This window comes from Ahaetulla prasina, chromosome 2 (assembly GCF_028640845.1).
Source record: "Ahaetulla prasina isolate Xishuangbanna chromosome 2, ASM2864084v1, whole genome shotgun sequence".
NCBI lineage: Eukaryota > Metazoa > Chordata > Lepidosauria > Squamata > Colubridae > Ahaetulla > Ahaetulla prasina.
The window spans coordinates 238,407,286-238,551,464 of record NC_080540.1 but is presented as its reverse complement, the minus strand read 5'-3'; the positions used below and the strand labels follow the sequence as shown (position 1 = coordinate 238,551,464).

At 40.5% G+C, this 144,179-nt stretch overlaps 1 protein-coding gene and 1 long non-coding RNA gene across 4 annotated transcripts; both read right to left on the bottom strand.

Moving 5' to 3' along the window:
* Positions 1 to 44,976: 44,976 nt before the first annotated feature.
* LOC131190824 (uncharacterized) lies at positions 44,977 to 48,762 on the bottom strand. The gene is made up of 3 exons (XR_009153329.1): positions 48,371 to 48,762; positions 47,105 to 47,243; positions 44,977 to 45,408 (listed from the first exon to the last, which is right to left on the bottom strand). It is a non-coding gene; the product is annotated as an uncharacterized LOC131190824 (long non-coding RNA).
* Positions 48,763 to 56,624: 7,862 nt separating this feature from the next.
* On the bottom strand, positions 56,625 to 133,617 carry ERCC6L2 (ERCC excision repair 6 like 2). Of its 3 annotated transcripts, XM_058168249.1 has the most exons (20): positions 133,595 to 133,617; positions 133,277 to 133,363; positions 129,083 to 129,507; positions 127,340 to 127,459; positions 119,754 to 119,947; positions 118,685 to 118,846; positions 115,634 to 115,841; positions 112,420 to 112,560; positions 108,708 to 108,821; positions 102,233 to 102,352; positions 93,414 to 93,485; positions 92,091 to 92,236; positions 89,496 to 89,591; positions 89,305 to 89,404; positions 87,250 to 87,402; positions 86,537 to 86,608; positions 75,784 to 76,954; positions 74,243 to 74,397; positions 62,988 to 63,175; positions 56,625 to 59,278 (listed from the first exon to the last, which is right to left on the bottom strand). In XM_058168249.1, exons 3-20 carry the CDS (start codon positions 129,434 to 129,436, stop codon positions 58,348 to 58,350), a joined length of 4,497 nt encoding a protein of 1,498 aa, XP_058024232.1. In that variant the 5' UTR covers positions 129,437 to 129,507; positions 133,277 to 133,363; positions 133,595 to 133,617; the 3' UTR covers positions 56,625 to 58,347. The 3 variants fall into 3 exon arrangements, with proteins under 3 accessions (XP_058024232.1, XP_058024231.1, XP_058024233.1); XM_058168248.1 differs by lacking the exon at positions 133,595 to 133,617 and having other exon boundaries at positions 133,277 to 133,588; XM_058168250.1 differs by lacking the exons at positions 129,083 to 129,507; positions 133,595 to 133,617 and having other exon boundaries at positions 56,626 to 59,278; positions 133,277 to 133,588.
* Between the last annotated feature and the right edge of the window lie 10,562 nt (positions 133,618 to 144,179).

Below are 144,179 nucleotides of genomic sequence, written 5' to 3'. Positions count from 1 at the left end.
GCTAACTATTTCATGGAGGGAAGAATATATTCGTGAGTAATTCTGGCCTTATCTATAATTTCCTCGTTATCTCCAGAAACTTGGCAGGCCCGTGGGTAGACGTGGCCAGGACATGTATCTATGTAAATAAAAGGAAAAAAGGAAGGCCTCTGACGGACTCTTTGCTGGGAGTATTGGGGGAAGGGAAACAGAACATTTTGTCCGAGACCTGACTAAAACATCTTCCACCAAAGATGGATCAGCAGCAGGTACAGCAGCAGTTAGAGCAGCTACACGCGGCTAATCAACAGCTCCAGCAGCAAGTGGCTCACTTGGCAGGCCAACTTGCTGCCAGGAATGTGCCTGCAGCCCCCCCCCATCCTCCCACCTCCTCCTCGTCGCAAGTGCCCGATAACCGTGCGGATAAGTTTTCTGGGCAGCCTGAGATGTTCCCGACCTTCTTGGGACAGTGCCAGCTCTACATGGCTATGAGGCCAGAGGATTTCCCAGACGACCGGGCTAAGGTGGCCTTCGTGATTAACCTTCTTTCCGGCTCGGCTGCTCGATGGGCCCCGGCCCTCTTGCTCCCGGCCAGCCCCTGCTGGCGGACCAACAGCGTTTTGGCAGCACCTCGCACCATGTATGAGGACCCGTTCAATGCTGACGGCAACCAGGCGCCTTAAGGAACTCCGTCAAGGGAAACGCCCCCTGCAGGAGTACATCGCCGAATTTCGTCTTTTGTGCCAGGACTCTGACTGGAATGATGCAGCGCTGGTGGACGCGTTCCAGGAGGGACTCTCAGAGGAATTGCAAGACGAGCTGGCCCGCGTGGAGGCGCCGCGGACCCTCGACAACTTGGTGCCCCTTTGTCTCCGCCTCGATGCCCGTCTGCAACGGCGACCGTCCCGTCGCACCCCCGGGACCTGCCGTCGACATCTGCACCCCCACTTCCTGCACCACCAGCACCCAGGGTCGCCCCACGTTTTGTAACCACTGCGGAAGAGCCCATGGAGTTGGGAGCGGCCAGACCTCGCCTAACAGCCCAGGAGCGGAACCGGAGGCGCCAAGGGGGATTGTGCCTGTACTGTGGGAGCCCGCCACTTCGCCGCTTCTTGCCCCAGAAAGCGGCGGGCACGACGCCGGTCCCCGAATCACAGCGTGACCAATCGAAGCGGAGCAGGCCCGACCGGGAAACCCTAGGTCGGGCACGTACTAAGCCCCACTGGACGCTATGGAAGTAGACTCTGGGCCCCTCGGCATCTGATTCTGGACACACGGATATGGTTGGGGAACCAGTCGGACGGGCTCCAGGCGCATGCGCTGGTGGACTCAGGGCCACAACAAACTTTATGGACCAGGCCTTTGTGACCCAGTTTGCGGTCCCGTGGTTCCGTGGACCCTCCGATGCGGGTAGAGACAATTGATGGGCGAGAACTGGTGTCCGCCCCATTAAATTCGCCACCCAGCCTTTGCGCCTGGCTATTGGGGACCATGAGGAGGCGATCCAGTTTTATGTCACGGCGGACCTTCATTTTCCCTTGGTCCTTGGGTTGGCCTGGCTTCGGACCCACGATCCTCAGGTGGCCTGGTCGCGAACGCCATCTCTTTCCCGAGTCTGCAGTGCGTCGATCACATCCGCCACACCTGTGCCGGCCAGAACGTCCCCACCGCTGCCATCACCTTGCCTCCTGAGCTGACGGACTTCGCCCGGCGTGTTCAGCGAGAAGGAGGCGGACCGACTACCCCGCATCGGCCCTACGATTGCCCGTGGACCTTCTGCCCAACGCACCACTGCCTGTGGGACGCCTGTATTCCATGTCGGAGCCCGAGTTGGCCGCCTCAGGGACTTCCTGGACAAAAACCTGGCCCGAGGGTTCATCCGGCCTTCAAAGTCCCTCTCGGCCCCGGTCCTCTTTGTGAAGAAGAAGACAGGGACTTGCGCCTATGCTGTGATTACCGCGGCTAAACGCCATTACGGTGCGGAATCGCTACCCCTGCCGCTCATCCCGGAGCTACTGGAAAGGTTGCGGAGGCCACGATCTTCACCAAGCTCGATCTCCGGGGCCTACAACCTGGTGCGGATACGAGAAGGAGACGAATGGAAGACGGCATTCGGCACCGATACGGACACTACGAATACACTGTCATGCCATTTGGGTTGACCAATGCTCCCGCCGTTTTCAGCACTTCATGAACGACGTGTTCCGAGACATGTTGGATCGGTTCGTGGTTATCTACCTCGACGACATCCTGATTTACTCGGTCCAGGAAAGCCACCTTCGACACGTCAGTCTGGTTCTGCAACGCTATGGAGCAACAACTCAATGCGAAGCTGGAGAAATCGTCTTCTTCCGGACTTCCATAGAATTCCTCGGGCATATCATCTCGCCCGAGGCATAGCCATGGACCCATGTAAAGTAGAAGCTTTGTGTAGCTGGGAAGCCCTCGTCGGGTGAAGGATGTTCAGCGCCTACTGGGCTTCGCCAACTACTACCGGACCTTCATCCCGGCTTCGCCACACTGACAGCTCCACTTACCCAGCTCCTCAGGAAGAAGATTGCATTCCGTGGGGTCCCCGCAGCAAGAAGCATTCACAGCCCTCAAGAAAGCCTTCGTCACGGAACCCGTCCTGAGGCATCCCGACCCGCTCCGGCCTTTTGTGGTGGAAACGGACGCGTCCAATGTGGCTCTGGGAGCGGTGCTGCTACAGGCTCCGACGAATGGTGGCACACTTTTGCCCTGCGCTTACTACTCCCGGAAACTCAACCTTCCGAGCGCAACTACACTATCTGGGAAAAGAGTTGCTGGCTATCAAGGCTGCATTCGAGGCTTGGCGACACCATCTGGAGGGCCCGACATCAGGTGGAGGTCCGAACGGACCATCGGAATCTCGAGCACCTCACCACAGCTCGGAAGTTAAACCAGCGGCAGATCCGGTGGTCGTTGTTTTTTGCCCGGTTCAACTTCCGCGTGACCTACATTCCCAGCGGTCACAACCGGAGGGCGGATGCCCTGTCCCGCAAGCCAGAGTACCTCTGCGCCAAGGACCCCCTTCCTCCACGGACAGTGCTGCCGGCAGAAGCCTTGGCCGCAGCACGGGAGCCAGTGGACTTGCGGGCCCAGGTGCGAGAGGCGCAGCGCCAGGACGCCTGGTCGCAGCAAAGGAGAGCGGAGGTGGGCCCCACGTCTCCTTGGACCTTGGAGGAGGACTTACTCAAGTTTCGGGGGCGATTATATGTACCCACAGGACCACTCCGAGCCCTCGTCATGACCCAGTGCCACGACAACCCTGCAGCAGGACATTTTGGGTTCTTCAAGACCCTCCACCTGGTGACACGGACCTTTTGGTGGCCCCGAGTGCGGCATGATATACATGCCTACGTGACATCCTGCGTACCGTGCCGGCAAGCCAAGACCGCCACGGGGGCCCCCCCCGGCCTCCTCCAACCCTTGCCGACACCCGACAGACCCTGGGGGGCGATCTCTATGGATTTCCTGACAGACCTGCCGCCGTCCTCTGGGTTCACCACGGTGCTGGTGGTGGTGGACATGCTCACCAAGATGGCACACTTCATCCCATGCCGCGGACTGCCCACAGCCGCAAAACGCCCGTCTCTTTCTGCAGCACATCTTCCGCCTCCATGGTCTACCGGACAGGGTGGTTTCGGACCGCTGGAGTTCAGTTCACAGCCCGCTTCTGGAAGAGCCTGATGGCGCGTTGGAGGTGCAGGTATGTCTGTCGTCATCGCACCATCCGGAGACCGACGGGGGTACAGAGAAGGTCATCGGTATACTGGAACAGTATCTCCGTTGCTTCATCAACCAGCAACAGGACAACTGGGCCGACTACCTGTCTCTGGCGGAGTTTGCTTTTAACAACTCTCAGCACACCTCTACTCAGATGACCCGTTCTTTGCCAATGTGGGGTACCATCCGCGGCTCTTCCTCTGGCACCACCGGACTCTCCTGTTCCCGAACGCAGACCTTCCTGACGGAATTGCATGCGGTCCAACAGTTGGTACGTCAGCAGCTGAATCGGGCAAAGGAGGACTACAACGGTCCGCTGACCGCTCCCGACGGGCAACGCCCCGCTGGCAGTTGGAGACCGGTGTGGCTCTCCACCAAACACCTCCCGTCCGACCGGCGGTAAAGTTGGACCACCGATTCATCGGCCCGTTCCCTGTCGAGGCAGTCATCAACCCGGTAGCCTACCGACTGACCCTGCCACGATCCATGCGGATCCACCCGTTTTCACGGTCCCTTCTGGTTCCTGAGGCCACACGAGTCCCCTTCGGTGCCCAACAGCACCCGTCACTGTCGCCGAGGACGGGTCGGAGGAATCTGAAGTCCACAGCGTCACGAGACTCTCGCTGGCTAAAGGGTCGTTTCCAATATTTGATCGCGTGGAAGGGATACGGGACTGATTTCTCCTGGGTAGGTGCCTCCGTCGTTCATGCCCCTGACCTGGTGCAGGCCTTCCATGAGCAGAACCCAGCCCGGCCGCATCCCGATCGTCAGCCCGGGGAAGGGCCCTGCGGTGAGGATAGTGTTGTGACCCAGGTTCCTGGACCCAGACTCCTGGACTCGGATGATTCAGAAAATGAGGAGAAGACCTGGCAAGCCCTGCTTCTCTTGAGCCCTCTCCTCCCTGGCACCCACTCAAAGGGAGGGGCCGGCACGGCCTGATTCTCCCGGGCCTTCTTCTGATTTGGCAACGCCCCAAGAACAGTTTTGGAGGGACGCAAGATTACGAAGGCTTGATCGACGTGCGCAGCAGCGGAAGAGTTGGGACAAAGCCAAGTCATAATTGTCATGCAGTGACATCTGCAGAGACTATAAATAGGAGGCGGGACTTCCTGGTTTTTTGTCTCGGACAAAGCAATGAATTTGGCGCGAGCTAACTATTTCATGGAGGGAAGAATATATTCGTGAGTAATTCTGGCCTTATCTATAATTTCCTCGTTATCTCCAGAAACTTGGCAGGCCCGTGGGTAGACGTGGCCAGGACATGTATCTATGTAAATAAAAGGGAAAAAAAAAGGAAGGCCTCTGACGGACTCTTTGCTGGGAGTATTGGGGGAAGGGAAACAGAACAGTATATAAGGAGAGGTTTTTCTCCAGAGTTTTGCTGGGTCACACTATATTAAAGAGCTGTTGTCACTAACCTGGTCTCCTGCCTCGTCAATACCCAAACATAACACAACATGTGTAAGCAAACCCATACGCTAAGGCAGGGTTGAAATCCAGCAGGTTCTGACAAGTTCTGAAGAACCGGTAGCGGAAATTTTGAGCAGTTTGGAGAACCGGCAAATATCACCTCTGGCTGGCCCCAGAATGGGATGGGAATGGAGATTTTGCAATATCCTTCCCCCAGGAGTGGGGAGGGAATGGGATTTTGCAGCATCCTTCCCCTGGAGTGGGGTGGGAATGGAGATTTTGCAGTATCCTTCCCCTGCCACACCCACCAAGCCACGCCCACCAAATCACACTATGCCCACCAAGCCACGCCCACAGAACCGGTAGTAAAAAAAATTGGATTTCACCACTGTGCTAAGGCCAAATTACATAAAATCTTCAACCACACACATTTGCTTTAACTGCTAATAGCATTGTCTGGGATCATAGCAGACAAACAGAGGGTAGGCGGGTGCAGATAGTGTCTCTTCACTGGTTTGTAAGCAGCTCTGACCTCTGTGATTCTAGAAAATAGTTGAGAATGGCATTTGAGAATTGAACCAAATTATTTCTGGTTCAGCTGCAGAGTGTTAGAAATTATTAAAACCAATCTTTTTTTTAAAAAAAATAGTGTAGGGAGTACTGTGAACAGTCCATTTTTCTGTGTATAAGAACCCCTGCCTGCAGAACCTCTAATTTTTCAAAGGGAAAATAGTCTTCATGGCTTTTCAACTCCCACTCCTAATAACCATGGAGGTTGTATAAAAACAGCGAAATGAACAGGACATGATTTCTAATAGTGATTCTGTCAGCCCTTCAGGATAGATCAGATTAGGAATCCAATCTCACGTATGCAGTACTACTTTTATTGTAAAGTTATTCATTATTATTTATTATTTAGTTATTTTTATAAAGCTAAAGTAATGGCGCCTTCCCCCTCCCCCCCACTTTATCTTTGTGAGAACTAGGAAGGGGCTTGTCTCAGATGTTTACTCGGGTTACATTCCTGCCCCAGACTCAATCCTCTTTTATCTGATCATTGTCTTTATAGCTGCTGTTCCTCCTGTCCCTCAGGGCCATTCATTCTACTCTCTACATTTAGAAATGCTGGGTTCTCTCAATTTGGAGTCAATTCTATGTTACACTTTTTTTCCCCCACTTCCCACCCTCCATAATTATGCTGGCCTAGAAAAATTGAGAGCAGCAAGAAGTTTTACATTGCAAAGGAACTTCCATTGAATTCTTCCTCCAGTTGATCAACTGGTGTGTTCCAAAAACAAGACTTAGTAAAGGTAAAGGTTCCCCTCGCACATATGTGCTAGTTGTTCCCAACTCTAGGAGGCTGTGCTTATCTCTGTTTCAAAGCTGAAGAGCCAGCACTGTCCGAAGATGTCTCTGTGGTCATGTGGCAGCATGACTAAATGCTAAAGGCGCACAGAACGCTGTTACCTTCCCACCAAAGGTGGTCCCTATTTTTTCTACTTGCATTTTTTATGTGCTTTCAAACTGCTAGGTTGGCAGAAGCTGGGACAAGTAAGGGGAGCTCACCCCATTACGTGGCACTTTGAACCACTGAACTGCCGACCTTTTGATCGACAAGCTCAGCGTCTTAGCCACTGAGCCACTGCATCCCTAAAGACTTAGTATCTCAACCGCTAACCTGCTACAGCTTCTGGAATAATACAACACCCCCCCAAACACCAGAATGCTGTGCTAGCCTGCTTTCAACTATCTTTTTGTGCACAACATGCACCAATTTATAATATTTAAAAATATTAATGCCATTACATAGGTGTCCCAAGGTGCTTTTTCAAGAGGCAACTGGACTTTCTGGGTTTTGTTTTGTTTTTTGTGTTTGTATTTTTTTGGGGAAGACATTTTGCTTCTCATCCAAGAAGCTTAATAATAATAATAACAGAGTTGGAAGGGATTTTGGAGGTCTTCTAGTCCAACCCCCTGCCCAGGCAGGAAACCCTACACCATTTCAGACAAATGGTTATCCAACATTTTCTTAAAAATTTCCAGTGTTGGAGCATTTACAACTTCTGCAGGCAAGTTGTTCCACTAATTAATTGTTCTGTCAGGAAATTTCTCCTTAGTTCTAAGTTGCATCTCTCCTTGATTAGTTTCCACCCATTGCTTCTTGTTCTACCCTCAGGTGCTTTGGAGAATAGCTTCTTCAGCTCTTCATTACATGGGTGATAGCCACTCTCTCACCCTTTTTAAAGTGGTGTGGTTGGACAAAATGCATTGTTGGGAAAAGGAATTCTGGTTTTCCAAAAAGTAATTTCTCTATCTAGTCTCTCCCATGCTTCCCAAATTCCTCCACAGTGACCCCTGGAGCAATTCTGGAGATATACAGTTGACTAAAGCAATAGAAAATTAAATCCACCACTTGTATTCATTCTTCTGGCAAAAATATACTTTTGGATCCAGTCCACACATGCCAGAGAGCTAACTGATTAGGAAATTGAAGGAGGACACACCCTAAATTCCACTAGACTAGCACAAGTCCTTTGCAGAAGCTTAAGAGCTCTTGGGATTGCCAATCAGTTTTGTAAACTGTTGCAGATTGACGTGATGTCATAACAACACACATGTGGGAAATGTAGCTGTGTATATTTTCCTGGCAAAAGCATTTCAGCTGCCTTTTCCCAAGTCAGGCAGAAGTAGCTGTGGGAAGCTATCACCATGTCTATAAGACTCTGTCTGTTGGAAAAGAGCCCTCCAGGGCACAGAGCCAGATTACATTATGGAAGCAACGCAACCCAGCAATATGAGAAATCTACCCCAATCTCTCACTCATAATTATTAATTCCAGCATCTCTCCCTCTCACGCACGCACGCACACAAACACACATACCTGAGCTGTAGGCTGTATTCTGAAATTAATTATGAATAATGCAAAACATTAAATAAAACATGAACTGTGTAACAAGTTTATTCATATTTAAAAAAACATTTGTCAGCCATAACTGAGAAATAGTATAGCTGGGATCCTCAGTCTTGTGCTCCTGGGCATCTACATCCATTTGAATGCCTCCCTGAGTGCATAACTCATTTTAAAGATATCCTTGATGTTGAATCACTAGCATCCTGGACTCAGTAATCCATAACCCTGTGGCTCTATGGAAAGCTGTCCAAGCAGTTAAGCTTTCCTGCCATTCAATAAAGGAGACAGTATTTCACACTGCAAGTGCAGCTAAAACTATAAAAAAAATAAGCAATGGCATATGAATAGATACACATAAGTATGAATATATGTACATAATAAGTAGCAGCCATGCTCCATAAAAGAAGCCATGTGTTCCTAGCTATAACATGGCCTACCCACTTTCAAGGCTAAAAAGTATAACTACCCTATGCCCTACAGCAGGGGTGTCAAACTCAAATTTCATTGAAGGCCGCATCAGGGGTGTGTTTGACCTTGAGTGGATGGGGTGTGGAGCATGGCCGAGGGATGGCCAGCTTGACATCACTCATGTCAGGGGTGCTTGGGGTGGCCCGAGCTCTCTGCCAGTGAAAATGGGCTTTCGATTTCCGTTTTCAGCTGCAATGGCCTCCTGTAACACTCTACCAGTGAAAACGGAGCTTGGGAGGACCTCCCGAGCTCCGTTTTTGTTAGCAGAGACATTACGGGCCAGACCTTTGCTGTTTCCAGGGCAACCCCGCGGGCCAGATCTAAGCTTGACACCAAGCCACGCCCACAGAATGGGTAGTAAAAACAATTGAATTTCACCACTAGTATAAGCTGTTGTATATGTGTATAATATCACATTTGTTATTATTAAATATATATTTAATACATAACAGTCATGTGAAGGTGTAAATAGGATAAATGATCCCATGTCACCTGGTTTTTATACGAAAGGATGACGTATAATACACTTCATTGTATATTTTCTATCACTCCTTTTTCACAGGAAATGTAGAAAAATCATAAGAGACTTTTAAGTTTGTGTGTGGATAGAGAGAGAAAGAGAGAGTATGATAGGTAGGTAGGTAGGTAAGTAGGTAGACAAGCAGACAGGCAGGCAGGCAGGCAGGCAGGCAGACAGACAGACAACAGATGGTAGCTGTATACATTTCTGAGGCAATGATTTTCCAGAGAATAGGTGCTGTGATAGGGAATTAAAGTAAAGGTAAAGGTTCCCCTCACACATATATGCTAGTCGTTCCTGACTCTAGGGGGCAGTACTCATCTCCGTTTCAAAGCCGAAGAGCCAACGCTGTCCAAAGACATCTCCGTGGTCATGTGGCTGGCATGACTAATCGCCAAAGGTGCACGGAATGCTGTTACCTTCCCACCAAAGGTGGTCCCTATTTTTCTACTTGCATTTTTTACGTGTTTCGAACTGCTAGGTTGGCAGAAGCTGGGACAAATAACAGGAGCTCACCCCATTACGTAGCACTCGGGATTTGAACCGCTAAACTGCCAACCTTTTGATTGACAAGCCCACTGTCTTATCCAAAAAAAGATGTCCAAAAAAAGGCAATCCATTACAACATTACAACAGAGAAGGTTGCAAGTATTATTTGAGTAAATATGCCATATGAGGCTAACAGTATCTCCTGGCTACTGGGGTGTGGATTTATATATTGGACAGGACGGGATCTTACCATTCTTAGAACGGCAGTCAGGAAGACAGCCAAACTTAAAGGAAATAAGAAGAGCAGAAATTACCCCCTACAAATTCCACTTCATGGTATTATTTAGTTCATGAAAGCCAATTGAAACAGGAAGCCCTTGGAGTAGATCCTCAAGGTGCATGGAATGAATGTGAAATGGCTGAAAAACCGTTTCACTTCTTCATGTTGAATTCCAAGCAAAGATCAATGAAACAGAGGAAGGAAACATTCTTACTTGGCTATACAATCAGCATTTGTTCCTCTCACAACTGAAGAGTGGGAGAGGGGATGCCAATCACTTCTTAAACAAAATATAGAGTGGCCAAAGGACAGAGTATAAAAGTCCTCTGCTCTCCCACCCCTCAACTAAGGAGGATTCGACTGCACCTGTCTGCTTTGTTCAGCCACCAACTAATGCAACACTGAAATTGCCAAGGTTTATAATCCATCTTGAGTGGGAATGGAAGCAAGCAGTCATTCATTTTCCTGTTCGCCAGTGGAATGTCAATAGTTTACAAAAAAAAGAAGAAGAAAAAATACACTAGAAAAACCTTGTGATGCTAACTCCCAGGCCAATATTTAGCATCAGCATTTTCCTAAGTTGATTCTATTGGACAACTATTGTTAAAGTTTAAAACTTTCAGTGTAAGCATTTGGCTTAAAACAGCAACAAGGTAACAGATCATACAAGTGGGAAGAGGGGGACAATAAATTAAATGAGCTGGATTTTTTTAAGGATTCCTAGTTGCTTCACACAGGGTAAATTATTAGGTGTTACAATTGCAAACCCATTTATATGGTGTCTTGAAGAATATAAATATTGCATCACATGAAATCAAGGTGTTGGACAATAAGTGGGTGACTTAACACTTTTTAGGAGGAACTGTACCATCCTGCTGTTTTATATGGCAGTGATCTAAACTGCAAATGGAGGAGCTTTAAAAACAAAGAGTTCATGTGTTATTCCAGCAAGGCGATCAAGTTATGACCTTGTAAAACAGCATGTCACAGCTGGGACCGAGCTTTGGTTTATTATTTTCTTCACACACACAAAATAGAGTACCGTATATACTCGAATATAAGCCGATCCGAGTATAAGCCGAGGTCCCCAATTTTACCCCAAAAACTGGGGTAAACTGGGGACTCGAGTATAAGCCGAGGGTGGGAAATGAGGCACCTACCGGTTGGGGAAACCCTCCCTCCCTCAGCTGAGAAGGCTGGCGGCTCCCCCGCCCCGCCCTCTCACTGCACCGGCAGGGCTTCCCCGCGCCGTCCGGTAAAATGTGAAAAAAAGAGAAAAAAAAAAACTCGAGTATAAGCCGTATATACTCGAGTATAAGCCGAGGGGCTTAAAAAAAAAAAAACTCGAGTATAAGCCGTATAGACCCGAGTATAAGCCGAGGGGACGTTTTTCAGCACAAAAAACGTGCTGAAAAACTCGGCTTATACTCGAGTATATACGGTAACTCTTTAATAGAAACACATAAGCAATGGAAAATAAAATTTGATATGAAACACCATTCCAAAATTTCAGCGGCAAAGAATTCAAGAACAAGTTGATCAAGATTTGGTTCCTAGTGGTTTCTGCAACAGGAACGTTTAAAAAAAATTTAGAGCTAAAGTTGCTGTTGTCCCATAGTTCAGCCACTTCAGCCAGGATTGTCTTGTCAGTAATTGGTCCTTTGAATTCTTGTAAGTTTACACTTCTGTCATCAATAATAGTATTTAACCAGCTTGCCCTCTTTTCCAACTACCTTCAGTTTCTCCAAGTATTAGAGTCTTTTAAATGACTCTTGCCTTTTTTTGGATTTATCCAAAATATCTAAGAAAAATCCAGACAAATCATTATCAATGAGGGCACTCAAAGTTGCTTCTGTTTCATGCCCACACCTGAATATTGATTGAAAAAGGTCTGGTACAGTGGTACCTCGGTACTTGTCATTATTTGGTTCCAGGAGGCACAAAAAGTACTAAAAACACATGACTTACCATGTGACCCTTTGCTTCAGATGTGAAATGTAAAATTTGTTACTACCGGTTCTGTGGGCGTGGCTTGGTGGAGAGGTAATGTGACTGGGTGGGCTTGGCCAACCTTTTTTTTCTTTTTTCTTTTTTTTCGACCGAAGAGATTGTAAAAAAATGCTTTTAAAAGCCTGTGATCATAGGCAACTCAGCTGAGATCGCCAGAGGGAAAAAAGCTTTTAAAGGGTTCTGACGATCCCAGCTGAGTTGCCTGATTGCCAGAACCTTTTAAAAACATTTTTTCTACAACCTCTTCAGCCGAAGAGCTTGTAGAAAACATGCTTTTAAAGTGTTCTGATGATCCCAGCTGAGCCATGTGATCATCAGGCTTTTTTTTTAACTTTTAAAAGCATTTTTTTGGCCAAAGAAAAAATGCTTTTAAAAGTAAAAAAAAAACAACTCTGATGATCACGCAGCTCAGCTGGGGGGGGGCAGGGATTTTTGTTACTGGTTCTCTGAACCACCCGCCGCCATCGCTACTGGATCGGGTGATCCGGTCCGAACCGGGAGTATTTCACTCAGCTTTGCTTCCATTGAGAAGGACTTCCTGTCTGTCCCTTTTCCTCTGTCAGTGACCTTCCCAGCATGGCTGACTACCTGTTTTCCCTCTGTAACCATCCCTCTCTTCCTTTTGCAGCAACTTTCCCAGCATGGCCAACTTCCTGCCTGTTCTCCACAGCCATCCTCCTTTTCCTATCATAGAGCCTGGGGAATCAGGACAACATTTCCCGTCAAAATGCCTCAAGTACAAATTTGAAACTGTCGAGCACTGAGGAATCACTGTATTCTGCTTCTCACAGAGACCTTTGTGATTGCTGCTTTACCACTTTTTCAACAACCTGCCCGGAGAAGCTTATAGACAGATCCATAGTTGTCTACTCTAGCTAGGTTCCTAGTCAGCCCCTGAAGGAAGGAGTGCATCAACATTACCACCTCTCCTCCTAATAATGGTGTATATCTATCTATCTTCCAACTCCAAACCCTATTCAGGCTGCACTCAAAAGCCCAGGGGGGCAGAGATTTAGTCTGCAGGTACCAAAGCTGATCTCCTCAAGTAGAGAGCAACATTTTAGGCTTAGCATTATTTCAGACTCTGTCTAGCCAAGTTCTAACTCTGACTGAATATAAGTGATGTTATCTGCAAAGGGTTCAGCAAAACTAGATATGTGATATTTCAAAGCTGAATCTGCATCCATGGATACTTAGTGTGTTAAATCTCAACCTATTGCAGATTGCATTTAAAAAAATAGCCCTTTGAATCTTCTGATTAGAAAGTCGTACTGTGATTTTGACATGTTAAAAGAAAATATACAATGCAAATGTAATTTGTAAATTAAAACGGAGACTTTTTCAATCATTAACCTCTTGAGCAATCAGGAGTCAAAGAGGTAAATAACAGAAATGCCACATCAATACATTAACAGGGAACCAAAGCACGAAAGGGGAAAGTAGACCTTCTTGAGAAAAGCAGGAGATCTGACTCCCAGCCCTGAGACCATAACTCAGTATATTTCCATTTCTCATATGTTTCTTGAATAGAAAGCATTTCTTCCACAAGCACGCTATATACATTTCATCACATATATAATGATCTGTGCATAGAAAGAATGTGCTAACTTTTGGGCCAAGGCTACAAGTACAAGATCTGATCTTTGGGAATTACAACTATCAACATGCAAATGCAGTGTCTGGGGGTTCATATACAGAGACACATACAGGTATAACCTACCCAGATTATGCAGTATGTACAGAGGCAGAGAGAAACCCTTCCTCCTCCTTTTCCCTGACCACCATACATGTTGAAACTGAGAAGGGCAATCTGTGAGAATTGCCTGAATTTTCAAAAAAAAAAAAAGAAAAGAAAAGAAAAGAAAGGGGGGGAAGATAAAATTCTTAGCGTTTTGCCATTTTTACTTCCATTAAAGGAAAATGAATGCATGGCCTTTAGTCTCAAATCAATGAAATTAAACTATCCAGTGCTAAAGATAATTCTAAATGGCTATTTAGCATCAACTGCCCTCCTTGTTTACAATTGATATTAAAACAGTGGTGGGTTGCTACCAGTTTGCTCTGGGTCAGGCGAACCAGTAGTGATGGTGGCGGGAGGCTCCGCCCACCTGCTCCGACACTTCTGCACATGTGCAGAAGCATTGTGTGCAAGCGCGCACATGCCTACAAGCATGCACGCGCCCATGAGCAAACCAGTAGTGATGGGATTTGTAACCCACTACTGTATTAAAACATTAAACTGCAATCATTGTTAAGAGGATAAACAAGCTACTTATACTTAGCACTGGAAATTCCATTTAAAAAAAGAATTGGTAAAAATATAAGTATAGCCTCTTTCATCTACTTGGAACCATTCACATTTGTTGGACTAAAAATCTCATCATTCACAATACAGAGTTGTGCTAGTGGAGTTGATAAAAGTGGTCACCGCACAAATCCAAAAAGAAGCCTGTTGAGGAAGGCTGTTTCATGAAGTGCAGCTCAAATGAGCATAAAATTGGCAGTGCTGAGTCTTGACTGATGAGCTCCTTGAAAAGAGCTTGGATCTTGTTCAGCCATCCTGGCCTCTTGTTCCAGCTCTGATTAAAGCTGCTAAGAAAGCAAGAAATGTTTCAAAGTTTTAGTTTTCATGGCATCCACTTTGAGTTCAGTGAAAACACCTATGGGTTACCATCTTGAAAGTACTATGTGTCCCACAGTTTAACGCTGAATTCCAAGCAATGTTAAATATATGATTTAATATTACACTTCTTTCATTTTTAAAATCTGTAATTAGGCATTGCTGGGATAAGTAGGATAATCACTTCTCTTCACTTGTAATCCTGATGATAATCCACCACTATTTTTGAAGTCTGCTATTTGGCAAATGAATTTTGTTCTTACCAGTAATTTCCTTCTTCTGTGAAGTAACAGGAGCATTAGATACAAGAAAAGAGTTACATTCCTCCCCCGGTATCTTAACTTTGATCACATGTCATGAGAATTGCCATTTAGGAGCCCTGTGGCCCAGTGATTAAGTTCAGCATTGCAGGCAAATTCTGCCCCACAGCTTGGAGTTTGATCCTGACAGGGTTCAAGATTGACTCAGCCTGCCATCCTTCTGAACTTGGTAAAATGAGGACACAGATTGTTGGGGGCAATATGCAAATAATGCTGACATCATAAACCTCCCAGACAGTGCTGTAAAGCATTATGGGTCAATATATAACTAAATCAGGGCTGTCAAACTCGCAGCCTGTGGCCTGAATGTGTCATGTGCTGGCCATGCCCATGTCTGGTTTAGAAAAGAGGGAAAAAGTCTCTGTGCATTTATTTATTTATTTATTTATTTATTTATTTATTTATTTATTTATTTGTCATAACAATATAACAATATATATATACAAGCGTTGCATAAAGGGTTATATAATATATGAACGTATATATGAGGAGAAACGAGGTACTAAAAACATATATATACATAGGGGAAGAAACAGTAGGACAGGAATGGTAGGCACGTTTGTGCTCTTATGCACGCCCCTTAGAGTTCTCTTAGGAAAGTTGTGAGGTCAACCGTGGACAGTTTTTGAGTAAAGCCTTTGGGGTTATGTGACACCACTGTGATGACACTTCCTGCTCTAAATACTATTGCTATTGCTATTCACTGCAGGGAAAACATGGTAGGGAAAGCTGCAGCACATGGTTTTTGGAGGTCCTTCAACTCCTTCATAATAAATCCAAGGACTGAGGGGAACTTAAGAATGGAAGAGTCAGCAACATTCCAAGACATTCCCTGATTAGCCTCTCATAAAGTTGTGCTGGAATTTCCCCCCCCCCTGCAATATTTGCTAGTTTTTCACACCATGTCAAATTTGATCCCTATCTATTCAGAAGATGAACAGCTGTATCTTAGCCATTTACATAATTCCTTTCCAATTTCTATTGAGTTGGGAAGAATAAAAGGATATGCATGACATTAAACCTTTAAGGACTGGATTCAGGTAGATACAGGCTACTACCCAATTCATACATTACACATGAGCAATGTGCAAGCAAATCCACATTTATTTATTTATTTATTTATTTATTTATTTATTTATTTATTTATTTATTTATTTATTTATTTGTCAAACACAACAATATATATAAGTATAAGCATGAAATAACCATACAAATTGGATACAACCAAAGGGAACATTAGGACAGGAACGGTAGGCACGCTGGTGCTCTTATGCACGCCCCTTACAGACCTCTTAGGAATGGGGTGAGGTCAACAGTAGATAGTCTTTGGTTAAAGCTTTGGGGATTTTGGGAAGAGACCACCGAGTCAGGTAGTGCATTCCAGGCATTAACAACTCTGTTACTGAAGTCATATTTTCTACAATCAAGACTGGAGCGGTTCACTTTAAGTTTATTGTGTGCTTGTGTATTGTTGTGGTTGAAACTGAAGTAATCTTCGACAGGAAGGACATTGTAGCAGATGATTTTATGAGTTATACTCAGGTCATGCCGAAGGCGGCGGAGTTCTAAATTTTCTAAACCCAGGATTTCAAGTCTGGTGGCATAAGGTATTTTGTTTTGATCAGAGGAGTGGAGAACTCTTCTTGTAAAATATTTCTGGACACGCTCAATTGTATTAATGTCCGAAATGAGGTGTGGGTTCCGGACATGCCTATCCAGGGGCATCTGCAGGAAGGTCTAAAGGTCAAGATGGTAATAGTAATTACTTTTAACTTGATTGTTTCAAGTATTTCTCTAGCATTCTGCCATATCAAATCTTGTGACATGAAACTCTACTGCCCATTATAAAAATTGCTCTGTATTTTATTCTTACTTGCAAATAATCAGAGACTACTTCCCACACCCTCTTTTCATTTTCCTAGAGGGTACAAACTAGCACAATTCATTCTTTATCCCTTTAAATCATAAAAGCTTAGATTTTGTGGAAAACAACTATAATTGATGACAGATACATCAGTGCCTTGTGGATTCCACATTTATATCACTGTAATAATTTTCCACTGTGTTGAATAATGAGAAACAAATTGGCAACAGACTGGCACCAAAGCGGATGGAAGGCAAATTTAACAGACTGTCTAATTGAAGTAAATATTTAGGGAAGGAAATCTCCTTGCATTTCACTCTGACTTCAGCTTGTTTATTGCATCCAAGCAAATGGAATTGAATTTCTAAATGCAATTACAAGGATGCATATATGAAATTTAGTAAAGGCAGCATTCACAACAAAATAAACAAGAAGAGAAGCTTAATGCTTGCAAAAGTCAGATTATATTCCTTGGGAGGGGGGTGCGGGGAAGTTGTGGGGCTCAAACAAAGTGACCAGGCCATTGATAACCTGATATTGAAAAAGAAACTTGTAGGTTTTTAAAAAACATTCCTATACAGAAAAACATCCTTTTGTGCAGAAGCTGTGTGATAAGTATTTAGATTGTCATATGATAGCAAACCTGCTCATAAAAACTATATAAAGTCTCCCATTCATTATATGCATTTTCCTTATTGGAATGTTAGTCACAGAGAAACTAGATTTGGCAAATTTATAAGGTCAAGTTGATGATGAAGATAACCCATAATGTATTTTGTTAGATAGAGCTTAATGTTTTAAGTCAGCGGTTCTCAACCTGTGGGTCATGACCCCGTTGGGGATCAAATGAGGATTTACCAGGGGTCGCCTAAGACCACCGGAAATATGGGAAGTATACTTGCGAGTCGAAGAATCACGCTCCAATGGTTGACTCCACAAGCCAGCTGCAGGCTCTTCAAATCATTAGCCAAATTCGGCTTCAGGCGTTATGAATTAAAAAAGAGAGAAAGCTTTGTTCTGATGTCTCCCTCTCAAGCCAGCTGCAATCACTCCCAATTGCTAGCCTAATATGGCTTCAGGTGCGATAAACTTAATAGGGGAGGAGTCTCCGCTTTAATGCCTCCGTCCTCAAGGCAATCGCAAGCAGTTCAGATCACTAGCCAATACGGCTTCAGGCACGATAAATTCAAAACAAAAATAATTTTACAGTTGGGGTCGCCACATCGTGGGGAATTGTATTAAAGGGGTCGCAGCACTATAAAGATTGAGAACCACTGTTTTAAGTGAATGTAGCCACTACATTCGCGTACCTGGCTCCTTGCTGCGTGACAGCTGCCCTGCCCGAGCTTCTAGAGGTGCTTGCCGGGGTGGCAGTGGAGACCCCCAGACTTTTAGTCATGGGGGACTTTAATCTGCCATCTGCTGGCTCGTCATCGACGGTGGCTCGGGAGTTCTTGGCTTCCATGACGGCCTTGGACCTGACTCAAGTAGTGGATGGCCCCACTCACATCGGGGGAGGCACACTGGACCTGATTTTTGTCTCTGGTCAGTGGTTGAGAGATCTGGACTTAAAGGAAATAGTCATTGAACCTTTGTCATGGTCAGATCACTCTCTCCTTCGCCTGGACTTTCTGACCGCTACCCAACACCGCAGGGAGACGGAACCATTACGTTGGTACCGTCCCAGGCGCCTAATGGACCCAGAGAGGTTTCAGACGGAGCTTGGGCCACTTCCTGAGAGTCTGGCTCACGGCACGGCAGAGGAACTAGCGGCAGCCTGGGAACGGGCTGCGGCTGGGGCTTTAGACCGTGTCGTGCCTTTGCGGCCTCTGACCCGGCGTAGATCCCAACCGGCTCCTTGGTTCTCCGAGGAGCTGAGGGGGATGAAACGCCGGAGAAGACGCCTAGAGAGTTCCTGGAGGTCCAGCCGCTCAGAGGCTGATCGGACACTAGTTAGATCCTATACTAGGACCTACCTAGTGGCATTGAGGGAAGCGAGGCGTTGCTACGCCTCCTCCCTCATTGCGTCGGCAGATAACCGCCCAGCTGCCCTGTTTCGGGTGACCCGCTCCCTCCTTCACCAGGGGGAGCGGGATGACCCGTTGCAGGGACGTGCTGAGGAGTTTAACGGTTATCTATACGATAAAATCGTTCAGCTTAAGGACGGTCTGGACCAAAATTGTGGCGATTCGGATGGGGCGTCTGAGGGCGGTCTTGGTGATGTTGTTTGGGATGAGTTTGACCCTGTGACTCCCGAGGACATGGACAGGTTGCTGGGTAGATTGAATGCCACCACGTGTTTACTGGACCCGTGCCCCTCCTGGCTGGTGCTGGCCACTCGGGAGGTGACACGAGGCTGGCTCCAGGGGATTACGAGTGCTTCCTTGTTGGAGGGAGCCTTTCCGGCCGCCTTGAAAGAGGCGGTGGTGAGGCCCCTCCTCAAGAAGCCTTCCCTGGACCCGGCTGTTTTAGGTAATTATCGTCCGGTCTCCAACCTTCGCTTCGCGGCGAAGGTTGTAGAGAGTATGGTGGCATATCAGTTTCCCCTGCACCTGGAGGAAACTGTCTATCTGGACCCGTTCCAGTCCGGCTTCCGGCCTGGTTACAGCACTGAGACGGCTTTGGTCGCGTTGGTGGATGATCTCTGGAGGGCCAGGGACAGGGGTTATTCCTCTGCCCTGGTCCTATTAGACCTCTCGGCGGCTTTCGATACCATCGACCATGGTATCCTGCTGCGCCGGTTGGGGGGATTGGGAGTGGGAGGCACCGTTTATCGGTGGTTCTCCTCCTATCTCTCCGACCGGTCGCAGACGGTGTTGACGGGGGGGCAGAGGTCGACCCCGCGGCGCCTCACTTGTGGGGTGCCGCAGGGGTCGATTCTCTCGCCCCTTCTGTTCAACATCTATATGAAGCCGCTGGGTGAGATCATCAGTGGTTTCGGTGTGAGGTACCAGCTGTACGCTGATGACACCCAGCTGTACTTTTCCACACCGGGCCACCCCAATGAAGCTATCGAAGTGCTGTCCCAATGTTTGGAAGCCGTACGGGTCTGGATGGGGAGAAACAGGCTCAAGCTCAATCCCTCCAAGACAGAGTGGCTGTGGATGCCGGCATCTCGGTACAGTCAGCTGAGTCCGCGGCTGACTGTCGGGAGCGAGTCATTGGCCCCGATGGAGAGGGTGCGCAATTTGGGCGTTCTCCTGGATGAACGGCTGTCTTTTGATGAACACCTGACGGCCGTCTCCAGGAGAGCTTTCCACCAGGTTCGCCTGGTGCGCCAATTGCGCCCCTTTCTAGACCGGGATGCCTTGTGCACAGTCACTCACGCCCTTGTGACGTCTCGTCTGGATTACTGCAATGCTCTCTACATGGGGCTCCCCTTGAGGGGCATCCGGAGGCTACAGTTAGTCCAGAACGCAGCTGCGCGGGTGATAGAGGGAGCCCCTCGTGGCTCCCGAGTGACACCTATCCTGCGCAGGCTGCACTGGCTGCCTGTGGCCTTCCGGGTGCGCTTCAAGGTCTTGGTGAACGTCTTTAAAGCGCCCCATGGCATAGGGCCGGGTTACTTACGGGACCGCCTGCTGCTACCGAATACCTCTCACCGACCCGTGCGCTCTCACAGAGAGGGACTCCTCAGGGTGCCGTCGGCGCGACAGTGTCGTCTGGCGACGCCCAGGGGAAGGGCCTTCTCTGTGGGGGCTCCCGCCCTCTGGAACGAACTCCCCCCAGGACTTCGCCAACTTCCGGACCTCCGAACCTTTCGCCGCGAGCTTAAAACCTACTTATTCATCTGCGCTGGCCTGGGTTAGTTTTTAAATTTATGGGTTTTTTAAACGGGTTTTAGCTCTAAATTTTAATCGTGGCCAATTTTAATAAGTTTTTTAGCTGCATTTTAATTGTATTTATATATTGTCTATTTTACTTGGCTGTGAACCGCCCTGAGTCCTTTGGGAGAAGGGCGGTATACAAATTCAATAAATAAATAAATAAATAAATAAATAAATAAATAAATAAAATAAATATTTTTTGTAAATCATGCTTCAGTTCCTTAGGGAGTTGTGTGAAACCAGATAGTTACCTATTCAATAATCCATGCAAAAAAAAAACATTGTTTTAAGACATTAGGCAAATCCAAGAATTTTAAGATCATGGTTAAGAATAAACATAATGCTATACAAACTGTGAAAAGAGGAGGGGGGATGAAAATTTGTGCCTAATTAGCAAGGATGTGTACACGCCTGTTATACAATCAGAATACACTACCTGACTCTGTGGTCTCTTCTCAAAATCCCCAAAGCTTCAACCAAAAACTGTCTACTATTGACCTCACCCCATTCCTAAGTGATCTGTAAGGGGCGTGCATAAGAGCACAAACATGCCTACCGTTCCTGTCCTATTGTTTCCTTTCGTTATATCCAATTAATATAGTTATTACATAATCATACTTATATATATGCTTATATACTGTATAGTTATTTCATGCTTATGCTTACATATACTGTGTGACAAAATCAATCAATCAATCAATCAATAAATCAATCATGGTTGGGAATTTGAGAACAGCACATTTTCATCAGGTCACTGCATATTTGTGTACTCAACTCAGATAGATAGTGAATTAAACCCGAACTAAATGAAATAAAAATAATATATAGTAGATACAGTCATAATGAGAATTTGCCCTCAAAGCATCAGGATATGGCATCAGAGGTGGGATTCAGTCGGTTCAGACCAGTTTGGACGAACCGATTGTTAAATTTTTGTGCGGTTCATAGAACTGGCTAATCAAACCAGTAGCTGGCCCCTCCCACCCCGCCCCGCCCCTCCCAGTCACTCCTTATCCGCTCCTCACCTGCCTTGGCTGTAGCATAGCAGCTGCTGTTCTCTGGCTCCCTCGCTCGCTAGCTCGCTTGCGTTGACCACATGCCCCCCATGGCCCAGCCCACTTGCCTGCCTTCTCCCCAGCTTCCCACATGGCTCAGCTCCCTGCTGAGCCCTCCTTCGCCATTCTCCACTGCCTCCCATGTGGCCCAGCTACCTGCCTGCCTGGTGAGCCTTCCTTTGCCTCTTTGCTGGCACTAACAACCTGTTACAGGGCCTCTTGTAAATGGAGGGTCCCTGGGACCCAATCCAGCCCTCCCAGACATTGTTTTGGCCTCCCTAGGGTTCCCCTGGCCTGTTACAGGCCAAAATGGAGGGTCCCCACCCCATTTCCCATGGCTTTACTGTACTTACTTTTCGAAGAGCTGCAGAAGAGGCTGACCCATGTGGCAGAGAAGCCAAAGTCTTTTATTCAGAAGCTGGTAAAGCTGTAAGAAAGTGATATGTAAGGAAAACAGCTTTCCCCATTTGAATAAAAGACGTCGGCTTCTCTGCCATGAGGGCTTGCAGGCTTAGTTTGGGCCCAGTCTGCTTGCTGCTGGCTAGTTCGAATGAGCAGCTTCATTGATTGGGGTGTGGCAACCAATCAACAAGGACCTTGCAGTTCAGCCTGATGAGAAAAAGGAAGCAACATCCTCATTGATTTGCTGCTGCTGCTGCTGCTGCTGCCTCAATCCCTGAAGCAGGAGGCTGATGTGGCCCAGTCTAGGCCTATGCCTGCTGGCCACATGGCCTCAGCCAAAGTCTTTCAGAAGCTTGTGAAAATGTTTTCCTTAGTTTTCACATTCTTACAGCTTCACCATCATCTGAATAAAACAATTTGGCTGCTCTGCCAGTGGATCAGCCTCTTCTGGACCTCTGGAGCAGGGGTGAAATGCTGCCGGCTCTATCCGGCTTGCGGGAGCCAGTAGCACTGGCAGTGGATAGTTCGGAGAGCCGGTAGCGCCAGCAGCAGGAGACTCTGCCCCCCCCCCAAACCGGGACATCATCACGTCCCAGTTTTGACCATCTGTGCATGCGTGGGGCATGCACATCAGCAAACCAGTAAGAAAGGTAAGTACATTTCACCCCTGCTCTGGAGATCTTCAAAAAGTAAGTAATCCATGGGAAATGGGGGGCGGAAGAGTAAGTGGAATCTGAGATGCTAGCAAAGCAAGTCCAGTCTGTGGAGACCCAGCGGGGCAGGATGGAGTGGGGAGAAACAATTGTGAGGACCCCAGGGGAGCATGAGATATCTTGGTGGATTGGGAGAGGACTTGGATGGTCTGATCCAGCACTAGGCCCCACATGCTGTTCCCCAGCCTGAGATACCTCATGTGCATTTAAAGACCTGCACCTGGGGAAAGCAGGGAATGATCACATTCATTTAACGTGATTCAATCAAACAAATCCCCAGGTTACAAATGTAATTGGCAGGCTCTATTACATTTTTAACTGGAGGATTAGCTGTATAATGAGAGTGAGGGAGAATCTCGGGGAAGTCCTGCCTTAGCACCACACCTGTGTCACACCCACTCTGGCCACGCCCACCCAATCACATGACTACCCAGCCACGCCTACCCAGCCGGTCATTAGGCCAGAAATCCGGTTGTTAAATTATTTGAATTCTACCACTGTATATAGGACAGTGCATATCAGTATAGCAAAAATGAAGTACCTTGAACATCAGTATTTCTCAACATTGGCAACTTGAAGGTGTATGAACTTCAACTCCCAGAATTCACTAGACAGCCTTGCTGTCTCAGGAATTCAGGGACTTTAAGTCCACATATCTTTAGAATAGAATAGAATAGAATAGAATTTTATTGGCCAAGTGTGATTGGACACACAAGGAATTTGTCTTGGTGCATATGCTCTCAGTGTACATAAAAGAAAAGATACGTTCATCAAGGTACAACATTTACAACACAATTGATGATCAATATATCAATATAAATCATAAGGATTGCCAGCAACAAGTTATAGTTATACAGTCATAAGTGGAAAGAGATTGGTGATGGGAACTATGAAACGATTAATAGTAGTGCAGATTTAAATGCCAAAGTTGAGAAATACTGATATATGAAGTACTTCATCTTTGGAGTAGCTTTCCTATAATTGTCCAGCAAAATTAAAAAGAAAGAAAAACTGGATAAGTTCAAAACAAGATTTTGTTTAAGGCCTCAGAATAATTATAATTTGTACTTATCTTTCAACACAATGCTTTACAAAGCCCGGGAATGCTCTTGTAGACTTGTAACAGTATTTCCACATTGCCCATTTATTGCAGTTATTCATGAAGTCAGATTGCTAGCTCATGAAGTCATTGGGAAAAGAAAGAAGGATTTAAGACATAACAATTGTTAGCTGCCTACATGAGGCTTTGAGAACAAAACGTGCTGTAGTTCACAGTCAGAGTCCAGTGACCTTAGAGAACATGTAAAGGTTGCTATAAGTATGAAATGACTTTGGTCTTACATTTCAGAATTGATTCTAGGTTCTTGTCAGGTCATTGAATAGAATAGAATAGAATTTTATTGGCCAAGTGTGATTGGACACACAAGGAATTTGTCTTGGTGCATATGCTCTCAGTGTACATAAAAGAAAAGATACGTTCATCAAGGTACAACATTTACAACACAAATGATGGTCAATATATCAGTATAAATCATAAGGATTGCCAGCAACAAAGTTACAGTCATACAGTCATAAGTGGAAAGAGATTGGTGATGGGAATGATGAGAAGATTAATAGTAGCGCAGATTTAGTAAATAGTTTGACAATGTTGAGGGAATTAATTGTTTAGCAGAGTGATGGCGTTTGAGAAAAACCTGTTCTTGAGTCTAGTTCTGGTGTGCAGTGCTCTATAGCGTTGTTCTGAGGGTAGGAGTTGAAACAGTTTATGTCCAGGATGTGAGGGGTCTGTAAATATTTTCACGGCCCTCTTCTTGATTCGTGCAGTATACAGGTCCTCAATGGAAGGCAGGTTGGTAGCAATTATTTTTTCTGCAGTTCTAATTATCCTCTGAAGTTTGTGTCTTTCTTGTTGGGTTGCAGAACAGTGGTAGATTATTTTACAAAACCAACAATAAATGTTAATATTGGGGTACATAACCTTTCATTAGATAGAGATGTGTGTATGTGTTATAGATGTCTTTCTGAAAGGTCTTTCTAAAATTTATTTTGACTAGGTGATCTAAGAAAGATGCCTGCAGTTATAGAAAGATAAATAATGCTGACTACTGAATAAGCATCCCAACCTATATCCGTGATACCATCCATCTGATTTATTCTTTTTAGGCAAGTATACCCAGTTTCCAACTGGTGGGAATATTTTGCACTCATAAAGGCTGATGAAAGCAGCAAGGAATCCATGCTCAAGGGGATTCCTGCTCCCGATCAAATTGTCTAAGGAATCCAAAATGCTATAGGATTTCCTGCAGAAAGTAACATTTGCTCTCTGCCTTCTTTTTAATGACAATTCCAGCAAAGACCAGCTCCCTTGACTTAGTTTAGTAAGTCAAAAGGTGGATCATCTTTCATTCATCACCTCTATTTTTTTTTACCATGAAGCACAGTCATAATCATCCATTGTTCATCAATATAGCTTATGAAAGTCTGTCTCAGGATATTCATGATATAAGTGAAGGAAAACTTAAAACTCAAATGTTGCAAGATTGCCTGTGGAATAATTTAGATTAGTCCCAAAATGTCGACACAATTCTAGAGAAAAGTAATGTAACATTGCAGTATTGTTAAATCTTTCTTTCTTTCTTTCTTTCTTTCTTTCTTTCTTTCTTTCTTTCTTCCTTCCTTCCTTCCTTCCTTCCTTCCTTCCTTCCTTCCTTCCTTCCTTCCTTCCTTCCTTCTTTCTTTCTTTCTTTCTCACATCATATTATTATCTCCACCCCAATCAAAGCAACATCTAGATATGGTATGGATGAAAGAGTTATGCCTTTCTATCAACCCCATACCCCTCATAAAAAATATCCTGCTTCAAACATGCTATTAGTCCAATGATATAAATCAAGATTGATAACCTTAAAAATCTCCAGAGGTTGGACTACAACAGGATTACAGGATTGGATTCCCACAATACTACAACTAGTTGCATTTCAAGATGATGTGATGAGTTATAGCAGGTGTGTCCAACCTTGGCAACTTTAAAACTTGTGGACTTCAGCTCTCAGAATTCCATGGCTGTCTGGGGAATTCTGAGAGTTGAAGTCTGTAAGTCTTAAAATTGCCATAATTGGACACCCCGGGTCATAACCTCCCCACATCTTTTGTAAACATTAACAAGCATGGTATCAAAAGTGCCATTGTTTGCATTTAACTTGGTAATCTTCCATTCTTAGACAGGTTTCAAATCTTTCTTTATTGTCATTTTGGATCAGTTTGAAAAAGAGAAGGGAATCTGTGACACTGCAGATATGCAGAATCATGAATGTTAATGGATCACTGAGGCCAGTACTACTAGGTATTATTGTTCAGCAACATTGTGAAGACAAGCCTTCCATACCGGACCTAGAACTTTCTTCTCTAAATCTACTTTGGACCAAGCCATAGTTTATACTGGAATTAAGACCCCTATATTCATATTATTCTAAGTTCAGCCTGTGATTTGTGGTTGTTCATATCTTGATCAAAGATATTGGCACAACTCCTTACATATTTTCCAGTGTGGCTGCTGCTGCCTCTGTAGTTGTACCCAACTTACATAGCTACTTGTAAATGCTTGTCCAAGCAGTTCAGGTTCCTGGCTTCCATACAAACCACAGAAGTGACACCTTGGGAGGTCCACAGTAACATTCCAGGGAGTGAATTGCACTGACAAACATCTCCATTACATCTGTGGGTGGGTAAGGGAACAATTGCACAGACAACCAGGTTCTCTTTTCAAGGCCAGGTTAGACCACATGTGATATATATATCAGTTCTAGGCTGCATAAACAGAGGGATAGAATCAAGATCACGTGAAGTGTTAATACCACTTTATAATGCCTTGGTAATGCCACACTTGAAATACTGCATTCAGTTTTGGACGCCACAATATAAAAAAGATATTGAGACCCTAGAAAGACTGCAGAGAAGAGCAACAAAGATGATTAGGGGACTGGAGGCTAAAACATATGAAGAATGGTTGCAGGAATTGAGTATGACTAGCTTAATGAAAAGAAGGTCTAGGGGAGACATGATAGCCGTGTTCCAGTATCTCAGGGATTGCCACAAAGAAGAGCAAGTCAAACTATTCTCCAAAGCACCTGAGGGCAGGACAAGAAGCAGTGGGTGGAAACTAATCAAGGAGCAACTAAAGAGAAATTTCCTGACAGAACAATTAATCAGTGGAACAATTTGCCTGCAGAAGTTATGAATCCTCCAACACTGGAAATTTTTAAGAAGATGTTGGATAACTATTTGTCTGAAGTGGTGTAGGGTTTCCTGCCTAAGCAGGGGGTTGGACTAGAAGACCTCCAAGGTCACTTCCAACTCTTCTATTCTATTCTATTCTATTCTATTCTATTCTATTCTATTCTATTCTATTCTATTCTATATACAGTATTTGTGTGTGTGTGTGTGTATACATATATACACATACACATATAAACACAGAGAGAGACATACCTGAATATACAAAAGGCCTATGGAAGGCAATCCCATATTTTTATGGAAAAGACTGACCATAAAAAAAATGATGCTTCCACCTGATTTAAAAGGATAGGAGAGCATGTCCAGTGGATGTAAATCATAGAAACTAAGTGCTAACTGGTTTTTATAAGCCTTGTACTTAACTTCTGTGGGAACACTATGTATCTCACAGACCCTTCAGCTACTTAAGAAAAGAGGGGAAAAGGGCTTGTTTTAGAATAGGGGTGTCAAACTGGTGGCCTACAGGCCAGATGATTCACATGCAGGCCACACCGACCCCAGCTCCAGCAAGGGAAAAAACATCGTCACGTGACGGTAATGTGACATGGAAAGTTTGAACCCGTGTTTTAGAGGATAGAGGACGACCTAATGCCTGCAGAGCTGGGATTCTTTGAAAGATGCCACAGATTAATAAAATTATTAACTCAGTCTTCTAAAGGATTAAATTAGGGAATGGTGGAATGCTTATTCCATTGAATTGGTGATAAGGGCAGGCCACCACAATAGAATAAAGAAGAACAAATATACTAAAACTGTGATGGCGAACCTATGGCACGCGTGCCCAAAGTGGCACTTGAAGCCATGTTGCCCGGCACACACAGCCTTACCTGTTTGTCTTCTGGGTTTCTGGCACGCATGCGCGCGTGACGATCAGTTGTCCTTTGTGTGCGCAGCAATGCAAAAACCGGTCTGCGCATGTGCACTGGCCAACTGATTGTCAGGTGCTCATGTGGATGAGAACCTGGAAGTTTGGCTTTTCTGGAGCACAATCCTTTTGCACATGCGGCAGTGCCAAGAACCGGCCTGCGCATGCGCACTGGCCAGCTGATTGTTGGGTGCGCATGCGAGCTAGAACCCGAAAGTTTGGCTTTTCCAGAGTGTGGCCCTGACACGTAACATTTCTGCACAACCTTTTTTGGCCAAAAAGGTTCACCATCACTGTACTAAAGGATGAATAGATTGATAACTATTTGCTATGATTGATCAGAATACAAAAAAAGAAAGAAAACAGTAAGCAGTTCAGAATTCAACCCGTCTTGTTCTGCAGTAGAAATAGCTACTACCGGTATATATAATATATACTACAGTATATACCTGTACAATCACCTTATTGAACTGAATAATTTCAACCACAACGTCTGGCTTTTTCTCTGTTATCTCCAAATCTTAATTTATTAAAAGAAACCAAGTGTGACAATCTTCAGCCCTATCTAAAAGATGGACTAATAACTTCTACATGAAATTCTCTATAATAAACATAGTGGAACAATACATGAACAAAAGAGACTATCCTTTTTATTCCAAGGGGCAGCTCTTATCAGAATATGGAATCCATTGTAATCTTCAATCTAAAAGGAACAACGAAGAATATTAATATCTGCTTCTGTAAATACTTTCCTTCTTGTAGTAACTTCTAGTCTGAAACCCTGAAAGTAGATGTGGCTGTTTTAATGAGTCACAGAGAGTTGTTACATTCATGTTTTTGTGTGTTCAGAAGTATCTTTCCTAGACAGAATCTAGAGCACTGAACATCCCTGTTTTCTATAGGTGACAATACAGTATAAAAGCAGTGAAACAGATTCAGGAAGCTCTCCTTATTAAAGGGCATATACTGACTAGATGCCCTACTTGAATTGGTTTGAACATCAACAGATTTTATATGCTGGCAAATATTCTCTTTCACTTTGCAAAATCACACTGGTTTCCTGTGTAGGTTTCCCAGATATACTGAAAATTGTTCCAAGGCACTGAAGGATTTAAACCCGAGTAGAGAAAGCAATAATTTGAATGCAAAGCTGAAAATGTTAGCTCATCACCTCATCTCAGTTTGTGAAATCTTGGTTACCTTTTGGCACATTTTGAGGTCTACAACTGGCACGCATCATGGCAGAAATAGTATACTTCTAAAAAATTTGGATTGCATCCTTTCTCGTTATCCTTTTTAGCCTTTAAAATACCTAACTTTTTAGCCTTTAAAATACCTAACTGAAAGACATGAAGCATCTGGTTCAAATGTCTTCCCTGAAATAGGTTTAGAGCCAAAGGCATATTGGCCTCCAGTTTAATAAAAGAATTTAAGGATGGCTGATATACACCCTTAGACACTCTTGGCTTTGCATCTGCAATGTGCTTCCAGAACTTCGTAGCAGAAAGAAGTAATCCGATGTATTTGATGAGATAAATTAATTGATCTATTAAATTCTCACAAATAAGCCACTATTTAATTTACAGCTTCATATAGATGCCTTCCAGATGTGTTGGATTGCAACTCCAACTCACAGTTGTGTTCGCTGGGGTTAGTGTGTGTGGTCAGCCAATATATTTAAAGGGCACCAGGAGGAGGATGGCTGGCATGAAATTATGGAAATGGTTTCTGTGTCCCTGTGTGAACCCAGAAAAATGAACAAAATGTGCACACAGCACATTAGGACAAATAGTATGGCTCTGAAGACAGTTTTTGCTTTGTTCCAGAAAAGAGAAAAATCCTTCTGTTTTAACAGTCCCACCACTGATATCAATGAGAACGTCAGAAAGTATTTACCCTCACTTGCACGCGATGTTCTATCTGACTCTCACAATGTCTCTGATTGCATCTTATCTGGCCTTTTGCTCTGTTTTTCCTTTTGTAAATTTTTCCCAAGTTTGCATGTTGCTATGTCAGAACTTTATCTCATTTAATCATGCTTCCTTAATCCTGTATCTTTGCTGCCTTCTCCCTTAAAGTTGTCGTGTCCCACTCCTCCGCTGACGACCGGGTCAGGGAAATCCGAATCAGGCGTGCCTCTGCAGCTCTGCCAAAGTCCTAGCAAAGTTCTCAAGGCAGGCAGGAGACCAGAAAGTGACTTCAGCAAGATATGTTAGACTTTGCCTGACTCAGAGAATGCCAGAAAGCAGATCCTTTATATAGGCCATGGGGTGTGGCTCCATGACTCAGCACTTATCCAGGCCTGCCCCTCCTTTCCTTCTGTCGCCGCCGCCTATCAATTCTTCTGAAGCGAGGGTCACTCCAGTCTGCAGCTGTTGGTAATTGACCTCCCTCAGGCTCACATGCTGTGGGGGAAGTGAGGGGTCTAGTTGCTCCGTTTGCCTGGGCATGGAGCCAGAGCTGGGGGCTGGAGGTACTTCTTCCTCCTCAGCCTGTCTGGGCATGGAGCCAGGGCTGGGGCCGGGAGGCATACTAGGACATTCCTCAGCGTTCGGAAGCAGATAAGAAGGCCCCGGCTGCGGTGAAAGCGGGCGAGACACAACAAAAGTGCCTTCACAAGGCAACTGGACTTTCTGGGGGGTTTTTGGAAGACATTTCACTTCTCATCCAAGAAGCTTCTTCAGCTCGTCACCTTTGGGACCACCATGACTTTTCGCCATGAGCTGAAAATGCACCTATTTATTCAAGCGGGACTGGCTTAAAAGTTTTATTAAATAGTTTTATTAAATTTTAATCGGGGTATTTATATTTTAAGGTTTGTTAATTGTTTTAAATTTTCGGCCACCCTATAATATGTCTTGTTTTAATCTTGTTTTTAATGTGTATATTTTAAATGGCTGTACACCGCCCTGAGTCCTTCGGGAGAAGGGCGGTATAAAAATCGAATAAAATAAAATAAATAAATAAATAAATAAATGACTTGGACCACTGAGAACCCCTGTAGACACTTGGCTGCCTTCATTCTGATTAAGTGGGGGAATTCTGCATCATATGCCATGAGTACAATAGCCCATCACAACAAGGGATTTCAATATTATTATATTTAAACCTTAAGATAGTTTTTTCACACATAGACAAAATGTCTGTCCTGAACAATGGCTTGCTTATCCACAAAATGACTGCCATGGCAGACATGCACAGTTAGAAATCACTCATTTAGCAGAAGACAAACTACCAGCCCATCTTACTTTTTTAAAAAAACCAACTTTTTACCATAATTGGGTGCACTTTGTATGAAGAGGACCATGTTAGTTTAGGGTAGCCAAAAGTTATTTTAAAAAACCTGATAGCACATTTTAAGAATAATCAAGATTTGTTACCTTAAAATAAAAATTGAAGGGCATCCGGAGGCTGCAGTTGGTTCAGTCCCTCACAGAGAGGGACTCCTTAGGGTGCCGTCCATCAGGCAGTGCCGACTGGCGACACCCAGAGGTAGGGCTTTCTCTGTGGGGGTTCCCACCCTCTGGAACGAGCTTCCTCCAGGGCTGCGCCAACTTCCCGACCTCCGAACCTTCCGCCGCGAGCTTAAGACACATCTATTTATTTGCGCAGGGCTAGCCTAGGGTTTTTAGTTTTAAATTTAGTTTTAATGGGGTTTTATACTATTTTAGTGATATTTTAATTTCGGCCTAATTAATAAGTTTTTTAATTGTTGTTTTTATTTGTATTATTCTTATGTTTTTATTTGGCTGTACACCGCCCTGAGTCCTTCGGGAGATAGGGCGGTATAAAAATTCGAATAAATAAATAAATAAATAAATAAATAAATAAATAATGGATTAGTGTAGTTTTAAAAACTTACATCAAGATCATTCTGAATGAGCCACCAACTTCAAACTGAGTCCTTTTCTCACCCAATTATGTGCAGCTAATTGTCTGACATATACTGGGGGAAGATGGAGGAGTGAAAGCAGACCAATTTAACCTTTTTGTGAAGAGACAGTGCATGTTCACACACCAAAGTTGAAGCTTCTATTTGGCAAATGGTTTAGTACAGTTAAAAGAATTGTCTCTTCCCAGTTGCTTCAAAACTAATCTGTGGTTCTTTTTCTTCTCCCGTCAACAGGGTTATTGAGAAGTTTGTAGTCAAATGATAGCTCTTGTTTGTTGTTTTTATAGAGCATATTGTGTCAAAGCAGAAATGCTAAAGGAGACAGTTCTGAATAGAATAGAATAGAATAGAATAGAATAGAATAGAATAGAATAGAATAGAATAGAATAGCAGAGTTGGAAGGGACCTTGAAGGTCTTCTAGTCCAACCCCCTGCTTAGGCAGGAAACCCTACACCACTTCAGACAAATGGTTATCCAACATCTTCTTTAAAACTTCCAGTGTTGGAACATTCACAACTTCTGGATTCAAGTTGCTCCACTGATTAATTGTTCTAACTGTCAGGAAATTTCTCCTTAGTTCTAAGTTGCTTCTCTCCTTGATTTCCACCCATTGCTTCTTGTCCTGCTCTCAGGTGCTTCAGAGAATAGCTTGATTCTCTCTTATTTGTGGCAGCCCCTGAGATATTGGAACACTGCAGTCATGTCTCCCCACTCCTTCTTTTCATTAAACTAGACATATCCAGTTCTTGCAACCGTTCTTCATGTTTTAGCTTCCAGTCCCCTAATCATCTTTGTTGCTCTTCTCTGCACTCTTTCTAGAGTCTCAACATCTTTTTTACATCGTGGTGACTAAAACTGAATGCAGTATTCCAGGTGTGGCCTTACCAAGGCATTATAAAGTGGTATTAACACTTCACGTGATCTTGAGGCCACTTGTATGCCACTTGTTAATTAAGTGTGAGCAACTATATAACCAGAACAGTACCATACATGTCCAGGAAGGAAACATCAGGAGTTCATGGTAAAACCAACACTTGTAAATATAGTAAGATTTCATGGATGGGAAAAATCTCAAGGGGACTAAAATCAAACACAGTTCAGTGAAAAGGAAAAATGCAAGAAAGCAATCTTGGTAAACGGTCTGTCTGATGGCTGTTTAGCACCTTGCACACAATCTCACACTAATACATTTAAAGGCAGTTCTTACTAAATGCAACATCTGTAGTTTAGGAAGGTGTAGAGCAAACCTTCCTTGAAAATAATCTTGACCTCTTTAAGAACATATACTCCCAAAACCAGACTTGATCCTGATTGGCTAGAGTGCAGATTGAATATAGGGAGTAGTTTTTGGTTTTTTTTCAGCCAAAAAAAATATTGTGTACTGGTTGCTCAGAAAGCCTGGAGGACCTTCTCAGTCCCGTTTCAGGCCAGCTCAGTCCTGTTTCAGGAAAACCACAGCGTGTCATAGACCTCAGCTTTCTGGCAGGAAGGAGAGTGAAGGAAAGGGAGAGGATCAGAGGTAGCTGAATACCCCTCCACGCATAGCATATGTTTCATTCCTTGGCAGCTGTGTAAATGATAACACTCACTAATCATTCAGCCATTTATTAAATCCTGCAATGAGAACCAAACAGCCACGGAGCAGACCAAGAATCTCTTTCAATGAGTGCATTAAACATACAGAAATCAGGCTGAGTATGTAATGCCGAGAGACACCACATCTGGCGCATGACATTTTATACACATTGTCATAATAACACAAGTCTAAGTTCTCTGAAATAAAAACAAGGTAGCCTAACCTTTCCACACTCTTAAGGCCATTAAGAATCAAGGCAGGAAAAAGAATGCCAGTGCAGAAAAGCATGAGGCCAAGGGTATGATGTTTTAAGAGATTAATTAATTAGGGGAGAAAACATCAGAAGCAAAGGCACACATATGAAGATTATTATTATTGGAAAGATGGTTTTGCTGAAGAATTTTTCTAAATGGAAACTGCTTCAAGTTCAAGCCATATTTAAAAATACAACCATATGGGACAGTTAAGAGCAGCAGCTGTGCTGAAATACTTTCCAAAGGAAAAACATTCATTCTCTGCCCATTATGTATCACACAATGTTGTCGCTCACAAAGTTGTTTGCAAGAAGGATTTTTTTGTTTTTTTGCCACTTTAGCGATGAGATTCTGTTTGGCTACAGGCAAATGCTACAGACAGGCCATTGACTGTAATACAACAAATATTTTTTGATCTTTTGCTTTCCAAACTGCAGAGGAAAAAAAAAACATTTAAAATTCTTCTTTGCTTTTCTTTTTTTAAATCAAGGGTTTTAAAAAAAGCTGTTAAAACGAAAATGCCTGAGAACAGACATGAGAACGATATTAACTACTACAAAAACACAACACTGAGAGCCATATTGAAATATATCCTTTAAAAGTGGGTATAAATTATGAGGGCCATAAATTAATGTAGTACTTTACAAAGAATTACAGTATAAATAAAAGAATGACAGGAACAAAAAGAAAAGAAAAGAAAAGAATCGGTTCTGCAAAGACACACTGGAATAACTGTATTAATAGTGAGAAAGGGAATAGTACTGTTGAAAATGACGTGTAAAATAATCTGAAAAAAGAAATAGAAAAATAAAGACATGTATTGCTTTGGTTAATATACACTGCAGTCCAGTCCAAATTAATCTGCTTCAACACAGAAAAACAGGTTTGTGCATCATATTGTCCCAAATGATATATAGTTTGTCTCTTTATTGATATCACTGATCTCATGACTTTAAGTCTCTCCCTTTCCAATTTTTGTTGTCATTCTTAGACCCAATCTACATGAGCATTGTGTGTCATTACTAAGATGTTTAACTCATGCAATATACTTCCCATAACATACTTCCCAGCCCATTCCTTTAGCATTATTTCTTCCTATAAAATCTATTTTCTCCAAGCTCTTTTTCCCATGCTTTTTTAGCAAATGTGACTTCCCAGCAATGCAGTATGTGTAGGTATGCTGATCCATTGGTTCCTGTTAACATTGTAGTTCTTACCAACGATTATACTTGAAAGTCGTCTATGATCACAAAACAGCAAAATCTCATCAATTTTGGCAATCTCATGAATTTGAATAGAATGACTCAGCTTTCATAAGAGTTCACATGAGATTAGGATTTTACAATATTTATTGAGATTTCTAAGATTTTAATCAGCTTGTGAGAGCTTTCATGGCAATGCATACAGGTTCACTGAGATTTTACAAGAAATGCAATCTTCTGAGTTTTCTCTAATGTTTAAATTATGAATGTTATTAATGTCAACTTTGGTGACTATCAATATGTTTCTCTAGCTGTGTTCAGGTACAAGATTTGTGGCATCAGAAAGCTGCTCAAAGAATAAATTGGATTATCCTCACTACTCCTTCTGAATCCTGAAAAGGATCATCTCTGGGTTTTCCATATTGCAACCTTCAACAATTTGTCCCTCATGGCTGAACCAAATGGAAATGAATCCAATTCTCCACTATGGCCACAATGATGACTAGGTATTCTATCCAGACCAAGGTTTATATGAGCTTCAACTAGTGAATTCCCTTGTTTCTTCTGCTCCATTCTGCTCCCCTCCCTTGCTGGGGTGGGAGAGGGGGTGATGGGAATTTTACAGTTCTTCCTGTCACTTCACTAGAAAGGGAAGCTTGGTAGAATTCTTCTCAAATTCACCCAGTTTAAAACAAAACCCTTCAATTTTATACTGGTAGTCTATGTTCAATTATGCTAATTGGGCCTGGAAACTCCATTGCTAAACAACATGATCATGTGGCTGAGCCACTTCTTCTGAGGGACAATAAGAAAACTTAGGTGGAGACCACTTCCTAGAAGGCTGATTGGCTTTCAGAAATGTCCTCCATTCTTAGGATACTCACGAGAACAGAGGAGAAAATAAGTTTTAAAAATTATAATTTTTTTACTTAGTATGGAATTAGAAGAAGAACAAGTAAAGGAAACAATGGTTGCTTGGGAAAAAAAATGGGGATACCCAATTGAACTTGATAGATGGCAACAGTTATGGGAAAGGAATTATAAATTAACAAGGTCCACAGCATATAAAGAGAATCAATATAAAATGTTTTAAAGATGGCATATGCCTCCTGAAAAATTGGCAAAATTTTTTAAAGACAAATCAGCTAAATGTTGGAAATGTTGTCAAAAACCAGGATTTTATTATCATATGTGGTGGACATATCATATGTGGTGTTCAGCAACTAGAGTCTATTGGAATAGAGTTGACTAGAGGAAATGACCCAAAAACATATTGATTTAAAACCGGAGCTGTTCCTACTGGGTCTCCTACCAGAGAAAATTAATAAAGAAAATGTATATTTGATTATTCATATAACAACTGCAGCGAGGATAGTATTTGCACAAAGATGGAAAGCAGAGAAAATTCCTTCCTTTGGAAGGGGAAATAATAAAAAAAAAATTAGACTGCGCAGAAATGAGTAGATTAAACTAGATGATTAAAGAGAGAGAAGATACGGAATATTTTAAGATATGGGGGGAATTTTATGACTGGTTAGAAAAGAGAAATAGATAAATATTTTGATATTTTAATAGGAAAACATTATAGTAAATGTATTGTATTTGGGAGGAAAGTATTGTAATAGAGAATGGAAACTATAAGGGAAGAAATGAAGATAGGAGGAATAACCCAAAAGAAGAAGTTACTGAAGAAACATTGAGATGACACATGGAAGGATTGATATATTATATGTTTGTTTGTGTAAAAAATAAAAAAAACTTTACAAAAAAAAAAGAAACGTCCCCCATTCTTGCCAGCCCCAAATGATGTGTAGCCCATCCTCAGACTGAGGCAAGCTGGAAGTGTGAATTGGTTTTCTATTTCAGTGCTGACATACAGCTCTGCAAACTACATCACAGCGCAATTCCTGGGTGAATATTATATTTTAGAAAGCCTTAACTTTAGAACCTTTATAGCTCATTTCACAAAGGTTTACTCAAATGCATAGAGCTGCCCAGTTCACATTTTGTTACCTGTGTGTGCAAAGAATGAAAAGAGATTTTAGAAATGCATAAAGACAGAACAAGACAGACAGGTGTCACAAGAGGAAACTATAATAGACCTGAAGCAGCATCGACTCAGAGGAACGTTAGCAGTTGGCAAAGCAGGATGACATAAAGTGGTAGAGAAGATAACACATGTTATTGCTAATTTGTTCTGATATATCCATTGCTCCATCCCCAAAGGCTTATGATGGATAATGGCGATTTCCTCCTTCAACGCCATGAAATGAAAGACACAAACTTGCTCTATGTTCTGTCAAGGAGAGTTCACAATGTGTGTGAAAAGCTGGCCTCCTAGCCTGCGCTGATTTTCTTTCCAGCTGCATTTGGTGTCTGTGCTTACGTTGGATGTTGCTATTAACTATCTAGTGATGAATTCTGAGGCGTTTCCAAACTATTAATTATTTTTGGCTTTTTAGAGAAGCTGTGCTGCTTGTCATTCAAAGCTTTCTCTTCCAGCTCTTCCTACAATAAGACGGACAAAAGTTATTTTTAAGGCACACACATTCTTAGGAATAATATGTCAGGAAATTTACTTCAGCAACCCATTTTTTCTTTCCTTTTCTGACATTGCCATTTTCCTCTCTTTCCCTGTCTGACACTTCAAAAACACTTGTCTTCAGGAGGGAAAATCCAGTAGAACTCCCAGGAGCCAAAAAATAGAATGAGATGGATTATACCCATCACTGTGAAACTAAAATCTGTAGCTCCAGAAAAAAATGCTGCAAAATCCGTCTTCAGAGCATTTTCTTTGTGGCAGCAATCAAGCTCCAAGTTGACCAGCTTAGCATGCAAGGACCTCTGGAAGCTTCACAGCACACTGAGGATACACTGGTGTGGTGTCAATTCCATTTGGGTTTGTGGTGATTTTCAAGGGTTTGAAGGGTAAGGAAATTGAGATATGTATTAATGCAGTATAATCTTGACTCCTGTAAACTAGATGAGCATATCAAAGATCTGGTTCAAAGATACGGTACAGGAGGAGAGACTAAGTAAAAATTGTTAGTAAAAGAAACCATCTTGTGACAATCACCAAGAGCTTTTAGTAACTCAGATTGGTTGTATTGTGAAATATCTGTCCATTTAAAATCATATGTAACTGGGGGGGAGAGGGGAGGAGGAATTGAAGCTAATTGAAGCCTTTCTTTCTATTTTTGAAAAATAGAAGACAGAATGCAGGAGGGTAGTGATGACAGATCATCTCCAAAGGCTTTGCTGTTAAGCACTTAGAGAAAGGGTTGGGAAATACTTACATCGAAAATACTTGACATATATTGGAGAAAGTTATGAAAGACCAAGAGGAGCTGAATAAGCCCTTTTGTGAACAAAGCAAACACATGTTAACATACACAGGGTTGAACTTTCTATTTGGGATATGATTTTTTTAAAAATTAAAACTCCTCTAAAACCACCACTTCAAACTTTTTAGTTTGAGTGATTTAAATTATGAAAACTGTACATAAGGTCGGGAGAGAATAATTCAAAAGCATAGTTTTTAAAGCAAACCCAGGCTGAAGAGATTTTGCAGTTACAAAGTATAAATGGTCATATTTCTCCAAGTTTTTAATTTTCTTGATTTTTAAATCTCTCCCCACATCACATCTTCCCCATTGTTCGGTTTAGCACCTCTTCCTAAATCTGTCTCACTTTTCACGCATTATGAAAAACTGGAAACAAAAACAAATTAGGCATGCGCTGTCACTCCATCTCGCTTGTCGTATTTTGAATGGAAGAGAAGAAGATCTGGATAACAATAGTAGAACACTGCTAAAACTGCATCCCCACCCTATTTTTATCCCAGGCCCAATTGGAGAGGTGCTAAGTTATCCATAGCAGATGGCATTGAGTTTTCACTTCCATGTCATTTTTGCCCCAACATGAGGACACCTGTTTCTGGAAGACTGGAAAACATCTCACCTTTGCCTAGCTTCTGCTGCTCTGTTTTTATTCCATGCCAAAAGCAGCATTTCCCCAACTGTTGCTGAGTTAAGCAAAGCACTGAAGTCTGCTTCATTTCCTTGTATGTTTATTTTTATTTATTTATTTATTTATTTATTTATTTTATTTGTCACAACAGTATATATAAGCATAAGCATGAAATAACTGTTCTGTCCCCCCCCCCAACCACAACCAAGAAGACATGCGAGCTGACTATATTTGCCAGCAATTTATTCCTATGACAGATATCAGTTCTGGCAATGAATCTGCAATTGCCTGCCAGTTCTCTTATCTCCTCAGAAGCTAGCGTAGCTGCAGGTCATTGCTGGAGCAACCAAGAGTTCAGAAATAAACAGAAATCCAGAAGCCAAATTTTTAGTCTCAAGATATTGCAGCCAAAGTTTCCAAGAGTCAGTTTTTGTCTGTCACAAGAAGCTATAGAGCAGCTCCTCCTGCTTTTATACCCTGTGGGGTGTGGCTCCATGACTCTCTAGCACTCTCTAGACCTGCCCCACTCCTTTTTTTGTTGTTCCCGCCTCTCCTTTCTGCGATGCCTGGGATTTAACCAGGACTGATTGTCAGCAGCTGGGTCTTGAGGCATTGCCTGTGGGGGGGGAGGTGCGGGAGAAAGAGGCCTCATCATCTCCTCCATCTGGCCTGCCTCTGGGACCTGGAACGGAGCCAGAGAGGAAGGTCCTGCAGAGGGAAGCCCTGTCGGCTCTTCCCCTCACTCTCTGAGTCACTCTCTGCCAGGAGGCCGGGCTCGGGAGCCAAAGACACAACAATAACTATATGATGTATATATATGCTTATACATATGTAATAACTATACGAAATTGGATACAATCAAAGGGAACATTAGGACAGGAACGATAGGCACATTGGTGCTCTTATGCACGCCCCTTATAGACCTCTTAGGAATGGGGTGAGGTCAATAGTAGATAGTTTTTGGTTAAAGTTTTGGGGATTTTGGGAAGAGACCACAGAGTACTTGGTACTCTGCCACTTCTGCCCACTTGGCTATTGGGTCCAGCAGCAGGCATGCCTCATCCCTTCTGCTTATGGTTATTGCCCTCCAAACCATTTCATTTGGGCTGATGGCTCCCTTCTGTAATAACCTTCCTGCAGAAAGCCTGGTTGCATTATAGATGAGTGATAGCTGGTCATACAAGACTAGCAAGTTGCTATGCACTTACTTTGCTGGAAGTATTTCAATCCTTGGATTGAAATCCAAGCAGCGGGTCCTTCATCCGGATTCATTTCTATCCAGGTATAGTTTGGGAGATAAATAGCTTAAAATTGCTATATGCATGAGCCCCAAGTCATAGATTATTCCTAGCAACCCTGACAGATGAGTTTTTGTGCTTAAAGTACTGATATTACCATCTCGTTTCAGCGAAGAGAAGTATTTCATATAAGAAAAATCTACTAAGGTTCATGGCAGAAGATACATCCTAGTATTTGGCATTTGATGGAAGGTCCTGTAAATGCTGCAACAGTTATTAAGCAATATAATAGATAGCATATTGCCTGTCACATTTTATGCTTTCAGATGTGTTCATAAACTAGGTACACACTTCAAATGGAAAGGATATACAATGTATCTCCATACTCATTGTTAATTGATTCTAGGGGGTGCAGTGAGTACAAAAAATGATCAGTACCAAACAATTTTTTCCATAAGGAACAATGTAGTGAGTCACAAGGCAGCCGATACCAACAAGTTCTAGCTTGTGCATTGAGTATCAAACAAAATGATGAGTACTGGAACAAAATTTTCACATCAAACTGCTCTGAGTACCAAATTCAATGAGTTTCAAAACAGTTGAGTACCAAGTACTATTGTAGTTGAATTTACTAATATTGTCGACTGGTTCATGACTCCATGAATTGGGCTGCAAAAACTAGACAATCACTTGGTGGTGGTGAAGAGATGCAGAAATTCTCAAACCCTGGTCCTCAGTCAATTTTGATGTTTCATGATGGTTCCAGAAGAGAAATTCCTGAAATGGGTTAAATTAATTTAAAATCTGATAAAATAAATCATAGTCAGCATTAGATATATGTCATTCAGAAAGTAAACAATTAATACAACTTATAGTGTTGTTTCCAATGCCACATGCTTTGGTCAGAAAAGAACATTGATGGTAAAGCAAGGAACATGAAGCAGAGATCTCAAAAGATTGGTTTGAAGTCCTACTTCAAAGAAACCTTCATACACCTTCATGCCATACAACAAAGACATATTACTTTAGCTTTGAAAATTGCTTCAGGCATATGGTTTCTGTCTTTACAGCTTGTGTATCTGGTTATTACAAAGAATTGACTATAGTATTCTCTATTCTAACCTCCATGGGACAGATCTTGCCCCTTATTATTCAATTTCCATACTAGCCACATCATACAGGCCCTTACTAGAGCTGTAGACTATCTTCCATTTTTAGCTCATAACCCAATTTCTATCTATATCTACCTGTCTATCTTGCATTTCATTGCCCAGCTGAAATATTGGAAAGGAACTTTGCAAAAACTAAGATGGTTTTATTTGCATCTTTCCAAGGTTGGTAAAATGAGGACCCATATTGTTGGGGGCAATATGCTGAGTCTGTAAACTGCTTAGAGAGGGCTGTAAAGCATTTCTGAAGCTTAGGTTTAAGTGTGTTGGAAAAAATGTACATCTGGGTTCTGTTCCAAGTGGGGATAAAGACACTGGAAACATGGAGATTGCTTGGAAAGATGGTTTAATGGTGGACAGGAATCACATAGTTTGAGTTCCTGAACAGGAGCACATGGCTTGTGTTCCTGAGTAGAAAGGGTGATCACACGTTTCAAGGTGTTGGGTGAAGAACCAGAGAGGAAAGGAGAAAAAGAGAAGAAGGGAGAAAAGGAGAAGAGCAAGACAAGATGCTCAGTGCCTGAGTTTATACTCTCTGTGGGGCCTCACCTTGGTGTTTCCTGTTTCTGTATATGAAATGTACCCTGATTGGTTGTCAAACTCCCAGGTGGTCTAGGGGTCTTAGCTAACTTTGTAGGTTGTCTCTCAAGCTTGCTTGAGCCTTGCCATGTGGTGAGTTTCTATTACTAGATGGATCCTATTGTGTTGCAGATGATGGTCCATTGACAAAGGTGGGGGGAATGAGTGAGCTTGGCTGAGGCCTTAATGGCCCATTGACAAAGATGTGAGGAGGCAGGAAGCTGCTTTGTCTTTAAAACAAGTTTCTCCATTTCTCATCCAGGGAAACACAATACTCTGACCTTTTCAATATCCTCCAAAATATTTCATTCTTCTAGGAGAGGGGTGAGTGCTAACTTCCTACAGTGCCATTGCTGTTCCTCATATTAGGACAACCAACAAGTCCAAACTGAGCAAGTAAAGGGCTTCAAATACTTAAGCAATTCTTCTCAATTTCCTGTCTCCCGAAAACTTCAATGCTCAGGCTTCACACACAAACTTTCTTGAACTTTGTCTGTATGCATTATTTAGACTTCTCTCTTTTCTCCCTCTATCCAGTCATTTTAAGACCATGCAATCATGGTTGCAGTTACAGCGGAAATTGTCTGTTTGTATAATTGCTGACAATGTTTTCATTTTACTTTTATAATTCTTAGGGGCTTTAAAATAAAATAGACAAATGCCAGCAGCAGCTTAATCATTTTCTCTGTACAAATCAGACAAATGTATATGTGTGGTTCAATTTTATTTCCTTTTTATGGGGAGTATTTTATTTCCCTTTCGTGTGGAGTGGTGGGAAGGAGATTGGCAGTAACTCAGAGAAGAGGGCATGATTAACATTATTGTCCTCATCCATTGGTTGACTGAGGAAAGCACTGATTGCCTAATTGTCTCCTCTGCATTCTGTGGCCAGTGGAGGTACAGATAGTCATAAGTTAGTCTGAAACATCTTGTGAGGCATGAGATGGTTGGTATGTGGTATGTGTCAGGTAGGTAGGCTCAAGCTTGAGAAAGAATATACTAAACCCACTTCCCTTTCCCCGCTCCTTCCAATAGGTTAACATGCTATCTGGAAAATGTTTATATATCTATGGCTTAAAGCCTCACAGACCTTCTTCTCCTTCTAAATCAGGGGTGTCAAACTGGTGGCTCGCAGGCTGGATGTGTCACGGACAGGCCACGCCCACTCCAGCTCTGTGAAGGGAAAAAACATCAAGAAATGTCATGTGACATCAATGTGATGCTGTGAGTTTGACATCCGTGTTCTAGATGATGATGATGATGATGATGGTGATGGTGATGGTGAAGATGATGATACCTGGCTCTTGGGAAGACTTCCAAATTTTGAATTACTATAATAATTACCCGGCAGTTACGTTACAATTCTGATTAAAAGTAACTTCATGATTATTTCATATTCTTCAAACCTTGCACTGAATTATTTAACTTGGTTGGCTTTTAGCACATTGTGTTAACTCAGCCAATTGTATTGCCTACGAATAGTTCATTTTATTGATCCCTATAGTTGAATTCTGTGTTTCCAGCCATTAAGCAGAAAGCATTTCAGAGATGAAGAACTAAAGCTTTTGTTCAACCTGGTGATTTCAGCCTTGCCCCCTACTTCAGCTTCCCCCAAATAAATGCTGCTTGGAAATTTTAGGAGCTGTGATCCCAGTACAACCCAACACCTTAGGAAAGCTGGATTTGTCCAATCAAGCCCTTTGACAAAATGGAACGAAAATAGTATGTTTTGGATTGTGCAAAAGAATGAATTATAAGATTGAAACTGCTTTATATGTATAGCTGTATACACAAATAACAGACTGTATTCTGGTCGTAAGTTGAGGACTACTTGTATTTCTTACATAAGGACAAAACAGGCTGTTTTTTTCCGTATCCTATTAGCCAGAGTTCTGCCTCAGTCTGTATGCTGCATATGCCTCTAGAGGCCAGCAAAGTATTAGAAAACAGCTGCACTGAAAGATGAGGTAGCTGCTGTGCAAACCCCCGAATTGCTGCACTCAGTTTGTTACATTACAAGCTTCTGCCAGCTATCCAATATTGGCTTGCCTTTTTTTATTATTTTTTTTAAAAAAAGTTTTTATTTTAGCATGGCTTGTACAGCACTTACTGCTGCAATTTGAAACCATCCCATGCCTTGTTAGGACCACAGATGTTAGAAATGAAATGCTCTGTTTGGGCCTCCTTCATTGATTCTTGCAGATGGATCTGTTGGGATCTGTCCAGAATGAACAGAAAGCCGAGTATTTGGAGAAGCAAAGTCTCCTAATCTGCAAATGTAACAATCAGAAATATTCTTTTTTGATTCTTACATTTTTTTCCCAGAGAGCATGGCTGTCTCCATGTGCCTCAAGTGGTTGCATAACAGATAAAAATCTTCTGCTCCTCTGTCTCCAATACATAGTCTGTCTGTCTCTCAATTCTGCTCTTCTCATGGGCGCAGCCAAACAAAGCATGCAAGTACTGAGTTCATAGAGGATTATTTTCATGCGAGTTGCAGTTTGGAAGCAGCCAAAGTTTAAGTGGATAGAATCCTTTTATTTATTTTTATTTTATTTAGTTTGTCAAACATGTACAAGATAACAGGTATAAATATAAACATGGACATGAGCACACGAAATGAGTACAAATAAATGGGGACAGTGGAACAAGGATGGTAGGCATGCTGGTGCGCATATGCACGCCCCCTTATAGACCTCTTAGGAATGGTGTGAGGTCCACGGTAGACAGTTTAAGGGTGTTTGAGGAAGTAAAAACGTATTTAGGTAGAGCATTCCAGGCATTGACGACTCTATTTGAAGTGGTCTGAAGAGTGAAGTTAGAATTTCACTCTATATTGAAAATACGCTGAAGTTGTATTTTCTGCAGTCGACTTTGGAGTGGTTTACCATGGGTTTGTATCTATTGTTTGCCCGTGTATTATTGCGGTTGAAGCTGAAGTAGTCATTGACAGGTAGGACGTAGCAGACAATTTTGTGTACTATGCTTAGGTCAGACCATAGCCGGCGTAATTCAAGGTTGTCCAAGCCCAAAATTTCAAGCCTGGTGGCATAAGGTATTCTATTGTGAGCAGAGGAGTGGAGTACTCTTCTCGTGAAATACCTCTGGATCCATTCGATTGTATTAATGTCCAATATACAGTGTGGTTACCAGAAGGGAATAAGGGTATCAGCTACCTTCTTTGTCTTCCAGGCCTACTCAGCAGTTGTGGAATGCTGCCGGTTTAACAACTAGTTTGGTGAGTGTGCGCTTTGTGCTTAAGGCGCTTGCGCGGAGTGCTGAAAATGGAGCATTTAGAAGCTCAGCTGCTTAACTTTCAAGTCAGCAATGGTAAGTAGAACAGTGAGGGGCGGGGAGGGGAAATCAGCTGTGCCGCTTGATTGAGATGAGCTACAAAGAAGGAAATAAAGGACAGGATACAGTGGGGGTGGGTGGGTGGAGCCAAATGATCATCGGCACTACTGGTTCACCTGAACTGGTCTAAACTGGCTGAATACCACCTCTGCTATTCAGGAGAAGCAAGGACATCATTTGAAAGAGGTGTCCATGCCTGTTTAGAAACAAGCTTCACTACATCGCTTTTTCCATCCTCCCAGAAGATGTAGCAGTGAAATCAAGCCAGGACATTTAGTATCAATGCAACACAAGAAATAGACAAACATTCTAGGTGCTTTTCGATGCCTGGAATCCAGAATTTCTCCATTTGCCCTTTCATACTGAGGGCATGCATTTTTCTGAAAGCCAATGAGAATAACCTGGAGAAAAAGCAGAGTGGTTATAAAGTACCGTACCTTGCCAGAGGTAATCATTTAGAAAAGGATGTGGCTGAGAAAACTTGCCAGGCAAATTAAGAAGGTTCTGCCAACTTCTTTATTTTCTGCCCAATATAAAACCATCTACAGAAATATTTTCCCCACTAGAATATTTGGATAAATCGTTATTCACGGTGTGCAATACTGTACCCATCAAATGCAAATCCAACATAATTTTACCAAATATATTTTCAGCCAAGATATAGTAGAACAGAGGTCTCCAACCGTGGCAACTTTAAGCCTGGAGGACTTCAACTCCCATAATTCTCCAGGAGTTGAAGTCCTCCATGCTTAAAGTTGCCAAGGTTGGAGACCCCGTAGTAGAATTGCACCTTCTTAAACCCAATTTAATGATAATTTAAAATCAGATATCATTGCTTGCATTTCTCCGCTTTGATCTCCTCCCCTGCTTCTGACCGCATAATATCTAAACAAAATATTATCCCGGAAAACACATTTGTAATTTGTGGTTTAGGTTGCATGCCAAAGATGGATTGCAAATCTTTCTGCTCTCCTCTTAATCATTGTTCAAACAAATACTCCTGGTAACAGAGGGAATAACTAGCATGAAACTGCAATGGGAAGTAGCGAGCTCAGTCTTTTGTGAACCATGATCAGGTGACCCTTAACAAGGTACAAGAGGATCATGATTTCACAAACAGAAATAAAATAAATAAAATGAACCTTCCATTGATAAAATGGGCAACAAAGCACAAGTGCTTGTAAAAGGAGAGCTGGGCTTTGATTACATAGTTGCATCCTCACCCTGTTTTTATCACAAAGCCAATTGTTTAAAAGATGTTATGGAAGAGGAATAAATTTTACCAAGACTGTGATTGATCTCAACCCTAAAGCCCTGAATTGACTTGCTGCCTTATATGGTGGTTGAAGATGGTGTCTCAGCTGTACTATGGAAGTAAGAACCAGCAGGTCATCTGGTCAGTTTCTATAAATAGTTTACTGAAGAAAGCAGCATCTTCTTCAGCTGCACAAGTGAATGTCAGAGCAGATTGTCTTGACTGACAAGAAGATAACCCCAAAGGTGAATGAAATAATACTCAATAGTAAGTATAAAGCAAGTATAATATTCTCTTTAAGCCCAATGAATTGGAGCTTGGAATATTGTCTCTGATCTGATTAAATTCATGCCAGAAGAAAGAATACCACAATTAGGAACAGTGAGGTATTAAAGAGTCCTTTTTTGGCTGCTTTTGCTTTCCACGCATAATTCAGAGCTTAAGAACAGATTCTAACTATTTGAAACAGCTCCTACTCAATAGATTGTGAGGTCTGTGAGATCATTCACACAATCAGTAGGTCCTTAAGAAAATGTACAGCTGCTACCTTTTTATTCATGAAGATACAGCTTGGTCACCTTAATAAAGATGTTTCCATTATTCTTTTTGTCTACTTGATGTGAACAGTATAGTAGCAGGATTCTGGGAAAATTCTGGGATTTTGAACAACTTGATGCAAAGATGTATTTTTCAACTAATCTCATCAATCCAACTCATTAAAACTACCATTTGGGAACTAAAGAAAACCATGACTAAGGGACCTCAAGATTCTATTCCTCTTATTTTTATCCATGAGAGTGGGGCAATGATCCTTATTTCAATTAACAAGTCTCTCTGGTTACCTTTAAATAACATGAAATGTTCCACTTCCACTTTTTTTTTTTAGCTTGATTGTAGTCTTGAGGAGTCAGTGTGATTTGGGGGTCTAGAAGGTTGTTTCTACTCTATCATCAGAAGGCATTTTTCAACAAGGCCACAGTCCTGTGGGTGGGCAGAAAGATGGATGGATAGACAGACAGACAGACAGACAGAAAAGGGAGTTTCCTCTATGGGTTTCCAATAATTGTTATGCGGGTTCACATTCCATTCATCTGAAGGACTGGGATAATAATTAGAAACAGGCACTGGCTATTTTAATACCTCTAGCATCCACAAACATGTGCCAATGTATTTTCTCACATGCCTCAGTACCCACTGCCCCTGGAGAGAAGCTGTGGTCATTTACTGTTCTAAGCTCAGCTTTGCAGGTAGGATCCTTTTCCAAGGAAAGATTTTTCTGATTGCTGGTTTCAGAAGTGGAATTACTTTATGGTAAAGGGGACTGTTCTTCCTCCCTTTCCAACTGGCATAATTTATGTTCAGGAGAAATTGGTGTGGGGTCCAATCCAACTTTGAAAAGCCTCATCTGGATGGAACCGTGGTAGTTGGACACTGAAGAAGCCAGGCGATGAATTAAACCCCTCCGCTTGGCTGTAGGATTTACTTTGTGGTCCAGAAAAGTATAAACTATCAGGATAAAAATGCCTCATGGTGACCCAGATGGATCATTTGAATATTCCCCTAGAAAGACTAAGGAATGTGGCTTCTGCATTCCATGATTAACTGTACTGAGAATGAGCTTACAAAGAAAGTTTAGATCTTAAACTATGATTATTGACGTATGATAACATGCTGGAGAACAGAGTTCAAATCCCAAAATGAGCATGAAATCACAAGACATCCTTTAGTTGAACACTGAGAATCCCATTTTCCATTTGTAAGGAAAGGGAGCAATCAATATAATATTTTTAGCTATGACATTTTTTATTACGGTAAAGAGATCACAATTACAGTTGTCCTGAGTGGACATCCCCATAGATTTTGACTAACCATTCCTTATCATGTACGTGACATGGTACATGACAAGGAGCTCAGGAGGATCCCGTTCAGGTCTCCACTGCCTGGTTGCACCATAAAGCTTGTTGGTCCCAGAATCAAAATGATTTCCTTAAGCAATAGCAATAGCATTTAGACTTATATACTGCTTCACAGTGCTTTTACAGCCCTCTCTAAGCGGTTTACAGAGCCAGCATATTGCCCCCAACAATCTGGAATCTCATTTTACTGACCTTGGAAGGATGGAAGGCTGAGTAAACCTTGAGCCTGGTGAGATTTCAAGCAGCCAAATTGCAATCAGCCAGCAGTAAGCAGAAGTATCCTGCAGTACTGCATTCTAACCACTGCGCCACCACAGCACCTATGTGAAGACATAGCACTAATCGTGTCTTAATTTTAAATACTATAAACATATTTTTAAATAATTTTTAAATTTGTTTGCTTTATTTTTTTTTAAAAGAAAGGTTGCTAACATGACATTATTTGAAACAGTTTATTCCAAAAGGATTTGGTTTTTTTTATTTATTTTATTTATTTCATCAAGCGTGTATTTTATGACAGATACAAATGTAAACATAATTATAAATACACGTAAAGGATACGAATAAAAGAAAATATTAGGATAGGGACGGTAGGCACGCTGGTGCGCTTGTGCATGTCCCTTACAGACCTCTTTTTATTATTATTATTATTATTATTATTATTATTATTATTATTATTATTATTATTATTATTATTATTATATTTATTTATTCGATTTTTATACCGCCCTTCTCCCGAAGGACTCAGGGCGGTGTACAGCCAAGGTAAAACAAACAGTGCAATATACAATTAAAATACGAATTAAAAAACTTATTAAATAATTGGCCTAAAACTTTGGAACATATAAAACTAAAACCCATTAAAAATTAATAATAAAAATTTAAAACCAATAAAATTTAAGCCAGCCCCGCACGAATAAATAAATGTGTTTTCAATTCGCGGCGGAAGGTCCGAAGGTCAGGTATTTGGCGTAAACCCAGGGAAAGTTCGTTCCAGAGGGTAGGAGCCCCCACAGAGAAGGATTTTCCCCTGGGGGCCGACAGCCGACATTGCTTGGCGGATGGCACCCTGAGAAGTCCCTCTCTGTGTGAGCGTACGGGTCGGTGGGAGGCATGTGGTAACAGCAGGCGGTCCCGTAAGTACCCAGGCCCTAAGCCATGGAGCGCTTTAAAGGTAGTAACCAAAACCTTTTTTTTTTTTTTGTTTACATTTATACCCCGCCCTTCTCCGAAGACTCAGGGCGGCTTACAGTGTATAAGGCAATAGTCTCATTCTATTTGTATATTAAAGTGCACCCGAAAGACCACAGGTAGCCAGTGCAGTCTGCGCAGGAGTGGTGTTACGTGGGAGCTACGTGAAGCTCCCTCTATCACCCGCGCAGCTGCATTCTGGACTAACTGAAGCCTCCGGGTGCACCTCAAGGTGCACCCCATGTAGAAAGCATTACAATAATCCAAGCGGGAGGTAACGAGCGCATGAGTGACTGTGCACAAGGCATCCCGATCAAGGAAGGGGTGCAACTGACGAACCAGGCGAACCTGGTGGAAGGCCCTCCTGGAGACGGCCGTCAAATGATCTTCAAACGACAGCCGTTCATCCAGGAGAACACCCAAGTTGCGCACCCTATCCTTTGGGGCCAATAACTCACCTCCAACAGTCAGCCGCAGCTGCAGCTGACTGAATCGGGGTGCCGGCATCCACAGCCACTCCGTCTTGGAGGGATTAAGCTTGAGCCTGTTCCTCCCCATCCAGACCCGTACAGCTTCCAAACACCGGGACAGCACTTCAACAGCTTCGTTGGGGTGGCCTGGGGTGGAAAAGTACAGCTGAGTATCATCAGCGTACAGCTGGTATCTCACCCCAAAGCCACTGATGATCTCACCCAGCGGCTTCATATAGATGTTGAACAGAAGGGGCGAGAGAATCGACCCCTGTGGCACCCCACAAGTGAGGCACCTCGTGGCCGACCTCTGCCCCCCTCTCAATACCGTCTGCGACCGGTTGGAGAGATAGGAGGAGAACCACCGATAAACGGTGCCTCCCACTCCCAGTCCCCCCAACCCGCGCAGCAAGATACCATGGTCGATGGTATCAAAAGCCGCTGAGAGGTCTAATAGGACCAGGGCAGAGGAATAACCCCTGTCCCTGGCCCTCCAGAGATCATCCACCAACGCGACCAAAGCTGTCTCCGTGCTGTATCCGGGTCGGAAGCCGGACTGGAACGGGTCTAGATAGACGGCTTCATCCAGGTATTGGGGTAGCTGCCGCGCCACAGCACTCTCTACAACCTTCGCAACAAAGCGAAGGTTGGAGACCGGACGTTAATTACCCAAAATAGCTGGGTCCAGGGAGGGCTTCTTGAGGAGGGGTCTCACCACCGCCTCTTTCAAGGCGGCAGGGAAAACCCCTTCCAACAAAGAAGCGTTGATAATCCCCTGGAGCCAGCCTCGTGTCACCTCTTAGGAATGGGGTGAGTCTACAGTAGACAGTCTAAGGTTAAAGTTTTGGGGATTTGGGGAAGAAACCAGAGATAGGTAAAGCATTCCAGGCGCTGACAACTCTGTTACTGAAGTTGTATTTTCTGCAGTCTAGTCTGGATCAGTTTACCATGAGTTTGTATCTACTGTGTGCTCTTGTATTGTTTTGGTTGAAGCTGAAGTATTCATTGGCTGGTAGGACATTGTAGTGGATGATTTTATGTACTATGCTTAGGTCAGACCAAAGATGGCAATACAAGGCCTGCTTAAACACACTATTTGGTGGACGTTAGCATTGGTTTGCGTTCAATTTGTTCAATAAAAATTAAATGCTGATATGCTTTAGCATCCTAGTGGACTCCTTGATACAGACGGCTCATTCCCACCCAACACTACTTTCTTCCTCTGTATTCCTTACTGACTATGATTCATAATCTCCCATAGATATCAACTCCATGTCATCTAATATCGAAAGCCCAACTGGCCTCTCTGAATGTTTATTCTTTCCTGACCATTTTTGGGTTTCAGATTTTTATATCTATTCTAAGCACTCGGTGGGGGCGGGGGGCGGGGAAAGGATCCAAATAGCTTATTCGCTTTTGTGAATAGTAGCAGTCCAATACAGAACTGTTGTCTATATTTTAGAAGGCATTGAAAGACCCAAGTTTTGCTTGAACTGAGAATGAAACCCGCCCTGTAAAACATGAGAAACTAGCCTCAGACCACACACACACACGCGTGCGCGCACACACACACACACAGATCACAGCAATTGCTGAACTCCGGCTCACTCCCTTCGTCATTCTCTCCACCTCCCCTCCTGCCATCGTCCCTCCCTCCTTCTCCTCCAAAACAAGATGATGACTGACATTAAATCCTTTAAGCATCGGACTACAATGAATGGCAAAAGGAGGTTTTCAGAGCTTAGGCGGCTGATTGTTAGCAATGAGCTGATGAAAAAATGGATTACTACAGTATGTGCTTGCCACAGTGAAGAGGAAAGTCACTAAAATCCTTTCCCCACCGCATGCTCTTTTTTTCTTTTCCCAAAAGAAAAGGCAGCTGATCTGTATATTGTTGTCTTTTCAAGTATGCCTCCAACGCTAGGGGGGAGGGGTTGAAAGGGAGTCCTGGGCACTTTTCTTATGGTTATTTGTAAAGGCAAGCTAGAAGAAATAAAGTTTGAAAATGGCTTCACCTGGTACTCCGCGCCTTTGTTTGGTAGCTTTAAAAAGGCACTGTATTTTTGTGCTCTCTAGTTTTATTTTTGGTGCTACTCATTTGTCATTTCCAGGCAGTGCTATTTTTATTTCCTTGAAAAATTGTTATAATTTTGACAATACAAAGAGCCAATACACAAAACTTGGAGAGAAGCATGATTCACATTGATGCAATTTCATGCTATCTCTTTATCAGCTGTTTTCTCCAATTAAGGGACTAAAATGTCTATCATCTATCTGTTGCCTGCCTGCCTGGCTGCCTGCCTATCCATCCATCCATCCATCCATCCATCCATCCATCCATCCATCATCTATCTGTATCTCTATCTATCCATCTATCCATTATACCTTCACACTTCTGTTATGTATTAAATATACATTTCATACATAGTATACGTTTTGACATATTATAGTAAGATATTTGATGTTAAGGAATGACTGAACTAAAAAGAAACAATTCCTTACATTGGTTTTTAGTAGTACTGAGGGAACACTGAGTTCTACAGGAAGATGGTAAAGAAAGCAGTTATGGGAAGCCCACAGAAATGGGGTCTTCTCTAACATGACTTAGCTCTATCCAAGAGCATTTTTAGAAGATGGATCTATACCAGGGCTCTCCAACCTTGGCAACTTTAAGACTTGTGGATTTCAACTGCCAGAATTCCTCAGCCAGCAAAACTGGCTGAGGAATTCTGGGAGTTGAAGTGCACAAGTCTTAAAGTTGCCAAGGTTGGAGAGCCCTGATCTATACCATGTGAACAGAACACATGGTACTATAACATGAGGGTTTTATCTGCCCTTATATTTGACAGAGCTTTGCCACTTTTTTTCTGGTTGCATCATTTTTTGGTAAGGAAACAAAAATGCTATTATCGCTCTATGTAAGCACTTATCTTGCTCTACAATACAGTTTTATTTACTTTATTTTATTTATTTGTCACAACAGTATATATAAGCATAAGCATTAAAAAACTATACAATATATAAGCATATATATAAGCATAAGTATGTAATAACTATATGAAATTGGATACAATCAAGGGAACATTAGGACAGGAACGGTAGGCACGCTGGTGCTCTTATGCACACCCCTTCTTTATGATCAGGGCAAGATGTAACCAACAGAAGGAGGCAACTTTCCCTTTTGGTGGTCTGCTATCTGATGGAAAAAAACAAGTGTTGGAAAGTTGAGATTTTCTAATAATATAACCATATATACAAATGTTGCCCTGCAAAAGACTTTTTTTAAAAAAAGGCATTCAGTGACATTGGCAAGATCATCTAGTGAGGGAAACATTCATTGTTGGGATTGGAAACTGGTACAAAAATATTCTCAAACACTAAACTAAAAGTGGGTAAGAAAGGTAACCTTCAGTATGGAATGGAACAACTTGCCACAACCAACTTGTTGATGATCCATCTCATTTGCTCCCAGTTACAGTATTTTTCTGTCTATAAGACGCACTCCCCCCCCAAAAAAAAGTGGGTGGAAATGTCTGTGCATCTTATAGAGTGAATGTTGCTGAAGCCCTGCCCACCTGCTGGCCCCCACCTTTCAGAAGTTTTTGGCCTCCATGCATCCCATTTTTGGCCTCTGCATGCCCCATTTTTGGCTTCTGTGCACCCCATTTTTGGCCTCTGCGTGTTCCATTTTTGGCCTGTTCCAGGTGGCACAGGTTGCCATTTGCTGCCGATCTGGTGGTATTCTGGGAGGCCGCCAATCAGCTGCTCATGCTAAATCAGGCTGCGGTAATCTGCTGAAGCTGACCAGGCTGTTTGCTTTTTGCTGCAAGGACACGAGCCAGATGAATACCGATGGATGCTGGGAGGCAAATGCAGATATTTTTTTTCTTGTTTTCCTTCCCAAAAGTTAAGTGCATCTTATAGTCTGGAGCAGTGGTAGTCAACCTGGTCCCTACCGCCCACTAGTGGGCGTTCCAGGTTTCATGGTGGGCGGTAGGGGTTTTGTCCGATACTGAAGTTCTTTCCTTTTTTTTAAATTAATTGACTTTTTAAAAAATTTTCATAGCATTATTTAAAAACATTTTCATTAGGTTTTCATAAAATTCCCCGTGACAATTTAAATTTCTGAAAATATACTATTTGTATCGCCCATGCATAAGTTTAGTTCACGTTATGTAAGTGAAACTAAATGGCACTATAGTGTGACTGCAAACAAAAGAGCCTCATCCCAGAATAGCTCACGCATCTCCCCACCACCACTCAGCTGTAACAGACAAGCAGAGCTGGTAGCCGGCGCCCCCCCAACCCAATCCACGATGCGCGAGAGGCATGCACAGATGACGATACACAGTGCATTACTGTGGAACTGGTGGGCGGTTAGAAAATTTTACTATTAACAGAGATACAAAAGTGGGCGGTAGGTATAAAAAGGTTGACTACCCCTGGTCTGGTGGATCTAATAGTGCAAAAAATACAGTAATTAGAACAGTTGTGGACTGTTAGGGATAATCTCACATTCTTTGGATATGCAGGGCTGAAACAAGTGATGGTGGGTCAGAGCAAAGGTAGACAGATCCACCATTCTTTCTTTTCCTGGAACCCCATTTATTTATTTTAATTCCACTTTTCAAACACCTAGACTTGATTCATACAACATGCTTAACTCGTTCAGGCACTAACCAATTAGTATGTTTTTAACTTTAGGATATGATAGCACACAATCAATCCAACGGGGGAAAGTGTTGTCTGGTATGTCACAAGTTCTCGAACTCAAAAAGAATTGGCAAGGCTTCGTTGTAATGATCCCCCTTCACCCCACTGAGCAGGTAGGCAGCATTGAAAGTGGCTTAGGCATTACATCTGAACAGTATTTGAAAGCAAACTGTGATTCTCAAACATTGGTGGTGACTTTTTCAAGAGTTCCTTATGCTCTTAATCTGCTGTTCATCTTCATTTCATTTCTTCAGAGCAGGGGTCTCCAATCTTGACAACTTTAAGACTTGTGGATTTCAATTCCCAGAACTCTGGGAATTGAAGTCCATAAGTCTTAAAGTTGTCATGATTGGAGACTCCTGCTTCAGAGGACTGACCAAGGTCTAAGCATTACAGAACTCTACAGTTGATTGGGTTAAGTTCATATATTCACACTAGTCCGAGCACAATTTTGGATTAAACATTCTTTCAGGTTGACAAAGTCTAATGGAGCCTTCACTAATCTGGTAAAGTACACTTCATGACTTTATTAAAGTAGCATTTCTTTAAAATGTGAATCAACTCCAGGGTGTCACCAGATGGTGCCTTTCTGAGCACCCTTAGAAATTTGATGCCAGAATATGTTGAATAATTCCAATCTAACACCTGAGTGTTTGTTTTCTGTGTGTAACTTACATTTATCATGCCTGGACAGCATCAATGAGCTCTGACCCTCACTGCAAATAGAATTGCTACTGAATGGAGGAAATTGTAAATGCGTGCAGATGAACATGCAAACCCCAAGTTGGAAGGGAAAGAACATAAGGGCTATGACTGTTATTTCACTGTGGCTGTGCTTGAAAAAAAAGGGCCTAAAGTTGCTTACATACTGCCTTTGATTTGCAAGGTATAGCATTTTATGAGCAGTTGAAGAGAAGTTGATTTTCAGTAAGGTAAGGAAGCAGCTATTTCTTTCCTTGTATTCTTAACTTTGGTGAATGAGAATTCCTGTTTTATTCTTCCTATTAACAATGTATTACTGTATTTTTCAGAGTATAAGACGCACCGGAGTATAAGACGCACTGGAGTATAAGACGCACCTTAGCTTTTGGGGAGGAAAATAAGAAAAAAGCTTATTGGCAGATGGATCAGCCTCCCAGAATACTTCGAATCAGCTGTTCCCAGAGGTGAATTTTAGCAACAGGTTCTTTGATTGTGAGCTCTGTGCCTTGCTTTATTTTGCTTTTTTTTTCTGCCTCTGAAAGCCTCCGAAACAGCTTCAGAAAAAAAGCCTCTGAAGTGCTGTTTGAGAGCTTCTTTTCTGAAGCTTCGTTTCTGATGCTTTTTTTCAGCCTCTGAAACCTCCGTTTGGGAAGCTGGGCGGGGCTACATTCGGAGTATAAGATGCACCCAGATTTTCTCTTTTTTGGGGGAAAAAGGTGCGTCTTACACTCCAAAAAATACGGTATTTTACTTGATTATTTCCTTTATTGCCGTCACGCAATCCCACGCAGTCTGATTTCAACTTCTCCAGAGATTTCAGCAACCTACAAGATCTCATGCAGAGTTGCCTCTGTGCTGCCAGTTTCCAATGTAGTTATTTGATTATTCACTTTATTTTAATGTACCTTCTCTTGATGTATATGTAATTTAATGCAATTTATTTTCCCAAAGGAAAATATAGATATCTATATTTCAACTTGGTAAAACAGGGCATTGTAGAGCAACAATTTTTGAACCAAGGTACCACAAATGGGCTAATTTACAGAATAACTCCTGTGATATTGAAATTTGGCAAATTTTATAAATTTTATAAAATGTTTTATGACCTTAAATATTATTATAAAATAGTTTAGGACATAATGCAAAATATCATAAAATATTTCCTGTGCTGATGTCTGAACATGTTATACAGATCAACTATTTTCGAGACAGATACATTGCTGAATGTATCCCAATTTTGCTAGTGAAGGCAATACATTAAAAGGTCTGTCATTGTTTTTCTAGTTCATACTTAACTTGGAAGGGATATTTTTAAAACAGTTTTATTATGTAGATTGAAAAAAATATTCATTTAAGAAGAATCATTTAAGAGACTTCACAGGGGCATACAATTTACGCTTTTATGCTTTTAAGCAAGAAATATTTGTATTTTCAAAAGGACGGTTAACAATAATATTATCCAAGTTAAAGTTTCCTAATCATTTTTTAATAATATGTCACAACCACATAGCTTTGGTGAAATGTAGTTAGGCAATGTTTAAAATAATTTACAGTACATAGACACAGAACTGTTTACAGGTAAAATAGCCAATATCATAATGTGATTTTTGCTGATCTGCAAAAATTTTGTATTGAAGTGAAAAGATACAATCCACTCAGCAAAGTTGGTGAGAGATTTTCAGTGAGGCATTGTAGCCTAACAGATTTCAAATTATAAAAAAATGGATGAATAGTAGAACATAATGAAAGATTTGTCTTTTTAAGTTGTGCTAAATTCTAACATCCAGAGTTCTTATGGGCCCAAGAAGATATCCCACACATAAATAATAATGATAATTTCAGATATTAAAATGCTTTTTTAAAAAAAGAAGTTTTTATTAAAATGCAATTCATTTTTTAAATAAAAACAGATAAGGGGACATTACCATATACTTCATACAATGATCATTTTAGTTTCAAATAGGTAGAAATACTAATTCATCCACGGCAGTCTTGTACTGCTATTTATATCATCACAGTGGAATTTCGCTGTGTCCAAATATTCTCCGAATTGTAGTATACAACTATCTCCTGTAATTCATTGAGTACTTTCAAAGCATTTTGAATTGTATCCAAATTTATTAATGCTCAGGGAAGACCTACTGAAAAATTGGAATTTAAATCTAAAAGTCCCATTATTTTGATGAATCTGTTCTAAACAAGATTTAATTGGTATATAACCACACAATTTCCAAATATTTACAGATTACTTTGTTTTTATTTTTAAGTCCAAGTCTACATTGTTTTCAATGTAGTCCAAATTGAGTTTTCAGTTGCTTCAGAAATGTAAAAGAAACCCTTATGATCCAAATATCACCAGAGCATGAACAATTTAAAAGAGTATAGTTTTTCACTACACAACACTACAATATCTGTTGTGCCCTGACCACACTAAATACATGATAAAAATACATGTAACTTAACTAAGTAGAAAGGGAGGAATGTGGTCAACCTCAGAGCTTGCATGCAAAGAAAATGAGATTCTGCTTAACCTCCTCAAGATGCTGCTTTTTCATATAAGGAAGTATAATACTTTGTAGGCAAGGGAAATTTCAATGTGGAGATTTGACTACAAAGCAAATTAATAAAATCTACAGATTGAATAAAGTTTTGAAATTGCATTGCCAATTAGAAATTGAAATAAAATTGATTCCCTTCAAACTGATCAAGTGACTCACTTGCCTTTTGCAAATGTGCAGAAAAGCTGTTCAGCTTTTCAAATCTACTTGTTCCAGTTCCCACTGAAAAAACAGAAGATGGGGAAGAAAATACCCACTCAATGTCTCTGAATTTTCTTCAATTCTTTTTAAAGGCTTGTCTTTTTCTTTCTTGCAACTTCCTTAAAACAGATAGAAAATGGCTGAAAAATAAATACATACATTTTCTTTGTAAAAGAAAGGAAGGTATCTTTGAAAAAGCTTTTTAAAAAGCTTGAAATGCATTAAGTTTTTTAATTTAATTAATTAAATGCATTAAGCCAGTTATGGGAATAAAACATTAAGGATGTTTGTGAACATTTTTATCTTTTTTCCCCCTCAATATTTAAATTCCAGATTAAATACCAGAAAAAGATTCATCATCTGTGTCAAGTTTCTTATCTATTTTCCATAAGAAATTGTCATTTTCCTTCCAAAGTGATTTCTCACTCTCTTCTTTCTCTTTGAACAAAGAAGTGAAAGACGGTCTTTCACACAGTTTCTGTATGGCTGTCACATCTGTGAGTCTTTGGAGACACTCCTCATTCTCTTCATTCAGCATGTCCCAGAAATCTTTTGGTCGAGTTGCTGCTTTTTCCGCAGGCCCATTAAGGGGCCTCCTGGGTATCTCGGCTGGACTATTTTCATTACTTGTGAAGAGGTCATTTAAAATAGAGGTGTCTCCTAGCAAGTCTGCAACAGCATTTTTCTGGCAGATTTCAGCCTGTCTGCTTTCCGAGTCAGACATCAGTCGTTTTTTGGGCGACAGTGTCCCCTTCAAATTCAGCTGTCCTTTAGAACTACTTGCAGACAGTCCCTCAATTATTCTTGATTTATCAGTTAGTGACTCAGATGCCATAAAGTCTTTGGATGCCTGACTGTTTTTCCCATTAATGCTGTCTTCGGGAATATCAGCTGGCAATTGTTTGTCTTCCCCATTTTGACCTCCAGGAGCCTGTACAGAAAGCTTATGCTGAAATTGTTTGTCTTCACCATCAGATCTACCTGGAACACATGGATCTAAAGGAAGATCAGGCTTCAATTGCCCAGGGTTAGAAATGGAGGGTTTTTTCCTGAACTTGGTTTTATACTTGCCGCCTTCCTTGTTTCCATCTGAAACAGAAGCTGGGACATCAACTTTTAAAAGATCTTTTAACTCTGGATGCTTTGCACTGTAAAATTCTTTCAACATTTCCTGCCTTTCTTCTGATGTAGTTTGAGTGATGTACTTGGCAAATTCTTCCACAGGAGCTTTATAAAAAAGATCTGCCAACTCCTCAAACTGCTTCCTGCAGCAATTGGTGAAAAGAATAGTTAATTCTCTCAAAGAGCAGGAAACCAAATAGCCAGATATCAAGGTTAATCAATGACACTTCTTTCAAAGCCAAGTTTAGGGCTAAGTAGTGGAAATATTGTCACAAAATAAAAAGGCTGATGTTATGACTACATCCAGGTCAGTGGGTTATTTTGGAAGAGAAAGGGCTTGAGCTATAACTAACAGCATGGTCTGAATTCTTTGATTTATCATTCACTATTTTTTATCCTTCTGCTTGTGAGATTATGCAAGTGAAAGATGTTAATATTAAATAGGGAAGATAAAGACTTTTTCTTAACTGGTCCCTCTGCTCCCCCCCATCCCCAAAAAATCTTATTCAGATGTAGTGCTAAATGTTGAGCTAGGGTTTGTGAATGGCTACTAAATCACAATTCTTTTAAAATCATGCTTTGAAATCCAGAAACAGCAAATGTTGGATTGGAATTTTGTTTAAATAAAAGCAAAAGATGAAATGGGTTGGGTCCCTGCTTAGATTTGCAGATTGGGGTTTGGACTCTAAAGCAATGTTTGTGCAAACTACCTAAAACAACCCAAAATGAATTTGGCAAATAGGTAAACACTGTCATCTGCATCAGTTGTAAGCAAAATGCTAGCATTATACTATGGATCATCTGACAAGGAGAATTTTGTGAAGTTGTCAGATCACAGAGGTTTGGTGTTGCATCTGAACTGGAGTGGAATTTTCAAAAATAACTTTCTTATGGGGAATGGAAATTTTCAACCCCTGAATAATAATGACATATGGACATCTGCGATTGTCAAAGAGATCGAGAGAAAAAGTTTTCTTTCCTATTTCAAAACTTTAAAAAACTTTCAAACAAGGACTATGAAAAAATGGAGAGGTTTTTTTAAAGAAAATATAAAAATATCTATTGTGTCAGATTCTACAATCTGAACAAAAATTCTTATTTACTCATCTCTCAATATATAATCTTTCTTCTTTTACTAAAACACATGAAAAAGCTCCCTAATTTTCTGTAAACACAACCTCTGGAATTTTTCCCAAGGAAGCATAAGCCAAGTTTTTCAAACACAAACCACAAAAAATTTGTTTCACAAAGCATGTCAAAGCTTCTGGTCTGGTAAAATGTCTTTCTTCCTTCTACCTGCCTTCTATCTTTATTATATTACTATTTATAGAATAGAATTTTATTGGCCAAGTGTGATTGGACACACAAGGAATTTGTCTTGGTGCATATGCTCTCAGTGTACATAAAAGAAAAGATACGTTCATCAAGGTACAACATTTACAACACAATTGATGATCAATATATCAATATAAATCATAAGGATTGCCAGCAACAAGTTATAGTCATACAGTCATAAGTGGAAAGAGATTGGTGATGGGAACTATGAAACGATTAATAGTAGTGCAGATTCAGTAAATCGTCTGACAGTGTTGAGGGAATTATTTGTTTAGCAGAGTGATGGCCTTCGGGAAAAAACTGTTCTTGTGTCTAGTTGTTCTGGTGTGCAGTGCTCTATAGCGTCGTTTTGAGGGTAGGAGTTGAAACAGTTATACTGATTGTAACTTTAATAATTCTACTTTCACTAAATTAATTATAGTAAATTTAGCAACATTTGTGTCCCATACTTATAAATAAAGTATGATTTGTACCCTAATTTGCAGAAATCAAATTGCTTTTAAAATATAATTGGTCTAATCCAAGCAAGCAATGTATTTCATTATAGACCCCAGGGATAGGGCCTTCTCTGTGAGGGCTCCTGCCCTCTGGAACGAGCTGCCTCCGGGGCTTCGCCAACTCCCGACCTTCGGACCTTCAGCCGTGAGCTGAAGACTCTTTTATTCCATCGAGCTGGGCTAGCCTGATTAAGTAATTTTAAATGGGGTTTTAGTTTTTTGTATTATTTAGTTTTTTAATATTTTTGGCCACTATTTATATAAATTTTTAGTCTGTTTTTAATGTGTATTTATTGTATCTTTTAAATTAGCTGTTAACCGCCCTGAGTCCTTCGGGAGAAGGGCGGTATACAAATGCAATTAATAAATAAATAAAAATAAATAAATAAATAAATAAATAAATAGACCTAATGATCTCAAATGCTTATATGTTTCTTTAACTAGGTTACTGATTTCAGTGACTGCTAAGACCATCTCCCTCAATTTTGGAGTCTAGCATTCAGATCCTGGATATGGTAAGCTAACGAGAGGTACAAAGCCTCTAAAGGCCGCTCCTTACTTGAATTTCTGAAATGACAAAAGCTCCATGTAGGAGGACATTAACCTTAATCTACCCCATATGAAAATCTCCAGAGACCACATCAAAGAAAGTATTCCTAAACTATCATTTTGCTTCTTTTTCTACCCTCTTTTGGAGATTTTCAGGAATAATTCATCTCATGAAAAGGGGATGTGAGCGATCAAGCTAATAATAAAACTATGATGAACTGATTCTGAAATGAAACGTGACACTCTTGGCCAATGCAGACTTCATAAGACATTTTTTACAAATCTTGTTGAGGTCAGCATAAATGAAATAAGAGTGTTTCATTTCCTAGTCTTCTCACAAAAGTCACTTTCCAATAGTTAGATCAAATACTTATAATTAAATATCTATATTGTGATTGCTCAGTTAGAACACAAGCTTTTCACTCAGCTCAATCTCTGGATTTTTTTCCTGTTTATTACCGTTAGAAGATTCTGTAGCTACAGGTAGACCTTGACTTACGACGACAATTGAGCCCCAAATTTCACTTGCTAAGTGAAACATTTGTTAAGTGAATTTTGCCTCCTTTTACGACCTTTCTTGTCACAGGTGTTAAGTGAATCATGGCAGTTGGTAAAACGCGTTAAGTGAATCTGATTTTCCCATTGACTTTGCTTCTCAAAAGATTGAAAAAGGGGATCACATGACCCCGGGACACTGCAACCGTCATAAATATGAGTCATTTGCCAACTGTGAAAAATGGTCATAAGTCACTTTTTTTTTGTGATATTGTATTTCTTTGAACAGTCACTAATTGAGCTGTTGTAAGTCGGGGACTACCTGTATTACCAATGGAGAAGATATATTAAACAATTATAGCTGTAAATATATATCATTAACAACTTGTGAGGAAATGAAGGAATTTCACTAAACACAACATTTTGTTACACTAAACTATTACAGAATAATTTCAGCTGCATTATTATTATTTATTTGATTTTTATACCGCCCTTCTCCCGAAGGACTCAGGGCGGTGTACAGGCAGAATAAAACCAACAAAGAACAATATACAATATACAAAGTTAAAATATCAATTAAAAACTTATTAAATGAGCCTGAAAAATTTAAGAAATTTACCATAAAACCAAAAACCCCATTAAAATTGCTAAAAATTTGAGTTTAAAATTCCATTCAAGCCAGCCCCGCGCATCTGCATGTTACCCACAATCACCAAAAATTAATTGATATAAACTACTGGCAATGCTTGCATTAATTTGCAAAAAGCTATTAATTGTAAGGACAAATATTTTTAAATAGTTTGCAAAATATAATAAGTAATAATTCCAAATAAATTTTATTTCTTATTCTTTTTATTTTATTTTATTTTATTTATTAAATTTTAATTTTATTTTAAAATCTTGTTCAGCACAATTAGACAGGACCCAGAAAACCTGAGGTTACTTAAAACTTTACAATCCAACATTGTAATCTTACCTGCGGATTTTTCTAGGTGTCTTTCCAACCAGGAAGGTAATTGAGCCTAACCGGTGAACCCTCTTCTGTTTCTGGTGTACAGGATGTGTAATATAAAGGAGAGGAGGCCTGCTGGTTTCACTTGTTAAATGATCCTGCTTCACATTTTTTCTCTTTGATGAAACATCTTCAGGACTCTCTCTGCTTCTCTAAATCAAATTTAAAGTAAAATATTTTAATAGTTATTTTATTCAGCATTATTTCTCATTAACATGCTTGCTTTTTCCTTACAGATTTTTGGGTCAAAATGATTTTGACCTTATTATGTTGGGATTCATAATATCTTGATGCTTGATGTTTTTATTGAGAAATTGATTTTGAATCAATGTTAACATGTCACCAAAACTTTAGCCGCTTTGTGAAAAATGATCACTTTCAGTAATGAGCTCTTAATGGTTCCTATGCAGTGAAATTCAACAGAGCTGTTTCCTGCACTCATATAAAGGAAAAAGAGAAAGAAAGAGGTAGTTTTGAGAACTTCAATTTATATGGTGTTTATATTTCAATTATATCCGCTTTTTGCAAGCTATAAAGCATACAAACAGTAAATAATAGCCAAAATAGAATAAAACTTAACACGTAACATCAATAGTAACGTTTTGTTTAAGAATTAAACAAAAAAGTAAAATTAAACTAAAATCACCATAAATGAAGATATGTGAAAATGAAACAGGAATGACGGTCAATTTCAAAATCTGTATCAAGAAAATGATGTCCAATTGATCTATGAACATTTCACACTTTTTCATTTCTGTTCCTTTTCCTCTTTCAATGATAGTAGCATAGAATTTTAGAAATTGGGCAGGTCCATACAGGGGTGGGGTTCAAACATTTTAGCAACTGGTTCTCTGCCCAGTTGCTGGGTGGGGGTGGCCATGGTGAGTCTGGCCTACTCGGCTTCCTGCACCAAGCTCCAGAGGCTTTCATCAAGCTCCGGAGACCCTCCGGAGGCCAGAAATGGGCCCATTTCCAGGCCTGTTTTTCGCCCTCCCCAGGCTCTAAACACTTTGCTTGAGCCTCCGGGAGGGCAAAAACAGGCTTCCCGGGCAGAAACAGGCCTGTTTCCAGACTTCTGGAAGGCCTGTTTTTCGCCCTCCCAGAGCCTCCGTGAAGGCACTGCACTTCCTGGCATTCAAAACTGCCGCTTGGAGACTCCTGGGTGCGGGACGGGCAGGGCCAGCTACTCCTTGCAACTACTGGTTTGGCGAACCAGATGTAAAACTAGCATCCGGTTCACCCGAACCTGTCCAAACTGGCTGAATCCCATCCCTGGGTTCATATAAAGAAAGTTCATTTTTTCATATACCATAATTAAAATTTCAAATGGACCAACATGGTCTATTTTAATACCAGCTTTATAACATCTCTGTAACTAGCAAGAAACCAAAGAAACAAAATTGGCAAATATAAAGTAATACCCATTCTTAAGAAATATTCTTCCTACTATATTTTGGACCAACTGCAGTTTCTAAAAAATCTTTAAAGTAGATTAGTTACACCCTCACCTCTATCCCACTGTCCAACATCACTTGACTCCTGGCCACTGTCTTGCCAAGTTTTCTTGGCAAGATTTCAGAAGTGGCTTGCCATTGCCTACTTTTTAGGGTTGAGATAGATGAGTAACCTAAGATTATCTAGTTGGCTTTGTGCTTAGAGTGGGACTAAAACTCATACTCTCCCAGTTTCTAGCCACTCACCACAACTACTTTCAGTTAACACTAACCCAATTTAGACTTCAGTACTTCTCATCCCTATAGTTAGATAAGCCACTTAGGAATTTAAAAGTATATTAATATATCATTGCTGAATTAATGGAAAACAAATATACTAAATAATCATATCTTTCTTAATTTTGAAACCTAAGAATATTCATTTATTTGCCTTATTCATTAAATAGTGCCAACCTGCACATCTGTTAAGCAAAAAAGTAACATTTTAAAAATTGTGGGGGGGGGGGCAATAACCAGGTTTTGTAAGTAGACTAGAAGCCCACAAACTTTCTTGTCTTTAAGGGAATAGAAATGTTGTTAAAACTAATGCAGCACTTCTTAGTACAACTAAATTATTACAGATGGGATCTGAAGGGGGAAACATTGCTAAATGTGCTTGCAAAGCTTGTATTTGAAATACTCTTCTCAAAATTAACTGTTAAGTTTCTGCCCAAAGGCTAAATAATAAAATTGTAAACAGAATATATTTCATACTAATGGCAGAATAAGTTTAAGCATTCATAAATTATCCTTGAAGTAGTATTTAGGAGGAAGGGAAAAAAAACCCTGCTAGCTAAACAAACCAAGTAGCTGTCTCTTATGTAGGAATACTGAATTCATTTGAATTTGTCAAACATTCAAAGAAAGGCAGCTAATCAATCAAAACATCTACAGAATTCTCACAAATGACTATCAAGAAATAAAGCTCAATACATTCCAGACACTTTCAAACTGTATCATATAAGAACGAAAATGTTTGCTGATGTTCTTTTTAATCAGGGCTTGAAAATCAGCAAATTTCAGAGCAACACTGATAGTTTAAAATTGGGGGGGGGGGAGAGAGTTGTGCAAACTGTCTGAATCTTTGCTAAAGTATAATTATTTGAGACCTTGACATCTTAAATGTCAATGCCATTCCAAAATTGTTTAAATTAATTTCTAGATGTTTATCTTACTGTAGCAAAACAGCTGAGCTCATGTATACAAAGCTGGAAATCTCAAAACAACTCTTCAAAAAGCTCCCGGCCTTGTCTCTTGCCTGGGGATTATGGCTTGACTAGTTCTGCTGCCACCACCTACCATCACTGGGCATTCTGCCTCAAATCCCAGTGTGAGATCAGATCTTATAATTTGCTTTGTTTTTCGGTTTTTAAAAGGTAAAAATGAAGGTTAAATAATTGAAGAATCCAGGCTGTATAGCTTGGTGATTGTAACTTGAGGTTTCAACCACCCCTGGGGAAATAAATCAATCTCACAAGCCATAAACAAAATCAAACTTTACTTTTAAAAAATATATATGAAATCTACCTTTTAAAAGAAAATATACAAAGTATATACAGTGAGCCAGGCAGGCCACAAGATGCTTCTGCTGTGATATCAATGTTTTGTCTTGAAGTGATAGCATATCAAGACGTTTATAAATAAATAGAGGGTTTTGTTTTTTTAGTTCAGCCTAAAAGCTGGAAAGCAAAGCAGAGTTACACATTTAATATCTTAATTTATAAATAAGAACAAGAGTCAACAAAGCTTAATTAGCACCACACAGAAAAATCAATCAAGATCTGATGCAAAATTATGGATAGATTTTTACCATTTCTACAGAGTTAATTTTTTTCTGAAGATAAATTATTTTGCTCCATTTGTCTGGACTTTCACCAGATTTCTGGGAGATCCAACTTAAGCAGAGGCTGCTGAGGAGATGGTAAGCCTCCTTGTCATGTCCACCCTTTTTCTCCCATTTTCTCTTTGGTTCAACTATACTTTTATACGTAAAAAAAATTCTATACATAACAGAGGGAGTTGTTAGATATCTCTTTGTATCTGTGACAAAGAATATCTCTCTCCCCCACTGTTATTCACTGTTACTGTGAACTGAGGAAGTTTGAGCATCTGAGATTCCTTGAGCCTGTCCACTGTCTAGAACAGTGATGGCTAACCTTTTCCGAACAGTGTGCCCAAAGCGCGGATGCATCCGAACCCCCAAAGTCCAATGCGCGTGCAGCCCCCGTGCATACGCTGTGCCTCACATGCATGTGCGTGTACCCCACATGCACCCCGCCACCCCGAGCATGCATGTGCGGCTTCCCTGCACATGCCCTGCCCCCGCGCATGCTTGTGTGACACCCCCCCGCATGCACCCCACCCCGCACATGCGTGGCAGAGATCCAAAGACCAGCTGCCCAGTGGGAGGCGTATGCGCACCAGAGCTGAACTGGGGCGATGGCTCACGTGCCCACAGAGAGGGCGTTGTGTGCCATCCCTTGCATGCGTGCCACAGGTTCGCCATCATGGGTCTAGGAAATACATTCACAACTGATTTTTTTTTTGTACTGGATTGTTCACAAAATTAATACTTTCTTTTCTTTACAAATATCAATTAATTATATATATATTTCTTTAACCTATATCCTACCTTTTTTCTAGAAATGCAAACACCTTACCCATCAAGATCTCCTTTCATGTGAATCCCTAGAGGCTAGACTGAAACAGCCTCAAGTCATTTCTGTGACTGAGGTAGCATACAATGTAAGAAATAAATAAAAATCCAATTCCTTTTTCACTTCACTCTCTTGGCTTTTTTCACACAGTTTTCCTATAAGTAGATGTCTTTAGTCACCTTCTGGCCCTCTTGGAGAAATGTTACAAACTGAAATTTGTAATAAACAGAAACACTGAATTGATTCAAAACTCTTCTAGGATCACTCTAATTAAGTGTTGAAGAAAAAGAAATACCGTATATACTCGAGTATAAGCCGATCCGAATATAAGCCGAGGCACCTAATTTTACCACAAAAAACTGGGAAAAACTATTGACTCGAGTATAAGCCGAGGGTGGGAAATGAGGCAGCTACTGGTCAATGTAAAAAATAAAGATAGAACCAAGTAAAATAACATGAATATTTATTTGAACGAAAAACAATAAAAGTGCAAAAGGGGGAAGGAGGATTCCCAGCTTTAGAAAATTTAGAACTACGCCGCCTTTGGTATGACCTGAGCATAGCTCATAAAATTATCTGCTACAATGTACTTCCTATCAATGACTACTTCAGTTTCAACCACAACAATACACGAGAACACAATAGATTCAAACTTAAAAGTGAACCTCTCCAATCTAGATCTCCAATCTAAAAAACGTGCTGAAAAACTCGGCTTATACTCGAGTATATACGGTACATCAAAAATTTGGGAGTTTGGAAAATAAAATCTGAATTAAAACTGCAAATGTTTTTATTAGTAATGATTCCACAGTATAAATTAAAAGTGCCACAATTTATTGAAATATATGCTAATGGCATGTTCACTTGACATAATATTGGAAAAAATAAACCTGGCCAATGATACAAAACTGGGAAACCAAAAATAGAGAATATATGGTAATGGAGAAATAGACTATATATATTTACAAAAGAAGTCTAAACAAAGTCAAAAAGGAATGGCTCCCTACATGCAACATATTATTATTTATTAAACAACTTTATATGGCTGCCCAAGTCATGTACAGCAATTTACATTAAAAATTCACAATGTAACAATCCATATACATCCTCCCCAATGGTGACAATCATACAATCACACCAGCTGTCAGGCATGAAAAATCAGGTCCACACACAAAGGTTCTAAATTATTGATTTATTAGCCTATGCACCAGAATCTTCTCAAAGTAGCAGTTTGTACCTGGACAAAATTAGCCAAATGTCAATGATATCAGGGGGCAGTTGAACTTCATTTTCTTGTGGCTATGTAAGGATTCTAAGCTGATGCCTCATTTAACTCCTACCCTTGGGCTCTGCCAGTCTCCCTCCTACTCCAGCCACTTAATTAGCTCCTTATCACCTAGAGGTCCCCGGGCCTGCTGACAAAACTATGTCTTCAGGCCCTTCCAGAAAACTATCATGGTGAGGATCAATTTTATCTACTGGGAAATGGTATTCCAAAGGGGGGGGAAACACCACAGAGAAGGTCCTATTCCTTTGTTCCACCAGATGTATATCCTTAAAAGATGGATCTTGCACCATACTTTGCCTTCCCATTCTGGTGGTGAGTATATGCAATTTTATCCAGCAAGATCTAAACTAAGAGATTTAGATAAAAAAATTTGAATAATAGAAGATGGAAATTAGTTTAACAATAATTCAAAAAATTATACCTATTGCTTATACCTAATAGATATAAATAATTATTATTTTATTATACACTCCAAAAAAACTCGTGTTTATATGACAAAAACTTTCGAGAGCTTTGTGTGGTTACTTCTTTTTTCCTCTGTCTCTCTTTGAAACCATGCTTTTTCATTGTCATAAATCAAAAATTTCAATGGAAATTGGTGGGTTTTTCTCCCACATTCAGCATTCTCGCTGAACCAAACTCCAGGAGAGATGATCAGTACTCACACCTAATGCAGCTAACAAAACCTTTTGTTTATATGACTAATAAAAAGTACCTTTGTAATACAAAACTCAAGGGCCACAATAAGTTCTTAATAACCCTAATTTTTTAATGTACAGTATTCTGCAGAATACTTAAGACCTGCACTGGACAGAAAAAGGGGACTTTTTCTCTCATTTACACTACATTGCAATAACATAAAGAGGGGTTTACCATTAATCCAGGTTTTACTACAAAGCAGCCTGTTATTTCTCTATCAAACTTTGTCAAGAGTGCCAAGTGTCTGTCATCCAATTCAAGGGATTAAGTCTTCTTTTATAGTGTGATACTTGTACCAATTTATAAAAATACAGATATAGTTTCTTAGCACTGATCACTGTCTATATTTTGGACTGGGTTCATGCCGCAAAAGTTGAATATGACAGCTGGCAGGAAGCTGAGGGGAAAATACATCCCCTTTTCAGTCACCACATTTCAGTTGCTATAGTGATTAATCCTCAATTCAATGGGTATCTTTGTATATTTCTTTTCAGTGAAACTTTAAGTAAACTTGTTGAAAACAAGCAATTGACAAAAAAAGGGGGTCTATATAACCAAGGGGCAGAGTATACATTTTGTGACCTTGTATTAAAACAACAAATTATTTATAATGCACAATGCAATTATATGATTTCTCTGCTCATATAGATATTATATTGGGCTAAGTAATTTTTTTCTTTTCTTTTTTTAACCAAGACTATCTCTGTTTTGTATAATCTCATGTTTGGGAGCCTAAATATAGGGTTACCAGATTTCAGCTCCAAAAATCTGGGTAAATTACAGCTTTTCTCTTTCTTGCCATCTACTGCTTATCCAGGTTTCTGCAGTCCCAATCTGGTAGCTACCAAGCAAGGCAAATCTACAGTACATCTCCTTGTAGTTTTGAATTATATTACAGATTTTTTAAGACTCTGCATCTTATCCTTGGTTAGGATTTTTAATGTTAGCTCCCTTTACATACAAAGCAAGACATAAAACTATCTACTATTGACCTCACCCCATTCCTAAGAGGTCTATAAGGGGCGTGCATAAGAGCACAAACGTGCCCACCGTTCCCTGTCCTATTGTTCCTCTTCATTAGGGCCGGTTTAGCTCTGCCTGGTAAGGCCTGTTATTAAGAACACAAAGCCTGCAATTACTGCAGGTTCGAGCCCGGCCCAAGGTTGACTCAGCCTTCCATCCTTTATAAGGTAGGTAAAATGAGGACCCAGATTGTTGGGGGGGCAATAAGTTGACTTTGTAAATATATACAAATAGAATGAGACTATTGCCCTATACATTGTAAGCCGCCCTGAGTCTTCGGAGAAGGGCGGGGTATAAATGTAAACAAAAAAAAAAAAAAAAAAAATATATCCAATTAATATAGTTGTTACATACTTATGCTCATATATATGCTTATATATTATATAGTTATTTCATGTTAATACTTATATATACTGTTATGACAAAATAAATAAATAAAAATCAATAAATAAAATAAGTATCGACTCTTATCTGCAGGGATCTCCTAAATGGAAAATGAGAATAATAGATCCTTTTTTAGAGGAAGGTGCTTTTAAACTTCCAGAAAGGAAGCGCTGCTTCTCACTCTGAATGTAAAACTTAGTATCCAGAAGCATGAATCCTGTTTCTCTTTTGATTGGCAAGTTCTTCTCCAGTCAGGAAATGTCAATATGACAATGACCAATGTAGGTGTCCATTTCTAACCATGTTAATATCAAATCGCCATCATTTTGTCACTTGCCCCTTCTCTGTAGTGCAGCCCTCTACTAGTCCCTCAACAGCCTGTCCTAATTTCCTACCACTTTTACCAAGTTCACCCAGAGACTTTGTCAATCTACAAGAAGGATTGATATGATAAGAATATGGAATATTCTCATATTCCCAATACTTTTGAAAATGTCTTCCATTCTTAATTGTATTACTGGAAACTGTTTCTTTAGCCCTTGGACCCATTTCCTGAAATGACACTTTTGACACGGAAAAATCTGCCTTTCTACCTGTACAGTGAAAATAGATACCAGAAATTAATTCAGTTTTCTCTATGAGCTCATTTTCTACTAATATTCATTTTACTTTCCCTAGTGTTCACTACTCTAGATATTTTAACATTATGGTTAGCAATATGAATCTCTATATCTCTGCATTTCTTTAGTGCAAACCTGTGAATCACATTTAATCATTTCCTTAGGTAGCCTTATTTTCTCAATTAGTTCTCAATATTACTGGTTAACCATTCTTAGCCTTGATAATTCTTTCCTGATATTCCATTTTTCAGTTTCTTTTTAAAAAAGAATTGTGATCGTTCAGAAAGAAACAACCTTTCCCTTTCAAATTCCCTCATACAAGTCCCCATCATTTTTTAAAAGTATTATTTTAATTCAAATTTGACTATGCTAATCTCCTGTGGTACTGTTAAATATAATTGAAATCTCACAGCGCTCTATGTATCTTTCTTACCATTTTACACACACACTACATTCTAGGCATTGCTTGGTATTCAGTCTACTACTGCTTCCCTTCTGGTTGGTTCCATGACTAGGATATAGTCACTTAAAATTTCTTTAAAATTAAACAACTTTGTAATGGTGGTTTCTGTGATGTTGATTAAAATCATGTATCACTACAATCATTTCCCATCTGGAAGCCTCCCTCATTGCCATATCCATTTCAAAAATCACTCATTTTCACAGAGGAAGTAAACAATGCATCAAGAAGTAAATAGAGGACATGAAAATTAGCCTTACACATAAAGATATAGAATTAAAGATTGCAAAGAGATTATTAGGTTTGCTAAAGTAGGAGGCAAAGATGGTAAATAAAATCACCAAGCAATTTTTTCCACCAAGATTGAGGTTTCATTTCCAGTTAAGAACTCCCACTAGATAAATATAGAAAAACAAAAAGCATGAGACATGAATCTCCTTCCATAAATGGAAAGGAGTGTGGGAGACAGATATTCCTTTAACAAAACATGATTCCTACCAATCACTGTGATTCTGCAAGCTGCTTCTCATCTAAGTCCGGCATGATTACAGCCTGACAAACAAGAACCACTGGCATGAAACAACAATTTCAAAATACTACATCACAGATTCAAATATTTCCCATACTGGTGAAGTGAGTGAACTAGAACACAAAGGAAGACGGAAAAATAGGAATCAACACAAAGGGAAAATCTCAAGGCCACAATAACGATTGTGGAACCAAAGAAGCATGTGAGCTGGACTATGAACCAAAAAAAAAAAAAAGGCTTCTTGCTTTATCTGCTTTGATAGCTTTTGCAAATCTCCATGTATCATAGGGTTTTGATTATTAAATATAATCAAAGTAAATATATTTACTACAAATCTACTCCCCAACTGCAGACTCAAATAATGATGAATTTGAACTGTTTTACAGTGCGCTTCAACGCACAAATACCAAAAAAGGATCTTTTACATATTATGGGCGATTTCAATACAAAGGTAGGACAAGGAGAACTTGCAAGAATAGTAGGCAAGTTTCGAGCTAGGTGAACATTATAAAGCCAGCAATCGCCTAGTGCAATTTTGCCAGGAAAATCATCTCTACATATTGAACATGTGGCTTATACAACACAAGTGACAGCTATATACATGGGCAGCACCAAATAGACAACATTGAAATTAGATAGGCTTCTTTGTATACCAACAACGCTGGAAAGGTTCAATTGCATCTGTTAAGACACTTCCTAATGATGATTGTAGCTCAGACCATTAGCTATCAATGGCTAAACTGAAGCTCAAACTGTGCAAGGTGGACATAACCTTTAAAAATTCAATGTGAACAACATCTGTCCTGTGTATGCAACAGAAGTTAAGAATAAGTTTGAGCCTCTGAATTTAAAAGGGAAAGACCCAAATAAACAGTGACAAGAGATCCAAGGTAACATCATGGAAATTGCTGGAAAGTATGTGTCACGCCGAAAACCAAAGAGAATGAACAAGTGGCTATCTGATGACACCATCAAAATAGCTGATCAGTAACAGGCAACCAAAGCCAAAATTCTAATTTGAAGTCAGCAAAGGCCACATCAAGAAGACTCTGGATCTTTCACTATCTTGAGCTTCATTTAATGCTAATCAGTGCAGAGCTTTTCAAACAACATTTTCCAAATCTGGGTTTTTAAGATGCCTGTAATTTTGTTACCTCACGACAGAATGTAATGAAATTCACAGCATTCACAGTCCCTATAGGGGCACATATCTATGCTGGGGAGGAGAGGGTTTGAAAAGGGAAAGGGAAAACCAATTTCCCTGTCACTGAAGGGCTGATAATTTTTTCTAGATTATTTCATTTTATCTCAAGACACATGATTTCACTGGATCTCCCTATTGATTTTCCCTCCTTTCTCCAATAAAGTTTGCAACTTCTCAGGTGGGAGAAGCTTCAAGAAATTAATTGACATTACAGTGTTTGTAATGCGGCAATTACCAATATAGCCAGTAGACAGGCTCTATATAATGTCTGAGTGAGACATGAAAGCGGAGAAATGAAGAAGACAGAAGGGGTTTTGAAGGAAAGGACTGTAAGCTGTAGACTAAGGAACCAAATATAATATAACAGGCTTGTCAAGTTTATACAATAGGACAACTGATACAAATTTAAGAATCACGTAAGAATCACAAACCTTTTAACTCACAAGTCCTAAAGTTGTACTTTTGATGAAAAGATGGAGAGAAGGGGAAATTACAGAAATAAACGTTATCGATTTAAGCTTCTGATTTAACATATGAAATAAACATGTGGGGTTCTTTTCTGATTTTTGTTGTTTTTTTAAAAAAACTAAAGCAAAAAGATATACGCCATATCCTTGGCATACCTGACATATACCATTAAGTATTTCTCAGTGAAACCTCCATAATAATTTTCTCACTCCCTCGGTACAGAAATAGCAACATTCACTTGGTTAATAATCTGCTGTAGGAACCATTTTCCAGTAACTGTGCCTTTGATCGCTCACGGTGGTCAACAATGAAAAGCCATGTTTAAAAAGGAAAATACTGAGGTTAAAGAACAACAATAGCAAAAGAAACACACTTCTCTGTTCCAGCTCTTTACCTTGGCTCTGCATACTGCTAAGTTTGCTGGGAGCTGGGAAAATTGTTGTAGTTCAAAAACATCGCGGACTGCCCAATGACTCATTTTATTTTCAGCTTTGCTTGGGCCAACCACATGTTGGTTTGAATGGACATATGGAACTTCAGCAACATTATCTGATAATTGAAGCAGAATACAGAAATTATTAAGATTGACTAACTTGTAGATGGATGTTCCGTTAAAATTAAGTTCCTGACAAAATCTCAAGGTTAATTGTCATTACTATGGATTCAGAAATTCTAAAGATCCTAGTTAGCTGATGGTACATTTTAATCTCTAACTTTAAATATTTAGCAATTTGAAAAAATGTAAATTTTATCTTTCATTAGTAAAGAGAAACATTTTGTTTCCCTTGTAGTGAGGTTAACTTATAATAATTTCATGGATATGACCATGCTGTTGTTCTGGGACAATACAGAAGTGTCTTCTTTCAGGTAGTTTGCTTTTTAATTTTCCACTCTAGTCTTTCTGGGTGGTGTCTCCAACTTTATCCAACTTGCTTAGCTTTTCTGAAAGTGAATTAGATAATGTCATCTGATCCAACATTAATTATAATCGTTAAATACTGCATTCTAATCATTATTAATAGGGCTCTCTAGGAGTCTCTGGAGGCTGGGGACAGCAAAAAACATCACTTCCTGTCCAACCGGAAGTTGGTAAATAGGCTGTTTCTGACCTCCGGAAGGCCTCCGGGGGATGGGGAAGGCTGTTTTCGCCCTTCCCAGACTCACAGAGAGGCTCTGGAGCCAGGTGACAGAGAAAAACGGGCCTATCAGGCCATTGTGTGTCAGGAGCAAGGGAGGGGTCATGGGCACATGCACGGGGGCAGGATGCATAGAATTATGGGTGTGGGCACACACGCGCACAACCACTATCCCCGCCCCCGCCAGCACACGATGGCAAAAAGGTTAGCCATCATTGGTAAATAATATGCGGCATGTAAATATTTACAATAAATACTTCATGTTTAATGTGTTGTGAATTCCTAGAAAATCTCCACCAGTAGCTTCTTGTGAAAATTATATAATGTTAGCAACAAGATCAAATCTTGACGAATAATTTGTTATCAGTGACCAATGGCTCAACATTGCCTTCTGATCTCTCTGCTCTCCAAAGAATGGAATCATGCAAAGCTGACCCCCTCCTAAGCGACACAGACACTATGTTGATGACATTGGGCATCTTACTTTTTAAGCAATATAACAGAAATGTAATACCTGCTTAGAAAGAATTTATCATCTCATGGAGAAAGTCTAAGGAAGAACTGAAGATGTAATGTAAAAGATGAACAATAGAAAAGAAGAAAATAGCAATAGCACTTAGACTTATATACTGCTTGACAGTGCTTTACAACCATCTCTAAGCAGTTTAGAGTCAGCATATTACTCCCAACAATCCTAGTCCTCATTTTACCGACCTCGGAAGGATGGAAGGCTGAGTCTACCAGAGTCAAAATGGTAATTTTTCAAGAAAGAAATCCTTTGTGAAATAAATATAATTACCAAAAAGTCCATCCAGTGATCCTATTTTTTGTCCTTGGCCTGATGGTGACTCTTTGCTTACAGAAGACTGCCATCTGCTAGAATTACTTTGTGTTCTCAATGTCATAGAAGGATAATTGAGATGTGGTGAGAATCTGGACATCATCTGAATTCCACTCCTATTGCCCTTTACTGTTAGTTTTTTTTCACTAGCATTAACCTTCTTAATAACTGGAAAATGTTCTTCTTCTGATGAATATTCCTCTATAATCTGAGAATCAGCATTGCTTCCTTTCCTACGCTGACTGCTTCTATGAACAACAGTTTTAGAAGACTTATTTATTTTCTTGTTCTGGAATCGTTTTTGTTTCATAGTACTGGTTAATTTCTGCTTTCCTGAAATGGACATCTCAATATCTTCAGATTCGTCGCTAACATCACTTACTTCATTCCTAGCTGTTATCTTTCGGATATTTTCAAATGGTTTTAATTTACTGAAAGGCAAAACATTTACATAACTCTCCTCGGAAGTCAAATGTTTTTGCAATGGTGTAAGTAAATGCCTTTTTTCTGCAGCTAAAACGTCACGGTTTTTGTCTGTCTCTTGAAATCTTTTAATAGATTCCTGACCATTAGGAAATTGGGAAGGAAAGATAATATCATTTTCACTTGAGCTGTCTTCAATGTCCATAACTCTTCCATCTTTATTTGAATTATACATGTTTTTACATTGATCCTTTTCTTCCTCAGAGAATGGTAAAACAGGATAAGCCCTCTTTACTATTTCACCATGTTTCTCTTGTCTTTCTCTTGTACTCATTTTTGACAGCAAAGTTTTCTTACATCCTGAAATGTTCCTGCCTTCAATTTTCACAGAACCATCATTCTGGGCCTTTCCTTTGGATTGCTCTCTTATAAATCTGTGATCAGCATTTTCACCAACAGAAATCTCAATGCAACCACAATCCTTGGCTGTTCTAGTTTTCTTTTCTAGAAGCTTAGGAAATCCACACTGCAGTAAACTCAGTTGTCCCTCTGCAACTTTGCCATGTTTTGCTTTGTAATTTCTCTTTCTTATTCCTTGGACCTTAGACTTTTTTTCATGCTCCTCATCACTGAAGTCACTGGAACACTCAAGTCCTTCATTTTCTAATGGTTTTGTATCTTGATCTTCATAATCGCATTCTATCTCCTGTATAAAAGAAGCCACTAGTTTAAAATGTTTCATTAAATATCACTCGTAATAATCAACCCTTAAAAACTATATTGCTGTCATAAAAATAATTGTCAGTGTTTAAAAGCCATATCATGATTTTTAAGATAAGGTGAGATCTACCCTGGCTATCAGCTCTTGGATTGGTTTTGTAGATCAGTGATGAAGAGGGGTTATTTTTCTAATTTCTCTTTTCACATGTAGCTCCCTGAAAAAATGACTTCAAGACTTGGGAGATACAGTGAAATATGTTGGCAGTTTCACAGGGAGATGGAGAGAAATGTGACAGTATCAAAATCATACTTCTTTCATTTTCTTTGGCAGAATGTCTTATGTTCATTGGCTATGCCTGCATTTAGCCCGCACTTTTATTAAGCAGGTATGGTCTGTTGTGGAAAAGAAAATCCTAGAAAATATTCAAATTCTTGGATGACTATGTAACAACAAAAAAGCTACCTATTATTTACTTACTAAGGAGAAAAATCTTCATCATAGCTTCCACTGTCTAATCTTTCAAGAATTTTTCTTTTTTGTTTTTGTGCAAAACAATTATCCAAATCAAAGATATATAGATTGGCGTGTGTAGCTCAATAAGAAAACAAATCTATTCTGTTCAACAAGTGTTGTAACTAATACATATGGTATTAGAAGTTTAGTTTAATTAATTTTAAGGAAATATATTGCAAAAACAGTGGAATATATGGTATAAATATTTTAATGCACTCATTTAACTAATCTCCACATTCTCTATATTAGGGTATATTAACTTGGTATAGTTGCTAAATATACTTATCATACCTTAATTATCAGCTGTACTAGGCTTCCTCTTAGAATGAAGCCTTTGAAAATAACAAAATATAAATAATTCCCTTGACTCCAAATATAAAGAACATAAACTCTAAAGTCAAGGGAATTACTTCAGATAAACTTTGTAAATGTTCTCATGGTACAGCTCTTGAAAGTTGTTATTATTTCTAATAGGAATCATATATCAGACCCTCTATATTTCATGGAACTACTTGTGCAACTTGCTGCCAGTATATCATTATGAATTCTCACTTCTATTACTAGACTGAACGTTCTGAATTCTGAATGTTAGTAGTGGGGGAAAATGTTCTCCTGCTCTTGAACTGAAGCACAATAATGATATTAAGACAGTAAAAGACAAAAAACCAAATGCACAGTTTATTACACTAGCTCCATAATTACATCAAAAGCTTCACCCTTTGTTATTTAACTTTTAAGAACCATTTTAACTGGCTGTACATTAATAAATGTTTTGTTATAAGATGTCTCTGTATTAGCTAGCTGGTATTGGGGGTAGCCCGCCGAGGGTGGGGCCAGTCACTGCGCGTGTTTGCGGCGGAGGGTTAATAGGTCCGAAGGTTTCGGGGGAGGGTGATGTTCCAGATGACAATTGTGGTTCCATCTGTGTGGTTAGTGGGAGAGGCAGATATGGCGGAGGGGGGGGGCGTATCGAGACCTGGGAGCACGTGTTCGATGTCTGAAGGCGATCACGTGCTCCGGCCCCTCAGTTCCTACCCGTTCCTCAGGAGGCCATGATCCTCAGAGCTTGGATCTTCGGTTGATGTTATGTAATGCCCGGTCCGTGGCTAATAAAGCTCCCCTGATCTGCGATCTTATTCAGGGGGAGTCCGCGGACCTTATGGGCATTACGGAGACCTGGTTGGGCCCGGAGGGGGGGGTGCCCCTTGTTGAGTTGTGCCCTCCAGGTTTCCGAGCATTTCATCAGCCGAGGGCCCAAGGTAGGGGTGGGGGGGTGGCGGTTGTTATTAAGGAAGATCTAGAGCCGAGGGAGGCCACTGTTCCTCAGATTGCCGGCTGTGAATCCCTCTATGTGAGGTGGGGCCATAGGAATCAGTTGGGCTTGTTGATCGCGTACCTGGCTCCTTGCTGCGTGACCACAGCCCTGCCCGAGCTGTTGGAGGTACTGGCTGCTGTGGCGGTTGAGACCCCCAGACTTATAGTCATGGGGGATTTCAACTTGCCATCAGTTGGCTTGTCATCGACGGCAGCTCGGGAGTTCCAGGCTTCCATGACGGCCTTGGACCTGATTCGAGTAAATGATGGCCCTACACACACGGGGGGAGGCATGCTGGATCTGATTTATATCTCTGGACAGTGGTTAAATGATCTGGTATTAGACGATTTAGTAACAGAACCAATGTCATGGTCGGATCATTTTCTCCTTCGCCTAGACTTCCGAACCGCCATTCACCACCGCAGGGAGACGGAACCTATACGGTGGTTCCGTCCCAGGCGCCTGATGGACCCTGAGAGGTTCCAGGCGGAGCTTGGGCCATTCCCTGAGGATCTGGCCCACGGCACGACTGAGGAACTGGTCGTGGCCTGGGAGCGGGCCACGGCCGGGGCCCTGGACCGTGTCGCGCCTTTGCGGCCTCTGACCCGGCGTAGATCTCGTCCGGCCCCTTGGTTCTCCGAGGGGCTGAGGGAGATGAAACGCCGGAGAAGACGCCTAGAGAGCACCTGGAGGTCCAGTCGCTCCGAAGCTGATCGGACACTAGTTAGGACCTATTCTAGGACCTACCTAGTGGCAATGAGGGAAGCGAGGCGCTCCTACGCCTCCACCCTCATTGCGTCGGCAGATAACCGCCCGGCCGCCCTGTTTCGGGTGACCCGCTCCCTCCTACATCAGGAGGTGCAGGATGACCCTTTGCAGGGACGAGCCGAGGAGTTTAGTAATAATAATAATAATAATAATAATAATATTTTAATTTGTATACCGCCCTTCTCCCGAAGGACTCAGGGCGGTGAACAGGCAGATAAAATATAAATACACACAACCCTTAAAAAACTAATTTAAATGCCCAAAACGCTAAAAAACATACTCCCCTGTAAAATAACACAATTTTAAAAACCCATCCAATAAAAATAAAAATCAGGCTAGTCCAGCCATATGAAATAAATAAGTTTTAAGTTCGCGAAAGGTCCTAAGGTCAGGTAATTGTCGAAGTCCGAGGGAAGTTCGTTCCACAGGGTGGAGCTCCCACAGAGAAGGCCCTCCTGGGGCCGCCAGTCGACACTGTTTGGCTGACGGCACCCTGAGGAGTCCCTCTGTGGGAGCGCATCGACGATGGGAGATAGAAGCCGGCAGTAGGCGGTCCCGTAGATAGCCCGGTCCTAAGCCATGGAGCGCTTTAAAGGTGGTAACCAATACCTTGAAGCGCACCCGAAAACAACAGGTAGCCAGTGCAGTCTGCGCAGGATAGGTGTTATGTGGGAGCCCGAGACGCCCTCAATAACCCGCGCAGCCGCATTCTGAACTAGCTGAAGTCTCCGGTGCTCTTCAAGGGAGCCCCATGTAGAGAGCATTGCAGTAGTCCAGGCGAGAGGTAACAAGGGCATGAGTGACTGTGCATAAGGCATCCCGGTCCAGGAAGGGCGAACTGGCGGATCAGGCGAACCTGATAAAATGCTCTCCTGGAGACGGTCGCCAAATGGTCTTCAAAGGACAACCGCCATCCAGGAGCACGCCCAAGTTGCGTACCTTCTCCATCGGGGCCAATGATTCACCCCCGACAGACAGCCACATCTGCAGCTGACTGTACCGAGGTGCAGGCATCCACAGCCACTCCGTCTTGGAGGGATTAAGTTTGAGCCTGTTCCTCCCCATCCAGACCCGTACGGCTTCCAGACACCGGGACAACACTTCGACAGCTTCACTGGGGTGGCCCGGGGTGGAAAAGTACAGCTGGGTGTCATCAGCGTACAGTTGGTATCTCACCCCAAAGCCACTGATGATCTCACCCAGCGGCTTCATATAGATGTTGAACAGGAGGGGTGAGAGAATCGACCCTGCGGCACCCCACACATGAGGCACCTTGGGTCGATCTCTGCCCCCTGTCAACACCGTCTGCGTCCGATCAGAGAGGTAGGAGGAGAACCACCGATAAGCGGTGCCTCCACTCCCAACCCCTCCAACCGGGCGCAGCAGGATACCATGGTCGATGGTATCAAAAGCCGCTGAGAGGTCTAATAGGACCAGGGCAGAGGAGTAACCCCTATCCCTGGCCCTCCAGAGATCATCCACCAGCGACCAAAGCTGTCTCCGTACTGTATCCGGGCCGGAAGCCGGACTGGAGCAGGTCTAGATAGACAGCTTCATCCAGGTACTGGGGTAGCTGACATGCCACCACACTCTCTACAACCTTCGCCGTGGCGAAGATTGGAGACTGGCGATAGTTCCTAAAACAGCTGGGTCCAGGAAGGCTTCTTGAGGAGGGTCTCACCACAGCCTCTTTCAAGGCCGCGGGAAAGACCCCCTCCCGCAGAGAAGCATTTGTAATCCCCTGGAGCCAGCCTCGTGTCACCTCCTGAGTAGCCAGTACTAACCAGGAGGGGCACGGATCCAGTAAACATGTGGTGGCGTTCAGCCTGCCCAGCAACCTGTCCATGTCCTCGGGAGTCACAGGATCAAAGTCATCCCAAACCACCTCAACAAGACGGGCCTCGGAACCCTCGCCTGGATCTACCCAATTTTGATCCAATCCGTCCCGAAGCTGAACGATTTTGTCGTATAGATAACCGTTAAACTCCTCGGCACGCCCTTGTAGGGGGTCCTCCCGCCCCTCCTGTTGGAGGAGCGAGCGGGTCACCCGAAACAGGGCGGCCGGGCGGTTATCTGCCGACGCAATGAGGGAGGAAACGTAGGAACGCTTCGCAACCCTCATTGCCACTAGGTAGGTCCTACTATAGGACCTAACTAGTGTCCGGTCAGCCTCAGAGCGGCTGGATCTCCAGGCACTCTCTAGGCGTCTTCTCCGGCGCTTCATCTCCCTCAGCTCCTCGGAGAACCAAGGAGCTGGTTGAGACCGACGCCGGGTCAGAGGCCGCAAAGGCACGACACGGTCCAAAGCTCCAGCCGCGGCCCGTTCCCAGGCCGCAACTAGCTCTTCAGTCGAGTCGTGGGACAGGTGTTCGGGAAACGGCCCAAGCTCCGTCAGGAACCCCTCCGGGTCCATCAGGCGCCTGGGACGGAACCAACGCATTGGTTCCGTCTCCCTGCGATGGTGGGTAGCGGTCAGAAAGTCTAGACGAAGGAAAATGATCTGACCATGACAAAGGTTCCACAACTAAATCATTTAAAACCAGATCATTAAACCACTGGCCAGAGATAAAAATCAGGTCTAGGGTACCTCCCCGGCGTGGGTAGGGCCGTCAATTAACTGAATCAGGTCCATGGCCGTCATGGAAGCCATGAACTCCTGAGCTGTTGAGGATGCTACGCCGCTGATGGCAAATTGAAATCCCCATGACCAGCAGTCTGGGGTCTCAACTGCCAACCCGCCAGCAACTCCAACAACTCAGGCAGGGCTGTAGTCACGCAGCAAGGAGCCAGTGCGTGATCAACAAGCCCACCTGAGTTCTCGACCCCACTTCACGAAGAGGATTCACACCCAGCTATCTGAGGCACAGTGGTCTCCTCGGCTCCAGACTCTCCTTGATGATAACCGCCACCCTCCACCCCTACCCTGGGCCTCGGCTGATGGAATGCTCGGAAGCCTGGTGGGCACATCTCCACTAGGGGAACCCCCTTCGTGCCCAACCAGGTCTCCGTAACGCCCATAACGTCCGCGGTCCCTTCCTGAATAAGATCTGAAATCAGGGGCTTTATTAACGCGGACCTGGCATTACATAACATCAGCCGGAGGCCCAGGTCCCGATTATCCTGGCCACTGGTCACGGGAAATTTCTGGGGGCCGGAGCACGCAATCGCTCGTAAACAGCGAGGGCGAGCCCCAAACCTGATGTGGCCCCCTTCCGTCATATCTGCCTCTCCCACTTACCGTAATAATAGCTCGACCCTGACAAACTGGAACGACACCTCGCCATAACCCCAGGACCTATTAAGTTACCGCGAACACATGGTGGACCTAGCCCCTTCCTGACGGGCCCATCCACCCCCAGAACCAAACCCGTCAGTTTCCTCCCCTTAAAATTCCCTTAAAACTCCCTGGTAAAAACGATTAAAACAGTTCATTAAAATCCCTAAGCCTCCTAGATTTCGATGCCAACTCTCGGGTTCCAAAACCCGTCCTCGAGATGTGCCCTCGATAGTGTGGAGGCCAGACCTCTGAGAGGGAATCTCGCAGGGCAAGAAGGTCCGCAGTTGAAAATCTTCGCATCAATAAAAATACAGTACAGTCAGCAGTCCATCCAAGCCGGTCAAGATGGCAAAATGTCATTGCAGCAAGACTAGACTCCCTGGCTGGCGAGATGGACCATGGACTTCCAGGATTCCGTGGGGCCGTTATTCTACCCCCAAACCCAAACGGCCCCACTTTCCCAGGTCCAGATGACAAGCCATTCTCCTCCAAGTCAGTCCGTACGGCCTTGGTGTTACAGTCAATCTGGGCCTTGATGTCAGAAAAAGGGGGGTCTAAAAGAGGGCCAGCCTCGCCTCCAACTCCTCCCTCAGCGGGCCGAACCCTCCAGATGACACATCCGACCCCCTGCGCTACCACTCAGCGACCGATCTTCTCCTGTCTCCTCGTCTCTGGCAAATGATGGAGAAAAGTTCTCAAAAGTTCTCAAACGTTGATAGAAAGTCCTCGGCCCCTGGGAGTAGGGGAGGCCGTCCGCCGCCGCTGCCACCGCCGGCGGAGCCCGAGGGCCAGGCGCAACCACCGCGGCCATCACCCCAGCCATGGCCCACCAGAGGACAGAGGAAACGCCGAGAGAAACGCCAAGAGCCGAGGGGAGGAAGTCCGGCCAGGCCCTCTCCGGCATCGATGAAAAAAGTCTTAGCCCCTGGGGGAAGGCCGCCGCCGCCGCCGCCAGACCCGAAAGTCATACAGCGACCGCCACGGCCGCGGCCGCCATCCCAAGCAGGCCAAGGGAGACACCGAGGGAGCCGCCGAGCCGCCGAGGGAGCCATAGAGGGAACCACAGAGCCCCCGCCGCGCCGCCTCCGAGCCACCACAGGGCCGCCGAGCCCACCGCCAAACGACCGCAGGCCCAGGCCGGCCATGGGAGGCATCGAGGACGCCGCTGAAGCCGCCGAAGCCTCCGAGCCCACCAGCTGTTCCGAGGCTCCGGAGGGAGCCGCTGAGGGAGCCGCCAAGCAGCTAAGCCCCCCACCGAGCGGCCACCACCCCAAGCCGGCCGTGGAGACGCCGCCCCAAACAGGCCGAGGAAGCCGCCGGAGGAAGCCACCGGAGCTGAAGCCGCCGAGACCGCCGAGCCTATCAGCTGTTCCGAGGCTCCGGTCCCGGTCAGCCCCAGCCCAAACGCCGCTTCAGATGTTCTCCCGGCAGGATCCGGGACCGAGAGGGCCCAAAAACAGCCCCTCTCGGTCCCAGACCCCCGGAAAGGCCACCAACCGCACTGCCGAAGATCCTCAACGCGCCATCTTGGCGCATGCGCAATTATATTATCAAAGTGGTTATCTATACGATAAAATCGCTCAGCTGAGGGACGGTCTGGACCGAATTTGGGATGATCCAAGCGAGGGAGAGGAGGCACGTCTTGTTGAGCATATTTGGGATGAGTTTGACCCTGTGGCTCCCGAGGACGTGGACAGGTTGTTGGGGAGGCTTCACGGCACGACATGTTTACTGGACCCGTGTCCTTCCTGGCTGGTACTGGCCACTCAGGCGGTGACACGAGGCTGGCTCCAGAGGATTATCAACGCTTCTTTGTTGGACGGGTTTTCCTGCCGCCTTGAAAGAGGCGGTGGTGAGACCCTCCTTAAGAAGCCCTCTTGGACCCAGCTATTTTGGGTAATTATCGCCCAGTTCCAACCTTCGCTTTGTTGCGAAGGTTGTAGAGAGTGCCGTGGCGCGACAGCTGCCCCAACACCTGGATGAAGATGTCTATCTAGACCTGCTCCAGTCCGCTTCCGACCCGGATACAGCACGGAGACAGCTTTGGTCGCATTGGTGGATGATCTCTGAGGCCAGGGACAGGGATATTCCTCTGCCCTGGTCCTATTAGACCTCTCAGCGGCGTTCGATACCATCGATCATGGTATCCTGCTGCGCCCGGTTGGGGGATTGGGAGTGGGAGGCACCGTATATCGGTGGTTCTCCTCCTATCTCTCTGACCGTCGCAGACGGTGTTGACAGGGGGCAGAGGTCACCGCGAGGGGCCTCACTTGTGGGGTCCCACAGGGGTCGATTCTCTCGCCCTGCTGTTCAACATCTACATGAAGCCGCTGGGTGAGATCATCAGTGGTTTCGGGTGAGATACCAGCAGTACGCTGACGACACCCAGCTGTACTTTTCCACCCGGACCACCCCAATGAAGTTGTTGAAGTGCTGTCCCGGTGTTTGGAAGCTGTACGGGTCTGGATGGGGAGAAACAGGCTCAAGCTTAATCCTCCAAGGCGGAGTGGCTGTGGATGCGGCACCCGATTCAGTCAGCTGCAGCCGCGCTGGCTGTTGGAGGCGAGTTACTGGCCCCAAAGGATAGGGTGCGCAACTTGGGTGTCCTCCTGGATGATCGGCTGTCGTTTGAAGACCATTTGGCCGTCTCCAGGAGGGCCTTCCACCAGGTTCGCCTGGTTCGCAGTTCGCCCCTTCCTTGATCGGGATGCCTTATGCACAGTCACTCATCGCTCGTTACCTCTCGCTTGGATTACTGTAATGCTCTCTACATGGGGCTCCCCTTGAAGTGCGCTCGGAGGCTTCAGTTAGTCAGAATGCAGCTGCTGGTTATAGAGGAGCTACGCGTAGCTCCCATGTAACACCGCTCCTGCGCAGACTGCACTGGCTGCCTGTGGCCTTCGGGTGCACTTTAAGGTGTTGGTTATGACCTTTAAATCGCTCCATGGCTTAGGACCTGGGTACTTACGGGACCGCCTGCTGTTACCAAACGCCTCCCACCGACCCATACGCTCCCATAGAGAGGGACTTCTCAGGGTGCCGTCCGCCAAACAATGTCGGCTGGCGGCCCCAGGAAGGGCCTTCTCTGTGGGGCTCCCACACTCTGGAACGAGCTTCCCCGGGTTTCGCCAAATACCTGACCTTCGGACATTTCGTCGCGAACTCAAGACTCATCTTTTATCCGCTGGGCTGGCTTAAAATGGGATTTTAATGTTTAAATTTATTAATTTTAAACGGGGTTTTTTAGTATGGTAAATTTTAATCATTGGGCTAATTTAAAATAAGTTTTTTAAATTGTATTTTAAGTTTGTATATTGTATTGTCGGTTTTATTATGCCTGTACACCGCCCTGAGTCCTTCGGGAGAAGGGCGGTATAAAAATCAAATCAAATAAATAAATAAATAAATAAATAGTGCCACTTAAGTTGTGCTCTACAGTGCCATGTCACACTGATCGTATCTATTCAGCATTGCCTTTTCATGAATCAGAGTCAAAACCTGTCAAAGGAACTGGAAAATAAACTTTGTATATTATAATGCAAGCAAAAAGCACTGAATTCAGAATATCAATGGCCTCACATTCCTAATACTTCTTTCTAATTCTTCCTGTTTTCTTCAGATTTTATTTGTAGAAGCAAATGTTATAAATCACATTTACAAAAAAATGTTTCATGATATTGTTTATTATTTCTACCTCATGAGGCCGGGATCCCTCTTTCAACCACGTAGCAACTGTCATGACACCAGCTTCTACTTGACCTTCTCTCTATAAAACAGCAAAACAATTTTAAATACGTCAATCCCTTAGTTGGTCTACAAATTCTGACTATGTCACTAAATTGTATACTAACAGTATAAACATTCTATTCCTATGTAGGAAATCTGACTTCAATTTGTGCTCAAGAAATGGGAATAGGGAATATCAATTGGCACATTTACTAAGGTCTGAAAAGACTGTCAAAGTACCAGCTCAATATAAAGGAACTTCCTAAGTTTTTTAATTTCAGTGTTTGATGTAAGAATAAATCCCCACAGCCCTAAGGAATATAACCCACCCAAAATAGAAATCTGGCAGAAATAAAACAAGGAGATATAATACAGTGTCCCAGAAGAGAGGCTGATTGAGTGGCTGACATCCTGAGCAAAAAAACAAACAAATCATAAAGATGAAGATAAAGATAAAATGTGAATTATGTTTTCACATTTCCCAGTAGGGTAAATCAGTATACAGTTAAAATTAAGTGAATAGAAAAATGCTATTGTAATAAACTGGACTATTTTCAAGCAATGAGAATTTGTGATTTTATCATAGTGAATATTCTTTTGAATTTTCTAATTCAGCAACATAAAAAACTAACAGGGTGGATAAATCAAAATATTCAGAAAGCCCAAATAAATGCACAGCACCTCTAGAATCTCTTTTGTAAGACAGGATCCATGGTCTTGAAGTTTGAAAAGATTACGAATCCCAAAAAGTTCTCCTTGATGCTCTCTTGATCCTTGAACTGCCTTGAAATATCGCTTGGCGTTTTTACTTCCAATTGCTACACAATGCAGTTGCTAAAACAGAGCAACACACACGTTTCAAATGCACATGCCAGTAATGTAGCGGAATTTCCAAACGTGCACAGTACCGAAACAGGTTTATGGAAAGCAAGCAGAATATTCCAACAAGGAAATAATATATTTTTACTTTCCCCGGTGGATGTGGTATTGTTCTACAATATTAACATATGGCACAGGGCAGACATGATCTTTCCTATTATTTTGTATAACATATGAAATTAATAAATCTATTAAAAACTTGTTACAAAGACATACTGTTCAGGGCATCATTATCATCATCACCATCTTCATCTCTGCAATAATTCATTAGCTAGAATAGCAAATGATATTAACATACTAGATAAAGCTCACTTGCTTACTCTCAAGTAGGCATTATTTGAGCTAGGTCATAGACATGCCAAGAAATTGGTCCCAATGTACTATCACCATTTCACTTTGGCTAGACTCTAGAATAAATTCGTGGGCCGGGGGCCAGATGCATCATGCACTGGCCACGCCCATGCCCCGTTTAGTGAAGGGGGGGAAGTCACGATACATCATGTGATAATGTGATGACGCAAGTTTGACAGTCCTCAGCTAGAGCAATAGCCCACATCTTCCACTCTGGTTCTGAACTAAGGTGCTCTGTGGGAGGAATAGCTTTGTAAAGCAGCAGGTGAAACGGATGAATCATACATTGCCTGCCTCTGATATAAGACAGCAAAGATAGCATCTCTACTATACATTTTACTGAAGTCCAACTTCAACAATTGCATCTAAAATATACTGCATAAATATGGAAATATTTAGATTGGTCGCCGGCCAATATCAAAGTAACATAGCATAATCTTATCCAGTAAAATGTATAACCATGACACAGCTTTAAATCTCCCAAATTATTCTCCCTCCACCATGTAAAGTGGGATCACTTAAGAGCTTTATATTTCACAAATTCAGATATTGCGTACATTCTAGATATATGAACTTCTATAACTGTGATCTTCTTTCCCAGTCCTGAATCCTAGTGAGCACAATAGTACCCATTTCTATGGGTACTATTCTCCAGTTTTCTTTTCTGTGGTCTGCACTGGAAACTACCCCTAGCAGCCTGTCCACCCTCCAGCTGTGATGGATTATACTATTTGGAGATGATGAGCGTTGAAATCCAGCATACCTGGAGGATATCAGAGGTCTGATTTAGAAGGATCAAAATTCAGACTGCATGAATATATCACATTTATGGTTGAGGCATGGAATTTTAGGGTGTCAGCTGAGGAACAGAAAAGGAACTGGAAGGCAGAATAAGAGAAAGAAGGAATAGACACCCTTAAATCCTTAACAGTTAATAGTAAATATCCTAGATGAGATGTCAGCAGTGAGATCAAGTAATCCCTACCTGTACTTTACAAGAATATTTCAGAAGAAGCAAAATAACTTCTTCCTCTCCCTTTTATTCTACAGATAAATGAAACATTCAAGATGAGCATTGACCAAGCACTATAAAGCGCAGCAGGAAAAAAATCCTTTGGATTTTTAAAGACCTCAGAGCCTGAACATTCCCTGAGTTTTGTGACTTGTCTGCTGAAGAAATGTTGAGACTTAAAATTCCATAACCTTTTGTGCCACTTTGGCTGTCCCAACAAATATGTTGTGATTGTGGATACAGTAATAAAATAAAATTTGTTTTTTCCCTCATTAAATGCATTTGGGTGAATGGTAGAGTTCGCTTTCCTTAATAATATCCAGCGCAGGAACACTTAACTTTATGAATCAGAATTAAATTAATCCAAAAGCTATAAAACCAAGCTAAAGATTACTGAATTGTATTTGATTGACTTCCCTTCCCCAACAAACAGAGCAAGTCATAGCAATTTATTAAGAAACCAATATGACTGCAAATATAATGAAAACTTTTACCTGTTTGTAAATCTGTCGTAAGTACATCATCTCTTCCACAGTCCCCAAAGAAATTAGCCGAAATACTTTCACATTTCTACGCTGGCCAATTCTGTATGCTCTGCAAAAGCATTATTTTCAAGATCAAAATAAAGATGAACCTCCCAAACATAGAAAGAAAACTTTTTAACAATTTAACAATTAGAATATACCTGTCAATGGCTTGAAGATCATTAGCTGGATTCCATGTTGGATCGAACAGTATAACAATATTAGCACCAACAAAATTAAGACCCAATCCACCAGCCCTTAATGATAAAGAAAAGACATATAAAGGGTAAGAAACAAATACAAGAGTACAAAACAATGTATACCATATAGTACTTCTGCTCTAATTGTTTTCCTCTTTACAAATTAATGATGGTTTCAAAATTATCAGTAATTAAAATATGGCTACAAAACAAAATTAAACAAAAATACAATGTAGATCTTCATTATACACAAACTCACTGCAGTTCCATAGTCAATCAAGATTTCCCTAGAACCATTTGCGTGTACTAGTGATACCTAATAACTTCCATAATTCACATCCCGATGGGAAAACCTTAGCCCATTTTACAGTAGCATAATAACTTTAAGATGTATAACTTGCCCAACAACATTCTTTGCCCACTTATTTGGAGAAAACTTAACATTTATATTAAATATATTACTCTACTTAAAGAAAAAATATTATGCCACATAGTTAACCAAATCTATCATTCTTCCATTTGATAACAGGAGATGTAATCCATGCTCATTTTGGTTACCAATAAAAATTTAAGAAATAAAATTATCTTAATCTTCTATTTTTCATACAATGCTTTCTTTCCATCATGTTTAAATTAGACAAAAACAGACCATCTAAGCAATTATGGTGCATGATAATTTTACATTAAATTACTTAGCAAGGACATAGGGAATGTATCAGAATGGGTAGCAGTGATGCACTTAAAAGGAGAACTGGATTTTCATCACCTGTTTCAAAGAACCTTCATTTTTTTGTAAGTACCTCTACAACTAAGTTTATTGTTGTTGACAAATCTTATTGACACATTCAGATACCTTACAATCTTTAGTGTAGAAACTAAGAATCAAATTGCATGTGTCAATGTAACATTACCATGTGATAGGTTTTCCTTTTTTAAAATCAGAGCAGAATACTGGTTTTTTTTTCTTTACAAATGTTTTGAAGCAATAGAATTTTGGAGCAAATCTAGAAGACCATATTTAAAATAATTTATAAAAACTTTATAAAAACACATGATGGAGTTTTTCTTCTTTGGCTCATATCTTTTAGTTGAATAATCTTGTTATGCTTTAATGGGCAAAAAAGGATTACTCTTCTTACTAAAGGTTTCCTCTCATCATTTCATGCTCTCAAAAAAGTAATATCAGAATTATAAATAGATACCAGCAGAAATCTCTTACAGAATTTTGAATCACTGATAGACTTTGTATGAGCTTTTGCAAAAACAGTGGTTACTTTTCCTGATATAATACTTTATGTAGCTATGTTCTAAAGTCTATAAGCTATTAAGTATTTGATTTAGGAAATCAAAATCATCAGTGAACTAAAAAAGCAATTTGATTTGTCTTGAAGCTAAAATGTCTGTCCTTACTAAAAGATTGAAGCAGAATGTTAACTGGAGTCAGAGAAATAGTTGGTTTCCCACTTAAACCTTGCCCGAAATAAATCAGCATTAAAACTACTGATCACAGAAAACAGGGGATAGAGACAAGAGCTGAAGTAGAAGACAAAATTGCTTTTGGAAACTGCTTATCTATCATACTACAGAACCATTTGCTGCACTACAACTCTCAGTATCTCTCATCACTGAACATCAGGCTAGAACTGTTAATATATGTAGTTCAGTAGCTTCTAGTACAGGGGTCCACATCCCACTACCAGGCCGCAGCCTGTTTGAAACTCCACTCATGCAAGCAGTGGGGGTGGGTGAGTACCTGCCACTCACACAAATGGTACTTTGCAGGCTCGAGTACATGCACCTGCCATTCACATGGAATCCTCCCATCCTCCCCCTCCCCTGGGCCAGGCCGCCAAACCAGAAAGGTTGGAGACCGCTATTCTAGTCGATATAGGTTCTTTATATTTAGCTCTTATTTGATATAGAGTAGTTTGGTTTTCCATATGTTCTGTGTACGGTATCACAGAAATATAAATTCAGCATTATATTGCAAGAGAAATACTGTATTATGTACTAAAACAGTTAATTGCCCTACATTAATATAATAATACCTGTAGCTTGTGTTAGTTCTTTGAATTTGTGTATTTATCTATTACTCTATTGGCTTCATTCAAACATTCTAAGATAATATATGTTTCAAAAATTGTGCGTAAATTATTTTGATTCTAATTTGTGTTTTTATCTACCTGTCTATTGGCTTCATTTAAACACAGTATAAGATAATACCTTTCAAAAATTGTGCATAGTTATTTTGAGCCTAAAGCCAATATAAAACTCTTATTTAGTTAACAATATTCATCACTGGTTTCAGATATCAGATTAAACCCAGGAAGGGAGAAGAGTAAAAAAAAAAAGCATGGTAGTACATAAGCACTTGATTCATTTCTAATTTCTACCCTCAGAGTTTTGAGTGATGAAGTCTACTTCCCAGTTTTATAGTAGCCGACAGTACTGTTATTGCTTCTTCCCAAGGAGGTGACAAATGTAAGATCAATCAAGAGTGTAATAAATTTGCAATACATTTCTATCTAGACAGAAGCAGACATGGTGTTCTCTTACATTGTAGAAACCAGGCAAATGTTAACTTCTTCCATGCTGTTGAACTCTTTTACTATTTTGATTCTGTCCTCTGCCTTTGTATTGCCATCGAGTCTCCTGTAATCTAGCCCAGATGCCATGCAATATTGTTCCAGAACATCAAGTAACTAATGGAAAAGGCAGTAATCAAACAGTTAAAAAACAACTTCCAGTTCCTATTAGCCTGTTGTTTTTTTTATCTTCATTCCAAAATCACACATACTGGCTTAAAAGAAACATTTCTTATTTCCATTGTTTGTATTTATTATATTAGTATTAAATTTAAATTTTGCCCACATTCTACTATGATACAAAAATGTTGTAATTTAATACAGAGACGTCACATATATTTATATCAGAATTTGTAAAAATCAGACAATTGTGTGTGGAATTTCTACTTTGCAGCATTTGGGACTTATGACATGGCTATTACTATTACAATCTTGATTGCCATGTCATAAGACCCAAAAATGGCAAAGCAGGAATTCCATGCATCAAAACCAAAGAGTTTGGGCTTAGTTAGAAGCACAATCTTGCATATATGATTTAGAAAAAAATCTCCTGCGTTTCAATAGGGATTATTTCCAAGGAAACAACTATTAACTTTTATATTTAACAAGTGATTCACATATTATTTACTTTTCTTGTAGAAAAATGCTCAGTTTAGGAAATGTATCATATCTACATGATGTTCCTCATATTATGATATACACAAATTGTTTTATTGCATGAACCAAGGAGTATAAGGAAAGGTCTTGATGAATTAAAGCCAAAGTCTCACAAATCCACCATCCTTGATGCACAGGGGCCAACAATATAATATACTGGGGATCTCAAAAACACAAACGGAAGTATAATCGTCTTTAAGACTTCCTGGCAGTTGAAGATATTCTGCACGTTATTCAGGGAATGTATGCAGCCATAGTAAATTTTGCTGACTCTATCCTAAATTGCTGCTTCTTTATATTTGATGTTAATGCATTCCACATTTTTAATATCTACTTTGTATTTCCTTTTCTTGGTTTTGAATCTGAATTATTTTCTATGAATGCTCCTAAATTTTAGAGTTTTGAGAGAAGGAGGGAGGAAATCACATATGCTCATTTGGGGAGCATTTCCCAAAGAATAGATTTGTTGTTATTAGAGTAGAAATGTATGATGCAATTTAAAAGATTTTCTCATGTAAAGGATTATAACATTTGAAGATGCTTCGTTCTCTATTGTTCCCTGCATAGTCATTTCAAGCTAGAAAGCAGTAATGGATGAAAGATGCTAATAACATCCCAATAAGATCACATAGCTCACCTTTGTTGAAAAAGAAAAAAGAAGCACTTTATCTTTGTTTTTTCTGAAATGATTTAAAAGTTTCTGAAGGACCTGGAAGTGAACAATGGAAAATAACATTGACTAAATCTCACCCCAAGTATTTTACCATATCTATTTTACATAATATGATATCTTTACTTTGTTCTTTAAATAAAAATACAGATAAAGCAGAATCACAGAAGTATCACAGAAAAACAGCCTTCTATCTAGAACATACGAGAACAGCGACTATAGAGCTAAAAGATGGTTAAATAAAGCCATAAAACTGAAAAATGCATATAATGCATGGATAAAACATAGTAAGTTGGTAGTGTGCTGTAGAAGTGAATTAAAAATTAAGTTGTGGCAACAGCAACTGCACAATATTCTCTGGAAATAAGGACCAGCAGTATAATAGCATATGTCAAGTCTATCTTGACTTGATTATCAATTCCTGATAATTTTTGCACAATTCTGCCAAGAATTTGGCAATATTATGGGCTGAGTCAGAGATTTGTAGGAAGATCTAGAATTTCTCTGTAAACTTATAAGCCTAGTGAATAGTTTGAGAAGAAGAGCACTCTGGGTATCTATTTAAAATGAGCAGTGCAGGAAGATGGGCTTGATAGTTCCAATTACCCAGAATTCCAGGGACAAATTTATTGAAAGAAGGTCTTCCTGTGTCTCCCATCTATCACAACAGTGATGGCACTGCAGCAAACCAAAGTAAAAATCCTTGTGTTATTAGGGCCCTCTAGCTGCTTAAGGCAGGGGTCCCAATCTGTGAGCCGCAGCCCACTACCCACAACCTGTTGTCCACTGGGCCGCATGAGTGGCTGGCCTATGCACATGCCTATGCATGTGCGGACTTACCCCCACTCACAGTAGCGGCACTACATCACACGGGCACCAGGGGCACTGCAAGCATTGCGTAGGCACGCTCATGGCCCTGTTTGTGTCACTGCCCTGCTTGCATGGCACATGCGTTTGCTCATGTAAAGACGCCTGCCCCTCTCCTCTCTAGGCCACCAATCCAGAAAGGTTGGGGAACTCTGGTTTAAGATATGCAACTAATATTGCTCTATTCCACAGGTGTCAAATTGCGGCATCACATTGCCGCAGGAGACATTTCGTGGTGTTTTTTCCCTTCGCGGAGCTGGGGTGGGTGTGGCCTGCATGTGAGGCATCCGGCCCATGGCCCACCAGTATGACACCCCTGCTTCTGTGGTGGGCAAGTTTAGAGTTTAGCTTGAATCAGTTTGGTAGTGGGTCCCCATCATACACTGCTTACAGAGCAAATGAAGTGGGAGAGTAGAATCCAAGTGGGGGAGGGGGATTAATTTACAAAATGGTTAGATAAAGAAGTTTCATCATGACTTTTCTTCAGATAGTGTAAGGGTTGCAGGTCTGAAGAAGCTGTATTTTGATTATAATAAATTTTAAGTAGCAATAGTATATTTCTCAGTGTTTGGGGGATCATAGTTGCTGTGGGCTTCCTGGAGCCAGAAGCATGAAAGATCACACTTAAAAGCATGATATTTACTCAACTTTGTTCCCTTTGTATGTCACAAGTACATGTCAGAAGTGTGCCTTTGATCTCCTGGCAAAGGCCATAAACTTGGTTTTATGAAAGCTTATTTCCAGATGATCCTCTCTTCAATACTGAGCAAAGCCACCCCCCCCTCCCTATGTTCTTTTGAGTCCTACAGGGGACCATCCATGTTCTTTGACTGGTGGGGAGGACGATGCAGAGGGAGGGGAATAGGAAACCCAGCACAGCATTTATGAGAAATTTAACAGAAGCTCTGCTCAACCTTTAAGGTTGTAATAATGTTTGATTAATGACTTTGGAGTTTGCATTTGACTTTTAGGGACATACCATTGTGGAGATATGAATAAGAGATAGTAAGCACTAATCAATCTCAGAAGCTTCCAGTTTCTCCCACAAATTGGCTCAAGAAAGAGGCTGAAATGTAGTCTTGAGAGCTATAAAGGCTGCCTACAGAGAAAGGACTCTGAAAGGAGGTTTTTTTTTTTCCAATTAAATTCTGGAGCACTAGGCAGTAGTCAAAGATACATCAACACTTTTGGAATCAGCCTTTTGTTCCACTAGTTTTTCTTGTTCCTGTCCCTTAGATTCCAGAACAGATGGCTGGTGTAGAGTTTACTGACTGTGTTAAGCAAATGAATGGGTCTAGAGTTTGCTAAGCATTCTCTTCCTTTTTAAAAGTAGGAAAAATAGCTGCTAGCCTCTTTTTTTCTCAATCATACTTATTGAGAAGCTCAAAATCAAAACCCACTGCACTGAGTTATTTTTAGTTAGTTCAGGACGGATTGAATCATCACCAGGAACCTTCCCATATATTTGATCTTACAAATCTTCAGAGCTGGAACTAACAATAGCCACTAAAATGGATCAACAATCTATTCAGCCTCTCCTGAACTCCAGAAATAAAATGCATTTGTTGGGAAAGCTCTCAATTAAAATTCTAAGGAGGGGTTTTATTTTTAAGAGTCAAATGAGGGTATATGATCCTGGACACATCAGAGATAATACCGTAATTGGGGTGATTTGTGGTAGACAAGAAACCTAATAAGAAAATTGCAATAACAGATTGTTAACAGAGGGCCTTGAACATTAACTTTGCAGTTGTTTAACGTGTTAACCATTTATTTTGATGGATGGAGGGATGGATGAATAGATGTATATGACAGATCAATTGGGTTGCAAATAGGTGTAGAAATTTATAAATTTTGGATCTGTTTTGGAAGGGGAAAGCTATAATATTGTTGCAATATTGTTGTTGCAAACAGTGTTCAACTAGAGAGGATAATATGTGTTTTTGTTCTTTGTCCTTTTAATTCACTTTTTCTTAATATTCTTGTCTACTTTTGTTTTGTCTTTGTAAACTTTTTTCCCTTTGTATTTTGTATTTTAATCTTTTGAGTAAAATAAAAATGTAAACAGAAAAACCCAATCTATTCATTCTTTTTTAACCAAGGAGGAAAAAGAGAATCAACTAAGTTAAGGTATGCTATGATTTCTGGGCATCCAATGCTCAGAAGTGAATGTCGACTCAATAATGGGATTTCCCTTCTCCTTGCTCCTCACATTCCTTTGGTCTTTACGGATCCTCTGATCTACATTTTGAGATAAGGGAGAAGAATCCTATCCTGTTCAATGAGTAGAAGAGCCTGTTGCTCATGACACTACATCATAGGATTCCAAATATTACGAACTACAAGCTAATACTAATTGATAGGACAGCACTGTCTATGTCTATGTTTTATTATAGAAATAATCCTCTCCATGCTAATAAAGGGCTTTGTTTAATACTAAATAAAAGAAAATGCATGGAACAAAAATAGCACCATCCTGTAACAATGTAAAAGGCACAAACCACAGGTACGTAACATGTGATTTGCTCATTATTTGATCTTTGTCTACAGGCAATAATCACATTTAATTAATTTACTTAGACTGCAATCCTAAATAACCTGGGTTATACTGGTTGCCACTCAGAGAGTGAGAAAAATGCTCAAATATCAGAAGATGAAATCTCCCCCTCTCCTCCATCTCTGCAAAATCATTCTTTTCTATCTGAGGACCTCAAATAGAGTTGGAACAAAAGTACATTGCTGGAATATCTGCAGATCTGCTAAATCCAACACCCCCTAATTCCAGACACCTGTCTCTAATGACCAAGTGTTTTCTTCCAGCAAACTGGTTATAAACAGCACAATACAAGGATAGCACTGGTGATCAGAGAACATTCTGAATATGTTGAGATGAACTGCATCCCAGGGTACTGAAGAAACTTCTTGAAAATCTGCCTTTGTGAACTATTTTTAATAGATACCAGAGATAGTCAGTCTTATTATTTCACACAGAAAATATTTTCCAACACAAAGGAGCATGACAGATTACTGAAATAATTTAGAAATTGTATTACAGTAATTCATAAAAACAAACTTGGCGCTATCCTGGCTACTTAAGATACCTATTTCAATTTTTCCGTTACTGATGTGTTCATGTGAATTAACTCTACGTTGACGGCAGAAAGATTACTTTATGCCCAAAAATGGAAGGACACTTTAATCCCCACAATGGATGAATGCTTGCAAAAATGAATGGAGTTAGCAGAGGTGGTTAAATTGACTGCTTTGATAAAAGAAAAAACACGATTACTTTTGTTTCTACTTGGAAACCACTTCTGGACTTTGTTCTTGAGCTGGGGGAAAATGAAACTTTGATTTTGGGTTTTATTGACTAGATAAATTGTTAGATAGATTGTTATAGAAATTGCTAGAATATACTATTATGCAAAAGTAAAAAGTTGAGGTTTGATGTTACAATCTTATTCTACTGCACCAAAGGGAGTCAGAAATCAATGCCTTTTCTTTCTTTTTCCCTTCTTTTCTACACTTTTCCCTTCCCTTTCCCCTCCCCTATTTTGTATTTCATATTATAAACTAATACAAAGGATTAACGTCAGGTAAATTAACTCTACAGAAGTCAGCAATAAATTCTTCAGCTTTGGATTCAAATCTAATTTTAAAAGCTTCATTCCTTCAGATAAAGCTTTGCAGACTCATTAAAAATAAAGTAAATCTTTTAAGGGCACTTGTGTCTGATTAAAGCTTTCATTTTATTAGTGTCTTGCTAGCTCCATATTTTAAAATATACTTGTAATTGTACATTCCTTACAAAAATACAGAATACTGACTCTCAAACTTAGGTGGAAATAGGAACATCTTTTCTGAACAACCATTACTTGCAAGATAAAAGCAAACCAATAAATAATTTGCATTTTTGTTATGGGGATGTTCAAATGCCTGGCTGTTAATAGCTAGAAAATTTCTCTACTCATTTCACTACTACTCATTTGGTCTTTACGGATCCTCTGATCTACATTTTGAGATAAGGGAGAAGAATCCTATCCTGTTCAATGAGTAGAAGAGCCTGTTGCTCATGACACTACATCATAGGATTCCAAATATTACGAACTACAAGCTAATACTAATTGATAGGACAGCACTGTCTATGTCTTATGTTTTATTATAGAAATAATCCTCTCCATGCTAATAAAGGGCTTTGTTTAATACTAAATTAAAAAAAATGCATGGAACAAAAATAGCACCATCCTGTAACAATGTAAAAGGCACAAACCACAGGTACGTAACATGTGATTTGCTCATTATTTGATCTTTGTCTACAGGCAATAATCACATTTAATTAATTTACTTAGACTGCAATCCTAAATAACCTGGGTTATACTGGTTGCCACTCAGAGAGTGAGAAAAATGCTCAAATATCAGAAGATAAAATCTCCCCCTCTCCTCCATCTCTGCAAAATCATTCTTTTCTATCTGAGGACTTCAAATAGAGTTGGAACAAAAGTACATTGCTGGAATATCTGCAGATCTGCTAAATCCAACACTCCCTAATCCCAGACACCTGTCTTCTCTAATGACCAAGTGTTTTCTTCCAGCAAACTGGTTATAAACAGCACAATACAAGGATAGCACTGGTGATCAGAGAACATTCTGAATATGTTGAGATGAACTGCATCCCAGGGTACTGAAGAAACTTCTTGAAAATCTGCCTTTGTGAACTATTTTTAATAGATACCAGAGATAGTCAGTCTTATTATTTCACACAGAAAATATTTTCCAACACAAAGGAGCATGACAGATTACTGAAATAATTTAGAAATTGTATTACAGTAATTCATAAAAACGAACTTGGCGCTATCCTGGCTACTTAAGATACCTATTTCAATTTTTCCGTTACTGATTTGTTCATGTGAGTTAACTCTACGTTGACAGCAGAAAGATTACTTTATGCCCAAAAATGGAAGGACACTTTAATCCCCACAATGGATGAATGCTTGCAAAAATGAATGGAGTTAGCAGAGGTGGTTAAATTGACTGCCTTGATAAAAGAAAAAACACGATTACTTTTGTTTCTACTTGGAAACCACTTCTGGACTTTGTTCTTGAGCTGGGGAAAAATGAAACTTTGATTTTGGGTTTTACTGATTAGATAGTTTGTTATAGAAATTGCTAGAATATACTATTATGCAAAAGTAAAAAGTTGAGGTTTGATGTTACAATCTTATTCTACTGCACTAAAGGGAGTCGGAAGTCAATGCCTTTTCTTTCTTTTTCCCTTCTTTTCTACACTTTTCCCTTCCCTTTCCCCTCCCCTATTTTGTATTTCATATTATAAACTAATAAAAAGGATTAACGTCAGGTAAATTAACTCTACAGAAGTCAGCAATAAATTCTTCAGCTTTGGATTCAAATCTAATTTTAAAAGCTGTCATACCTTCCTTCAGATAAAGCTTTGCAGACTCATTAAAAATAAAGTAAATCTTTTAAGGGCACTTGTGTCTGATTAAAGCTTTCATTTTATTAGTGTCTTGCTAGCTCCATATTTTAAAATATACTTGTAATAATACATTCCTTACAAAAATACAGAATACTGACTCTCAAACTTAGGTGGAAATAGGAACATCTTTTCTGAACAACCATTACTTGCAAGATAAAAGCAAACCAATAAATAATTTGCATTTTTGTTATGGGGATGTTCAAATGCCTGGCTGTTAATAGCTAGAAAATTTCTCTACTTATTTCACTACTACTCATTTGCTGGCTTTTACATCACTATGTACATATAATCAGTGGTGGGATTCAGCCAGTTCGCATCACTTCGGGAGAACCGGTTGTTAATTTTCTGAGCAGTTTGGTGCACTGGTTGTTGGAAGAAATCATTAGGGCAGAGAAGCGGTTGTTAAATTACTTGACTCCCACCACTGCATATAATCCATATAATACAAGATCATTAACAACCATTCAAAGTTACAGTAGACCACCTCATAACTTCTTACAAATCATTTGTGAAGTTACAAATGCTGCACATACACACAGCTGTACTTTTCCACACCGGACCACCCCAGCGGTTATCGAGGTGCTGTCCCGGTGTCTGGAAGCCGTACGGGTCTGGATGGGGAGAAACAGGCTCAAGCTCAATACCTCCAAGACAGAGTGGCTGTGGATGCCGGCATCCCGGTACAGTCAGGTGCAGCCTCCGCTGACTGTTGGGGCGAGTCATTGGCCCCAGTGGAGAGGGTACGCACCTTGGGCGTTCTCCTGGATGGACGGCTGTCTTTCGAAGATCATCTGACGGCCGTCCCCAGGAGAGCTTTTTACCAGGTTCGCCTGGTCCACCAGTTGCACCCCTTTCTAGACCGGGATGCCTTATGCACGGTCACTCATGCTCTCGTGACATCTCGCCTGACTACTGCAATGCTCTCACATGGGGCTCCCTTGAGGAGCACCCGGAGACTCCAGGTAGTTCAGAATGCGGCTGCGCGGGTGATAGAGGGAGCCCCTCGTGGCTCCCATGTAACACCTCTCCTGCGCAGACTGCACTGGCTACCTGTGGTTTTCCGGGTGCGCTTCAAGGTTTTGGTAATGATCTTTAAAGCGCTCCATGGCATAGGGCCGGGTTACTTACGGGACCGCCTGCTGCCACCGAATGCCTCCCACCGACCCGTGCGCTCCCACAGGAGGGACTCCTCAGGGTGCCGTCAGCTAGGCAGTGCCGACTGGCGACGCCCAGGGGAAGGGCCTTTTCTGTGGGGGCTCCCACCCTCTGGAACGAGCTTCCCCCAGGACTTCGTCAACTTCCTGACCTTCGGACCTTCCGCCGCGAGCTTAAGACACATCTATTTATTTGCGCAGGACTGGACTAGATTCTTAAATTTTAATTGTTTAAATTTTAGATTTGGTTTTAACTTGGGGTTTTATTATTTATGTCTATTTTAAATATTCGGCCTATTTAATAAGTTTTTTAGATTAATGTTTTACTGTGTATATTTATGTTGTTTTTAGATGGCTGTACACCGCCCTGAGTCCCTAGGGAGATAGGGCGGTATAAAAATATGAATAAATAAATAAATAAATAAATAAATAAATGTACATATAATCAGTGGTGGGATTCAGCCAGTTCGCATCACTTCGGGAGAACCAGTTGTTAATTTTCTGAGCAGTTTGGTGCACTGGTTGTTGGAAGAAATCATTAGGGCAGAGAACCGGTTGTTAAATTACTTGACTCCCACCACTGCATATAATCCATATAATACAAGATCATTAACAACCATTCAAAGTTACAGTAGACCACCTCATAACTTCTTACAAATCATTTGTGAAGTTACAAATGCTGCACATACACACAGTCACATGATCACATTTTTGGGCAACTGGCTAATCTCTCTAGTCATTTATAGCATCCTGCGGTCACTGTGTTGACTCGTAACTCTTTTTACAGGTTTCCGGTCTTTACTTTCAGTTTCTGGCAAAAAATGCCAATTGGGAAAAATGGATCTGTTTAATGACCATGTGTTTGCTTAATGACCCTCCCACACTAATTATCAAAAATTGGGACCAGTAACATAGTGTCTCGACTTATGGTTGCAATGATTTACAATCACAATTCTGAGTTCAATTATGGTCATAACTCAAGGACTACCTGTATTGCAAATTCTAGGAAGAGAGAAATCATAGGGTACTTTTACATATTCTGGTTCTTTTCCTTCCAGGCAGGTAGAAAGAAAGAGATTTGATATTTGCATTGCCTGATTCCAAACTGCAGAAATCTTAACTAAATTCCTCAGAAAAGTAAAATGTCGATAGTTTTATAATAATTATAATTATATAATCATTATGTTTTTTCACAAATAGTGTGCTGAATGCAAGCAAAAATATATGTACTGGAAAACAGCTCTACTTCATCTTTCCCCTCATTTACTTACTTTCATTTTCCCACTATATTTTGGATCAGAAAGAGTTTCAAAAGCAGCATTTTTGCTAAGGTCCACAAAATCAGGAAACTTGGAAAAAACATGGCTGCAGATCCTTGTGATATAGGCCTCCTAAAATAAAATACAAATCGAGGAAAAGAAAATGTTAAAGTAATTAATAGCTGAATTACAAGAAGTGGAAGAATACATTTAGTGCAAGGAGAAATTGGAAACATTTGAAAAACTCTACATTTTGGACATTTGATGTGTGTATTCTCACTCTTATAGAGTTCAGAAAACAATATAAGGAGAAATTCAAGATATGAAATATAAGACTTGTTCATATCGTAAACATTGTGTGAAGGAGGGAGGGAGGAAGGGTCAGGAATTGATAGATAAGACTACAAATAGCAGGAATTTCATGAAGATATTCTGGAGGAGTAAAAAAATGTGGAGGAGTAGATTAAAGAAATGGACCAGATCTGAGGTCACTTTCAGTCATGGAAATGGCTGAATGAATGGAATTTATTCTTTTTTATCCTTTTGTTACTCCAGCTCCCCCCATTTTTTTCCTTTTGGCTTATTTAAATTAGAAGGAATGCCTTTTCGCGGACAGCCTGCAGGACCCGTCTTCCAAAGGCAGCGTCCAAGGACGTGTATGCATCCAGTCGGTAATGGCAAATGAACGCCGTAGGGGTGGACTAGGCTGCAGCTCTACATATCTTCTCCAGAGATGCCTGAGTAGCCCAAGCGGCAGATGTGGAGGCGCTTCTAGTAGAATGTGCAGTTATATCTCGAGGAACCGGGAGAGCCTGCCTCTCATAGGCTGTGATAATTGTAGCTCTGATCCATTTGGACAGGACCGATTTGCTAACCCTCGCTCCCAGAGATGCAGGCTGGAATGAAACGAAGAGCGCTTCGGTCCTTCGTATTGACGCTGTGCGGAGTATATAAATCTTTAAGGCATGCCGGACATCTAGAATGTGCCAGATGAATTCCTCGGCTGCTGAGGATTCGGGCAAAAATTAGGAAGGGTGAGCTCTTGAGTGTGATGAAAAACCGTATTAACCTTGGTGAGGAAAATAGGATCCAGACGTAGCACTACTCTGTCCCTATGAAATACACACAGATCTTGTCGAGTGATGTTGTCTGTTAGAATCAAAATGTCCTGACCAATGATAGGTTTTGAGAATACCTGGACGGCCAAGAAAATGCAATTCCAGAAAGTTGATGCTGTGACGGGCTTCGCGTTCCGACCATCAACCCTGCACTAGATGGGACCCCAGGTGCGTTCCCCAGCCGAAGAGGCTCGCATCTGTGGTGATGGTCAATCGAGGGGGGTCTCTGAAATAGGTCCCCTGGGAAATAGCCGGGGAAGTCCACCAATCCAATGACACTCAAACATCCTCAGGAGGGTTACCCTTCCTTCCCCAAAAGGAAGCCTTTAGGGGGGGATGGGGCAGAGCGTTTAGATGCTCTAAGTGATTCTTTATCGGATCTTCCCATTGGCGTTCGCCTGTCCCACTTTTATGCGCAATGGGAAAACTCAATGTCTGACAACGTTGGGGAACCGGGATCCCGGTCTGACCTGCCCCTCACGAGACTGGACCCCTCTGGGTGAGAAGTAATGCTGTGATCAAGAGGAAAAACTTCCAAATTCAGCTCCACAAAATGGCTGCGGGTGAGGGTAAGGCTGGTGGCAGAGCTCTTCTCTTCTCGAAAGTGATGGCAGTATCTTTCGCTTGTCCCTGGTCTCTACCACGATGGGATTGAGGGATGAGCCAAAGAGGTTGTCCCCTGAGAAAGGGGAGGATATCAGACGCCATTTACTTCTGGTATTGGCCTGCCAATGCCTAAGCCAAAGGAGCCGGCATGATGACACTGCAGAGCCGATGGCCTTGGCTGAGAATCTGGCTGCGTTGAGCGTGGCATCAGCCGAGAATTCCAACACGGCCACAATCTTGTTGATGTCCTGATGTGACCTGACATCCGTCGATGGAATCCTGTTCTGTAGCTGTCTGATCCATATTAAAGAAGCCCGGTTGAAAAACGAGGCAGCCGTGGAGGCCCTGATAGACTATGTCGAAGCCAGATGACCTTTTACGATGGTACGGTCTACCCGCTTCTCCGGGCGTAGGGACTCATCAGCTGGACCCGTAACACGGGAAGAGGTCGTCAGGGCCAAAACGGGTGCGTCCACAGAGGGCACCTGAAGCAACTTATCCAGATCGGGAGCCACATTGTAAAATCTTTTATGTTGGGCATTCGGGTTAGACCCAGATCCTGGGAATTGCCATTGCCGCTGGACCACGTCAACGAAGAGTTTTGGGCCGGGATGGTCTCCGAAACCATGGTAGGTTCTGCAAATAAGAGGCCGGGAGATCCCTGGGTAGTCTGAGCTGCAGGCTGGGCAGGCGTGGTCATGCCCAATCCAGTGGAGGCCTGCACCTTAAAAAAGAGGGATCTGAAAAGATGCGGATTGAATAGTCCTACAAAGGAGAGTTGGTCTGGGGCAAGACCCTCGTCGTCTGACAGGGCCAATTCCCCACTTTCCTCATCTTCCGAAAAGGACCCCTGACTGGCAGTCAGGTGAATGGTCCCGGAGACACTCCTGTCCTGATTGGTCACCCCTTGCCTCCGAGTAATGAGGGAGGCGCCTGTGTGAATGGCCCTCAGACTGTTCAGTATGGGCTCCTTGTTGCAGGCACTGAACCACCCCCTGACGAATGGCCTCTGAGATTAAGAAGCCAAATGACTCCAGCAGTTGAAGAAGCAGTTGTTGATGTGGCTGTGGTAGTTATGCTGTGGTTGGGCAACCATGGGCAAAGCAGGCAACTGACCAGATAGCAAAGGACCAGAGGAGACTGCAAGCTCGTGGCTGGTAAAGGCTGGAACAAGGGACTGCCTCTGCCTACATAGGGAAGAGCTGGCATTGAGGAGCAGCCTCTGAGGGTAAAGGGAGAGGCTGAAACAAAGGAGTAACCCCGGAATAAGATGTTACTGTTGGTGCCCAGATCTATCCGGTGACCATGTCCCCTAGCCCAGGGGAGGGGCTGGTTATTGGGCCAGGTCGATGGGAGCGGTAGAAACCCCCTGTGGAGATTTGACCTCAGGGTTGGGCCTGTCAGCAGTGCCGGACCTCTTTAAGGCTTTGTCAATCACCTTCTGAATCGCCTTATGGCGACGTTCCTCTGCCCTGGAGTTAGGCTTGGCGGAATTAGGGGCCTGTGAAGTAACTCCGTGAGGTATAGGGAATAATAGAGGCCGAAGAACCCTCTCCTGGATTGCTAAAATGGCGGCTGCGCTGTTTACTTTTGGAGCTCTTTGACTTTTTGGTGCAACTGGCGTACGCAATTTTAGGCGCTATCCCGCCAAATTGTGTATTGGTCGTTCAAGACCCACAAGTGTGGCAAACCAAACAAATTTGATAGCTACTCACGACCTCCATTTGCAGCAAAATCCTTTGCTTCCACTGAGAGCACCTGTGAGGGACAAGGAGAGCCAATCCTACAATCCAGGTGAAAATCCAGCCACTACTTAAACCGCCGACCGATCGCTAGCCGAAAGGCTAAAAGCGCGATCTAGGTTAGGGCTCCTCTCTGCTCTGACAGCAATTAGCAATAAGCCACGAGGGTCGGCAAAATCGCTAGTCGCTAGGGCTTCAAGTGCGATTAAACGAGGCGCAAAAAAAAGAAAACCTCCAGGCGCCAAAGGCTAACAGCTCCCTTCCGAAAGACGGCTGCAGCCTGCTCTCTGTGATGATAGGCAGCGAGCCCTCTGGGCGCACTTCAGGGCAAGCCCGTGATCACTAACCCAGGAAGAATGCCAGAACAGCTAATTAATGCCGAAGAGTCGGCCGTCAGCGGGCTCAGGCTAAAAAGCCTTTCATGCTGGAAATCAAAAGAGAAATTGCAATCCTTGAAGAGATTAGATGAAGAGCTAGACGACACATCTGATCCTGGCAGTGACCAAGTCGAAAAGCTGGGGAACGGCTGCCGGAGGCAGGGCTTATATGGAATTTTTTTTGCAGACTCGGTCCTGAGGCATACAAGAGGATTTTCCCAGACCTGATTGCCGTTTCCCCCGACATTGAGAACAACTAGACACAAGGAGAGTTTTTTCCCAAATGCCATCACTCTGCTTAACAACTAATTCCCACAACACTGTCAAATAATTTACTAAGACTGTATTACTATTATTCTTCTCTTCCTTACTAATATCTATCTCTTCCCACTTATTATTATAACCATGTCACTTATATCTCTCAATTTATATTGTTTTTATAGAATAGAATAGAATAGAATAGAATAGAATTGAATTTTATTGGCCAAGTGTGATTGGACACACAAGGAATTTGTCTTGGTGCATATGCTCTCAGTGTACATAAAAGAAAAGATACGTTCATCAAGGTACAACATTTACAACACAATTGATGGTCAATATATCAATATAAATCATAAGGATTGCCAGCAACAAGTTATAGTCATACAGTCATAAGTGGAAAGAGATTGGTGATGGGAACTATGAAACGATTAATAGTAGTGCAGATTCAGTAAATAGTCTGACAGTGTTGAGGGAATTATTTGTTTAGCAGAGTGATGGCCTTCGGGAAAAAACTGTTCTTGTGTCTAGTTGTTCTGGTGTGCAGTGCTCTATAGCGTCGTTTTGAGGGTAGGAGTTGAAACAGTTTATGTCCAGGATGCGAGGGATCTGCAAATATTTTCACGGCCCTCTTCTTGATTCGTGCAGTATACAGGTCCTCAATGGAAGGCAGGTTGGTAGCAATTATTTTTTCTGCAGTTCTAATTATCCTCTGAAGTCTGTGTTTTTCTTGTTGGGTTGCAGAACCGAACCAGACAGTTATAGAGGTGCAAATGACAGACTCAATAATTCCTCTGTAGAACTGGATCAGCAGCTCCTTGGGCAGTTTGAGCTTACTGAGTTGGCGCAGAAAGAACATTCTTTGTTGTCCTTTTTTAATGATGTTTTTGATGTTAGCTGTCCATTTGAGATCTTGCGATATGATAGAACCCAGAAATTTGAAGGTTTCTACTGTTGATACTGTGTTGTCAAGTATTGTGAGAGGTGGAAGTATGGAAGGGTTTCTCCTAAAGTCTACCACCATTTCTACGGTTTTGAGTGTGTTCAGTTCCAGATTGTTTTGGTTGCACCACAAGGCTAGTCGTTCGACCTCTCGTCTATATGCAGATTCATCATTGTCTCAAATGAGACCAATCACTGTTGTGTCATCTGCGAACTTCAGTAGCTTAACAGATGGATCATTGGAGATGCAGTCATTGGTATACAGAGAGAAGAGAAGTGGAGAGAGCACACAGCCTTGGGGGGCCCCTGTGCTAATTGTACAGGTATTTGATGTGATCTTGCTTAGCTTCACCTGCTGCTTCCTGTTTGTTAGGAAGCTTGTTTGTTAGTATTTGTTTCCTAGTACAATTTGATAGCTTATTAGTAACTTTGACTATCACTAAGTGTTGTATCTTTTTATTCTTGATGAATGAATACTGAGAGCATATACACCAAAGACAAATTCCTTGTGTGTCCAATCACACTTGGCCCATAAAGAATAAAGAATTCTATTCCAGATTGAAAGCTACAACAATCAGATTCTGGCTGTAATTTCATTTCCCTCACCTCTTAGAAAAGAAAAGGAGAAAATGGGGAATAGCAACTGAATCCTCTGTTGATTTTTCTAAGTGAGGACATCTGACTGCTACTACATCATACTTATATTTTGAGACAGAAAGAGGGAAAATTAGAAAGCAGAAGCCCTCCATAAACCCTTCAAACATTCTGCAGCCATCCCTTTTTCTCTTTCTATTAGAAGGTAAAAAAGAAAAAAAGAAAAAGAGCAGGCTTTTAGCTTAACTACTAATACTGGCTAGAGAAAGCTGCTTTCAGAAAGATTGTTTTGAAATAAATGAATGTAAAACACACAGCAGGTATCAAGGAGATTGCTAGGTTACAGGGAGTGGAATGAGGCCACCATATTGTCTCTTTACTAATGGGGCAGTTCATGCTATGTTCTTTACAATTTTGCGTTCTGTCCCTGTTGCCATAAAAAATGTAAAGGCAGAAAACAACACATCTGGGAAGAGCAAAATAGGCAACTCAGTCATTAAACAAAGCAGTGTTTAAGTGAAATGCATATGATTTTAATCCAGCTTTCCTCTATTTTATAGATCCATGTAGATCATAAATTAATAGGATTGATTTTAAGGTTACTTTTTCACCACTGTCATAAATGCAAACATCACTAAACAAGGACTACCTGCATTCAAGCTGAATAAGGAACACTACAATCATGTTTTTATTACTAGACTCAAACAGTAGATCTATTATAGATTTGGTAGCATATTCCTTGAAAAACTATAGCTTCAACATAATTTTAACAGAATGAGTGAGACATAAACTGGAGAATGGAATTTACCGGTAAGTTGCTGCTTCAAATCAAAGACTTGAGAAAACTAACCTGCTGTTTGCTAGTGTTCTCCGTCTGTAACAGGGCAGCATGATTTGCTATCTTACGAAGGACTGTCAAATAACTGAAATATAACGCATTCATTGTTTCGCCGTGAGCATTTGTCTGTAGAAATATAAACAGTTTAAAAGTTCAGAGAACTATAGTACATAAATAAGGCAGGAAATATTTATTCCACAAAATCCAATGTTTGGATTTCTTTTCTCAGGATTGGGGAGAAAACCTGAATTCTGCAATAATAGAAGTGTATTTTGTACTTTACTGAATGGAAAAATACACAATATTCCACCTCTAAAGTTTCATATCAGAGTGTCAAATTAAAACATTTTGTTATAATTTATAATGGGAAAATGCTGATCTGAAAAAGGCAAACACAAGGTCCATTTCCTTTTCATTTTATGAACAGCAAACATCCCAATAGTCTTTCAAAAATAAAAAATACAATGTGCTTTGAAACTGTCATCTGAAAAGCACTGAATTGTAACTCTCTAAATTCATTCAAGGTCCTCAAAAGTGTAAAAAGAGCTAACTTGACTGTGGATCGATACTGTTAGCCTTTCAAGGTAGCCCAAACACACCCCAAACAATGAATATTAATATCACTCTTATTTGAAGGTTACAGTAAAAGAATCTTGCATGTCTGAAAGCACTTCTCCCCTCCCCTGTCTTTACTTTCCAGAAAACTAGAGTGAGACCCTTCTCTTTTCTTCACCCTGTCCCTCCTTCAGACTCAGATTTCTCTTATTGGAGCATTGTCTAAGCTGCAGCTCTTCCTCCTATTTGCCAACGTTATTTTCACAGCCCATTACATATACTTCCCTCCCCCAACTAACATTTACATATATATTTAAGTGAAATAATTGCCATCCTAACCAGGCTGGAGTGGAGAGTAATGAATTAAACCTGCTAAAGCTACCTCTCTACACAAACATTAGAATAGGATGGAAAAGGCATAACAAAGATTTAAGCTGGTATAATAGATTAAAGTACTTTAGAATGTAGACCGTGTACATTGTTCAAGATGTTTTATGTTGACTAATACAATAAATAAGATCAGACCTTAGTTCAGAATACAGATAAAGCTACACAGAAGAATCAGAAATGTTCTAATAAATCAGAAAGGATTTCTGTAAACATAGCTTAAAAGCCATGGACTGGGAACTTTTTGACTGTGATGCATTTCAGTTTCATTGGTCCATTTGTTAAACATCTTTTGGCTGCTCGATGTTTATTCAGATGTGCCACTGTTAGGCAGAGGCATAATCTGTTGGCACCACTCCCTCTCTCTGGCATCTTGTGTCAGTTCTTCCATATACTTTGCAGACTTTCATATATTCTTAGGCATGTCAGCAGCAACAGCTGTCACAGTCCCTGGTGTCCCAATGTCACCAATTATTATGATGTCTGTCCATTCTTCCTGATGCCAGTCATCTATTGAATTATGATGGTTCTCTCTTCCTGAGCAAGCATGCAGTTTTATTAATGCACGAAAAACGATGGTCTACAGCAGGGGTCCTCAAATTATGGTCCGCGGGCCGAATCCGGCCCGCTGAAGTCATTAATCAGGCCCCACCCACATCGGGGCCCCTGCCTTCATGAAGCTGCCCCGCCCACATCGGCTCACCTGCCTTCTGGAAGCCGAGGAGGCCAAAAATGGAATGCGTGGAGGCCCTGGGAGGCCAAATATTGGCCCATTGTTGGCCTCCTCAGCCTCCAGAGATAGAGAGATAGAGAGAGAGGGAGGGAGGGAGGGAGAGACATACACACTCACAAACAGAAATCCCTCACACACACACACACACACACACACACACACACACACAGAGGCAGCCACACCCCTTCTTTAACCTGCTCTTCACCCGCAGGAGCATAACAAATTAAAGTTTAATTTGTGTGTACTATTTAATGGACTGCTAAATTGGCCACGCCCACCCAGTCACATGACCACCTAGCCACACCCATCCAGTCACATGAACACCTAACCACACCCACCAAGCAAGTACTGCCCCCCCCAACAGTCTGAGGGACCACGAATTGACTCCCTGTTTAAAAAGTTTGAGGACCCCTTGTCTACAGAATGGTTTATATTACCTTCCTTTAACTGATGAAATATGAATATGACTTTCATGGCTAGAACAAATAACTTAAAGTATAACAGATAATATGTGTATGGGGGGGATAGATTTATATCAGTGTTAACTTTTGGCAACTGCCTAGATTAAGTCCTTGAAGTTTTCTTGGCAACATTTTCAGTTGTGGTTTTCCATGATCGCCTTCTTAGGATTTGTAGTGTGAGACTGGGCCAAGGACACTCAGCTAGCTTTATGCCTTAGGCAGGCCTAGAGCCCAATGCCTTTAACTATACCAAACTGACTTTCATAACAGCCAATACAGATGCTTAAATTTAAAAAAAATGACAAAAATTATCTAGAATAACCTTTCAGCTCATTTTTCTCTCCATGTTAATGATGGCTGGGCCAAGTTCCCCGGACTTCCAGACCCTGGAAAAATAGTGCCTCCACCTCTTCTCCGTAGGCTATGTTTGAAGCCTATGGAGAAGTGTATTTTGCCTCATCTTTCACAATTGTTAGCTTTGCTTATTTTGTATAATGTTAGGATATAAACTTAAAAACACCTGGGAATTTATTCCACACATGCTTAAAATTCAAAGTATTCTTCTTCAAGGATCTGAAACATATTTAAACTGAAACAACTAAAAAAAAAATCTCATCCAATAGCTTTCTAGTAGACCAGCAATGATATCAACAACTGTCTCAAATAACTACTTTCCTGGCTATGCCTGGCTGGTTTTTAGGTGATGATTCACTGACCATTTATGTTGTGGTAGTTCCAGTGAGATAAACATGACAAAAGTTAAGTTTACTCATTTTATGGATCACATGAGATGAGCAATAATAAAACAGCTTCTATTATGTCTTAGTAATATAGCTTGTAAAGGTGTGCCACAAAGTCTTTCCTTGATTATTTTTTGTTTTGTGGCAACATTTTCAAATACATCTGCTTAACCTGAAGTAAATCAATAGCAATCAAGGAGACCATTTTAAAGTAGAGGTATGATTAGAGACACATTTAGCATCCCATTCAAAAAACATCTATTTATCAAAAGATGAATTAGTCCCCACCCAATAGATATTTTTCTTTTTTTCATTCAATTGTGTCCAATTCTCAGAGACTGCCTGGACATGTTCCTGCAGTTTTTTTGGCAAGGTTTTTCAGAAGTAGTTTGCCATTGTCTTCTTCTTAGGGCTTCAAGAAAGTGACTGGCCCAAGGTCACACAGCTGGCTTTGGGCCTAAGCAGAACCAGAACTTGGAATATCCCAGTTTCTAGCCTGACACCTTAACCAGTACACCAGACTGGCTCTCATAGACAAGTTTCAGCATTATTGTAATACCATAGTAATAGTGATTGAACTTCTTTTTTGGTAACACAAATCAGTGCTATTTTATTAATTTTTTTAAATTAAAGTTAGAAGCATTACACAGACCTGGGAATTCCCCCCCTTCCAATCAGCTTGTTTGTATTTATTCTATCTACAGTACAGAATATCATTATCCATCTACTCTATGGCCACATTGAGATTTATGAGGGAAAAAAACAGAAGCTAGATATGGAGTAGGTCAAAGGACTATTGCAGATGGTCACTGTACTTCAAACAAACTTAGTTTAAAAATAATGCTTACTTTGTAGCAACAATTCTTCCTTTTACGGCCACTATTACAGCTACATGCTTCACGTGCCCGCAGAACTAACTGCACATCTTCTGTCTCCAATACAGTGTTATAAACCGTTCTCTGGAACTCTGTCAAAGAACAATATACCATCTGGCAAGATAAAATGCAAAATAGGGGGAATAAAACAACATAAATAATATATCACAAACTAAAATATGTACCAAGCTTGAAAACAGAAGAGGTGGGCTTTTTCATAGATTATGATCAACCAGCACTTTATATTCAAATGATACAATCTGGTAAGAATGTGAAAGATAAACTGTTGTGATCCCTCTCAATCCCTAAAACAATAGAGTTTAAATTGCTTAAAAGATCCATTTGCCATTTCCTGGCACTATTGTAGAGACTAATGCAGGCAGCAGGAATAAAAGAAAACAGCCAATTTTTAAGACTGACACTCTGAATAGCTGATATAGGAGGGAGAGATTCTTGGACAGTGGTATGACATACTTAATCCTTCCTCTTTAAGACCATGGGTGGCATCTCCATGACATCTTTTGGTCTCAACCAGCAGGATACAGATATTCTAAGACCCCTCCTGCATTTAGGCCACCCACAAAGCAGCAGCACCATGCTGTGCTATAATAATCGAATGCTATCTTGAACATATACTCACATTATCAAGAGAATGGGATAAAATAAAAGCTTCTAGATTAAAGGCAACAGAGTGACATTGCTGTTAATCTTCTCTTTAGAAAACACAGTTTAGACTGCATTATTACAAGCTTTAACTGAAAGGCAGGTATAAACAAGGAAGAAAGGACAGCAGACAAATGTGTATCTTTATTAAACGTCTGATTGGTGTTCTCTAAAATGTATTTCTACATTTATCAAAACATTCCAGGCAGGATAACTGAAAAGTCGTAAATCTTTCATAAAGGGAACAAAGCTACACAGTTTTGGATCTATCAATTCTTAATAAACTTTTATACTATAAAAAAGAGGCACAAAAAGTATGGAACTTCAATTAATTCATGGATTTTGAATAAATACTGAACATATTATACACGCGTGCATCTTCCATCAACCTATGCATAGAAAATGAATGTCTCTGCTTGAAAATTATTCATAAGAATATTGTTATGTTCCAGAAATATAGTTGAAATGAGAAGAAAAGCAAAGGGTTTATTTCAAATTCTTATTTTTCAAGTCCTGCTTTAGGTACTTAAAGTTGATGCAACAAGTTACTGAATCTAAAAAAACAAATACTTTTTTCATACTGACCCGTTACTAGACCCACATGACGTGTAAGATTCAGTGACAAAAAATATGCAAAAAACCCATTAAGAGAGCAAATTTTTTTCCCCAAAGAAGTATATAAAGATAAAATCCAGGAAAACCGAGAGGCTGGTATTTTCTAAAAAGCTCAGACAATCAAAAATGCATTCCATAGGAACAGATTTTGAGCTCCCCAATCAATAGCTATTTCAAGACATGAACTTCCATGAAAAAGACAGACAAGGTTATTTTAATGAGCAGTGGGAATGGAAAATTCATGTCCCAAGATATAAAAGAACCAAAGTAAGTCCAAATCTCTACTTGTTTCAAAGAAGTCATCAAGAGGAGAAAAATGCCCTCTGAATTTTCAGGGACAATAACTGCAACAATTACTTGGATAGTTTTTAGAATTGGTGCAGCAATTCCCTTCATTATTTTCAGTAATACTATAGAAATCTAATATAACAAAAGAAATTGTGTGCACATTGCTGAAAGCCCATGATAACTACTACAGGCCAGAGTTAGATGCTAATAACTCATCTAGATTCTGCAAAATGAAGTATTTGGAATTCTGCTTTTATAAGATACCATTTAATGATATCACTGTGACATAGACCAAATCCTTGCAAGGCTAAAAATGCACTTATGGAAAAATGTTTGATAAAATATTTGTATCAAACAGCAACAGCTAGCTGACCAAGGATGATTTTGTAAAAGCTAAGCAGAGTTGGATGTGATTTGTAAATCCCAGCACTGCAGACTATATAAGAAATTGAAAAATATCTTTTCCATTAAAAAAGTTAGTGATTAGCAAGTACTATCCAGATTTTTTTTTAAAAGTGGCAGGAAAGTTAAGGCCTTGTACCTCCAGAATATCATTTAGCAATATGTCATGAATCCCTTTTTCTAGTTTCCCTACTCAAAGTTTTACCTTCACAGAGATAGCATCTATCATTCAGGTATTCAAAAATCTCTGTCTTTATTTATTTTATTTATTTATATATTTATTTTGTCACAACATCATATAAAAAGATTATATAGTATATAAACATATATATGAGTAAATATTAGGAGGTATAAGCATCTATATATATATAGGAAGAAGAAAAAAAAATAAGACAGGAACGGTAGGCACGTTTGTGCGCTTATGCACGTTTGTGCGCTTATGCACTTAGTGTTTGGGTTCTTTTTTCCAATATGTAAGACTGAGCATTTGCTGGTTGAGATTTGGAGTTGCCAAGTTTTAGACCAAGTGGTTAGATGATCCAAGGTCTTTTTGGATGATAGATGCATTGTCTGTGGTGTTAAATAGTTTGACATCATCAGCAAAGAGAACACAATTACTTGAGATATGGTCACAAAGATCATTAATGTATAGTATGAAGAGTGTTGGTCCAAGGACGCTGCCTTGAGGAACGCCACTCTTGACACCACTCTTGATAGGAACAGGATTTGATAGAGTTTCCAAGTCAAAGAATATCGCTGGCAACATCGCACAAAAAAATAATGCGTTTTATCTTACATCCACTTGGTGCATATAAAGAGTTTAGGAAAACATAATAAAGTCCCACACAGTAATCTCCAGAGTTCTCTGAAAGGGAAAAGTCCCTTCCTCCAAATGTTAAGAAGGAAATGGCTTGGAGGATGGCTAGGTTGTTCATAGCCTTTGAGGGGAAGGATAACCCATTTTTTTCTTGAAGCCAATTATAAATGTTAAAATTATTTATATTAACTAAATTAGCAATCAAAGGAACAATCAAGTCCTTTTCTAGTTTCCCACCCCCAAGTGTGCTGTTAGTCCAGCATGAATCTCCAGCCCCACATGCCCTAACATATAGAACTACATATGAACAATTCCATATGTAGGACACTCCAACATGCCGACTACATAACTGTACAAAATCCACAGTAACAGGAATAAACCAAGATAATAAATGGAGCTCACTCTGTCTTCTTTCTTGGGCAACTGGTCACTGATGAGAGCCTTTGTACGCCTTAAGAAATAGCCCGATAGTTTTTGAGCTAGCTTTGTCATTGCCTTTCGACCTGTGGCTAGCTCTCTTTTAGTTGCAGTGTGCCGCTGGCCAAGTTCTACAGGCTCAGAAAACTCTGTCTTGAAACGTGTTTTGCTACCCAACAGCCCAGGTACAGCCCTAAGAGAAAGAGAAAACTGTTGTTTTTCTTGTGTATCAAGCACTTACTGTATACAGGATATGAATTTTAGCAGGCTTCTAGAGTCGAAGATCTACAGTTGTTACTGACTTTCATATACCAGCTGTAAGATTTACCAAGTTTTAACTATTTGTTGGACCAATTTTGGGGTTTATTCTCATGTTATGATTTGTATTTTGTCGAAAGCCTCTATAATAAAGTGAAGCAAAACACCACCACCAAATTGTGACTGTGGAGCCAAAAAACAAATTATCCAACATTTAGTGACAGAGTACCAACATAGAGTCTGTAATGGAGACTTTGCTGATTTCCTGGCTGCAACAAATGAAGCAAAAAATATATAACTATAATCTAGATATAAAGTTATAATATTTGATATTTGATATAATTAGCAATAGCAATAGCACTTAAGACTTATATACCACTTCACAGTGCTTTATAGCCCACTCTAAGTGGTTTACAGAGTCAGCACATTGCCCCCAACAATTTGGGTCCTCATTTTACCCACCTCGGAAGGATGGAAGGCTGAGTCAACCTTGAGCCTGGTGAGGTTCAATCTGCCAAACTGCTGGCAGCCAGTGATCAGCAGAAGTAGCCTGCAGTACTGCACTCTAACCACTGTGCCACCACAGCTCTTATCTGTGTTTTTAATCAAAAGGTGATGTGAATGTGCCACATGATAAATATGTGGAAAGTCATCTTCAGCATGGCACAGACAATATTTTTCTTTATTGGTTTCAAAGTTATGGATGCTGCAGTGCTCCTGTTGTTTTTTACCTTTACGATCGATCTCCGGGATGCAGCAGTGCCTCCCCACCTATCTCTTCCCTCCATCCCGCCGCGTCCCCCCCCTCATCCTGCTCCCAAGGCTCTAGAGTTACCCTTAAAAAACAAAGCCTCCTGAAGCGTCATGAGAAGTACTATTTGAAAGAATAGCACAAGGTTGCTACAAGGTAGGCAGCCTCTGTAGGAAAGCTGAGTTTCAAATCACATTGGTTTTGCAGAAGAGTACTTGGTTCCTCTGCAAAAAACAAAAAGTTAAGTTGGGTGCTGCTGGGCTTGGAGTTAGGTGGGGAGCAGGACAAGTCCTGCAAGTCCCTTTGGTGTTTGGGTGGGAAGAAGGCCTCTGCCTCCATGCTGTAAGTGGCCTCTGTATGCCAATCTTCTGCTGACTGCTTTTAGGGTCCCTTGACTATCTGACTGGGCTGCTTGGGAGCAGGACAAGACCTGGAGAACCGCAAGGGAGGGGGAGCATGGCACTAGGTGCCTCAGGGATGAGGGAGGCCTTAACAGACCCAAGGCAGGAGGGCCTGGGTCTATGCTAGGCCACTGAGGGCCTCTTCTACCCGAGGCACCAGGTTCCACTTAACCACCCACACATTTGTTTAATGATTGCACCGGGGAGAGTAGGGATAGAGCAAGACGTTTCACTGAACAGCCATCATGATGTGCAACCTTAATGGGCAGACTCCATTATGATCCAAAGTCGAGAAGTAGGTATACATATAAGATTACCTGGAATCTTTATGGGAATAAATCCAAATGAATTAAATCAGATCCACCATATGCAAATTCATATTAAATTGCACTATAAATGTATAGACTATTGCCAAATACATTCACTTTTAGAACTCTCCTTATTTAAGTTTATTATATCTAATTCATGATATCTTGAGACTCAAACCTGTTTTCCAATTTATGGAAATGTAATGTTTGTTACAATGTTAGCTTCCAAAGCTGAAAGCACTATAAAAGAGGTGCATTCAAGCAGATATGTGCTTTAAGAAACATATATGCCATGCTAACAAAGTTATGTTGGTACTCAAACCTGAGATAGCAGGTTACTGTACAAGCCCAGGAAAACAATGCAAGTTTTTTCTGGTCTCTATCAGATGTATCTCCTTAGGGGATGGGACCTGCAACATTCCTTGCCTACCTGCTCTACCCAACCCACTAGAGCAGGGAGGCAAGGTATGCTGTGGGTCCCATCCCCTAAGGAGATACATTTCGTGGGAACCATAAGAAGGGTCTTCTCCACTGTGGTTCCCACCCTCTGGAACATCATCCCTCCTGAAATTAGACTGGCCCCCCCACTCTAACACTCTTTCAGAAGGCCCTGAAGACGTGGTTCTGTCAACGGGCATGGGAAGCCTAGAGCGGGATGGATCCCATTAAATGGCTAGTATGAAAATATGTGTTGTCACCGGAGTGTGGGGATTATTTTATTATTTTTATTTTTTTATTATTTTTATTTCTTTTATATTGTGTTTTTATGTCCTGTAAGCTGCCTTGAGTCGCTATGTGCGAGTAGGCTGCAATATAAATTTTCTAAATAAATAAATAAACCTTTTCACAAAATTGCAACAAGTGCACTGTGTGCCTATATATCCCCCGAAGAACCTTTTCTATATCACATCTGAAGTGCTGTACACCCTAACAGAAAGAAGAAGGCATATATTTGGGTTTCTCAATTGTTCTTTCCTTGTATTGTTAAGCAGTGTATAAACGCCTACAACCAATGACATTAGGCACTGAAGGAATCATCTCACACATTACACAGTAATAAATGCACATTTATCATAGCTTGTATTCTACAGTTCCATGACACACACTCACACAATGGGAAATATGTATTCTATCAATTCTTGGCACAGACAACTAAATTTTGGTTTGCCAAAATTCTCTGTAAAGACATCTGTAAGACATGTGAGTGCCAGCCACGCGTAATACATGAGAACTTTGTTGCACACAGAGATAAACAAGGGGGAGAAAGGATTATAAACACTCCATCTGTGCTTGTAATATTGAATTTTATTTCACTTACCAGTCCATAACACACCAAAGCTCTTTCATGTTATTCTGTAAAATTGTCCCAGTAAGTCCCAACCGAACTTTACATGTTAGAGCCTTCATTGTCTGAGTAATCTGAGATTTTGGATTCTTGATTCTATGTACTTCATCTGCAATGACAGCTGACCACTGTAAGCTATGAAAGACAAGGAATTGGTAAAAGTTTTTCTAAAGTCTCTCCCTCAATTCAGTTATCATAATGAGCTAGAGCTTATTTTTTCATACTGAACTCATTCTATTCTACTATATATATTTATTGCTTGAATCAATACATTGCAGGATGGCAGCCTGTTTACTGAAGGTTAGGGGCCATAAGCTAATACACTGAACCAGTAGATACGTTTTCACTTTTCTAATCTATGGCTGCGTGACTGGTTTAATGTCAGTCATCCAGTTTCTCTATCTAAAGAAAGATTACAAACTGGATCTCTCTGCTGCTAATGGAGCACCTTAATCACTAATCAGGGCTTTATGGAAAGGATGCCCAGCTGCTAAAAGGAAAATACAGACAAATATAGGTCACTGAAAGAGGACTGGAAAGCAAACTCTCGACTCTGTCTTCTACTAACGGGTATTCTTCATTGGCAGCATTTTGTGAATACCCAAGCCCCTATGTGTGAGATTGGATCCATTGCCTCACAGTATTACTGATCCATGATCTATGTAGGTTTTTGGGGACCATGTTTTTTTACAAGAGTTCACCCATGTATTCTGTCTTCTAAATCTGTTGATATTTCTAACTTTCAGGCTGCAGTTGAACAAAGCCCATATTGCAACAGAACAGAATCCAATTCTGAATCCATTTAAGGAAAATGGGGCTAAGGAGTACAGAGGAGACAATGAGGAAACTGAAAGTCTCTGGGACTCATTTTCATTTGTCTGCATGTGCTTAAGTCACATAGATTTCAACAGACACATTGTGTACCCAGGATTATATTCCTTACATACCCTTTCCTTTATCTCTAGATATTTCAAGGATTGATAGCCCCAATTTATTTAAAAAAGCTTCATATTCAGTAGCTGTCATTACAGAATGCAGTTACCTATTAAGCTCATTCAAGTAAAGGCGAAGTGCTTCATAGGTTGTTAGCACAATTTCACATTTTCCCAGCTTGATTCGATTTAACTCGTGCCTTTTTCTGTTGCCGTGCAGAACTATAACCTTGAAGTACCCCCAAACATCTAATTCTTCTTTCCAATTATAGAGCACAGAAAGAGGGGCCACAATCAAGAAAATCTGAAGCAAAAGAAACATACAATACTGCTGATGAATAAAGCAAAAAGTATCCAGAGTGCAAAATTCTCACACTGTTATGATTTTCAAATGAAATAATTTTCAATTGAAAATGATACATTCAGAAAAAATAGCATATTTTATTAAGATGTAGATATAAGAATATTTTTGAAAATGGAGTCCAGGTTATGTTTTATGGCAGCCTTAAATAACACAGAATAATCAAGTTACATGCCACCTACCAGCATGAGCTAAATCCAACAAATGCACAATTCCTTTCTATATATTTCAGCAGCCAACATTAAAAATGGATGATTTACTATTGGCCCTACATTGCATCACTGGCAAGTAATGATCCTATCAACAGAAAGTAGTTTTCAAAATTACAGCATCTCCAGACTGTTTCTGACCAGAATGATTCTTTTGGCTCCTATTATTATCAGAAATAAAGTTACAATCAAGTAAGTTATAGGGTCACATGTGGACCCTAGAAGCTCTGGAAATAATCACCAAATCCTTCTCCACATTGCTACTGAAATATTATTTTGAATAGAACAATATAAAAATAAAAATTACATAGATATCAAACTACTAATAAAACTTAATTTAATCTAAAAGAAATAGAATCAAATACATGTTCTTATCTTGTGCTAAGTTAAGGAGAGGAACTTGTAGCTTCATGTAGGGAAGTTCTACCAATAAAAACAATTTTTGAAGGCATTTTGGACAGCAAATCAGACATAAATACCAACTGGGATTTTTTCCCACAATTCACAAACATGTAAGTTTTAAGTCACCCTTTGTTACCAGCATCTATATTGAAGTTATTATAAATCCTTCTTAGATCAGTGCCTTTGAATATCCGCTATAATATCTCAAAACACAATGCCTCTGTTTGGCACCGAACACTTTATAATAATATTTTTATGGAACACTTAATTGCTATTGTTTTTCTTCTGCCTCTCAAACAAAAGCATCTTGAAATGTTTAAAAAATATATAGTACCCTAACCCCCCTCCCATAAATTAAAAACAATAAAGAACCATACAGAGGGAGAAAAGGGGGGAGGGGAGAGAGAAAACAAAAGTAGAAATAAAAACCATTCAACCAACTTTCACTATGAAGTGCCATGAGTGAAGAGATCAATCCCAACAGAAACCTTAAAATTTAACAGTTAGTGAGATGCACTATGTAAAGCATACATGATCCCTGGAAGACTTGGGAACAGCCTCCAGATCCTTCTCCAAATTAGTACTGAAATATGATTTTGAATAGGATAGCACAGGAATAACGATTGCATAGATAAGGAGCATCCCTTTTAACTTTAATTTTAATACAACCAAATTTAGCTCTTCTTTCAGCTCCTCTGTCCATTGCTGCCTGCAGTGCATCACTCAGAGGTTAGTCCACCCAAAAGTGGCAGTGCTCTGCCACAGTATCTCAGTATCTGGTTGAAGTACGAGAATCCCTTTCTGCATGAGCAAGCAGATGCATTAAGCTCAGATTAATGCATAAACTCAGATGCATTAAGTCAGGAGGCTAATGATTTCTCCAGTTTCAAGAGAAGTAACAGGAATAATTAAACAACAAAAAATTCAAATCACACAAGAAAAGGAAGAGATCTGGCCAGAGTTAACACCGGTGAAACTAATCCTCAGTATATTTATTCTGCATAGAGCCATTGAACCTAGAGTTGCCAAAGTCTTCAGAATAATGAAATGACTTATACTGTATTTAAGCAATGGATGGAAACTAATCAAGGAGGAGAGAAGCAACCTAGAACCAGGGAGAAATTTCCTGACTGTTAGAACAATTAATCAATGGAACAGTTTGACTCCAGAAGTTGTGAATGTTCCAACATTGGAAATTTTTAAGAAGCGATTGGACAACTATTTGTCTGAAATGGTAAAGGGTTTCCTGCCTGAGCAGGAGGTTGGAGACCTCCAAGGTCCCTTCCAACTCTGTTATTCTGTTTTGTTCTATAAGTCTAATTTCCTAAATTGATTCCCACTTCTGGGACCTATCATACAGCCTCCATATAGAAAGGCCACATGATGGATTGGCAGCTTCTTCCCAAAAGTGGTCTTTGGGGGGGAAAAAGTGACCCGAACAATTGGAGTGGGAGAAGGGTGTGGTACCCAGAGGAGCGGGAAACAGGCCCAAGGTATGCAAGGACTCACCTGGGTGGAAAATAGGCCCAAGGATATGGAACCCAATGGCATGAGAAGCAGGCCCAAGGCCTGAAGGGACCCAGTCGGATGGGAGGTAGGCTCAAGAGTGTGAGACCCAAGAGGGTGTGAAACAGGCCCACTACATGCAGTGACCTAGGCAAGCAAGAAGTAGGCCCAAGGAATCCAGTAGGGTGGGATGGGGAAGGGTAGACCAGGGGGCTACTCCAGCACCTCTATCATCAGTTATATGGCCAAGAATCCAAATTTTGTTTACATGATCACAAGGGCATTGTAGCAGCAATAATTTTGGGTAAGAGATTGTCTGCAAAACTTTGATTTTAGAAAACTACAAATGGAAGTAAGGGTTAAGGTAAATTTGAAATAAGATTTTGGAATTAATTATAAAAAATCCTTCCTATGGGAAAATGAATTCTTTAAATTCTTTAAAAAAAAACAAATCTTTCAAAATTGGACATTACAGGAAATTAGAAGGAATAACAATTTCAATTAAAGGAGAACATTCATTCGACTTACTAATACAGAATGACACAAAATATTCTAACATTTGATACATTGAAAACCATTTTTGAACAATGGACTCAGAAGTTACTTGTAAGAATATCGATCTCTGCTGATATACTTTGTTTAAAAGATGTTATGGAAGAGGAAATAAAAGTATTAACTGACATGACTGAGACTGATTTGAAAGTGGATTTAAAAAAGAGAGACTACAAGAATGATATGGAAAAAGATGTTATAAAAGAAAAGGGCCAATATCTTAATAATTAAAAGGAATGCAAAAATAATAAACCAAGAGTATGACCTTGATAATTTTCCTATACTAAATTTAAAGGTACAAAGAAAAAAAATGAAAAATCAAGTTCTAGGACATTATTTGAAGAGACTAGTGATCAAGACTATTAGAAGTAAAAGGAAGGAATATAAAACTGATTTATTGGATCAAGATTAAAATAGATATGCTTTTATCTCTGGTAACCATTAGTGGACTTTGCCTGACATCAGAACTGGAATTATGAGGTTTCATGAATTTGTTTATAGATAAGAGAAGGGGTATGGGGAGCTAAAATTGTTAATACATGTTATGATAAAGAAGGAAGTGACTAGTTTATACCGTTTCCCCCAAAATAAGACATCCCCTGATAATAAGCCCAATCAGGCTTTTGAATGCATGGCAAAAAGGCCAAGGGATTATTTCAGGGTTCAAAAAAAAAATAAGACAGGGTCTTATTTTTGGGGAAACATGGTATATTTCTTTTTATTATATTTTTATTACGGAGATTTTAAATATCTATTTCCTTATAAGGGTGCGGGAACTTTTGAAAGGCTTTCCAAGGGTGCCTCAAACAAGAAAAGTCAACTTTTATTGCCCCCAACAATCTGGATCCTCATTTTACCTACCTTATAAAGGATGGAAGGCTGAGTCAACCTTGGGCCTGGTGGGACTTAACTTGCACTAATTGCAAGCAGCTGTGTTAATAACAGACTGCTTTAGTCTGTTGAGCCACCAGAGGCCCTTAATTTATTTTTTTATTTTATTTTATTTTCTGCACTTTATTCTTTTAGTTTTATTTTTTATTGTTGTAAATTGTAATCTTTAACAGAATTACTATAGAAAAGGAAATAATGAAGATAATTCCTAGGTAGCATTTTATTATATAAAACTGTACCATATAAATTTTAAACTTCCCATAGCATGTTGTGCACAGTTGCAAATAGTGGTATTCAAATATTTGGGGACATTAGCAATGGAAGTATTTTGAACTTGAATTAACTACACTACCTTTCAAGCAGAAAACACTTCTAAAATGCTCAAAATAGCTGTTTCATATTTGGCCTGGGACATTTTATACACAAAATGGGGAAATCCAATTGGCAATACAGTTCGTTTCAAAGTTACTAGTGGTAAATAATGGGCAGAGATCAGGGGTGGGTTCTAATTTTTTACTACCGGTTCTGTGGGCGTGGCTTATTTTGTGGTCATGTGACGGGGTAGGCGTGACCAACTCAATATCTCTCATGTCAAGGGGTACCTCGCCTGGCCCCTCCCCTTCCAGCCATTTCTTGTCACACCCAGCCTCAACGTATCTATAGTTCTGCAAAAATGTTGTTCACCTTTTTTCAACTTTATTATCTACATACTATAGATCAGGGGTCTCCAAACTTGGCCACTTTAAGACTTATGGACTTCAACTCCCAGAATTCCTCAGCCAGCTTTGCTATCTTAAAGTCTTAAAGTGGCCAAGGTTAGAGACCTCTGCTATAGATGCACTTTCATGGACCACTGAAAGGAGGAAATGGCTCACATGTTTTGCCCAAGAGTGTGATAGGCAACAGTTTTTTAAGGGGCTGCTAGAAAGAGTGGGGGGGGGAAGTATTTTCCAAAGCACCAGAAGGCAAAACAAGAAGCAATGGATGGAAACTCAACAAAGAGAGAAGCAACCTAAAACTAAGGACAAACTTCCTGACAGTGTGAACCTATATAGGTTTCAGTCATAATTTCACATATAAAATAGCCATTCATGTAATACAACCTGCATATTGTTCAAAACAATCATTAGTATTATGGCTAATGTTTGACAGCAAGCCTAAAATCCCCATTCCCTCCCCACTCCAGAGGAAGGTTACTTCAAAATCTCTGTTCTGTCCTCCTCCGCCTCAGTCCGAATGATGGCTTAATTAGCCCGGCACTATCAGCTCTTGCGGCAAAAGAGCCAGCGTCTGCCAAGAGCCCTCATTGTCTTCCACGACGCTGGTGAGTCACAAACTTCAGCTCTAAGTCAATCAGTGGATTTGCCTGTTACAAAGAGACACACCAGCTCTCGCTGCCTTTTATATCCTGTGGGGTGTGGCTCCATGACTCAGCACTTCCTAGGCCTGCCCCACCCTTGCTTCTGTTGTTCCCTCCTCTCCTGCCTACGAAACCTAGGATTCAACCAAGCCTGATTGCAGTCAGCTGGGTCTGCAGGCGTGGCCTGCGGGAGGGGGGGGAAGAGTCAGGGGATGGAGGCCTCATTATTTCTTCCACCTGGCCTGCTTCTGGCTCCTGGACCTGAGTCAGGGGAGCCGGTGCTCCTGAGGTAAGTCCTGACGGCCCTTCCCCCTCACTTTTCAAATCACTTTCTGGCCACAGGACCAGCTCGGGGGGCGCAGACACAACAATCCCCATTTCCTCCCCACCCCACTAATCTGTTCTGGGAAGGAATCAAACTCCCCCTCTTCATTTCCCAAATAAAATATCCCAGATAATTAAGGAATAATCAAGCTACTAGCAAGGAACCTGCCTGGAATTCCACATTCCTGCCAGCTGCATAAAGGAAACTTTGTAAGCAGAAAACAGCTACCTGTGCTTACAGATAATATAAAGTGGAAGCCGGAAGTTCAGCTCCATTTACAAGCAGGCAGAAAACTCATTGAAGACAGGATACTTCACAATGGAAATCGCCCAAACCTTTTTAGAAACACAAAGCCCATGTTGCACAAACCCCAAAACTTCCAAAACATTGAACCATATAAGAATTCCTCCTCTTATCCAATCTGTTGTTCAGCTGACCCAGAAAGGAACTTCTAGCCGCTTTGTCATTTTAAAACGACAGCGTTCCCCCCCCCCCGCCCCTTCTTCTTTGCCATGCGATCTCCTGGCTGAGAAGCGAGCCAATCAGTTGGGAGGCTTCTTTGCTTCTCAATTTAAAGGGACGGTGTCTTTTTTTTTTCCTCTTCTTCGACAAGTGAGTCTTGATTTTTTCCTTCCAGCCAATCAGCTGGGAGTTGGGAGGCAGCAATAGATTGGGGGCGGGGCCAGGCAGAATTTTTACTACCGGTTCTCCGAACTACTCAAAATATTTGCTACCGGTTCTTGCGAACTGGGGAGAACCGGTAGCAACCCAATACTGGCAGAAATGGACTTCTTGGAAATTCCCAATTAGCCAGGTTTTTGGTTGAAAGTTGCTGAAGGAATTGAAACAAATCATCAATCTTTTACAGAATCTCCTATTGTTATAAATGTATACATTTATGCAATGTAAGATTCAATTCAATTGCTTTTATTATCTGCCAGATTTGGAATACTAGAAAACTAAAATATCTTTCAGTAGTATTTAAAAATCTGAAACACAGTTTTAGATGAACAATTAATTCAACACAGAGCTTTAAAAATTTATAAGAAACATTAAATGTATTCAGATTTGGTTGCCATTTATTATAATTTATTATAATTATATTATAATTTATTTATAATATTTATGGATTTATAATAAATCCATTTATAATTTATTACATTTATTAATGTAATCTGAAAATGAATATTGAATGTAGATGTTTAGTATTTTTATTTCAAACACTCATAGTCGCTAGGAGTCAGGCAGCATATACATTCAGTCAATCAATCAGTTTTGCCTTGTGTTTGCTTATGCAGGGACACAATGTTTATTTTCTTTGTTTGTTTGTTTCTATCAATGATTAATTTTTTGTAGGGGAAGGAGTGGTAAAACCTGTCAGTGGAGTTAGAAGAGGTATCAGCCTAGAATCCCTACATAGCCACAAGCAGACTTAGTCCAACCTCTATTGAATTCAGTTGGTCCTAATCTAACTCCAAGGAGGTATTAAGTGTTATTTGAGAAGATTCCCATGGATAAGTATTTTAACAATAAATTAATTTAATTGAACCTTCTCATGTGTGAACCACATGGGCTTTTGTGCCTGACATTTTTATCTCTATGTCTTTTTTTACTGGAAAAAAAATTCAAAGAAGAAAATATTAAATGCAGCCCCTAATTAGTACCCACTTATCTTAGAAAGGAATTAGGCTACAGATAGGGTTAGAATTAGAGGCTAGAAAGCAAGAACTTGAAAGTGACATACTGTAGCTAGTAACTGCCCACCTGAAGTGAAAGCACAGTGCAAGAACATCCATTCAACACAACTGGTGAATTCCATTAGATGCTCTTCAAGTCTTACTAGAAATATACACTATTTTCCAAGCAGCAAATTTAATCATTCCTATCAAGCAATTTCTATTTCAAGATTATAAAAGACAGGTCAAATTTCTGCATCTACATCTAGATTGTAGAAGTCCAGTGATTAGAGATTCCTTTCTGCAAACCATCTTTTATTTTACTCTGCAAACACTGTCATTCATTTTCCAGTTAAAGATTAATTATACTACATTTTTACAACAAATATAAATGTATTTAAATGAAAAGCATACTTTCTTTGGAACAGATGACATATCTTTCCTCATCGTTCGTAGCAAAAAATCAGGCATATTATTTTCAATATCTGCACGTGTTCCCTTTTTCTTTAGCACTGCAGCCAGAAATGAAATAACCTGGGAAAAAGCACAGAGGAAATGTTCAAAGAAAAAGAACAGAAACAGGCAATGAAAGAATATGTAACTATGTTTAAATCCACAAATATGAAGAATGCAAACTAGTGGGATTTTGATAATGGACATAATGCCAAAAGGTTTTTTTGCATCAATCAAATCCAAGATCCGGAACAGATAGCTAAACAATGTTGTTAAGATTGTTCTTTAAAAATGTAAAGATAATCAATATGAATACAGAAGCCAATTGAACAGAGTTCATTTGCAAGACTACTGTTTACTATGTTAATTTAACTACACACATGTATGCTGGTTTCAGTCTCTTGTATCATTTAAAAGCACTATTATTCATAACTGAGTTCATAAAATTGCCTTAAACCAGACTTTTAACTTTCAATCAGGTAAACACATTTAAAAATGCTATTGTTTAAAAAGAAACTCCCCTGCCAATATATGTGTATTTTCTTTCAACTTACAACCAAGTTCAAATTCTTTTGAACAAAAGTTATTTGTCAAAGAAATTCTTTTTTCTCATTATAAATACAGCTTCCTACAAAATCATGCAAGAAACTTTTTAAAGAAAGTTCAAAGCAAACTGAGAGTGGTAAATTATACAATGAAATTATAAATTGAAATCAATATGCAATTTAATCTCTAAATTTCACACAGAACACTGTTCTCTCTTGGACATAATTATTTACCTTTCTGAGAGATAATATAGTTATTTTCTCTGTGTGACAATAAAATACATTTATTTTCTTCAGATACCGATTTTATGCGATATATTCTGAAGACTGATATTCAGAAATAATGCAAATGTATTTCCAACAGGTAAAATAAAAAGGCATGCAGCAACCAATCTTGATTTTTTAGAAATATATAGAATTTATATTTCATAATATATACATTTCCTAATTTGTGATTAGAAAATTCCAGTTTCATCAACTATTTGATTTCCAGGTTTATTTGGTATCTTAGAATAGGATGGAAAAGCCAATTAAAAGATACTTCCAACTTTCTCATTATCAAACTTTAACCAATTCCATAAAAAACCATAAGGGTTTTTTAAAGCCAAAATAGCCAAAGATTCAAAATTTCTAATACTGATAAGCGTGAAAAAAGTAAGGTTTTGATTTATTAAAATGTTGATGCTTAGCTTTTTATAAATTAGTCATCAAAACTGCCACTTAGAAACTATGCAAGCATCCAAACTAATATAAGTACTTTTTTTTCTCTGTTAATGTTCCTATTAAGTCCCTGAGAAAATTTTAAAATAAGATTACAATTACTTGATTTAAACAGTATGGTATGTTTTGAAAAGGAAAAAACTTTAAAATTCTTTTAAAGGCTTCTCCTAAATTCTATGCCAACTTGTCACTGCTGTGTTTAATTCATTACCCATCAAAAATAATGCAAGAAGCAATATACTACACAAGATAGCAAAAAACTCACAAAGAAAAACAAAATTCTACTCATATTCAACTGCTTCATTTCATCTTCACCTCCCTTAGGATTGCACTGTGAAGATCTACACAATTTAGTTTTCTAAATAGATAATTTGGATGCTTTATTCAATTTGAGAAATATTGTCAGGACTTTTAGAGGAAAAGAAGGAGGTAGAAATACCTGGATCGTTTTCCCAAGCCCCATATCATCTCCAAGAATGCACCCACTTTTACGAACATAATGTCCATGGAAAAACTGGGCCCCTTCTCTTTGATAATCACGTAGGTATCTATTAATTGTACAAGGGATCTCTTCCCCATTGTTGGACAGCTCAAAGGCAATTGTCGGTGATGGTAGAGTTCGGTCTGGGAAATAAGGCTTTTCCAAATCTTCATCATCGAATATTAAATTCTTCTTTGTAGTTTTATTTGTTTTGATCTGGGAGAGTTTGGTTGTAAGTATTTTCTCTTCCTGATTTTTCCTGGTGGAAACTGAGGCAAAACACTTCCCCTTGCTATTTGTTTCAAAAGACATTATTGTAGCATCGCAAAACTTCCAAAGTTCAGGAAAAGGTGCAAGACATCTATCTCCAACATGCCACTGGTCTGTTAAAAGCACATGCAAAGAAAATAACATTTCAGACTGAACAAAAAGTAGAGCAATGCAACAAAACTTGGAAAGAAATCCTTGCTGAAAATAACACTGGAATGTAAATATGTACACAAAGTACTAAGCTTTGGTCATTATCCATTATCCATTATTCAAGCAAGATATACAATTGAATAAATAAACCACTAAAATAACCAAAATTGTCAATTAGACAAATGCATATTTCTCATTATGTGTTTACTGCATAATCTTCAGCTTATTTTAAAGAATAGTCTAAGCTAACTCTCAAAGGATAAATGCCACAAAATAAAAATAAAGACAACATTGCATGTTATAGAATAACACTCTTATATGTGGAAATGCCCATAAACATGTTTTTGAGTAAATACATTAAGAAGTGTACCAGATTACCAACCAAAGACTTATACTATTTTTCTCTATACAATACAAACAGATGCTGAAGCTCATAACACCTAGCAATCAGTGGTGGGTTTCAAATTTTTTTACTACCTGTTCTGTGAGCGTGGCATGGCTTGGTGGGCATGGCAGGGGAAGGATACTGTAAAATCTTCATTCCCACCCCACTCCAGGGGAAGGGTACTGTAAAATCTCCTTTCCCTCCCCAATCCAGGGGAAGGTTACTGCAAAATCCCCATTTCCTACCCATCAGCTGGGATTCGGGAGGCAGAGACTAGATGGGGGCGGGGTCAGTCAGAATTTTTACTACTAGTTCTCCGAACTACTCAAAATTTCTGCTACCGGTTCTCCAGAACTGGTCAGAACCTGGTGAAACTCACCTCTGCTACCAATTGCTGTGAAAAAGCTGCTGCCTCTGATATTGGAGATAAGCATTAATAACAGTAGACCAATTACCACTTTATAATCCTTGAATGTATTTAACCTCTCTTTAAAATTGCCCACATCACCATCACCATCTTTAATAAAACTCCTGTTATTCCACATTATCCATAATAGTATACATTTGCACATGTTCTTCTTAATCTTTTTCCAGGTTAGAAAGGCCAGATATCAGCAAAGACCATGGTTATAGGATTTTGTTTTCAGAGTTTTATGAAGAGCTAATTCTTAACCACATCGCTGGCAAAGAAGGTGGATGAAGAATTAAAATGGAGAATCCAAGTCACTGTCTTACAGGAATGTATTAGAATTTTTTTCTAGAGTTTTTTACCTTCAATCCCCAGTAACAACCATTCTATTTCTAAATAATAGTAGCAATAGCACTTGAAACTTATATACCACTTCATAGTGCTTTTACAGCCCTCTCTAAGCAATTTACAGAGTCAGCATATTGTCCCCAACAATCTGGGTCCTCATTTTACCAATCTCAGAAGGATGGAAGGCTGAGTCAACCTTGAGCCGGTGAGATTTGAACTGCTGAACTGCAGCTAGCAGTCAGCTGAAGTAGCATGCAGTGCTCTATCTACTCTAACCACTGCACCACCTCAGCTCTGAATTCAAAGTCCCATTCTGTTCAGTTTTCGAAGAATTTTCTTGCTAAAGAACAGAAAATCAATGGGAAAGTCCTGACTTTCTCTTGTTTTAGAAATAAAGTGGTGTTCAATTAACAACTGCCTTGCTTAGTGACTGTTCAAACTTATGACACCACTGAAATAGTAGCTTTACCATCAGACCTTGAACATAAGGCTATCCAAGTGTCCCCACATTCATGTGATCATGATTTGGACATTTCACAACCACCACACATTTACAACTGTTGCAGTGTCCCATGGTCAGACTTCTGACAAGGAAAGTCAATGGAGAAGCTGGTAAGGAAACTTGCAAAGGGCCAATCATGTGATGTCCCTCTTAACAACACCAGGTGATTCGCTTAGCAAATAAAGCAGAATACATAATGTTTCACTTAATTAATACATTGCTTACCAAGGGAGTTTCCAGGCTTAATTGCAGGTGTTAAATGAGGAATTTAAAATGCTATAATTAGATAGCAATTAAAATGCAATAGTCACAATTTTACTGTTAATCTCTTATGTCCTTACATAAAACTGAAACATTGATTCCAGCATTACTGTATTCTCTCTTTCAAGGTAATAAAATATAACCCACCTCTAAAACTCACATATTCGTAATTACATGTAGTAATATGTCTCCAAATACTCATAAAATGGGGGGGGGGAATTAAAGGAACAATAGATATGCCATCAAAGATCAAACAAAACCCATACCAAAAATTTTAAAAATCCAAAACAGGTAGGCAAAGGGCATAGCAAATACAATGCGAATGGATCTGACTTTTTGCCATTAAAATCCAGAACATATCATTAGAGAAAGATGGTTGTAAACACACACAGAGTAGAGCAATCTTTGATACTTTGAATATCCTGAAGATTGTTTAAAAACATGATTGTAAAATATGTCCAGATTAGAGCCAACTAATGTCTCTGTGCTATTGACAAAATCATATTACTATTACTGCGTCAATACCCAGCTTAGATCTCATTACTACCAAGACTTAGACAATTATAAATACTTCACTGATTAATAAGTTAAAGACACCCACAAACTGATCTCACTTCTTAGCAACACAGCCTTCTGTTTACTTGCTAGCAATGCACAAGTACTTAAGAAGTCATTTCTGCCTTCTAGTTTTGTTTTGTTTTTGTTCCAATCTTGCCCACAGTTCTGTGATTTCCTAGTGGTCTCACATCCAATATTAACCAAGGCAATCTTTATTTAATTTGCCACCTGCTAGACAACAGCTAGTAAACTACATGCCACCTATTCAATAGCTAATAAACTATGTGGGGAAAGAATCTGAGATGAAAACAAAGCCCAAGCAACTCATGCAATGTTGTCAGAATTTGGTCATAACACATTCATACTGATTCAACTAGACATATTCCCAAAACATAATTCCTGTTCTCACACATGATTTTACACATACAGCTCATCATGCTTTTAACTAATGCATTTTTCTGGGTTTCCAAACACCTACCTAAACTATAAACTTCAACATACGAGTAGCTTGCACAACACAGTAAGGTAAAATTGATTTGTTTCAGATTTAACGTGTTGAGCAAACCCTTCTAAAGTATCACAGAAAGCTTTCCTGTTTGGCTTCTTCTTGCTGTCTTACAAATAATGAGGTGTCTATACAGTACTCTGTCTTATTAGATCAGTGCGTAACTTTTAACAGCTTTAAGATGGGTGGACTTCAACCCCCAGAATTCCTCAACCAGCATGTTGGCACAAGAATTGTGGGAGTTGAAGTCCACACACCTCAAAGCTACTAGGGTTAAGAAACAATGCACGAGACAGAGGAAAGCAATTTTAAAAAACACTGGGGTCTCATTTGAGTTGATTTTGAGATGCCATCACCCGCTTGCAATCATCCAAATACCACAACATTGTGACAAAGTGACACAAAAACATTATAAACTACCTGCTGCTACCTACTGCTTATCCAGATATGCTTAAAGCCAGATATGATCACCCTTGCAAGTTCCTGTGTACCCTTTTAGGGTGTCTCAGGCATACATTTTGGGAGGGTGGGAGTCAATCCTTTCACCTATCCGATCGCCCATCCTTTCTCTCTGAAAAAGTGTATGTGTGTGTGCATATGTATGTGTGTGTGTGTGTGTGTGTGTGTGTGTGTGTGTGTGTGTGTGTGTGTGTGTATACACACACACACATATATATACACACATATATATATGCATATATATACATGCATATATATAAAGGCGCACTGCGAGGTAGAAACTGTTCTCCAACCTTTTAACTTACTTCATCGAGGTTTTATACGCCGACTTCGTGAATGAAGCCCTCAGAAGGCAGCAAACCCCACACACAAGTGTATTTAGGCGCACAGTCCTAGAAGACATTTGCTTAAAAGGTCAGAAGCAAAACAAGACATTAGGATACATGTAAATAAACTCATGCTGCCAGGATCTCCGCATTAAAAGATCGATATTCTGAAATATCTTTTCTCGGGCGAGTTTCTGCTCTAAAACGTCTCTTTAAAGTTTGAGAAAAGCCCTGCCCAACCTCCGTGACCGCCGCTCGCTTCATTGCCACAATCCCCCCTTCCCACCGCTTTCCTACCGGTACCACCATCTCGTCGCAGCGGATGAAATCCCGCGAGAACACCTTCAAGCAGGGCTTTCGTTGGCTGAGCTACGCTACTTTCGAAAGGAAATCACCATAGATATATAATCGTAAAGAGTCACTTCTCAGGAGATGCAGCCTACATAGGACTCTTTTTAAAAACAAAACAAAAACCTTTTTCTGAGGATTGGCGGTCTGTAGCTGCGCAAACGTTTTAAGAGTATCGAGGTGACTCTAAAACCCTTTTTTTGTCTCCATGCGGGGAAAAGAGCGAGCCGATTTGGTGCAGTGGTAGAAATAGAATAGAATAGTTTTATTTATTTATTTTTTTATTTATTATTTTTTTTATTTATTTATTTTTGTCACAACATCATATAAAAAGGATTATATAGTATATAAACATATATATGAGTAAATATTAGGAGGTATAAGCATCAATATATATATAGGAAGAAGAAAAGAAAAGAAAAAACAATAGGACAGGAACGGTAGGCACGTTTGTGCGCTTATGCACGCCCCTTATGGTCCTCTTAGGAATGGGGTGAGGTCAATAGTATTTATTTATTTATTTTATTTTATTTTGTCACAACAATATATGTAGGTATCATACAAAAGATTATATAGTATATAAACACATATATGAGTAAATATAAGGAGGTATAAGCATATATATAGGAAGAAGAAAAGGAAAAAAAAAACAATAGGACAGGAACGGTAGGCACGTTTGTGCGCTTATGCACGCCCCTTAGTAGAAAGTTTTTGGTTGAAGCTTTTAGGATTATGGGAAGAGACCACAGAGTCAGGTAAAGTATTCCAAGCACTGATGATTCTGTTACAGAAGTCATATTTTCTGCAATCTAGATTTAAAGCGGTTAACATTAAGTTTAAATCTGTTGGTTGCTCTTGTATTGTTGCAATTAAAGCTGAAGTAGTCTTTAACAGGAAGGACATTACAATAGATGATTCTATGAGTTAAACTTAGGTCTTGTCGAAGGCGACGGAGTTCCAAGTTTTCTAAGCCTAGGATTTCAAGTCTGGTGGGATAAGGTATTTTGTTGTTTTCAGAGGAGTGGAGAACTCTTCTTGTAAAATATTTCTGGACTCGCTCAATTGTATTGATGTCAGAGATGTGGTGAGGGTTCCAAACAGGCGAGCTGTATTAGAATAGAATAGAATAGAATAGAATAGAATAGAATAGAATAGAATAGAATAGAATAGAATAGAATAGAATAGAATGCTTTATTGTCACTTTGAATGTACACTAATTGGCATGCATTAAAATGAAATTACGTTGCATACAGCTCTAATACAATTTAGAATAGAATAGAATAGAATAGATATTCTTTTAATTGGCCAAGTGTGATGGGGGAATTTGTCTTGATGCATATGCTTTCAGTGCATTTAAAGCATTAGGCTAGGAACCAGGAGACAGTGAGGTCTACTTTTATCTTAAGTATGAAGCCAAATCGGGAACCGACCTTAGGTCATTCTTTCTCAGCCCTAAGAAAGAGGCAGTGGCAAATAGCTTTGGAAATCTTGCCAAGAAAACTGCAGTAATACGTCCTGGCAACTGCCAGAAGTCAGTACTGACTTAAAGGCATCCAACCCACCCCACCATAAAAGTTGGAGGAAAGTAAGCATTTATAATGGAATTCAGCCTCTCAGGCAAAGCAAATCTGTTTTTTTCTTCATTTATTACTCTGAACAGCAGAGGTTTTCCCAATTTCTCCAGGAAACTTGATCAAGTTTTGACTGATCAATCAAATCAAAAATTTGATTCAATCTTGATTGCAGAAAGTATGACTTCTGTAACAGAGTTGTTAATGCTTGGAACTCACTACCTGGCTCTGTGGTCTCTTCTCAAAATCCCAAAAACTTCAACCAAAAACTGTCTACTATTGACCTCACCCCATTCCTAAGAGAACTATAAGGGGCGTGCATAAGAGCACAAAAGTGCCCACCGTTCCTGTCCTATTGTTCCCTTTCATTATATCAAATTAATATAGTTGTTGCATACTTTTGCTTATATATATGTTTATATGGTGTGTTGTTGTTTTATGTCAATGTTTGCGTATACTGTTGTGACAAAATAAAATTTAAAAAAAAACCTAAATGAAGCATGTGAGGTTTTTCCTCTTCAAGGGCAGCAAAGAGGGTGTGCAGTAAAGAGAAAAACATAACTAACCCCCCAAATGAATAAAATCTGCCCCAAAAATGCAGTTGCGCCTTATTAAACTAAGAACTCATCTTAATGGCCCACTAACTATAGTATGAAGTTGCCCACTAACCAGTGGTGAAATTTTTTTACTACCGGTTCTGTGGGCGTGACTTGGTGGGTGTGGTGTTGCTTGGTGGGCGTGGCTTGGTGGTGTGGCAGGGTAAGGATACTGCAAAATCCCCATTACCACCCCACTCCAGGGGAAGGATACTGCAAAATCTCCATTTGTCCCCACTCCAGGGGAAGGATATTGAAAAATCTCCATTCCCACCCCACTCTGGGGTCAGCCAGAGGTGGTATTTGCTGGTTCTCTGAACTACTCAAAATTTCTGCTACGGGTTCTCTGAACTACTCAAAATTTCCGCTACCGGTTCTCAGAACTGCTCAAAATTTTCGCTACCGGTTCTCCAGAACCTGTTAGAACCTGCTGGATTTCACCCCGGCCACTAACCCACTTATAGAGGATATGTCCTCAAAGCATGGCCTTTGTCTCATCCTCAGAAAAGGGCTTACGTTCATCTTTAGCTAGCTGTTCTAATTTTGAAATGTTTTTGTGACTCAATTTCAGCATTTAATTAACAATATTAGCAACAATAGCATCTTTAGATCTCTAAACACTGATTGGTTGACAAGTGAGTAGCAGTGAATAGCTCTTTCCTGATTCAACTTAAACTTCTCTCCCCATCTCACATGCCAGCCAGGCTGTTAGTCCCACTCACCCAAGTACAGATAGTCCTTGATTTACAACAGTTAATTAGTGACTGTTTGAAATTACAAGGCCAGTGAAATAACTGACTTATGACCATTTTTCACACTTACGACTGTTGCTGCATCCCCATGGTCACATGATTAAAATTCAGATGCCTGGTAATTGACTCATATTTATGACGGTTGCAGTGTCCCAAGATCATGTGATCACCTTTTGCCACTTTCTGACAAGCAAAGTCAGTGGGGAAGCCAGATTCACTTAACAACTGGTCACTAATTTAACTGCAGTGGTTTATTTAATAACTATTGCAAGGAAGATTGTCAAATGGGGCTAAACTCACTTAACAAATATCTCACTTAGTAACAAAAATGTTTGGCTCAATTGGGGTTGTAGGTTGAGTACTACCTATAACAATCTTTCTCATCAATAGCTGATTCCAAGTAGAGCACGTGAAGTGTTTCAGAAATGCTCAAAGGCCCATCTTTTTCCACAAGCATTGGGACAGAGTAAGGCTGGAGCGCATGAAGTTGTTTGTGAATACAGGTAGTCCTCGCTTAATGACTGATCTACTTAGTAGCCATTCAAAGTTACGGGGAAAAAACCCTCCTCGTACTTATAACCATCACAGCATCCCTGAAGTCACATGGTCAAGATTCCAGCACTTCACAACCAGCAGGTGTTTACAACACATTCCACAGTCATGCAATTGCCACTTGTGTGAACATAGCTAGTTTCCAACAGTCGATGAAGAAGTGAGCAGTAACATTATAAATTGTGGCCACATGATGCTTCACTTAATCACATTGCTTAGCAATGGACTTCCTGATCCCAAGTGTCATTAAATTAGGAGTACCTGTATATTGGGGTGTGTTGCTTTTGGGAGAGATCAGAGCTTTTGTAATTGTGTTTATGCTTTTTACTGTTTTATTGTTATTTGTGAGCCATCGTGATTTGGGATCATGGTGATAAGATGGGTGGTTATATAACTAAAATGAACAAATAAATGAATTCAAAAGTACTGCCCTTAAACAGTCCTAAAGAAAACCTGTCAGGACAGGACCACTTTCAAGTCGTTGTTGTGGTCCGTCATCAGCCTGCGGAGCTGGCCACGGAGTCGGACATTGATGAGGCTGAGGTGAGGCCAGGGCCATCGGGGAGGAGCCTGTTCCTAATGCACTCATGAGAAGAGCTGCCAGAAGGCAAGAGCAGCTCAAGCAAAAAAGACAACTCAGGAGTAGGGCCAAGAGATGATTGGCCCCTCCCATAAGGCTTAAAACAGACCAGCAACAGCGTTTGGGCTTTGCCAGAAAACAACGTTGGTAGCTTCGTCTTCTGCTTCGTCTACGTCTTGCATTTATTTTTGTGACTTCTGAACATTTGCCAAGAAAGGCCTTTGGCACTTTGCCTAATTGGACCAAGGTTTGTGATAGGACTGAGGAATTTGTGTTGGGAGGAATTTGTTTTAATTTAGTTGAACTACGCTGGGAATGAAGTAATTCTCAGCTGTTCGAATAAAGTTTTTTTTTTCATGGACTGAGTTTCCTACTTGGGCCTGGGTCACAACAGTCATATAAACAAAGATTAAAGTTCAGCCTTTATTGGAGTAATTACGATGGCTTAGGGCCTGGGTACTTACGGGACCGCCTGCTGTTACCGCATGCCTCCCACCGACCCGTACGCTCTCACAGAGAGGGACTTCTCAGGGTGCCGTCCGCCAAGCAATGTCGGCTGGCGGCCCCCAGGGGAAGGTCCTTCTCTGTGGGGGCTCCCACACTCTGGAACGAGCTTCCCCCGGGTTTACGCCAAATACCTGACCTTCGGACCTTCCGTCGCGAACTGAAGACACATCTTTTCATTCGCGCGGGGCTGGTTTAAATTTTATTGATTTTAAATTTTCTATTAATAATTTTAAATGGGGTTTTAGTTTATTATATATTTTAAACCTTTTTAGGCCAATTATAAAATAAGTTTTTTAATCTGCATTTTAAATTGTACATTGTATTGCCTGTTTTTTACTTTTGCTTGTACACCGCCCTGAGTCCTTCGGGAGAAGGGCGGTATAAAAATCAAATAAATAATAATAATAATAATAATAATAATAATAAAATGCTGATATGCTTTTCTTCAGAGTCAAGATCCAAAGGAAGTTACAAGATGGCCACGAAGAAGAGGTTTAATCCATATATAGATATAAATACATGCAGATATATAGATATATATATATGCATATGCACATGTCTATGGGAAAAACAACTGAAAAAGAGCTGAAAAAAGAAGCGACTTGGCTATAGATTCTATTGCTAAGACTGGGCACCAAAATATATGTCAAAAAGTCTGAATATGTTTAGTAGCCAAACATTATCTACTAGTCCAGCCTAGCCAATGGGGAAAGGACTGTTATACTACTTATAAAGCCTTGACAGTGCCCTCCTGCTCATGGGATATTAGGCATTTTCGGTGTGTGTGTGTGTGTGTGTGTGTGTGTGTGTGTGTGTGTGTGTGGAATTAGTTGAGATAACTCCCCACTTAGTGTGATTGTGTGCTGTAAAACCACTGCTGGGTTCTGTTGCTTGACTAAGTTAGTGGCTGACTGGATTACGTATACAGAGGAAATATGAACCTATATGTTTCCATAACAACTACGGTAGGTAACCAGACATTTAGGGTCAAATGATGGTCATTCTGAAGTCAGAGCAGCTATATTCTAATGATTTGTTTCAAGAGGCAATGCAGTTTGGCTCTCGCACTCTTCAGCCAGAGTAGTCCTGAATTTTTTTTTATTCCACTGATTCATTTCTGTATGTTATCTTTTAATGGATGATTTTAAGAAATCTTGTCTTTAAATAAATATTGGCTATAAATAGATGATTACAGAAGCACTTTGCTTACACTATTGCAAAGAATAAAGACTGTACAATGATACTTCTCCTCCTATTCAATTTATTGAATATATTTATGTGGAATGCTCTTGTTTGTTTTTGTCTAGACAAATTACTCTAACTTATGTGAGTGACTAATTCCACTGGATCAATTTAATTATCCAACAGGTTATTTTATTTTATTCTGAGTTTTTTGCAGGATAATTTCAGAAACAGAATGGGATGTTATACTAGGCATAATATTTTTTAAAATATCTTTAATCAAATCAGAAATAAAGTTCAGTGACTCAAACCATTAGTAAATAGAATCTTACCACGTAAAAACAGATGCACATGAGTTTGAGCCTCCACTTATGGTGACAAATTAGAAATAAATTTAAAAGACAGATTTATAGGTACAATGGATAGCTTTTATATTTTCACTGATAATTAATACATACTTGTTTTAATTTAATTTCATGCGACAAAAGAACTTTTTCACCAGGACAAAAATTTGGCATCAATTCTAAGTACAATTTTCTGAGAACAAGCTTTATTTAATACAGTCAAGCATTCTTCTGAGTAAATATATGTAAGTTGATTATTATATAAGTAAGTTTGATTATTATATGTTTTTCCAAAAGGACATGCTGTGTACAATCAAGATATTTAAATAGGCGGACTTCCAGTGGCTCCACCTCTTCGCTGAGCCCCTAATTAAAGGGGCTCCGCACTGAACATCGTAAAAGCCAGGAAAAGCCGGCTTTAATCTTTTTCCCTGGATGAAAGGGGAAAGATAAGAGCAGCAGGGAAATGTTGGTAGACCCCCCCAGAGGCTTTGTTTTAATTAAGCAGAGCCCTGAAGGGTCGACGGGTCCCATAAATATTCCTGCCATACTCCGACTTCAGTGCGTGCCTGCAAAAGCAGGAAAAGAAGAAAGTGTCCATCTCTGCTAATTGTCTTATCTTTATGGATCTCTTTAAGCAGACGGAATGAGTGCCAGCGGACAATTATTGGATTGCAAGTATTTTTGATTTCCTGACTTCTTCCTTTGAAAAAAGAGAATTTTTTTTTCCTTTGTTTTAATTGACTCTTAAAGATGGCGCCTGAACGGGAGTGAAAGTGACGAATGGAATTTCAAACAGTCTGTGCAACTAAGAAGATAAGAAATGTTATGTGTGGATTTTAATGAAACTTAAAGGAATGGAAAAAATGGATTGACTATATTCAACGTAGATATCAGACTAAGAGTTATCAGACTGTTTTTGAATGATTATGATGTATTATTTTTGATTGCTTTTGGGGGAAGTTAGGAATTGATGATTGTAGGGGTATAATTAAGTTGGGACGAAAAATTTTTAGCATATGTTTGTTTTATTTTTAACTATACCTTGTGCTCGTTCCGGGAAGTCGGGGGGGGAGGGGGGTTGCGAAGGGAGGGGGGAGGAGGGGGGGAAAGGGGAAAAAAAAAATTTGTAAAACTTTTTGAATAAAAAAAAAAAAAAAAGATATTTAAATAGGCCATAGGCCTACATTCTTAAGTTACAATGTACTTAATTGAAATTTGTTGTAGCCTGCCCAAACTTTTCTAGAATTGGGGTCTGTTATGCATGTTGTTGAATATAATTAATTAATTAATTAATTAAAGACACATGTTGATTATTGATACAACATGCTGTAATTACTCCACTCCTGAATTCTTACTTATTTTATAATAACTTCAGGGTGTTTTACATTATTATATAGAAGTTTTTTAAAACATTCCTTCCATTAGGCTGATAGTGCCCTTTTACTGGATTGTGCATGAAAGCATTGTATAAATTTGCAATTCAAAAAGGCTTGCGTGGGAATAAATCCCATTGAATTCTGTGGGACTTACTTGTGAACCCCTAGGATTGGGCTGCATATGTTCCAGCAATTTTCCATTTTCATCCCCTCCTATCTAAAGCCAAGAAATAGCTCAAAGCTATTGTTTTGTGACAGTGTTTTTAGAGCCTCTAGGCAAAAAGACTTGCAGCTTGTAGAATCCCTTTGTCATAAACCACAGCTTTTAAAATTTCTGGGTGTTGGCTTTGCAGTTTAAAAATAATGTGTGGGGTTTTGAAAGTCTATTATTTTCCTGGGTATTCAGACCACACAATCTTTTTGCAAAGTACTATTCTTTGGAGTGGCATTTAGCCAGTATTCAAATTCTGCTAAGCCAGTGAGCTTCAGTATTCTGAGCTTGTAAAGAAAACTTGTAATGTATATGAAATTAAATAGGAGTGCTCCATCTTGGCCTGTGGAGCAACATTGTGCCAAGGAGGGCCTCCCTAGAATATTTTGGATAATTGCTATTGCAGCTTTGCAGTGGGTGGCAAAAGAAAAAAAAACAAGCTGGAACAGCTCCCGAAATGATCTTTAACTACTCATTTTCCTGTCAGAAAGGGTAAAACAGCATGCCAGCCCTGCAGCTATCATACTTGTCCATCTGATTAAAGTAATAGGAAGAAAACCATCTGAAGCGCAGTCTGAGGAGAAAAGGCCTTCTGATTTGAACCGGGAAGAGGGTTAGGAATTATGAATTCCTTGTTTTCAGTTTTCTACCCTTTCTCCTAATATAAATGGTGAAATAAGAACCTGTCAGCAATTTACAGAGCCTGGGTCAATTCATCTCCAGGTTATTACTGGTAGCATTTGGACACAGAATTCAGCAGGCTGAAATTTTTGCATCTGGACAAGATTGTCAACAAGATTTATTTGATTGATTGACTGACGAATAACATATCTTTTACTTTAGAATGCCAAGCATGGGTTAGTAACAAAATAAAAACCAAAATGTTAAAAAACCTATTTAAAAATCTAATACTATAACGTATGAATAATTAAATATCTGGTGAAAAGTCTTTACCATTTTTTTTTCTAAATGGCACAAAAACAGAGGCAATTCTTCCCCAGGATGAGATGTGATTAATGGAGTCCAAAATCCATTTTCAATCTTTTGGAATTTTTCAAAAAGACACCCATTAGACTTAACATGATATATGAATCCAATCAATGATGGTTTATTAACAGCAAAATAATACTTAGTGGAATTTGCATATTTGGATAATCCTAAGGGGATTTTTTCCCCCTTCAGTTTGGGATGATTGGCTATAAGAACTGTCATAGGAAGCAAAGTAATATAAAACAGCTCATCCGAGATTATATTCCAACGGGCAGTATATATTTAATGCCAGGAATGGCAAGGGTTGATAGTTTATGAAGATATTAGCTGGACGCCCGTGCTTCGCTACAAAACTATGTGCTCAGGCTTGATAAATTGTCACAGCCTGAAACTTAATGTAGAATGTGTAACTCCGTAGCATCAGAGGGTTAATATAATGCAACTGGCATTTGGAACAGTGGGGAAGGGGGAATAGAATGTCCCAGCTCACAGTATCCATCAGTATTCATCTGGCTAGCATCCTGTCAGTGTGTGAGGGAGTTGAGGGGTGTTTGGAAACTCAAACAGTATTTGCTATGTGAGCAAGAAGGAGACAGGGAGGAGGCTGGGCATGGCTTAGCTCAACTGTTCTGTAGTAAAGCTGCTTGCTTCTGTGAAAGTAAAACTGAAAGTGAAACTCCTCTGCTTGTGTTTTGCATTTGGAACAGATTTCTTTTCAGGTGGGAAGGGGGAATAGAACTCCTTAGCATCAGAGCATGTTAATAATAATATAGGAAATATTAATGCTCTGATGGTCATTTTGAAAAATCCTTTCTTAGTGAGCACCTAGAAGCCAAGAGGAACATATGTGGTAAATTTCAAGTTTGTAGGCTTTATGGTTCTGGAGATTTCGTGATTACAGTGTGAGTGGTTTTCACTTTTATATATATAGATTGCAATATTAAAGGAACCTCTTTACAACCCAAGTTATTTAACAAACATTGATTCAATTTCTACTCTGAATGTGCTATTCTTAGCTTTCTCAAGTTCCACCGAGTCACATTACCTCAGATAAAAAAGAAAAGAAAATAGTTCCAAAATGGAAAAGAGTTAGATAACATGGTAAAAACATCTTTTGAAGATATCCCTGCCTGTCTATAATGGTATTATGCTTTAATTTTGAAGGAAAATAGGACATGAATCCCAATAACAATGGAACATGATACAGCTTCTTTGATACAGTATGGGACATGATACAGCTTCTCTCTTCTCAGGTCCTTCTTCAACTGAGGTTCTCGTAACGTATTTGGGGACAGTGAGTTCACCCAAGAAACAAAACAGCTGAAGGAAAACTCAAGTGAAAAACATTCAAAACCACGAAACATAATTTAGTGTGCTTCAAAATAGTTATCAAAAATGACACCAAAGATTGTTCATAGACAATACTGATAAAACACATTAAGCTTTTATACTGTGTGTTGCTTTTTGAAATTTTGCTTGCATGGATTGTTGTCACTGCAATAATGATATTGTAAAGTCAAATCCTTGTTGCAGTATCAACTATAGAAAAAGCATCTCTGGAATATTGTTGATGCTTTTCCAACTCTGTGATTGGCATTTATTGTGATGCCTTCAACAATTCAGCAGCAAACATGGTGCTGAAACATATGGACTCTTGCACAACAAAATAGCATTTTTTAAGTACCAGATGCTAGAGAACAATCATGAAAGTGGCCAGATTTCTTTTCTCCATGCTTCTTAGTTTCTTGAAGATGTTAAGCTGGCCAGACTAGATGGGCCATGGGCTGATTCATTGTCTAATGTTAAACAGTGGACAACAAAAAGGAAAGAAAGCTTACAAACCAGTGGTGGGTTTTCAAAAATTTTTACT

Excerpts from the sequence above, each read along its gene's own strand:
- ERCC6L2 (XM_058168249.1), bottom strand. The coding sequence starts at position 129,436 with ATGTCTTTTGAAACAAATAGCAAGGGGAAGTGTTTTGCCTCAGTTTCC. Across the intron at positions 115,842-118,684 it reads CTTTGGTGTGTTATGGACTG|GGCTGTACCTGGGCTGTTGG; the intron begins GTAAGTGAAATA and ends TCTTTCTCTTAG. Across the intron at positions 92,237-93,413 it reads TTTTTTCTTTTTCAACAAAG|TTACTTGATGTTCTGGAACA; the intron begins GTGAGCTATGTG and ends CTTTTCCATTAG.